The following is a 110,597-nucleotide window of genomic DNA, read 5'->3' as shown; positions in this document are numbered from 1 at the left end:
GCAAGCTTAGTTGAAACAGGTCCATTGGTCCTTGGAAAGATGGTAATAATGTGTATAGTAAATGGAGAACAATCTAGGACTCAAGTGAGCTAAATACCCGAGATAAGCCAATATTCACCTGCATACATGAAAATAATACAATTTAAAAAAAAACCTTTGATATCCCCTTCAGTAGCCAATCTTCATTCAAATGTGAAAACAGAGAAACATATATCTGATATAAAGATAAAGTATTTACCAGCTATTCTTCATCTACATGTACATGTAAAAACTGTTAAAAAGTTAATATACGAGTTTAAGCAGTACAGTGGTCATATCAATTATTTTTCTTGGCCGTTGAATTTGACGAAGAGACACAATTCTAAAGGGTATAGCACCAACCGCCCTCTGCCATTTGGTAATATGAAGCTTGTAGGTTGGAAATTCCAAACATTAGATTACATTGCATCAGACGGACCATAGACAATCAAACAGGGTTATTACTATAGGACACCAATACTACAGGCAAACGGACAGGAATAGTACCATCTTCCTTGGAAGTAGGTATGAAGAGTTAAGTATTTTTCTGGTCTTCGGACTATGCACTTCCTCTCTTTTGCGACTGGTAGAAAATGCGTGATGATAAAATTTTCATTTATTTCATTGGTTGAAATGCTGTTCAACGCAAGGGTGATCTAATTTTCACACGACTTTACGAACAAGACAGAGTTACGATAAATGAAACTGACACTTAAATATTTCAAATCAACTATTAAAAAAAGTTTTCTACATTTCATAGTTAAAAGAAATGTTCTTTTTATTTTGCAAGCAAACTTTAAATATTTGTGTTTCATTCATTGTTTCCTTTGTTTTGCACTGTCTTTAATATGGTAGGGCTAATGTCTATAAAACACTGTAGCAGAAAAACAAAGCCAAGAGCTACTATTACTACTACTACTACCACTACTAATACATCCCGATACGTGTATGTCAGTTTACTGTCTAAGGTTGTTCCTAACGACGGCAAAGCTTTTTGAAAAAAGTTATACTTGTTACTATAGGACACTAAGACTTGAGACATACGGACGGGACACCAGCATTTTGATGCGGAACCTAATTTTGTTCAGTTCAATATGAATTTGAAAGATAGATTTTGTAGTCAAACTATCAGAAAGCTTCAAACTGGATAATAATATTAATCCTTCCCCTGTGCGTTACACATGCACGTTTCCTATATAATATATTTTACACGCGTCTGATATATCAGTTCCCATTCATATTTGTTAATGTGCTAGCATTGGTCTAAACTTCTTGTAATTAATAACCTCTGTAATTTCCAATCATCCCTCTATCTATATTTAATGTTTATTTACCATTATATTTATTATAACAATTATTTTCATTTTTAATGAACACCTAAAACTGAGGAAGGCAATGAAATGTCCCTTGTTCAGATTTCACGAGTTATTGTTCTTTGGAAGTTCTTTGGTCGGTTTCTCTGTGATTTAGTGGAAAAGAGAAACCAAGAGATTCGAGATACACAAAAGTTGTAGAAAACGAATAAACACAGTTGAACACTTCATATATATACAATTCTTAATACTTTGTCAGAAAAAAAGAGGTCCATGGGTCTTGACAGTAACCTGAGTGTTGTGAGTTTCTCAAGCTATATCCACTTTAGCCTCATCTGAAACTGCAACTATAGACTCTAGACTCCTGAACCCTGAGGACATGAATCTTAAAAGGGTTACCTGCTTATTACAATCATGCCAAAATTCTGCCCGCTGAATATCCATGAGTAAATGAAAAATATTTTCAAGTGCGTAATCTATTTTCAATTAAATGACCAACTATGCCCTGCCCTGGAGAGTAAACCATGTCCTCGGGGCTATAATTTCTTTAATTTTGCTAGAATGGTAAGTGTTTATTATAATCATGGAAATAGTTTGCTTGTTAGGTGTCCATGAGTAAAGAAGAAGATTTTCAAAAAGATAAATTTCAATGAATGACTTAACTTCACCCTGGGGCTATAACAATATACACATGAATTTCACAATGTTAGTAATTGGTAATGTGCTTACTTGTGCGAACAATTTGCCTGCTTGATTTCCATGCCTAAATGAGAAAAAATTCAAAGGTGTACTGTATTTCCAATGTTTGACCAAATGAGCCCTGTCCTGGAGTCTGAAACATGTGCTCAGAGCACAAGCGCTTGTTTCTGCAATAAATTTTGAACCCATAGTATGATAATAGGACAAGGTATCTAACTCCGAATGACATGGAGTACCCTCCTCCCCAGAATCACAGTCGTACACGCTTTCAAAGAAAACGCACTGGCACACTATTTTTAACCATTCTCTTTGAATTCTTCGATAATAGCTGCAGAACTGTAGATCTGATTGAGAAAATTCGAACAGATAAACCAGAGAACTACAGATCCAAGCATTGTAAAAACCTTCGATTTACGGCGCCGCTTTTTGTCATTCGCCTCGGGTATTATTTCTTGTATTTTATAGGTTTAATTAACCATATCTTTTACTCCTATTTCTGATACTTTGCTTACCTTGAGTTTCAACGGTTTCAAACAGCCCTGTATGGTCTTGGAGTATCAGTTTAAAAAAATACATTCCGACGTCCATGTTGGTGTCATGCTAAAATTATCTTATTTCCTTTTTGTATGCATATTGTCTTCTTTATAGACAATATACATGACATTTGAAACAAATTTTTTTTTTAATTTGCATTTTCTCGGCAAGTGTATGTTCTATGAAAGACTTTTTTCGCACGACCCCCGGCCAACATTACGTCGAAATGCGATTTTTTTAAAACTAACATTCCAAAACCATAAAGGGCTGTTTGGAACTGTTGAAAAGGTAAATATAGTATTAAGAATAGGAGTAAAATATATGGTTAATTAAAGGATACCGTTCTTTAAGTGAGGGAACGCATAAAATACAAGAAATAACACCCGAGGCGAGCGACAAAAAAGAGTCGCTGTAAATCGAAGGTTTTTACAATGCTCTGATTTGTAGCTCTTTGGTTTATCTGTCCGAATTTTCTCAACCAGAGAGCTAGAGTTTTGCAGCTACTACGATAATTGATCTACACAACTATATATGGCATGTTTGTCTTTATTTTCTTCTATCTCCATAAAAAGCTTCAAAACTCTGCTCGCGGACAGGGTCTTCATTCTGATCCAATGGGCCATGATTTACATAATTTTGGTAAAGGGGCTCCTATCCTTGCATTCAGTTTATCTTCAAGATATGCATGAGCAGAGAGGATTTCTTTTTTTAGATTAGGAGTAGAGGAAAAGAGGAATTTTGAAAATTTTGCTATTTTTATCCTTTTTACCCCAGCCATCTCACCTGCTTCATATCAAATTTGAAGATAATTGGATAAGTAGTTCTCAAGAGGAAGAAATATTCAATTGTTAAAGGACTAACGAATGACTATTAAAAATGAGTAATTTCTCTCTGGTCAATGTATAATGACATTATGCATTGCGTCATTATTCTTTTTTTAAATGATTTTTTTTTTTCGAAAATGGCAAATATCTCAATATTGTATTTTTAATGTTACAAATAGAAAATCATTTTCGATCAAAAAACTAAAGTATACTTTGATCAAACTGTTTTAACATATCAGAATTTTGTATGGGTTATAAATGGATGAAGTTTCTTCTTGAATTACTGATCAATTTTTTTTTTTTTCAAATTGAACCTAACGAACAGATGGTTAATTGGTCAACAGATTATGGCCATTTTATGCAAAAAGTGAATCGTGTTCTTTCTATATTTTAAAGTTTTCCATTCGTCCTAATCAAAAATCGATATACATTTATGTACATATACTAGATCTCATCTAATTGTGAACTATCTTTATAGAATTTGAACTGAAAGTGTTTGTAGTATCGTTTTGAAAAGAAAATTCTATGTAACAACTGCGGCAACACCGTTTGTCGAATTCCAAATCAGAAACAGTTGTATATCTTTGTGAAGTGTGTTTGTGATCCAAATTTTATAGAAATCTAACGAGAATACCAACATGTTTGGAAGTTGGGACATCTCTCCGATGCAAAAGCTCCTCTGGATACCGATAAGTATAAATCGCGATGATTCGATCCTGCTTAACTTTATAGTTTTGGGAACATGGAGTATATTGCACAACTTTTGACATATTTATGACAGTTTCGGAACTTAAAAAAAATCATTTCCTGTTTTACATTTTGTATGTCAAGCTATACGATCCATCTTGCAAGCACTTGTTTGGTAGATGTTTGTAAGAACAGTTTAAAGCTAGTGAGAAGTGTTTGTGAAACACTTATGCCTCCGTGCTCATGGCGCGAGCTAAAGTTTCTCAAATGCAAATCAAACTTCAAGGTCGAGATAAAAATTTTGGTACCCAAAGAAATGTCTTGTCACAAGGAATATACCTATGAAATATGAGAGCCCTAGCTCCAACCATTCAAAAGTTATGGCTAAGGTTAAAGTTTTTCAAAAGTAGGTCTAACTCCAAAGTCGAATAAAAGGTCAAAACTGTTCGTACCCAAGGGAAGGTATTGTCACTTACTGTTCAAAACTTTTGACAAAGTTTAAAGTTTTCAAAAGTAGGTTAATCTCCAAGGCCAAGGTCAAAGGGGCAAAATAATGGCACCAAAGGGAAAGTCTTGTCAGAAGGAACCTGTGAAATATGATAGCCCTAGTCCTAGCTGTTCCAAAGTCATGGCCAAGGTTAAAAATTTCAAAAGTGAGTCAAATTCAAAGGTCAAGGTCAAAGGGTCAAATTGTTGGCACCCAAGAGAAGGTCTTGTCAAAAGGAATACACATGTGAAGTTGAAATCGTTCAAAAGTTATGGTCAAGGTTAAAGTTTGGTAAAAAGTGGACCAACACTACGGTAAAAGTCAAGAGGTCAGATAGAAAGGACTTGTCACGAAGAATATACATGTGAAGTATGAAAACCTAAACCATAGCTCCAACCAATCAAAAGTTAAGGACAAGGTTAAAATTTTTTCGGATAAACAGACAGACAGAACAAAAACTATATGTGCCTGAATCTTCAATTACAGGGGCATAAAAATTTGATACATTTTTATTAAATGAACAACTTAGAATCACATGGAACTTAAATATGAGTCTAAGAAGTGGTTGTTGCAATCACTATTGAAATGATTAGCGGGTATTTCAATAGTGGTTGAGAATGCATTTCTTAGCACCACATCGCAACCACTTCATAATAGAAAATATGCACAACCGCTGTTCCACGAATCGACATTGCTTTTCAGCAATTTCCCCCTGCTTTATGGCTAAGGTTAAAGTATTAAAATACAGGTAGCCGCATGCTACATTGAAAAGTCTTAGGATATGTAAATCGAAACTCATCGAAAACCAGAGGTTAAGAACGACTTGCTAAAAGTAAGTAACTGGATTTGTTTGTTGTAATACATGTAATATGAACAAGAGGCCCATGGGCCACATCGCTCACCTGAGTAACTTTGGCCATGCTGTTCTTTATCAGATTTCCCCCCTTTTAATATACCTATTGTGGCTCCGCCCTACCCCCAGGGGTCATGATTTGAACAATTTAGAATCTACACTACTTCAGGATGCTTCCAAATATGTCTCAGCTTTATTGGTCCAGTGGTTCTTGAAAAGAAGAATTTTAAAGATTTTTCTTATATATTTCAATGTAAAACTTGGATTCCCTATTGTGGCCCGCCCTACCCCCGGGGGTCAAGATTTGAACAATTTAGAATCTACACTACCCCAGGATGCTTCCATATAAGTTTCAGCTTTTCTGGCCCAGTGGTTCTTGAGAAGAAGATTTTTAAAGATTTTTTTTATGTATTTCAATGTAAAACTTAGATTCCCTATTATGGCCCCGCCCTACCCCCGGGGGTCATGATTTAAACAATTTAGAATCTACACTACCCCAGGATGCTTCAATATAAGTATCAGCTTTTCTGGCCCGGTGGTTCTTGAGAAGAAGATTTTTAAAGATTTTTCCTATATATTTCAATGTAAAACTTGGATTCCCTATTGTGGCCCGCCCTACCCCCGGGGGTCAAGATTTGAACAATTTAGAATCTACACTACCCCAGGATGCTTTCATATAAGTTTCAGTATTTCTGGCCCAGTGGTTCTTGAGAAGAAGATTTTTAAAGATTTTTTTTATGTATTTCAATGTAAAACTTGGATTCCCTATTGTGGCCCCACCCTACCCCCGGGGGTCATGATTTAAACAATTTAGATTCTACACTACCCCAGGATGCTTCAATATAAGTTTCAGCTTTTCTGGCCCAGTGGTTCTTGAGAAGAAGATTTTTAAAGATTTTTCTTATGTATTTCAATGTAAAACTTGGATTCCCTATTGTGGCCCCGCCCTACCCCCGGGGGTCATGATTTTAACAATTTAGAATCTACACTATCCCAGGATGCTTCCACATAAGTTTCAGCTTTTCTGGCCCAGTGGTTCTTGAGAAGAAGATTTTTTAATGACCCCACCCTATTTTTGTCTTTTCTTGATTATCTCCCCTTGTAAGGGGACTTGGCCCTTTATTTTAACAATTTACACTCCTCTTTACCCAAGGATACTTTGTACTAAGTTTGGTTAAAATTGGCCCAGTGGTTCTTGAGAAGAAGTTGAATATGTGAAAAGTTTACAGACGGACGGACAGACGGACGGACAGACGGACGGACGACGGACAACGGGTGATCAGAAAAGCTCACTTGAGCTTTCAGCTCAGGTGAGCTAAAAAGGATATGTCAGACTCCTACATGTAGGTGTCTTTTAGATCGATTAGATCTGTGGAAAAATCGGAAAAATCAATAGCAAATACTAGCAGAAAAGCATATTAAAGATTTTGAAAAATATACATAAATATGAAAGTCCATTCTCCATCATTAATTTTATGGACAAATACCATGCTTTGGATACTGCATTTCTTTTTTTCGAAGGAAGGGGATTCCTATTGGAAATTATTATTGAAAATCCCAAATTGTCGAAACTGACAAACTCAGAGACGTTATACCCGAGAATGCTAAACTTAATAGAGCTTTAAATGCTGCATATAACTTACAGAAAAATTTGCAAGTTTAAGGTAGTCCGATCCACAGGTTCTGAAAATCAGGCATTGAATAATTGAAAATGCTCACAAAAATGTCTGAATTCTCAAAGCAATGTGAATTTACCCACGGGTAATTGTTCAAACTTCATCATTTAAGTTAATCATTTTATATAGGAAAAATTAGTAAATCTCAAATAAATTTTCAGGAAATGCGAATAAAGTCACCAACTATGCATTTTCTAATTGGAAATTGATCAACAAAAACATTTTAGGATAAAATACTATACATATCCAGGCATTTGAAGAAAATTGCATGCTTTTTATACTTATACAGTACTTTAGTTTCTTCTGTGTACTTTAATTATTTTATAATGCATAGTTTATAAAGTGTTTCCTATCATTGCAAAACACCATAAAGCATTTCTTATTTCACATTATGCTAATTAGCATTGGTATCTAAGGCTAAATTAAAGTCAATTTCGTTAAATCTGTATGTTTAACATACCTTTACAGGGTAAAAATATCAACGTTTTGAAAAATGTTTTTAAAACTCCTAAGAACCTTCATTCACATTGAGATGTAAAAAATGAAAATTGTTGCATATTGTTGCAAGATTTCATATTTAAGCTTCATTTTGAGACTTTTTAAATCAAATAATAAATTAAAGAGTTATCCTTCCTGGCTGAGGATCGGATATCCTTAAACAATTTAATCATTTTCATTCTTCAGTAATTAGAAGTCTAACACTGATCAATTTATATATGATGTATCAAATGGACTGTGGGAAAGACTTCAGAGACAAATTGTCATTTTTGAGAGTGACTTTTGGTTCTGCATTGTGAATAATAAAGGGAATGGTAAAAAATGATTATATCATTTATTCACTGAAAGTGGTGACCTTAATAGATAAATGACGCAGTTCAGTTTGATATAAAGTTTTAACTTTGTGGCTCCAATTTATATATAATTAAGATATGAACGGGAAATAATATTTAAATCAAATTGTTGATCCTTCCAGTTGAGAGGGAAGTATACACGTACTAAACAGATATATAAGAATTTAAACATCCCATCTCCTTTATTATCGATCATATTGACCATGCAGTACTAAAACCATACAGTCATCTGATCAAAATTATCTGGAATGTACGTGCAAATCAACAATTGGTACATGTATGCACTATCAAAGGCCAATTTTACCGTTAAATTACATTTACTGCTTTTAAAGACAAGACCATCCGGCCAATGATTTACCATGTTAGAAGAACTTTTTACCAAAGGAAAATCCGATTTATCAAGGGAGAGAAGAAATCTTTGACCTCTTTCTCTGAGTTGTAGAACATCGTTTATCTTTATACAATACTGCAATGTAATTTCAAAAACATTTCAAGGTCGCTAAGAAACAAACGTAAAAACACTTATGTTTAAGATTTGTTTTGGAGCATATTTCTAATGGTATTCGTCACTTTATTTTTAGATTTAGTAAAAGTGATCAAATAAACTACAGGTAATACAAACAAAAGGTTTCCTCCTTTGAATTTTTTTGAGCTCGTCTAAGTTTTATGGCCCGGGAGCCTGGTCTCAAGACCATAATCTGAGAACAGACTTAAGTCAAAATTTCAAGTTTGAATATCATGAGTTTCACTTTTAACACATGTGCTAAAAATGAAGTTTTGAACAATATCAAAATTCAAACATATGACAAAAATTTTGTTATATGATCAAAATTATTTCAAAGGTTATATTAGTTTGAAATTACGTTTGTTTATCGTCGTGGGGCCTGGAATCTTAAGAAATGCTGATGCTTAATGCCATGGACAACAACATTTAAAAATTTTATATTCCAGAGAATAAAATATGGAGATAACGAACAGTAATCAAGCTCAACAGTTCATTGAAACAATGCAAATCGGGAGCAGAGGAAACACGGACCTCTAAAACATCAGAGGTGGGATCAGGTGCCATGGAGGAGTGAGCATCCCCTGCCCACCGGTCACACCCGCCGTGTGCTCATCGTCATGATCGGGCAAACGCAAAAACCCATTGACAATTCAGTGTTAAAATAATGGCCTAACTATTAGTATGAAAAACTTTAGTCAGCATTCGACTTAATGAGTATTTGCTGACAAGGTCATTGTATCAGAGTTTTACAGTCTAGGTACAACTTTCAACCAGCAGTATACTAAAATTCGACTTCATTGCAATCGATGATTTGATATTATAATATCAATTCATAATCTCATTTTTAGGTGACCTTGACCTTTGAGGCATTACCATAAGTCAAGACCTTTGTACGGATTATGGAAAAAGCACACTAAAATTTGAATTTATCGCAATGAATGGTTCGAGAGTTACGTCTCGGAAATCACCTTCTCATTAGCAAGTGACCTTGACCATTGTGTTGTGACCTTGATATATCTTTTAGGTCATGAGCAACATCATAGTTCAGATTTTTATTATAATTATTAGATCTAGGGATATGACCCGGCCTCAAGACAATAAACTGAGAACAGACTTCAGTCAAATTTCGATTCTGAATATCTTGAGTTTCATTTTATGCATGTGCTAAAAAATTTGCAGATTTTAATGATTTTAAATTTCAAAGATATAACAAAAATTTTGTTTTATTATCAGAATTATTTCAAAAGATATATTGAATTGAAATTTTAACTAAGTCTGTTCTCAGTTTATCGTCTTAGGGCCTGGACAAGATTTTGTGACAAATAGGCAGACAACCATACCAATACCAAATGAATATGTCCCCTACCTTGGGGGCATAATTACGTTTGGTAATGGACATGGTGAATTTAGGTCTTCAAGGTTTATAATGCTAAATGTGAACATTTGCTCATGGATCACTTCTTAAGGCTAGTACACATGGTACGGCGTGCCTTGTAAGTCTCAAAACTTGCGTTTTTGCGAGCCGTACGGCTCTCATGTTCACATGAAGCTTATAATATTATTAACAATATTACCATAAATCCCACATGTTTTAAGTCCAAAATCTCAACATAGTTTAACAGAGTTAAAAGTGGCTATGCGTTGTATATAGTGAGGCCACGCTCCTATTAGGACTAGCTAGTGGGTTAACCCTTTAGCTCAGTCGGTAGAGCGTTAGATTTTTTAAATCTGAGGGTTGTAGGTTCGAGCCACAGTATCGACACCCCTAGCTAATCGGTCATAATAGAAATGATGTTACTATGGTGCTGGCAGTAATGACCACCGCATTCTCTCTTTCAAAAATGAAAGTAAAGGTAGAACACGTTGCAAATACGACCATTATCTCATTTGAAAATAACTTATAAACCCATGTACAGTTTAATAAAAGTTGATTGACACTTGGGTGAATTGTTTTAATTGGCTAAGAGGATAAGATCAGCTAGGTCTTGTATTAAGAAATAGAGCAGTGAGTGCTCGAACTGTAAGGCTTGAACAAATATATATATTAAGGGTGTACACAGGGTAAGGCTAGGAGTAAAGTTTAAGGATTTATAAGGTTAGCTTTACCATGTGTACCGGTCTTTACGTTTTGTTGATTTTAATCAACTGCATACTGGACATAATAAGGCGTGTCTTAGTTTTTCTACAGTTTAAGGAAAACCATTTACAAGATTTTGTGATCCGCCTACAAGTACTTTGTAACCGAGCGCTCTGTCCGCTCCCAGTAGCCTGCGGTCACGTTAGAGCAGGTCAATCGTACGTTCGATTTATAGCTATGTTCTGTCGTAACAAGTGATCTCCAGGACAAGTATGCATTCACAAAATCATGTAAATGTTAACATTGTTGGTATGGAGTATGCACACATGAATAAATTTTGAGCTATATACCATTACATATATGCAAGTATACCATACATTTAGTGTATATTAAAGATTCCTTCCTCGCTTCAAATGTCCTGTGTAACAATCAGTAATCTTTACTTCTAACAAAATTAAAAAATAAAAACCGAATGGTATTCAAGTAGGTGAAATAATATTAAAAAAATTACCTCATGGTGAAATTGCTTCCTTCATCAATGTGGGTATGGAGATTAGCTCCTACCTGCTTTGCTAATAAACTACCTCTATCTTTGCTCCAAAATGATTCGCCGGAAATACTTTCCACTGACTGTTTACAGCACGCTATACCTGTACACTTACAGGTAATTTTATGTAAGCAAAAACAAACCGGAAGATTTATCTCGCACATGATCACAGCATTAGGATGAAAATGTTTCCCGAATATTTTAAATGAAAGATTGAGGGCGGTTTCTTTTATGACCTTTGCTGTTCTAAGATCTATTTACGTTTTTTTACGGAATTTATTTGCTTCAAAGTAAAAATAGAGATACAAAGGAGTAATTGTTTTGTACTCAATCAAAAAATGAAGGCTAGCTCATTAAAGAAAAAGAAAAACCAGAGTTACTGTATACAGTGAACTCACAAAATGATATCCCCGCTCCCATATGAGTATAATAACAAAGACCATTTGTTGCTATGGGAAAGCTCAAATATCTGTCTGATCTAAATGTAAAGCAGGAGGTGCACAGTGGCACAATGTACATGTAATAAGGAGGCTGTGAAAGTATCATCAAATTTCATTCAGTGGAGAAGTTGCGGATAAAAAATGGGTACGTGTACCCCCGATAACATAGAAAGAATGGCCGTGTCCATGTTTTGCTTTGACAACCCCGTAATATGTGTCCGATCAAATGTGAACAAGTGATCAAAAAGTAAATCAGGAGGTACACAATGATACAATGTGATAAAGATTCTGTGAAAGTCTCATTATACTTTATTCAGTTCCAAAGGAGGAGTTCCGGATAAGAGATTTGTACCCTGATATCATAAAAAGAATGGCATGTCCATGTTTTCCCATAGGAAACCTGAAATTTGTGTCCGATCAAAAAGTAAAATAGGAGGTGCACAATGGCACTATGTTATAATTATTATGTGAAAGTCTCATTAAATTTTATTCAGTTGTATATAGGAGAAGTTGAGGTGGTTACTCCAAGGCGTAACGGAAGGACGGTCTTTCAGACGGACACTCCAATCACTATATACATGTACCCAACAGCAAGCAAATCTGACTTGAGCACAGTAAATGCTGATGATATAATTCTGCATTTTCAAAAGCAAAGTAGCTCAGATAAGATTGATGAAGATTTCACTGAAAAGGTAAGTAAATAAGTAAAATCTAAAAGCAATCCGAAAGAAAATGAACAATAAGATAAACCTTTTAAAAAATCGTCTTCGAAATCTAAAAATAGGAAAAAAGTGCAGGACCAGATAGATTAACAATATAGTAGAATAATTACATGTAAAGAAATAATAAAACTACTCAATCTGATATTGCTATCAGGCAAGTGCCCATCTGCCTGGAAAAATTCATTCACAATTATAATTCATAAATCAGGAAGTCACACGGATCTTAATAATTATAGAGGAATATCTCTTCAAAACAGTACTGCTAAGCTATACATGTATAGCTCTGTAATAAATGACAGGCTGCACTGCATTGTAAAAAAAAATGCTAATGAATAATTCGGTTTTAGAATACAGAAAAAAACAGATAGTATATCTATTCTAAAATCATTAATAATTTATCGAAACGAAAGGGAAAAAAACCGCTTGTTTTGGTAGATTTACGCAAAACGTTTGATTCTTTGTGGCACAATGGCTAGATGTAATACATGGGCTTATTCCCCGAACGGAATGGATTTATCTGATTTATCAAATATATTGCTAATCCAGGTAAACACAGATAAGTCTGTACCTGTACCCCTTAGAGGGCCCCTTAATTGAGTATGATAATTACTTGTTGTTTTTGGCGAGTAGCCGTTCGGGGAACACACCAATACATGTACTTTCTATTTCCACCATGGCAGAGTTATAGTTCTTTGTGCGCTTATTTGTGAAAAAGTCGGAAAATGTACAAATGTTAGGAACAATCGTAACAGCATGTAAACAATATGTTGAATGTCGATAAAAACACCCATAAACCTGAAGCAAAGTCGGCGATCCCTTTGCTTTAGGTCTATGAAACACCTAACAAATATGCATATGAGACACTGTATTGTTTTTGGACTCTACATGTATCAGAAGTAGAAACGACAACGATATCAATTTATATCTATTGCAGGAAGTTGTTGACAAGAATTGATAGTCTATCCCAAAATACAATGTATGTACATGCCTCGGAAAAGTCTTTATTTTTATCGATGGATGATAAGTTTAAAGCTTTCGCTCTGTCATACGTCTATTAGTTCTTATCATACATTGAAGTGACGTCATATTTGGCATCATCAAAAGGAGTAACCGAGCCAGAATTTTATGATTTTGCAAATTTTTAGTGTTCTTTCCTTCGTAAGACACCAAGAGAACGAGTCCGTTATGTGTGATGTAATGATTGATAATTTTATAGGAAAATTCAAAAAATTAATTTCGAAGTGTGTATTAATTTTCTTAGAATTGTTTTTACTAGTACATGTATGTTCATTTCACCATGCATCGGACACAAATTAGCCATGTGCAGCATCGGATATTGTCCGATGCATGGAAAATTACTTTCTTTTTTGTATAGAAAAACATGTTTAATAACCAACTGACAGCTGTTTTTGCAGAAACAAAAAAAAAAAAATAATAATAAAATCAACATATTCAGTGAAGATACAAGTTACCGATATATGACTGTAGCGGAGTAGCAATTAAGGAAGCTCTAAACACTGCACACTAAAGAGTTCTATTTGTAGGGTATTTTTATTGAGTTAGAATGATCTGCCCTTAGAAGAAAAAAAGAATAAATGGGAATCTACAGTTAATGACACAATTTCTTATGAATTAAAGTATTCTTAATGTTATGTTAGACCAAGATTAAGTAATTGAATACATTATTTCCATTAATTTTCCTGAAGCAAGTAAACAACAGTAATTTCTGTTCACAGATAGTTCATTGTCTTTGAACATTTTTTTCTGCAGAAATAAGACAGGCACCCTATGTTGAAAATGAACTAGATACACTGAATATGTGCACCTCTATATGATATATTTTTCTCAAAGTCCAAAAAGCATTTTTCATTAGTGTTTAGAGCTTCCTTAATAAAAGATGGTTTTAGGTTATAATGTTGTATATTACGATGAAAGATTCTGCAAAACGATGTAAAATATATTAAATAAATTGAATATCACATATAACGGCAAAATTTATTAATGTCATAAAATCATATTACTATATATATATATATATTATAAAATGATATATAATGACAGAGGTCAAAGAGTTATTTCTCTTGACTTTAAATATATACAAAATAATAGTATTTCCCCTTGTGTATTCACTCCTTACAGTGAATAATACTTACAATTGTATACATGTTCATAAAGCTACAAAGCAAACTATGGGTATGAATCCATCTCTAAAGCTACAAAGCTACCTACCAAACTATGGGTATGAATCCCATCTCTAATCTATTTATATGCAGCAGTAGACTACTAGTGTATGTTGATCGTTATTGATTATCTACAATTCATAAATAATATTTATATATACACTGTGTCATAAAATACATTAGTATAATACAAAGTTTTAAATTAACTAGTTCATCATGTTTGACAAAGTTTAATATAAATAATAAAATAAATTCTCTCATATGCCTCTTATCATTCAAACAATTATTAATATGAAATTAAAAAAGTATTAACATGAAATAAGAATGTCAAAAAATAAACTTTCTGTCAGTGGTCAAATATAATTCTCCTAAATTAAAAAAAACACAGCTTTTCACACTGACTGCTCCTGGGCTACTAATTAATTAACTGAACACTCAGGACAGAGGGGATTAAAGGTTTTGGCTGGAAAATACTAACCAATGGCTTTTTTTACTTACTCATTTATTCAAGGGTTTAGTTAAGTTGTAATTTTAGAACTCTAGGAATTTCTCCACTTTAATAATAGGAAGTTGTTTATATATTTATTTACCTGTTTAATATCTAAATAAAACATATTTATTTTAAATCAAGTTAATTAAGCATCTGAAAGAAAGATATTGTTAATTAAAAACAATATAAAATCATGACTATCACACACTTCCCCTCCTTTGAAATGACGTTCCGTCATCTTGTCTCTAAAGAAGTGTGGACAAATATTTTGAAAATTAAAACTAAATTGATAAAATATTAATCAAAGTGAATAATCAGTCATAAAAATCACTTCTGCAATAAGATATCAAGGAAACTCGAGGATACTTTCTACACCGGAGAGTTGGTAATCTGAAATTGAAGATTTTAAAAAATTACATTTTAATATCCAATCTGGATCTTAGCTGGTTATGGACATGGAGTTTTCTCCTGTCTTCATCCAAGCAGGTTTGGTCTTTGCTCTTACAGGTCTTGTTGATGTTACAGGTTCTTTAGTTATATCTGCTGTTTGAATAGCTTAAGCTTGATTTTCAATTCCCTCCTCGGTGACACCTGCCTCTAAATCTTCATCATTATCCTGTTGTTCTGCAACAACTTAAACTTCATCTTCAACATGTGAATCTTCTTGCAGAGAATAACTTTTAGTCTCTGGCTCACAGTTCTTGGAAGCATCAGATGTGTTGCTCTTATCTTCAAGAGTAAGAGCGTCCTCTCCAGTATCATTATCTTTTTCTGTTCAGTCCAGCCAACTGGGATCTGATCGTCGTCAGCCTGATCTGTACCAACATCCGAAGGAGTACCGTTTCCTTCGAAACGGTTTGGTGGACCGATCCATGTAACTTCTTCGTCGCTGTTGTCACTTTTGCTTTCACCTTTGGTGACCGGTGTGATTCTCTTTCTTGGTAATCTCTTTCTGGGTCTAGGAGTGGGTCTTATCACTCTGGGTTTGGTGGTTGAAAATCCAAATATCCAATAGGTAAGAGGAGGTTGATGTGTAGTATTCTCTGTCTGTTAGTTCCTTCTTCTTTTGCTATGTACACTGGAATTGTGGAATTTGGTTGATCTGCTATAATATATGGTGTTGATTCCCACTTGTCAGCTAGTTTATGCTTTCTATTAAAATTTGTAACCTTTACCAAAACTCTGTCTCCTTCATCTAAAATAGCAGATCTCTCTTTTAAATCGTAGTAATGTTACGCTTCTGTCTTTTCAGAACTTTTTGGTTTGTTGCTGTGGCTAATTGCTAAGCTTCCTTTAATTCAAACTTTAATGATCTACATATTTTGGAATGGGAATTTATGAGGATATTAGAATGTTGAAAGCAATATCTATTGGTAATCTTGGTTGGCTGCCGAACATTAAGAAATTTTAAAATGGTGAATATTGAGTTGAATCTTCATAAATAGAGAATATTCAATGTTTTGTATTTGGATGTGGAATTTATTTGATCGCTGCCATTTTGTCTATTCCAGAGATTGTACATACTGACGTCAGTAACATATACGAGCTCAAAGCCTAACGATACTAGTATTAAAAAAATACGGCGAATCTGCTATTATTCACTATAACAGACGCTTTAATAATAACGGAATTTCACAGAAACATATTTCTTAAAGATTCAAGTAAATGTTGGGTTAATATTTTTATCTTAATTAATTCCTTAAATTATTACTGTTTTGATGTTGTTGATAATAATGTACAGAGTTGTAATTTGGTAAGTTCTATGGTCGATACAATGAAGTTGTCAGCACATACAACTAGGGATGTCAACGAATATTCGAACATTCGAATATTCATTCGATGAGTTGATATTCGAATATAAATTTAAGATTCGAATATTCGGTGTTTTACAGATTTCATAAAAAGAAGTACTGTGATTAATAAATTTTGATTAAATGAAAACCTTCTTGGAATGTCTAAAAGACGTTAAGAGTATACTTATCAAAATATATTCAATTGATCATTGAATGAGTGTCTGATAGAATTCGTCAGTAATTACATGTAATATCGTAAAGGGCTTAATTTCAGAATAAATGTGTAAATTACTTGATTGTCTCGGATTGTACATAATTCTGAATTTTATATTCATTATCGGTAAATTAATTGCCTAGGAAAATTGTCCATGGAAGTATTTTTGTTTATATTTTAAAAATATTCTTTCAAAGATTATAATCACATCTCTTATTAGGCTGATAATTGTAATTAATTACACGTATTGAAATCGAAACAGTATATATACGACTATCCTGCCTTTGGTAAGAAGACTAGTTCCTCAGTTGGAGCTACTATAAATTTATTAAATTATTAAATTTGTTAAAATCATATTTTTCTACATTTAAATCAATTATTTATTTCAAACATTGACAAATATCAAATGGAATTCCTTATTGTACACCTACACACAATTTTTCTTCCAGTATAAAAATACATACGCTAAACCTTTCATGAACGTAGGACGATGCATATTTAAAATACACCAGATTCATTTATTTTATCGAATATTCGAATATATTCGAATACTTTCATCGAATATTCGAATATGAATTATTGACAAAATTGACATCCTTACATACAACCTATCATTGAGTCTAATGCTGACTGGTGTTTTTCATACTAATTGTCAGGCCATTATTTATACACTGAACCGTCTCCGGATTTTCCGGGTTTTTTTGCCTATTATGACAAGGAACACATGCGGGTGGATGCTCACTCCTCCATGGCACCCGATCCCACCTCTGATGTTTTTAGAGGTCCATGTTTGCTCTGCTACCGATTTGTGTTGTTTTAATGGACTTTGAGCTTGAATACTGTTCGTTTTCTTCATAATTATTCCATTCTCTACATTTCTGTAAAATTAATACCGGCCTTTGAAGGTTACCACATTTTTTTCTGGACTTTTGTCACAAACTGTTGTGCTTAATTTTGGTATTTGTACACTTAAATCGTCCTTTTTTCGAAGAAAATTCCTTGGTTACAACAAATAGAAGACAATCGTTGCCATAAATATTAAAAATAAAATATTAAAAAGTCGTTAAAATGCCTTTCCTTGCACAAGTTTTATTTTATTTTAAACCTGCTAACTAATATCAGTACACATCAGTAAATGTAAAACTGAAAAAGATTATTAAGAATCACGTTTAAGGCCGAGTGCCATCCAACAGAGCTACTGTTTTACCAGAGACTTCTAATAAATAATGTATTAAATTAGAATGTCTTCACCGTATTAAAATTTGAAAAGGATGATTTAACGATGTAGCTAATTCTGAGCATATAAAGTACTCATAAAAATACCTCAGTATTTATAATAAAAGTTATCTTTCCTTGCCTTTGAGCCTTCCTTTTTAATGCTAAACTATTGGCAAGAAACCCACTGGTAATAGTTGGTATAATGCGTACAACATACACTGTAGACTGCCGAAGACATATAGTAAAACCTTCCCCCATAGTGCCATGTCCCCCCAGAATGTGTACTTTATAGTTAACCTTCCCGATGGGAGAAGATTTACTGTATAGTATTCTTCCTGTACAGTATTTCTTCATTCTTAATTATAAGAAGGTTCAGTCTTGTACTTCACCATATTTCAAGTTGAAATCTACACCCTGCATTTCCTACAAATATTCCTAAACTGTTGCTTCCAAACTTTTCAATTATAAACAAACCAACATCTAAAACAAAATCCTCTCAAGTGTTCTTGCTCTTCTTCTTTCAACTACAGTCCACTGGGCACGTCATTACTGGTGATGTCAAGATAGTTGAAAACGAAGACCTTAAAGCGATCATATTAAAAACTTCTAAACACGAAGAGCCCTGATCTTTCAATTGGCGACAGAACATCACGACAGAACAATTCTATTACGAATTCTGTCGAAGATTATGCCAGACAATGGGCTAAATATGAAAACGAAGATCTGAACACTTTGTCATGGATCAAATGTTTTAGAAATATATTGAAGAATCGTATGAGAAATTTAAAAGGTAATGTGCGAACCATCTATCCTTCCGTTTTCACTAAATCAGAGGTGATCCAAGAATTAGAAAAACTACATAAACAATATGTTATGGTTCCAGCCGACAAAGCTTTAATGATGTCGTCTTTGTTTGTAAGGGTAATTATTATATCTGTATTTTAGAAGTTCACTTTCTAAAGATAACATTTTTCAAAATCACATATCAGTATTTAAAACTTTTGACATTCCAGTCAACTAAGATGAGTTCAATCTACCCTTCCTTTAATGGATCCTAAACTTCATAAAAATCATTACAAACAGAGATACATTGCAGGGTCAAGCAAATGCTATACTACGCCCCTATCCTTACTCCTTACTAAAATATTAACTGCTATTAAAGAGAGCTTCAGACGTACTAAAATATTAATTGCTATTAAGGAGAACTTAAGACGTACTCCCGGTCCTACGGATGAGACAGTATAAACCGAGGTCCCGTGTCGCAGTAGATGCTGGCACGAAAGAGATCCCTCACTGCTCAATGGCCCTGAGTGCCGAGTATAGGTCAAAATTTGCAGCTCTTCACTGGCAAGTGGTGGCGTCTCCATAGGAGTGAAAAATTCTTGAGAGGGACGTTAAACAACAAACAAACAGACGTACTGTGCTACAGCATATTCTAGAAGTGGAATAAACTAAATGTGTATTCTCAAAAACTCCCAAGAACTTTTAGAAAATTTAAAGGCAGAAATTTTAAGCACCGCCTTCAAAAATACCTGGTCTGCGTACCCCTAATCAATCAAGTGCATTACGGTATATCATTGGGTGCTAGAACTTGATTGACATTTCAAATTAACTTTTGATCCTTTGATATTTACCACACAAAGTATAAACAATAGAGAAAGAGTATTACTATGAATTTTTAGCTTGATAATATATATATATATATATATATATATATATATATATATATATATATATATATATATATATATATATATATATATATATAATAATAATAATAATAATAATAATAATAATAATAATATATATATATATATATATATATATATATATATATATATATATATATATATATATATATATATATATATATATATATATATATATATACACCTTTAGTATTTGAAATAATTATGGTATTCTTTATGATAATATATATGATCAAAATTTGGTATATTTCTTTGTCAAATCTCAACAAATACTTTGAATAATAATTTTTTTTAATGGGTGGGGATGCTTTGACACAAATTCAATTACAAATTAATAAAAAAAAATTATTGAGATTTAACTTTATTTACAACTTTTTATTTCTAATTAAAAATCATTTCAAAATCCCAACAGAGGTAAAGTTTGACTTCTTGGGTACTCTACTGTGTAACAAATCACTTCCTGTGTATAGGGACTAGGAGTCAAACGACCAAAGGTAGACTGCTAGTCTAAAGGCATTCACACCTGTACAAAATAAGCCCCTCCCTCACCTGGAATTTACCACCCGGTAAAAAATCTCTGCCTTTAAAGTCGCCAAATTGTTCAAAAGTCATTAACATCAAATGTGCGATTTTTCTACACTTTATATTTACATTCCTCACGATTAATTAAAAACTAGACTTTTTGATATCATAGATAAATGCTTTTTTTAAAGAAATGGAACTCGGAAATTTGCTTATCTTGTGATTGGTCATCAACAAAATTACTTTGATAAAATCCCTCTGATTCTACACACAACTACTCTGGAGTTGATATTAAAAGGATGCTGGAGTTCCTCATTGACAACATTTATGTAGTCTTCGGAGACCAGGTTTTCCAACAAACTGTTGGAATTCCTATGGGCACTAACTGTGCTTCTTTATTAGCCGACCTATTTTTATATTCCTATGAAGCAGAATTTATCAAAAAAAACATGAGAAGAAGAAAACACTTGATGTGACCTTCAACTCGACTTTTAGGTATATCGACGACGTTTTATCAATTAACAATAGTTACTGTCATTCATATGTCGATTCGATATATCCCAGTGAACCTGAAATAAAAGCCACAGAGTCTGACACATCCATTTCATATTTGGATATTTTACTGACTATAGACAATAAGGGCCAACTAACAACTAAATTGTATGACAAACGAGATGACTTTTCCATCGTCAACTTTCCTTATTATGTAGTAACATCCCGCTATCACTCGCATATGGTGTTTACATCTCCCAACTTATTCGATACTCAAGAACATGCTCCGGGTACGATCAATTTTAAAACCGGGGCAGGCTACTGACAGATAAGTTGATGAGACAGGGATTTCAACTACCTCGTTTAAAGTCAGCATTTCTTAAAATTAAGGTCGTTATAATGACCTTGTTAGCAAATATTACCTATCATTAGGTCGCTTTGGCTGACTTGTTTCATACCGATTGTTAGGCCTTTGTATACTGAATTTGACTAAATGCAGAAATGTTCCGCATATCTGATCAATACAAAGGGCTCACGGCAGGTGTTACCAGCCAGCAGGGGATGCTTTCTTTTCCTAGGCACCTGATCCAACCTGGAATCCGTGTTTTATGCCCTCTTCACAGAATTATATTTTTTCTATAGATTTTTTTGAAATCGATCACTGTTCGTTATCTTCGCCTTTTCATTCCTCATAGCAAACCTGCCCTGCTAACCGTAAACGGATCAGATTTTATATTGTATGGGGAATATCATTATTTTATGCCCGTTCCTAACTTATCTGAAATACAATGCTTGGACTCACTTCTTCCTATTATAACAATAATAAACGCATCTCTCTCAGAATATGCAGTTCCTTCTAGTTCCAGGGAGGCAGTCATTACGCCCCTGCTCAAGAAACCAGGATTAGATAAGGAAATCCTTTCAAACTACAGACATGTCAGCAATCTGTCTTTCATCTCTAAAATACTTGAAAAGGTAGTTGGTAAGAGACTAGACAACCATCTAAACTTAAATTGCCTTAGTGACACAATGCAGTCAGCGTACAGAAAGCATCGATCTACAGAAACTGCTTTGCTCAAAGTGCATCATGACATTAGCAGGCATTATATAATGGGTCATCTGTTTTCCTTGTGCTCCTCGACCTGTCAGCTGCATTTGATGTCATTGACCATCGTATCTTATTGGATAGGCTCAATGCACCTTATGGAATAACATGTGGAGCCTTACAGTGGATTCAGTCTTAGAAAATCGACGTCAATCTGTATCAATTAACTCTCTCAAATCTACCGAGCGAGTTCTTCCATTTGGTGTCCCTCAATGGTCTTGGACGTAAACTCTACTGTTCGTTTTCCAAACCTATTGGGGCCATCTGTCGACAACATGGAATGTACTACCACTGTTATGCAAATTTACCTCGTTATAAGACCAAACGGAAGGGTGGAATAACTATTTTTCAAGATTAGAAGCGTGTATAGCAGATATTAGTTCATGGATGGCTACGAACCTGTTGAAACTTAACCAGGACAAAACGGAGCTAATTATCTTCTCTTCCAAACACAACGCAGCTAACATTCCACTACACCATCGTAAAGCTGGAGAAAACGACATATCTGTTACATTGCTCGTCAAGAACCTTGGTGTTTATTTCGATTCCCATCTGACATTTGAGAGTCATGTGTCATCTACTGTGATGACATGTTACTTTCATATCAGTAATATTGGACGAATTCGCCATCTCATAACGGATGCATGTAAGACTCTTGTCAATGCACTAGTTACATCAAGGCTCGATTATGCCAACTCTCTTCTGTTTGGAATCAACAGGACCACCTTGGACCGTTTACAGTCGTTACAGAAGGTGCAGAATACTGCGGCAAGACTTGTCTCGAGGACATCAAAACGGAATCATATTTCTCCCGTCCTTGCGGAGCTGCACTGGCTTCCGGTCCAGTATCGACCACACTTTAAGATGCTGATGCTTACCTGCAATGTACTGCATCCTGTTTTGGGTGTGCTCCTTCCTATCAACAAGAACATATTGAAGTTTATAAGCCAGCTCGATCACTAAGATCGGAAACATCAATAAGATTTGCAGTTCCAAAAGTTCGAACTAAGTCTTTTGGAGAATGGACTTTTGGTTGGGCTGCCGCCAGCTTATGGAATGAACTTCCAACACGCATAAAATTGGCACAAAGTGTGGATGTTTTTAAAAAATTGCTAAAAACACACTTTTTAAGACTGCTTTTCCCGAGTTTTAAACCCCTATAATTTTTTTTTTTTTTTAAATGTCTCAAATACAAATATCTGATTTTCCTATTTTTATTAACTCTCCTTTTTCTTATATGTTTCTCCATTTTTATGCATCTTTCATTTTCTTATTCTTTTTAAAGATTTAATTACTATCTTGTACATCTATTTTACTTTAATCGTATTGTTAAGCGCCTTAGAGTAATTTTTATTAAATAGGGCGCTCTACAAATGTTTATTTATTATTAATATTTTACTTTTAAAAAAACAGTACAAGTTCACCTTTGTGTTAAATAAGTTCATTTCTATGCAATTATGTATTATCAGAAGATGGGTTCAAGTCCTATAAAATAAGATTAATCATTTTTTGTGAACATACATTTTTAAACAAATATCAGTACCCCATTTATTCTTTTCAAGAAGTGGATAAATTAATTACCATTTCCAGGACACCTCTTCATCAGCATGTGATTCAAGAATTGTGCTTGGTATTTTTGATCTGGCCTTGACTCGCATGCACGATCAGCTCCATTGGTTGAGCACATAGTGAATGGACCAACCGTGTCTTCTTACCAAAGTAATTTATTTTATCTGATCGACGACAGTGAGAGCATTTTCTTTAAATCCATTTAAATTTCACTTTTAATAATTGTGTATATAAATTACCACTAGTAATTGCTGGCTATCAAAGGACGGAATACTTCAAAACATCTTATATGAAAAAGAACTTTAATTCTTTCAGCTCAGAAAAATTTAATTTGCTGTCAACTGTATATTTTATATTCAGAATGACATGGAAAGCTATTGTCTTCTGTTTTACATGCATATTGAAAAACTGGGCTATAGCAGCAAACGTCACAGATATTGAAAACTTATATACCGATTTGATTTTATACGCGCCAAACCAAGAGCTGTTAAAAAATGTTCGTCCATCTGAGAAAACAATAGTGACAGGCTCCTTGCACTTGCTGTCGATCAGTGGCTTAGACGAAATTTCAGGGACATTTTCGGTCATCGTTACCTTAACCTTAACATGGCGAGACAAACGGCTGAGATGGGTTCCTTCTGCGTACGGCAATCTAAAGTCTATTGAACTTCCTCAGGACAAAGTCTGGATACCTTCGATTATGATGAGGTACCCTGTTAAAAAGGTGAAGAAGTTAGGCATGGAGGACAATTTAGTCACTTTATCCAGGAATGGGACAGTCGCTCTAACTATTGGGGACTTCCTAGAAACAGCCTGTAGTTTTGACGTGACACATTTTCCATTTGATCATCAGAGTTGTGATATTACACTACTACCATGGATTTACTCAAAAGATGCTGTTGACTTTCGACAAAAACGAGATGATGTTGATCTTGGTGTATTCTCCAAAAGTGGAATGTGGGAAATCTCGAGTACAAAAGCATCAGTTGAATACATTCTAACTTCGGATAATATCGAGTGTGCGATGTTAAAATATACGATCTACTTGGAAAGAAGATCATCGTATTTCGTTCTCACCATATTTGTACCTGTCATCATGCTTCTATTGTTGAATTCCGCTGTGTTTCTTCTTCCATCAGAAAGTGGAGAACGTGTGGGTTACGCTATAACGTGTTTGCTAGCATTGGCCGTCTTTCTGACGCTAACGGATGACGTGTTACCAAGAACTTCCAAACCATTGTCAGTGCTGTCCTGTTTCCTGATGCTTCTTGTGTTAACATCTGCTGTTATTTGTCTGACAACAATAATAAGCGTCTGGTTGCATCACAAGGACGAGAAATCACACATGTCATTGTATCTTAAGAAGTTTACACACTTCATGCTCTGCAGGAATCATAAAACTAACATAGCTGAATTTGAAATTGTTGATATTTTGACAGAACCACCGAAAAAACAAAAAAGTAACTCTCAATCTGAAACCGTGACAAATCCCAAAAATCAGAAACACGAGTTTGAAGGTGAAAATACTAAGAAGGTAACCAAAAAAAGTACACGCAGCTCAAACAGAGAGATTAAAACAACCTCTTCTAACGGTACGGTGCATGTGACGCTGAAAAGTACGAAGAAGCACAGTTCTGACGAGAAGCACTCAATGAAACCTGAAGATTTGAAAGAGCTCTACAATGATATCACGTGGAAAACTTTCTCAGAACTGTTCAATTTTTTATGTCTTGTTGGAACACTTGCATTTACTGCCTTGTTTGGATCAATCTATGTGCTGATTGCAGGTGGCAATCTTTGAGACAGAAATGTAACAATCTTCATTTACTGCCTTGTTTGGGTTAATTTATTTGTTGATTGAGTAAGAAAATCTTTGAGACATAAATGCAATAATCTTTAATATACTATCATCTAAAAAAATATGTTAAAATTCTTATGTTCAAAAATGCGTCTTAGACAACTGGAAATGAAATGGGACATATAAGTCATGTACATTTAAAATGATCAAATTTACATATATTGGTATAATCATTATGCAATAAAAGTTAACGTTACTCTTTGACTTCCAAGTTACAGTATTAAGTTCTATTACATGATGTTGTGGAGACCACTAATATTACTATCATGTTGCATTAAAAGTGTCCCTGCACGTTTAAACACGAGGCTTTTCCAAAAATCTAGTACACGTGTATCATTTCCATCATATAATCATCTTCACCCACCTATGACAAGAATACCTATGTTATATGAATTTATCTTTCGTATAGGTCAGAGAATATTTTTAAGAATAATGTATTTTTAATAAATTATCAAATTAACCTTGTCCTGGCCTTTTTCAAGAAAGACAGGAATTTCACATTTTCCCCTTTTGTAATAATCTGGAACCTTGTATCGAGTTGCCTTAAACATTGCATACTCCCATTCTAGGGAGCACTTCTTGAATAAACATTTTGTAAAATCGTATACATATGTGTAAATATATTGGGTTAAAAATGGCCAAAATTATTAAATGAATATTACTACGAATTATTAATACATAATATACATAATATAAAACAATATTAAAAAACAGTACAGATTGTTGGACTGCTGGTCAATCTTTTTTGAGTAATTTTTCATTCAAATATGCTTTTGACAAACTCACTATTTTGGGCCAAGTTAGTCAATTGTTTTTTAAATACATAACGCATTTAAAACTTTTTTCTACTTCACTTCCTCCTCAACATCTAGCAGGTAAACTAATTTCTTAATTATAATGAACAATTTTTCCCTTTCTCAATTGCAATATGACACCCATACCTCCACAATTCATGCTACAGGGATCGACTAAATTGGCGATGTATTGCTAATTCAACTAATCTTTAAAATTTTCTTGCACTTGAATATCTAACAATGCCTCCATAATAAGCAAATTAGCCATGTGTCCAATTTAAACATAGACCTGAAGCAAAGGGTTTGCTGCAGATCTGGTTTAAATTAAAGAAATACAGCAAAATCATTGAAAACCAAACAACGTTTATAATTCGTTTTCTAACAATCATGGAAGTAGATTATATTCGACACTATGGGCTGTTCATGATTGACCGGAGAGTTCCAAATGACGGTATTCACATTAGTGGACCGGAGAGTTGAAAAAATATTTCACTTGGTGAGACAAGTACCAAATTTGGAATGAATTCGAAGGCTCCTTGTCTAGTTCCTAAATAGGAAATATCGTTGGCCATTCTTGTTTGAGCCAATTTCAAAACTATCGACATGATTTTCAAATTGGCGTTATTTTTTATTTTTTAATATTTATGAAGATTTGGTCATGACTCTCATTAACTTTATTTTCGTGGTATAGATCTTTAGCCTCGTTTTCCCCCTGTTGCATCTGTTTTACCTTGTCTCACACCGTCTCACTGTCTGTTAGAGTGTGAGATAAAAGTAGAAGGTCTAGAAATTCTAGGTCGTATGTTCTCTAACGAAAGGGACTGAATTTCTCTTGCACTTTTTGTAAAGGGCTATCTTGATATCTAGCCAACAACTACTAATATCAGGAATAGTGTTGGCAAAGTTCATGTCGTATATTCTTTAACCGAAGAGGGACTGAATACCTTTTGCCTTTCGTGAAGGGTTGTTTTGTTACCTACTTTCAGGAATAGTGTTGGTGATAAGGGAAAACCTTGTTTAACTCAAGATTTTTTTTTACAATAAAATGCTATCAGTCAGAGTTCTCATAAAGGATGACTGCATTTAACGCCGGTTTTTGGGTCTTTTTCGGTTGCTTCTGTTGCTTTTATATATAAACCTTATTTCCTTTTTGTATATTTATGAAAGAATCCTGTCAATTTGGAACCAAATTTAAATCTTAAAATGGTTTTAGACTGTGTTACAATAAAATGATTCGATGTTTTTTGTCCTTACTGCTTTCCAAATATAGAGAATTTACTCTTATATGCCCTTGATTGAACATTAGATATGCCTGAGAGGTGGAGCTAACATCGTAAGAATGTGTATAAAATTAGACTAGATAAATAACAATGACATGTTTAAAATAAGGAACGTGATCACTCTTTCCCATATCCCTCTCCATTCTATATGGCACAAATACACTACTGACAGAGGTTTCAAAACGAAATTAACAATATGAGTACATGTACGTCCATGTAATTAAAGCAGATTTTATATCAATGCCAGATGACTTAACGTGTTCGAACACAATGTCCTAGTTAACACAAAACATGCTACCTTACAAGTCACGTGACGGAATTTAGTATTCACAAAGTTACCTGAGGTAAGAAATCACGTGGTGAATTATAATATTCAACATGTCTCAACCCTTGGTTACAACACAGAGATTGTCTTAAATTCTTCTTAATTTTTTTTTCTATTCTAATATTTATGAAGCATTACAAGAAACTTCAAGTCAAAAGAAGAAAAATGTAGCGATAATAGTCCGAATTTCCTTTAGCCTTCATTTACATTATGAAGAAATACTTAATAGGGTTGATCCTTTCTTCAAGAAAATTGTTGAGACGATTTTTTAATGTATTAAGTAATTCCAGTTTGTTAGTTTTAGCTATTCCATCCCTAACAGCATCACATTCAATGAAATTGAATACATAACATGTGTAGGAAATGAATACTCAATATATTTAGACATTATAATACCCATTTATTACTATTAGCATGTGTGGAATGTGTCCTAATTTATGACCTTGAACTTTATTGAAGAGTTATCTCCCTCTGTTTTTTAGTAATATAAATCAATTTAAAAAAAAAACATATCTGGCAAAAAAAAGTTTTCAATTCTATTTCTAATGTTTTAATGCATCTTTCCACCACAGTATTTATTGATATTCTTATTATTTGAATTTTTATTTTTAAAAAATCACTTGTTTCCATAGACTTCAATGCAATCTTTGTTAATTAATTACTGCTTAATTAATTAAATTTTTGAAAATTTCTCTTGGTACATGTATATCCTTTTTTTCTGAAAAATGGTTTAAATTAATATCAGAATATTATATACGTGTTGGATATTTAAGGATGGAGAAATTGGGCCTATTAGGGATGGAAAACCTTAAAAACAAACATTGCAAACAGAAGTCTTAAATGTCGACAAAAATGAAAAAGAAAAAGAAAAAAAAAAGAAAAACAAAGTAAATTTGGATATACAGATAGAGTTCAATCACTGTGACAATTTTCCCTCTTTAAGTTATGAAATGAAGCTGTATAGAGTGTCGCAGACACAGAAAAGAAATACATATACAATTATTGACATGTATGTTTAAAATATTTAAAATGCGTTTAAATTTCCTTTCATTTACATAGGTTTACACCTGTACAGTGCATTGTGATAGAAATTTAATTTAACAATCAGTGTTTTCCTGGGTAATGTATTATTTTCACAGCTTTGTTGAGTCTCACAAGAATTTCATCCTTTGAACAAAAACATCAGAAGATCAGCGATAGGGTTTTAATAAGATTTCAGATATTCCTGTATGGTTCCTTATCAAGTTCAAAATTTAACAGCGAGGCCATCATATTGTAAGTGTAGGGCGCTCAAAGGTCATGAATTTCAATGAAAAGTTTTTATTTGAAAGATAATCTCTGAATTTTCCAATTTAAAATCGCAAACATTCATTGTTGAGTTGTATTTGTATTTCTTAATTACAGGTATTTTGTATCTCTATTAAAACTTGAGGCAACTGACCAAAAAAGGGGGATAAACTGGAAATGTGTGGAGTTTCGAAAAAGAAATATGCTTATGGATAACTGCGTTGTTTGAAAAACTCCTCAACCTTATAGAACCAAAACAGTTCAAATAATTATCAACAAATATTTGAATTTATTTATTTTTACCAGCATATATATATTGTTAAATCATAATAATTTTGTAGTAATTCAAAAACATTTCCAATATGCCTCAGAATTTTTTTTATTTGTTCACAACATAAAGACGAGTCTTGAGCTTGAATTGTTTACGTGTACATATTTCTAAGAAGGTCATTCAGATGTTTGAACATGCAAAAATCTTATATAGAAGACAGATTTATTTTGTACATAACTGTTACTTAACAGTTACCCTTCCACCTTTATCGGTCGTGTGTTGAAATTACAGTTGTACCTGATATTTACAAACCGATGTTTATCCCATGCGGATTGATCTTTATCTGGTAAAGATCAAATTCAATTTTATGAAATGTATTGAAACTGGTTTATTTAAATTCCTTTGTGCGAAATACTGTCAGCTTAATTGTCTATTTTTAAATGGATCCCTATAATCTAGATATTTGATCTCTAGTGTACATGTAATGATACTTTTTTTGGGATCTGCTTAAGGACTTTATTTATTTTTTCGCTTTCATACAAGAAGAAGGGACCATGATTTTGATAGTTTTTGTGTTATCTCTGATTTTCTTACATGTTGGAGAGGCTGCTAACAGAACTGACATTGAGAATCTGTACACCAAACTCTTACTGGGCGTATCAAACACCCAGCTTCTGTCAGACATCCGCCCAGCTCTTTACACGGAAGTGACGGGTTCATTAAGCCTTTTGTCTATCAGTGGTTTAGATGAGGTCTCAGGAACGTTTTCTACTATGGTCAATTTAGCTCTTATTTGGAACGACGAACGACTCTTATGGAGTCCAGCAGATTACAACAATCTAGCAAACATCGTGGTACCTCAAACCTTAGTGTGGACGCCTTCAATGATAATGAGAAATTCTGCAAATAAAGTGAAAAGGCTAGGATTAGAAGATAATGTAGTTACAATATCCAGTGACGGCACCGTAACTCTGAATATTGGTGACTATCTGGAGACGGTCTGCAGTTTTGACGTAACACATTTCCCATTTGATCATCAAAAGTGTGAAATTTTGTTCATCCCGTGGATTTACAACAATGACTCGGTTGGACTTAAACAAAGGAGGAGTGATGTTGATTTGAATTTATATTCCTCCAATGGCATGTGGAATATCGGTAGTACCACAGCGACTGTGAACTACATTGTCACGCCAAGTACAGGTAACATCTACGCTGAACTGAAATATACGATTAACCTCGAACGTAGATCGTCGTATTTTGTTCTCAGTATATTCATCCCTGTCATTATGCTTCTCCTTCTAAACTCCGTCGTCTTCATCCTGCCAACAGACAGCGGAGAACGTGTCGGATACTCAGTTACGTGCTTACTGGCGTTGGCCGTGTTTTTGACTCTGACTGCAGACGTTTTACCAAAGACTTCTGACCCATTATCCATTTTGTCCTGTTTCATGATGCTCCTGGTATTGACGTCTGCTGTTATTTGTCTAACCACAATAATAAGCGTATGGCTGCACCACAAACCCGAAAACTCCCCGATGCCTATTTATCTGAAAAAGTTTACTTTCCTTATGCTCTGTAAAGGCCGTAAAATTCAAAACACAAATGATACATCTGATAGATCTATTGTGTCTGTCGAAACGCCGAAATTAAAAACAAGCGAGTTTAAAGGAGTTGTTCGCCATGCAGTTGTCATGAAGAAAACACAGGCGAAAGAAACAAATAAGGCCCCTCTGAAACCGATTAAAGAGAAGGAGGATGATAAACGACCCCTAGAGAATGAAAAGGAGGAGGACCCGTATACGGAAATGACGTGGAAAAAGTTTTCAGAATTGTTCAATTTTCTCTGTTTTGTTGTTACACTTTCTTTTACGGGAATTTTAGGCTTTATTTATGTGCTAATCGCCAGAGGAAATCTTTAAAAGAAACTGTGACGAATTTGCCCATTTTTGGAGAAAACGTGTTATTTTAAAGCAGGAATTCCAGTGTGGATCAACTCAAACAGTGACGTCACAAAAATGATAGTGATTGGTGATTTAGTCAACGTATTTCTGTTTCAAAATATAACATTTATAGGTTTTGGAGTTAATTTGGTTATTGCTACAAATATGTATGTGCCTTCGGAATGTATTTAAATACAACACAATATATAATAAACTAGAAATAAAGTAAATACGAGTAATATGAAGAAATATCCCATAGTAAATTATCATGAAAACATTGATTCACATTTAAATGTAAGACGCAAATAAAAATGATAAGAAAAAGCTATACTAGAAATTATTAAATGATGTCTTTCACGCCAATATACTGCATGCGAAATACCCCTTATCAAAAAATAAATGAAAACAGCGCTCCTGTTTACGCATTTTCGTTAAGGAGAAAATTGGATTGCTCAATATTTTTTTTTATATCGATCTCTCAGATTGATATGAAAGATAAGGAGTACGATTCACCAGCATTTGAGTCTAAAGATGTAGAAAGATTTAGTGATTTAAATATACATGAAAATGAGATTATCAATATTATCTCTATCCTCCCCCTAAATAAAGCTGTGGTCCTGGTTGTATTAATATAATGTTAAAATCTTGTAAAGAATCAATAGCGAAGCCACGTTATTTGTTATTTAATAAATCTCTTAGACTCAATGTTGGCCATGGAAACTAGCACAAGTTCTTCCTTTATTTAAAAAGTATTACCTCTTTTGAAACTAGTATTAGTACCATCATTATTATCTTTATAATCATCATAATTTTATTAATTGAAATTCCTTAGCTATAAATAAACACGGCTTTTTTTCTATGTACATGTATGTTATACAAATCTTTGTAAATGTTGTATGGCTATTCAAATTTTATTTATGGTGGGAGGATTACGTAAGTTTTTTGGAACTTGTGTCGAATCCCTTTGACATATTGTCAGTAAATAAATATGTTCAAAACGTACTAGTAATTCTGTAAATGTTTGCAATTAATATTTTTGAAAATACGGACAATATTTCATTCATTTAATGCAAGCATAACTTATTATAATCATGACTATATTATTGCTTTAAATGTACATTCCACCAATGGCCCTGGGTTAATTGGTGAATAAACTCATAATATTATACATAAGAGCGTTTTTTTTCAAGTCGTCATGCAAATATTACCCCATTCTCAAGTTTATCTGTAGATACATACAAGTAGAGCTTTTTCAAAAAGCTCACCATCTTTAGCCACAAGCTTAAACAGTAAACTGACCTACCACTATCAGGCCGTATAATTCTTGAAAATTTCTTGGCTTTGTATTTCTTCATTAGTTTTTTTTCTGACATAAGCCCTACCAAGTGAAAAGTTAACAGAAGCTCGGTTGTCTCCCTAAACTTCGACTCTGCTGCAGAGATCATTCGGCAAAGCTCGATATGTAAATGAGGTCAGTACGAATCGGCTTAGGTGCCGCTATTAGAAAGAAGTGCAAAACACGGGAAAAGAATACATACAGGCTGTAATGCTTGCATGCAATAAAGATCAATTCTGTTAACAATGAAAATAAAGTAATTTGGTAATTATTGTAAAAAAAAAAAAATAAAATAGCGTGTTATTACCGTCTTCCTTGGAAGACGGTATAGAGAGTTCGGACTATGCACTCCCTCTCTTTTGTGATTGGTAGAAATTGCATGATGTAAAAATTTTCAATTATTTCATTGGTTGAAATACTGTTCAAGGCAAGGGAGATAATTTTCTGATGATCTAATTTTCGTACGACTTAACAATTTTTCAAGATTTTCAATCGTAAAAAGATATGGCGTTGCATTTCCGACAATTTTTTTTCTTCTCCGACATTTTTTATTTCATTTCCGACATTTTTTTTACATATCCGGAGTTTTTAGAGGTACTCTCACGCCAATTTTAATGTTAACCAAGTAGGTGGAAATGAAATTTTAACAAGATATAAATATTACACTTATTTCAAACATTTTTCAAATAAAAAATATAAAAATACACTGTTTATACATGCAGCACTAAGTCTGATTTTGAAAAGTTTTGTATGAGTTTAAATGAGCATACAATTTTTGTTCCCTAAATTCAATTATGTCCACTGAAGTATATGTCAGTGACTGTGTAGGATTTATGTTGGATATCAATGATTTATTCTTGATTTATTATTTAAGATAAAGTTTTCAATTCTGTGTTCATTGCGGGAAAGTACTTTATGATTAATGTCGGAGATGAAAACTGTAAAATGTAAGAAATGAAAAGCTGAATATTTTTTAAAAAAAATTCCGGAAATGAAATGCTGCCGTAACAACATGACATCTCGTGTGACCTTAGAACTATTTCTTCGCGTCGTCATGATCGTCATTACGTCGATGTGTTCCCGTTTTGCACACATTAATTGCAATGTAGGTATAGAACAATAGGTGTGAAATGCGTTTTTGATAGCAATTATATTTGTTTACTGTCTGGGATTTACCTGGATCTACCTATCTTATCAGCATATTGGGAAAAAATAGAAGTAGAATTTATTAAGTTATTAATGTCTCAACAACCAAGTTTTTTTTTAATTATGTTAAATTTATATTAAATATTAAATTTTATTAAAGACCTAAAAAATTATGCTATTTAGATTTAGGCCTAATAAATGTGAAAATTGTTCGCTCATTCCAAGTAGATTTTTGTCAGTAAGCATACAAGTTCTATACATATTTTGTTATCACATTTTACCCATATGTAGGACTAAGTAATTCTTAGAGTGTTTTTCGTGTGTTTGAGATGAAACAAGAAACTTAATTTGCAAAAGCTGCTAAAACACACTGACTTTCTCCTTAAAATAAAGATTTAGTGTGGTACAGCTGTATAGAAAGTATTAAAACCAAAAAAAGTATTATATGAAAGATTATGTTAATGCCAAAACTTCATTTATATAGAAAAGCGGAATCTTGGACTTCGAGATTTTCATTCTTTGGCATACATAATACATATATTGCATTATGTTGACAATAAAGCACACAGAATATACTTATTGTGTAGACGAATATGGCATAACTAATTAATTAGTATGTACTGTATAAATTAAGTAATCGAAAAATTATACGAGTTTTTCTGTCATTGTAATAAAACGGACATGCATCTGCATTTCTAACAGAAGTACATATATAAGTGCAAATACATGTAAATGACTACCAGTATTAAATACAGATAACAATAGAGAACTTTCCAGGCTTGTAAAACTTTTGATTTAATTCTTCTATAGATGTTAATGTTGATATGTGCACGTGTACCATTTATACATATTTCCCATATTCAATAAAGTTCAGAAACTAAGTTGACCTTTTTTAAGTCGTTATACAAGGCATTATGATATGAATGTGGTGTTTGTCTGGAACTTACCTAACACGCTGTCACGATTATTCAATAGCCACTGATTTTGTTTTGTTTATTGTTTACATTTTCCAGCCAATGGTATACGAGAATGCTAATTGTAAATTTGCTACTTATATTTTGATGAACTTTAAACTTTTTTCCCGTTAAATGGGCTGCTTAGAATGATTTACTGAAAGTAAAAAATACGATGTTATTTTTTCGTTTATTTATCGGTTTTCTTTGTATATCGTTGGGGAACTCTGTAACAAGAATGGACCTTGAGAATTTGCAGTCAGCAATATTCAATTCCAGCACTTCACAATATCTAACAGAAGTAAGACCTGAAGCCCACACAGTGATACGGGGGACACTGCATCTACTGTCTATAGCTGGACTTGATGAAATAACTGGGACTTTCTCCACCATCATCAGCCTCTCTTTGACATGGAATGACGAACGGCTATCCTGGAATCCCGCGTCACATGCTCTTATCAAAAACATAACAGTTAAACACAACAAAATCTGGACACCTTCAATCATTGCTAGAAATCCTGTCAAAAAAATCACAAAACTAGGCTTGCAAGAGAGCAGTGTTGTTTTATATAACGAAGGAACCGTTCTGTTAACAATTGATGACTATTTGGAAACCGTGTGCAGTTTTGATGTTACTCATTTTCCATTCGATGTGCAAACTTGTAGCATTATTTTTATGCCATGGATTTACAGAAGCCACGAAGTTGATTTTCAACAAACACAAGATGATGTTGAATTGTCATTTTACTCCGAAAACGGTATGTGGGAGATCCTTGGATCAGAGACAACGGTGGAGTATTTCACGAAACATTCCAACAAGTATGCTTCTTTAAAATATTCCTTCAAAGTGAAACGACATCCCGGATATTTCATATTGGGTATTTATGTGCCTGTTCTTATGTTGATGTTATTGAATTCAGCTGTTTTTATTTTGCCGACAGAAAGCGGTGAGCGTGTTGGTTACGCCATTACGTGTTTACTGTCTCTAGCTGTCTTTCTGACATTAACCTCAGATGTGTTACCCAAAACATCGAAACCCCTCTCTATTTTGTCGTGCTTTCTTATGCTCTTGGTGCTCACCTCAGCTCTTATCTGTCTCATGACAATAGTAAGTCTATGGCTCTGTCACAAAGACGAAAATTCACCCATGCCTTTATGTCTTAAAAGAATCACCCATTTTCTGTTGTGTCGGGGCCAGAAAACTAAGAATGTTGATATGCAAGTAAATGAAAAGGATTCCATGACAGAGTCGGTGAGGAATTCCGAGGAAATGAGAAATATGGTAAACAAGACTCAACAGAATGGGAAGAATGCATCACTGAAGTTAACAAGTACCCGGATAATAAGAGTTAAGAGTCTCGAGAAGGGGCTAATAGAAAATAAAAGTGAGAAAAACATATACAGCAATATTGGCTGGAAACAGTTTTCAGAAGTATTTAACTTGATTTGCTTTATCTTGACAATCTCAATTACGGGTACCCTGGGGTTTCTTTACGTTACCGTGGCTGGAGCAAATCTTTAGGATTAAGATTATCTCACCCAATTGCGTAAGTAATTATAACCTTTGACAATGTAATTACATTCTATTGTTATGGTCACGGTGAGCTTTAAACATTGACACTTTCAAGCCCAGGCTGGACACGGTTTTAGGGATTAACAGATTTTATGCGGTGTAGATGTATTATCGTATAAATACACAGAACAATGGATCAATGAGTTATGAACATGTTGTAATATAATCGAGAAAACAAGAAATGTTTGAAATGTGATACTTGGGGTAGAGAAACTTAAAAGTTAACTGACATGTAAGATACAATTATTTGCCATAGTACCATGAATATTGTACAGTTTTAGGACCCTACAGAAAGGAACCTTTGAACAGAATGCTTTAAAAAAAACCTTTGTATACATGTACGTATGCATGTATATGTGGGTTTTTGTTTTGATTAATTAAAGATTATCGTTGATACTACTTAATATATACTTTAGTTTTTAGCAGCGGGCGAGTGGTTTTTATTCTAATACATAAGAATTTGATAATATTTACTCTAAAATTACTATGTATGCTATCATAATTACTAAGTTTTAATCCGCCAAAAATTTTTAGACTTTGAATCACTGTCAGGATCAACAAGCCGGATTGTCATGTGTTTTGTAAAAACCGATTTTAAAATACTTGTTAATGCCTCTTTCTATTTCATGTACCAAACATGTAGTTCTAGGGAATAAACAAGTGTAAAATGAACGAACCTGTCGCTGTGTGTTGATTTTATAAATTTTAATATGCAGTGATCTACTATAATCATTGATTTGAAAATTTTATTTTAATGTAAGATACATGTCATGTGTATATAATGGATTAGGTAGCAGAAATATATATATGTAAGCTTTCTCCTGTATATTATGTTACATTATTTTACAGTTGTAAAACTTCGATGAGAGAGAGAGAGAGAGAGAGAGAGAGAGAGAGACGTGGGATTCCAGCAAACTTATATAAGTAAAATGCGTTTTTAATTTTTGTTGCTTTTATTGGATATCACCTGTCGCGATATATGCTAGATGTACATTGTAGTTATAATACACCCAAAAGTAACTTTTTATTGAATAAAACATCACGTCCAGTTTCTCGTTGTTGTGAAGGTCTCGAAGAAAAAACAATAATTAAAAACTCAGCTGTAGCTTAACATTAACAGAATTGTTACAGGGTTCCAGGTGCTAAAGTATTAGTGTATAAAACAAGCTAATAATAAATAGCGGATAAAAGTTAATAATGAACGTTTTATTTTCGATTGAAAATCAAACAATTTGAAATTTTGACAATTTTAAGCATTAAAAATTTTTTTTGTTTCTGAGATTTTTTTCCGACGGCTGTTTTAAAAGTTAACGAACTAATTCTTTTGTGGGTGCGCTATTCACATGAATTCAATAAAACTCTGCAGGGAACAGATATAAGTCATGTATGTCATTAATATTAAGTTGAAATATGCCTCACGGAGCAAATCACATTTTTGCATTTTTTATTATATGGACAATGTTGTGAAGTTAAAAATTTCACTGTTCTCTTGCGCATAAAGATTTATTATATTCAATTTGTCGGTCGCTACAATATTTATCAAACGTCATTTTAGGAAAGGGGGAGTTTCGATAAGGCCGTTTTTCAAATTTTATGAAATTTTGATATTTTGTAGAAAAACTTCTAAACTTCCTAAAAATATGAAAATAATTTATGTTACGTATTTTCCGGTCACGTGATAATTGAAAATTTAAGTATACCCCCATTTCGTATATTTTGGGAGTAGACATTTTCATAGGGGGAAAGTGGATTTTTTAACCGTCAAAATCGTAAATGAAATAGGATAAATATGAATAAAGACATAAATTAACCAATCTCAACAATTTTTTACGGAAAATGGTGTTTATCTTATGCGAATGTTTTTTTAAGATGCGATATTTTTCTGGTCTGTCAAATGTTACTTTTCTTTAAAAGAGGATGGATTTAACTTATGAAACGTAAACATATATAGAAAGATTTAACATCATAATTAATCGACAATTTATACATAAACTTTATAATCAATATTTAACATTTTCCCATATGAAAAATGCAAATGAAAAGATATGAAGACATGAGATAGGTGAATGTAAAAACGTCATATACAGGTATATGCACTACATTTTTATCAATAAGGTTACACAACTACATGTTTTATAAAAATATACCTTAATATCATAAAACTGAAATTAAATAACATGTTTTGAAATAAAAAGATTAAAAAATAAATGCAATTTTATATACATACATGAATAAAAAGTTTACTTAAAAGCATCATATTGCTAGGTATGCCAGTACATTGTAGGTGCAAGGTAAGAAAAATATTTTATCTGACGGCCGCCACATAACTATCCGGCGGTCGCTAGAAAAATATATTTGGCGGCGGCCAAATAGTTTTCCTGCGGCCACCACATAAATGACTGGCGGCGACCAGAAACTTATCTGTTGGCCGCAACATAAATAACTAGAATCCGACAAATAAGTTCCTTACGGTGTAGACATGTAATCTAATAAAACATAAATCTAAAGTTATGAGGTGAAGACCTTATGAAGTGAATTTTTGTATGAAGTGTAGATTTTATCTTTGCTAATAAGGCATGAAACTCCAAGATTTGACTTCAAAGAGAAGTTGTAGATGTCGTTAAGATGGCTGGGGGGTTGTGGCCATTTTCAGACTATATTGACCTCCTTCAGAAGAAGAGCTCCATATAAAGATATACAAAAATGATCAAATTTTAAAACAAAAATTTATGAAATTTTTCTTTGCCAAATAATAGTTGACAGCTTAAGATATCATATCTAAAAAATTAAGTTATATCTGATGGTTAATTTCTTGACCCCCCAGCCTCCTTAAAGGCAGAGATTTTAAGCACCGCCTTCAAAAATACCTGGTCTGTGTACCTCTGTCAATCAAGTGCATTGAGGTATATCATTGGGTGCTACAACTTGATTGGCAAAAACACTACAATTTTATCTGGCGGCCGCCAGATTTTTCAATGGCAGAAACTTATCTGGCGGCCGACAGATAACATATTTTTTTACCTTGCACCTACTGGCTTCTGTATATTGCAATGTATTTGATAATATGAATGATATTGATTACAGTCAAAAATATTTTATCATGATACGTAATATGATGGAAAAATCTATAATGCATTAAATTTTCCTTCTCATTATGAAACTTATAAGTATTTGCCCACATAGATCTGCATTATGTTTTCAGCATAACTGAGAGAATCCCAGCCAGGACTTATTTCCTCTCGCTTCTCAAATCTCCATAGATACTTAAGTTTCTACACCATTTCTAGTCACTTCTCATTTAGAGAGTTCTAGAATTCATTATATATGATTTGCTAGAACAGAGCGCAGTTCGAAATACATGTGAAAACGCCAAAGATACGTGTTTAATCCGTAATCAAGCAGACATATGCCCCTAGACATCCAGACTTAAAACAAGCCACGTTTCCTATATCAACCACACATAAATATATGGGCGCCTCTCTAGCATGTCGGAGCGTGGATTTCTATTTACAAGAAAGTCAAAAATATAACTATGCATGATAAATAACGTTAAGGAATGGACTTGCTCTAAAACTTATTTTTTGTTCAGTCAGTCGAAAAATGTAAGAAAGATGCAGCATCTGAACTATGTCTGGTAATGTGCAATCCTAGATGCATCATCAATGCAAGTTTGGTCACGATGGGGCTTATAGTTATATAAGAATGAGACCCGCTTCAAAATCTTTAACCTGCTCACTTATTAATGAAATGTAGGTCATATCCAGCGTCTGAAGCAATATAGTAGTGTGCATCATAAAGCAAGTCTGGTCAACAAGTGCTTTCAGCTGCTCTGCTCCAAAAACTTAAACCTGCTTTTAAAACATTTACTTGGACATTCTTTGGCTAAAAATCCAGCATCTGAAATCTGACTGGTGACAAGGAAACACGCTGGATCGGGTGACTCTGAATAATATAGGGCATAGATATACTTGAAAAAAAAAATCTGCTTCAAAAACTTTTACCTGGAACACCGATACCGACGGTATTACGAAAGCTCCCCCAACTTCAAGGAGGTGAGCTAAAAATGTGACGTTAACGTTATACGTTGGTGACAAAAAAACTGTCGAAATGAAGATAGGATACGATAATGTTTTCTACTGTTAATATAATCGAGAATCTTCTTTGATTAAAAAAAAAAATGCTACTTTTGGCCGAGTATTTTAACACAGAGTCAGATCAAGAAACCAGGAGCTTCTAATTTTAGATATGCAAATTTTATGCAATTTTCATTTTTTTTGGATATGAAGTGCACACGCGACACTCATCATATTTCAAGAAATTAGTGTGCAGAGTATATCTAATTACTGAAAAAAATTAGGTGAGTGTCCCTCATGCACTTCATATTCTAAACATCGATTTTTAAATGCCACCCTCTTATATTTTCCCATAAGCCTAATGTTAACGGATCTGAGGGTACATCTAAGTATGTATCAGCTACGGTGTGAATTCATCTCATATTAACCTTTGAAATGTAAATAACAAAAGTTAATATATTTTTCTTGAATTTTAAACTAGTTTTGAAAAAATAAATTGAAATTTATTTTTATGAAAAAAAGTGGGTCGCTGAGCGACCTTATCGAAACTCCCCCTTTTGAATTAAAATTCGAGAAGTAATGGCTGCTAAAGCACTATGTGCAATGCATAAGAACAGTCAAGAATGGCGACGTCATTGAACGTCTTGGAACACCGAGCTGTTAAAAAGTCATAAAATAAAATGCCCAGATGAGACTAAAATGGTTTTAGATATCGCTGTTGATCACCTACACGTATCGGAGACCATAGTGTTCAAATGGTAGCAGCTGTTTGAGGATGGAAGGATTGCTATTTTTGATGGTCAACTCCTGCGATACCTCATTTTTAAAAGAAAAAAAACAAGAAAAATCTATAAAACTGGAAGATATTTAAAATTATTAAAAAGAATACAGGTTTCGAATCGTCACCTAACGTCAAAAAATTTCCAGAAGTTATTCCGTAAATCAATTAAAGATAACAATTTAATAAAAAATGTGTCATTCTTCAAAGTAGACAATGTAAATCACCTTGTCCGTGAACTTTTCGTATGTATGAAAGCTTGTTATCACTCAAATGTCGACGGAACATATACTGATGGAATAACTAACAAATTGATATTCCCCTTAAAGGAAATGACCGGGAAGTGCAATCTTGTAATGGCACAAAATGTACAGAACAGTTACCTAATAATCGAATAAACTAATGTACAAGTTAGATTTACTCGAAACACAAATGAACGAATTTCCGTTTCGGAAGTTAAAGAAATTCTTGCCAATATAATAAGAAAACTCAAGTCTTGTCCAATGAACCATTGCACAATGAACCGCGATAGGGGTCATGTAACGCAAAAGAAGAAAAACGTCTGATTTTCTAATTGACATATGTAAAAGGGTTCGTTGAATAAAAACGAAGTTGATCCTTGCTTCATTGTTGTATTTTATTAAATAATAGTAACCATGATAACAGTAGAGTAGAGTAGTATAATACAGTAGACCCTGTAATAACAATAACAATTATTAGACAAGCTAAAAATACACATTTAACTCTATTATAGTATATCATCATTATAATAAATCTCATACTTTATAATTCATATTCTCTTTAAATTAAATTGATATAAAAATAATTACCACTTCTTTATCACAGATCAATTTATCATAAAAAATAATTCCTTTATTAATTTAGTCATTTAAAATAAAAAAAAATCATGATAATTATCAAAATCATTATCTGATATTAAATAATTCTAAATCAAATAATCTTATATGATTTCATATTGAACATTAACACAAATACAATTTCATGCATTGAACATAACACACATGAAATTTAATTCAACATAAAATATAGACATGCATGACAAATACTCAAAAATAAGTTCTGTCAACACATACATATAATGGAATAACACATAAACATAAAACACATAAATTACCTTTAATATGGTCAAAAGGTTTGGATGTACATATGGAAAGTTATACTATCATGTAGCTGTGACAGTCCTATAAGGAATGCATAACAATGAGTAATCTCCCTTTGCTGCTATAAAAATCTTTAATAATAATAACTGCTTTATTTAATGAAAAGTACCTAGGCTTTTAAATTGAAAGAATTATTTAAACTATATATGAAACAGAAGATAAAATTCCTAATTTTACTATTAATCACATTACAGTTATACAAGTTATTGATAAAAATAGTTTTACAACTTTAGACTTATTTATTCATTTCATTCAGTCCTACATATATATATAATTTAATTCTTGAATTAGAGTGAAATGTCTGATAAAATATTTATACTGCTCATTTACACAATCTCTCAAACTTGCATTCACCATTCAAACACCTTTTTCACTCACTTTCACGTAAACATACAAAATCACAATCATACATGAAAATAATATTAAGAACAGACCTGAAATTCTGGAATTGAACAATCAAAGAAAATAAACTGCTACACCCCAAATCGTATGAAATCAGGAACATCAAGACATCCTGTCAGTTTGAACACAATGACTGGTATGACCAGTTCTAACCAAAAATAAACTGCCCACAAAGAGATTTTCCTCTAAAAACCTCGACCAATGAAATCTCACTGATGGGTTATTTCATAGGTCACTGACCTCTCAAAGTTTATTACAATAAGGGAAACTTATATTTATTTATACTAAAGTAATTCCTAAATAATTGTATCTTCTAAAGTATGATATACCTTAAATAAATAATAATTTGCTGAAATACAAATATTAAGTTAAATTAAATAAATTTTCTGTAAATAATAATATCAAAATTATTTTGTAGATAATATTACTAAACATATCAAATAAACACAAAATCCTAAAATACTAAAACTATATACACTTTTCAAATATTTACACTTTACCACACATATTTCCGCCATATTGAATTTCCCCAAGGAATTTTTAGAAGGAATAGATAAAGATATCGTTAAATCTGCACCAAGTCAGAGTTGCCATGGTCGGATTTTCTCCAACCCATTGTTACAAAAAATAAAATATATAAATACTCAATATCGACGCAAAATTCGGCCTGCCATTTTTAATTATAAATTTGAAGCGTATAGAGTTTGTTTTCTGTATTAAAATGGCTACAGAGGTTAGAAATTCATACTTTGGACTTACAAATTGACTAATTTTCAATGATGAAATATGGAGATAACGAACAGTACTCAAGCTCAAAGTCCATTAAAACAATACAAATCAGGAGCAGAGCAAACATGGACCTCAAAAACATCAGAGGTGGGATCAGGTGCCATGGAGTAGTGAGCATCCCCTGCTGACCGGTCACACCCACCGTATGCTCCTTGTCATGATCGGGAAATAACGGAAAAATCCGTCGACAATTCAGTGTGTAAATAATAATGGCCTAACAATTAGTATGAAAAACGTCAGTCAGCATATGACTTAATGATAGATTGTATTTGCTGACAAGGTCATTGTATCGACCATAGAACTTACGAAATGATTACTTTAAGGATATCCGATCCACAGCCAGGAAGTATAACTCTCAACTTTATTATTTTATTTAAAAAGTTTCAAAATGAAGCTTCAAATTGAGATTTTTTTGGTGCAACAATTTTCATTTTATGCATCTCAAGATGATTCAAGGTTCTTTGAAGTCTTAGAAACGGTCTTGTGAAAAGTTGACATTTGAACCACTTAAACATTAAAAGAAAAAATAAATTTGTTTTTTTTTATTTCCTGTAATCTTGCATTAGATACATGTACCAATGCTTATTAGCATGAAATGAAAGTAGAGATGATCTGTGATGTCTAGCAATGATAGCACAAGCTTTTTACACTATGTATTATATATCAATTGAAGTAAATAGAAGAACTAAAATACCGCATAAGCATAAAAAAAATGCAATTTTTTCCCCCAAATCCGTGGTTACCTATATTTTTTCTATCCTAAAATATATTAATTGATCAATTTTCAATATGAAAATGCGTAGTTGGTGTTTTTTCGCATTTCCTGAAAATATGTTTGAGATTTGATAATTTTCCCTACATAATATGATTAGCTATAATGATGAACTTTGAAGAAATACCATGGGTAAATTCACGTTACTTTGTGAAATCAGAGACATTTTTGTTAGCATTTTCAATTACTTAAAAGCTGATTTTCATAACCTAAGGATCGGACTACCTTAAACGAGACTGTTGATATTCTTGTTTTATCACCTTGTTTGTCAATAACTTACCTCGTTTTAGAAATTGTTCATACGTAGAGCATGCTCTTGTGTGTCGAATCAACTGAGATGTACACCCCATATGAAGGTGAAAAGGGTATATTGCTGCATTGACGTAAGGCATGTTGCCATGATCCGATTTAACATTTCGAGATGTAAAGATCACAGGAAACAAACAAAAGATTTTACTGAGTATCTGACATTTATCACAGAGATGTGATCGTTTTCAAATGCATTACAAAGACCGAAATTCTGTAGTGATACTGGTCTATATGTAAAAGGATTAATTTCCTCAATGGTTTAAGCAGACATAAAAACGTAATAAATATAGCAACAATGGGGTACCGAACGGGGCTATCATATTTTAAAAATGACATGGCGTCCTACTACTTAATGGTGTGACGTCACTTACTTCATGAATAATAATGAGAAAAGACGGACTCATTTCTCCAAGGGCTGTATCCATGTTTAATGGCGGCACCCACGACGCATCGAAACGTGTGAAATTCATAGTCTGTGAAAAAAAATTGGTATGCCATCGAATTAACAATTTTTCACATAAATTGCGTGCACGTGTTGATCTTCCCGGTCTCTGACTGCTTTTTAGCTAACCTGAGCCGAAGGCTCAATTAAGCTTTTCTGATCAAAGAGTGTCCGGCGTCCGTCTGTCGTCTGTAAATTTATCACATTATTGACTTCTTCTCAAGAACCACTGGCCCAAACAAATATTTCAACCAAATTTGCCACAAAGCATCCTTGGGTGAAGGGGATTTAAGTTTATTCACTGGAAGTGCCATGCCCTCTTTCAAGGGGAGATAATTAAGAATTCGTGAAAATTTGCTCAAATCATGATCCCCGGGGGAAGGGTGGGGCCAAATGGACGATCAAAGTTTTACATAGGAAAATAGAGGAAAAATCTATTTAATATCTTCTTCTGAAGAACAGCAATGCCATAATTGGTCATATTTATATGGATGCATTCACTGGTAGTGTAGATTCAAGTTTGTTCAAATCATGACACCCGGGGTAGGGTGGGGCTACAATGGATGATCAAATTTTTTCAAAGAGTATATAGGAAAAATCTTTTAAAATATTCTTCTCAAGAACAGCAAAGCCATGATTGGTCATATATGAAAGCATCCTCAGGTAGTGTAGTTTCAAGTTTGTTCAAATCATGACCCCCGGAGATAGGGTGGGGCCACAATAGATGAGTTTTACTTAAGGAATGTTTTCAGGTTTTGTGTGAGTTATTGGTGTGTAAATCACATAGACTTGTCACGTAGGCATATTTCATGAAGCGAGCTAGCGCTTCATGAATAATATGCCTACGTGCAAGTCTGTGTGATTTACATGTACACACCAATAACTCACACAGAACTGAAAAACATTCCTTACATTTACATTTGTTCAAAAGCACCAAAAATATACTCGATGTTTGAATTATTCGCTGCCCTATATCGTTTCATTTTAATTAACATCTCTGTAGCTTATTGTGACGTCACTTTAGCGCGAATTTCTCCGAGCATATTTCTACGCGTGAGTATACACGAAAATGGCATTTAAATCAATTTCACAGTTGGCTTAGTAGAAAAACACAGCAAATGTAAATATATAGGAGTATATAGGAAAAATCTTCTTTAGAACTGCAAAGCCATGATTGGTCCTCAGATAACATAGATTCAAGTTTGTTTAAATCATGACCCCGGGGGAACACAATGAAAGTTCAAACATATAGGGAGAAAAGCCATAGTTCATCAAAGAAATATGCAAGCATCTTTAGTTTTTGTTCAAATCATACCCCCTTTTAGGTGTAGGTCAGGATCACTTATGCATTTTAAACTTTTCAATACTGAATTGATTTTTACTAGTGAACAGTGAGCGATGTTGCCCATGGGCCTCTTGTTTTCTGTGGGTATTGGGACGTGACAAGTTTTAGTTACTTTTAGAAATAAAAATGTATAGTTTTGCTCTGCACTTCGTGACAGCTCAAACATGTTTAGAGGCGTGTCTTAGTTTTCCTTTTACCATGCAGAGTTGTACTTTTGGATGCTATAAGACTGTTACATGTAAACCCATGAGGACGAATACGGAGGGATAGCAGTATCTTTTAATTTTCCCCATGGCCAAGCATTTCTGGAATAGATTTGAATACATTACATGACTTTAATGTTAAACCAACTGAAAATAAAGAAATTGAATTTATTCCTGGTCCTCTTTTTTTCACCGGTGTTTTGGTGTTTGCTGTGTTCGGGGAATAAGCTGATAGGAGAAAATACTGTATTTTCATTCTTTAGATTACAGGGTTTTTTTTTTTTTTGTTTTGTAATCTTTATCCCGCAGGGTGGACTTAATTACCACAGTATACCCGTCGGCGACCTTGTATCTATCATTTCAACATTCCTGATCGATCTCTATTTAGAAAGAAAACTAATGTATTTCTCAGTCTGGCTCCTTATGACTTTTAGACCAAAAGAAGAAAGAATATAATGGAGAGAGATAAAGAGTTATGTTTAAACAAATTTTGATTTGTCTTGTTACTGATTATCATATAAAACTTGACTCTCATACATTCCTCTTATTTGAACCTGAGATTTATGATCCAATTGATTTTTTTTTATTAGCGATTCAGTACAGTTTCAGACTCTTCTAAAATTGTTTTCATTGTGAAATTAAGTTAATTTTCTTTGCTTTAATTATACATGTACATAGTGGTACTGAGAAATAAAATATTTAGACATATCCCAAATAGCTTTCAAGCTTTAAACACTGGTGAGGGAACTAGCTGTGTTTAAATCAAGCACCCACTTTGAAATAAGTAGGATCTAGAAAATTAAATAGTAGGACAGCGTGTAAAGTCTCAATGACCCACTGTTCTAAATTTCACCCCCCCCCCCCAAAAAAAAAATCATCAACAACAAAAGCGTTAGATTAAAATTTAAAGCATGGAGCGAGGCTTAATTGCTCAGAAATTAATTTTATGTCTAAAAATGATATGAAGAGAATGTAATTTATTATCAAAACATAAAATTAAAAATATGAGAGATATATAAAAAATTAAAAATATTGTTTAGTGTCATACTCAATAAATTTAAATTGGAAAATATATAACGAAGCGATCCTTTTTATCGGCCACAGGAGCGGCTGATCTATTTGTGGTTGTATTAGAAAGTGGCACGTGGGGAAATGAGGCGTTATTATTTTTTTATTATAAGTTCTGAAAATAATTCGATAACATGCATAAACATTATGAGTAAAATATTTAAAAAAAAAAAAAAAAAAAAAAAAAAAAAAAAAAAAAAAAAAACACTTGCTTTAAACAAAGTCTTAATTGCCGTTACATTTGTCAATTTTATTTTCATTTTCTCATCAGATAGTTATTAACTTATGATTTATAAAAAAAAAAAAAAAAAGAGTTTTAAGTAGACATTCCCCAACATGGGAGTGTGTAAAATATGAACGGAAATCATTAGATTTCCCGGATACTAATATTACAGTGGCAAAATTTAAAAGATGGTAGAACTAAAATAATTTGTTTTGAGTATACTACAGCTGCGAATGAAACAACGATATTTTTTCTTCACTTTGTATTTATTCATTATTGTGTTGTCCGTCACCTCTGCAGTATCCATGGTATTAACACGTGGAAAGTACATGTATAATACTCTTTTTGTCATCAAAAGTTATTAATATATTAACATACAGTCTTATCATTTATCAGTGATTTTTATATCGATGAATCAATTTGATTGACAAATACACTGAAAGTTCTTGCCATTTCTATTTATCTTGCAATTTGTGCATTTTTTCTCGGGGATGGGGGTGGGGGTGAAGACAGTCTGAATTATCTTGCGCTTTTCTTGGAAGTTTACTGTGAAATTATTAAAAAGTTTAATTTATTGCGCCCGATTTGATGCGTTGCGTCAATTTTACTTAAGTATTGTAAGAATATCACATTGTGTTCTACGACAAGTCCATCAGTAAGAGTTACCTTTCTTAATTTTTTCTTAATGTAATCAAAATATCAAAATATATAATAATACTAATTATGGTATATACTAAATTATTTAGGTTTTTACGTTTTATATAAAAATATCATGAATATTGGCAAAGGAAGATACAAGTAAATCCTTGAGCCTATGAATCTGGGGTGAAATATTAGTAATTAAATGTTCGTGAATAAATATTTGAGTACAAAAAGTAACACCGGAAGAGGAGAATTTTAGGATAATATTCTTGGGAGTTATCTCTCATATCAGAGGGTCGTTAGACCTTAAGGAGTTTGACTGTCTCGTGGAAGAAATTCTATAGCTAGGATCCACTACACAATAATGTGAAAAAATAACATACATATACATGTGTATTTTAAAAACCAGTTAACTCTGAAGATGTGATAACTTCTGACTCCATAATCTACTCTACAATGCAGTTCCCATGAATTGTCCATTTTTGTTGTAGCGATTTTAATTAACTGTCTGTTTTAGTTCTATACAATTAATTCTCGTGCTCTTGACACTTCCAATAATGTTAAGGGGTGTCCTCTCGCTATCATAGCGTCTGCTTATTTCAGATTTAGTGCATAATCCCATCAAATGCCTTCTGAATTTCCTTCCCGAAGCACAATACAAAAAGAAGTTAATTGCATGATTTGTGTACATCAGTAACTCTGTAATAGTTTTAATTAACGTGAAAATGACCATTTTTTCAACACTTTCTCCGTAATCGTTCCAGAGAGCGGTCACTATAAGAGCTATGTTATTTGGAAGTGTGGTCACCAAAAAAGTCATAGACACCATCAGCAGCATAATCGTAAATTTTCTACTACCAACAGAATCCCTGTTTCTTCTTTGTAGGTCGCCATTTTTCAAATATTCATGCGTTCTCAAGAACTTCCTTTTCCTCTGCGCTTTTAAAAATTTCATAACTATCTTTGTGTTCAGAACTGCGATAATTAGGGTTGGAATGAACGAGTAAAGAGCAGCATCTACCCATGGCCATGTTTTGTTAACCAAAATGTCAAACTGATCTACACTGTAACATAAACTTACGTTCTGGACACTCCGTATCTCCACCGTAAAGAAAAAATGCGAGTTGATGAAGGAAAACACAACAATTGGGGCGAATACCCAAATTTTGGTTAATCGTGTACACCTGAAAGCTGATTTCATATGTAGTGGTCTGCAAACAGCAAAGAAACGTTCAATGGTGACTGTAACTATTGTCCAGACTGAAGCATCACTGCACACGTAACCGATAAACACAACAAGCTTACACATCAATGGAGACCCATTACGTGGATCCACGTCCCAGATCTGCCCCACCCACAACCTTAGTAGACCCACGTATAGAATTAACAAATCCAGGATTGATAAAACACACAGGTAAAGGTACAATGGGATTTGAACAGTGTGCTTCTTTAGAACAAGAAACGATAATAAATTCCCTGTGGTACCAATTACAATCAAAATTGGAGGAACTATTTGAAGAAGTTTTTTATGAATATAGTACGGATAGTAGGTAATCAATTCTCTTTCGTAATGATGAAGTATCATTTTGAATTTATATTGCAAAATGACACACAAAGTTAGCAACCACTTCTTGATAGAGGAAAAGCATCGCATCACGTGACAGCTTGACGTCATTGACGAAAATTCATTGTAAGAGTCCATTGATCGTAAGCATTGTAAGAACTTTCTGTTACTTTAGTAAGGCTTTGTATAAATTGGATATTGTATGGTGTCGCAAGGTACATTGTTCTTTGCTGTAAGATATTCAATATAAATGTACAACTTTATAACATGTCGGTGCAAATTTGATACGTTGAATATATAGCCTAGGAATCGTTGTCATGATTTCAAATTAATTGTACAGTCATATCTTTACCTCGATCTCATCCATCCAAGTTATTTTACAGTCTCTCTCTTTTTTTTTAAATTAAATAGTTCAATATCACTTCTTTTCATTTAACTATATTATAAAGTTGATGAGCAATCGCATGTCCAGTTGAGACTTGAATGCCCAACCATCCACGTCTTTTTGTGACAATTTATGTCGGTTTTTTTGTAGAAGCAAACAAAAAATATATTACAAATCAATTTTTATTAAGATATCACTGATTCTTTATTCTTAATATGATTTTTTTATCAAGTAAAATTAATTTCATTTGAATTATCTAATCAAGTACTGAGAAAAATTTACGTCATACTAAAGTCTGAATCATACTTTAATAACATGCACAATGTATCTTCTTAAAGTGGTTATGTATTAATTTTTTTTTTCACAATTTCTATTTTGAAAGAACTGATTTATTTGGAAAGACAAGGTATTGATTTATACAGCCGTTTGAGAGTTAATACTCGTATTTTTATCCGTTGATTATTGTTGCTTTACATTAACGTATTTAAGTCTCGGCTCACAAGAAAGAGACAACCCGACTGAACATTATTACAAGGGGAAACCAATGGTGTAATTATCAAACTGTGGTAACGTCCATATCAGTGACGGCAGATTGCAAGGTATATAATAAACTCATGCTGTTAAAGTCGATTTAAATACTACTTTGGACGGGAGAAGGAACACAAAAGACACATACTTTTTCCGTTCTAATAAAACTTCCAGGAAACCCAGTGAAACGTAAGTCCCAAACATTAACCGATTCATTTTCCACAAAATTGTTGAGTGATTTTTTTTACTCTTTTATTCAGTACAAAGGGTAGCATTGCAGACACAGCTCGCTTTTTTAAAAAAAAAAAGATTAAACTTAACTGTATATGTGCATAAGACAAAGTAGTACATTGTATATTACTTTATTATTCACTTCACTTGACCTTGTTATCATTGTTATTATTCACTTCACATGACCTTGTCAGCAAGTACAATCTATCATAAAGTCAAATGCTGACTGACGTTTTTCATACTAGCTGTTAGACCATTATTTACACACTGAATTGTCGACGGATTTTCCGTTATTTCCCGATTATGACAATGAGCACACGTTAGGTGTGACCGGTCGGCAGGAGATGCTCACTCCTCCATGGCACCTGATCCCACCTCTGATGGTTTAGAGGCCCGTGTTTGCTCTGCTCCTGATTTGTATTGTTTTAATGGACTTTTGAGACTTAGCTGATTTGAGTGGAACAGGCAAAAACGTTTAATAAAATCATTTTTAAAAAAAGACAATTGCCGCCTTCTTCCAGCTGGTCATCCAGCAGCAAAATTTTTTTTTTAATTTTGAATATTTTAATCGCAAAAAATTTGATTTTTTAACAATTGGTTGGTACAAAGTTGGATACAACGAGTAATTTATTAAGCCTATACAAGATTTCAAATAGCCGATTGAGTCTTGGCCTTCTTTTCCCTAGCATTAGGACACACACGCATCAGAAGAAGAAAAAATCACATACATAGTTGTATTTCCTTTATTCAGACTTATTGAATTGCCACAAAACTAATTAAGACAGGGACTTTATCTAAAATCAATAAATCAAAGATTTAATAAATGAATAAAAAAATCAGCAAATAATTAAAGAAAGGATACTGATTGGAAATGACTTTAATATTACAAGGCAGATAAATATTCGGCATTAATGGTCACGTTTCTGTCGAATGATGCAAATACATATCACTTTTTCGAATTGAGCAACTTCGACCAGCTGGTAAATGTTGTATTTAAAAATCAGTATGCTATAATGCTTTTCTATAAATGCTTCTCTAGAGGTTCATATATGCACCCTTGGATGAAATGTGTAATATTTTGAACTCTATGGTTTGTCAAGTGTAGATGAATCAGTCATTCTAGTATTACATGGGACCATTTTTTTTTTTAAATGTTTGTTTGTCCTCTCCCGACCGAATGGCTAAAAATGACCCGATTAAAAACTATTTTTAACCTCTACAAGAAACAATTTTTAAAAACTTTTCCCCTGAAGTTTCTTATCCTGTCAGCAAGCATGTTGAAATTTTTTGAAAAAAAATTTGCCACCTACCTACCGACTCATTTTTTTTTAACCTGAGTCGGGAGAGGACAAACAAACATTATTTTAAAGACGGCCTGGTTTTAATCTATTGTTAAAGATACATATGCATGGTTTAATCGATTTTCATAAGACTGGTTTATCACCGTGAAAAACTCCTCTTAATGCTTGATATATCATTGTATTATAATGTTCCATTATGATTATCATACCATTCTGATAATTATCATACTAGTAGACATGCAGCTAACAAACAGGAATCATTTAAGTATTATTGTACTATATAGTCAGTATCTTTGAACTTTTATTAATTACCAGAATCGATTCGTCTGACATTCTCTGCATCCTCACGGTTGTCTATATACTTAACAGTTAACATATGACAAACGAACGAGGCATGTCGATTTAAAATATACGAATTGTTTTTAATAAAGCATGCATGTATTTTCAATAAACCATACAATCCATGGCGTGTTTTATATATAAATTTATATGTTATTTATACAGATTTTCAAGACGTACATTTATTGAAACTTCCTTGCGTTATCAAATGAATGTTAATGAGCAAAAAACAAAAAACAAAAAACAAAAAAAAAAAAAAAAAAAACAAAAAAAACAAAAACAAAAAAACAAAAAAAAACAAAAAAAAAAGAAAAGAAAAAAAAAGGAAGAAGACCCCCCCCCCTTTCGTTTTAATAAGAAACGTTAGGACTACCAATTAAGTTGGTGGTGCAATATTCCTTTGACCATGCAGGAAAGTCTACGAAGCCAATTTCAACAATGCTTTCTTGCGTTTTACTATATACAACCATATATATATATATATATATATATATATATATATATATATATATATATATATATATATATATAAGAAAACTTACTAAGGATTGACTGAAACTGTCGCCTTACACAGAAAGATTTCAGAGTAGAATTCATGATCGTTCCTCGTTCTTTACAACCTCTAGTCAAAAGATCTCCAACAGGTTGTCGTAGGCCCTATATGTTTTAAAAGATGCAACATAAAACACTCTTTTTCCAGGATTTCATATTGTGTACATACTGAGTATTTTGTACATGATCAAAAATAGCGTTCTTCCGACATGTTAACTCCAAAAGTGCGACGTCAACATGTACGCATCATCAAATTGGGTTGAAATCAAATTAGCATACTTGATTCTGACCATCCGGCGCGCCCGGGTAAACCGGCGATGACCGGCGACACACTTGATTCTGAGCCGGGGTTGCGCACGCATCGATTGAGCCGGAAAAATTTGATAGGCTCGCGCGGTTTCAACATGGCGTCCTTGGGGATAGTAGTGTTGAAAGTTGTTTGTTTTATGACGTGCAGCTTTTGATCGAAGTACGCTTGTGAAATGGACATATTTGCAAAAAGTGTAGTTCTTTTGAATGCTAGATAATGTTTTACGATAGAAATACAATATTCCTATTACTTTACATGAGCCTGTTCGCTTGATTCTAAGAGCGTACCGGGGTTTACCCGGCTTGGTTCGACCGAATTCTATCACAATCAAGTATGCTAATTAATAGTTTCACAGGGGTTATCTCAAAGTTCTGTTAAAAACGAAAAGATGAAACGATGAGATGAATATCTAACAACTATAATTATTATTTGATTTCTGCTTTATCCAACTCATTGAAAAAGTGTATCGGCAAGCCTCGCCAATATACACCATTAATTAGAACTCGTTTGGAAAAAGCAAAAATCAAATCACACAAGATATCCTCTCTCTCTCTCTCTTTATATATATATATATATACATATATATATATATATATATATATATATATATATATATATATATATATATATATATATATATATATATATATATATATAGTAACAAAAAAGTCATTCAAATATGCTTCAATGTGTGCAAATCAAACTGTATTTACAGCGTGGTGTGAAGAAAATGTAAAAAGTGTGAACAAGTTCATATTTTGTGCTAAAATATCTCTGTATTATTCATCAATAGCGATGAAGTGTATTGTTCATTTATATTATAAAAAGTTATTAATTTAACTGATTAATTGTAAATTTTAAAATTGTTTCTAGTATCTTGAGTCTCTTCTTGTATAGTCGCCACTATGTGTACTATCGACGTCGTCTTGAGGATCATACTCTGGCATTGGATATGAAGGACCTTCAATAGATTCAGGCCGGAAGTCGCTACCTCGCCTGTCTATACTACTACGTCTGCTCATGTACGATGGAGGCGGCAGAATCGGATCCGAATCAGGAAAGAATGCCATGGATGCTCTAGGACTTGTTGATAAACTGTCTCCCCATCTTGGGCTCATAACTGACGGAGCTATCATTGTGTCCCTGCGAGACAAAGGGCTAGGAGTAAATCCTCTCATTTCTGTGTCACTTCCTAATCGAGATCTTGAAGGACTTCGTGTTCTGTCATCCCATCGCCCTGGACTTCCAGAGTGGTCTTCCTCGTCATCATAACGTGAAGGACTCCTTCGCCTGAACTGGTCAAACCGAACTGGACTTCCACTTCGGCTTGTTATGGACGTTCGCCTGTCTTGGCGTGAATAGAAACCGGTTGTGGATGGCTGAAGAAGATCTGATCTAAAATAACAATACAATTTGAAAAAGAAGCATTTTAGCTTTACCGTTGATAAAGAAAGCAAACAATGAAACCGTGGGGAGCTATTGAAACATACTACCCTACCTTCCAAGCATGCTAGTTGCCAACCCAACATCGCTTAGCCTTCGACCTGGAGTTGCTCTACCACTAAGTTGACTTGTTGTTGGATATACAGGACGAAGATACTGTCCAGGTTGGTTGGTGGGGGGCTGTGCTGGGGTGGCTGCAGGGCCAAGCCCGGCTTGTGTTGACTGTTCGTCTGCCTGAGAGGGAGGAACGGAAGGTGTTGCGTCTTCGTCAGACGGCACAGGAAGTTTTGCGCGGCGTCGGAAAGAACCAAGACGGTGTCTCTGCTCCCAAGCTTTTTGTCGAAGTCTTTCTTCGTTCCTCTTCTTTTCCAATTCCTAAAAGTAATTCCACCTTAAGTTGAAGTTTTAATTTTAAGTTTAACTGTGACTTAGAACTTATAATTACAGCATTATTTCTGAAGTCACATGTATGCCATTTTTTTTTAGCCAAGGAGTAACATAAATTAAGAGTTTGCATATACATGTACCTCTTTCCGTTGCTTATCGACAATCGATGTCACATGATACAGAAGGTCATCAATTTTGGTCTCCGTCGAATCTTTGCCCATTCCAGCAAGTGATAGAGCGCGATCAAGAGGGAAGAAATCATAATTCTCCTTTAAAAGCTACAAAAGGGCATTCAAGTTTACAAAATAATTAAATATTTAAATTACTGATTTCTTTACTCATCATGTTTATATTGTTAATTTTTTGGATTTTTCTACCGAACTAAACTTTTAAGTGAGCAGATTAGAATTATTCATCATGGTGTCCTCTTTGAGTACTTACCAGTTTATGGACATACATTTCTAATGCGGTGTAATCGTTAACTTTAGTTCCGTGAAGATGGATAAAAAAGAATATATAAGACCACATGTTGTGCTCGAACCTAACATGATGGTCAAATCCCTGTAAGCAATGAAGGCAAATAAGTTAATAAAAAAGCCGTTAGTGTTAATGCTATTGAAATTAAGTTTCTAATGAGAGAAATTGGCCAATACTAAAGTTATCCATAGTAATTACCTTGCCGTGGTGTTCAAAGTCGTAACTGTTTCTGCTGCAGATAAAACAAGTGTCCCGCATATCAGCCTCTGCCGTCCACTGTTAGGAAAAACAAGCATCTTGTCATTCCATTATCATTTCTTACTGAAAGCAAGTTTTTTTCAAATTTTTACAGAGAGTTGACATTAACGGAACATAGAAAACTAAAATAGCATGACATAAATTTCTGTTGCAATATCTAGCGTACACACTGTATACCAGTCTGATTATTTTTACGTTTCAGTTACCTTGAGGTCCCTAAGTTCTGAGAAGGTGTCCACAATAATACCGAAGATGATGTTCAGACCAATGGTGGAGACAAAGATGAAGAAGGAGATATGGTAGACGACAACCAGCCCAAACTTATAAAACGACGCTTCCGACTTGTGAGCATTTACATTCTATAAAGGTAAGTGAAAATGTATTTAATAGCAGACAGTTAGGGTTATAAAGAAACTAATCACAAAATGGAACTCTTAATTTGAGATACATGTAAAGATGCAACAACTTCAATTCGTAATCAAGAAAAATTAAACGATTAAGAATTGTAAAGAAGCTAAGTAAATAGAAATTGAAAGAGTGGATTCTTTATAGAATTGTTCGAGATATACAAAGATAAAACCTGGATAGCACATTCATTTTATACATGAGAATTAAGAACCAGTTACATGTACTGGGATTTATAAGACTGTACGACTATAAGGAATCCACAGAAGTACATTCACCAGTGGAAATCACCACCGACAAACATTGTTGCTGTCCCCACACTTAGTTTTGAAACGAAATGAAAATTGAACGAACGTATTATTGATGTTAAGAATTGTAATATTTAAGAGAATACTGATATTTAGTAGCCCACCTCAAACATGTCCCCGATCAATCCGTATCTGATGACTGAAACTGTACACTCCCATAACGAGGCACAGTAGAGGTAATCGTCAGGGTCAAACATGCTCCTCATCAGCGCAAAGCTGATAATGCCATAGAGGTAAAACACCACAAGACCCAGAATCGCTACCCAGATCAACGACCGACCTAAGTACAAACGGAAAAAATATACATGTACTAATAAATATACATTCTGATTATTCCAGTTATTGTTTTAAACTTTGACACGTCGCAGTGGTGGATCCTGAAATAGAGAGGGAGGGGATGACAATACATGTAGCAAATACTCCGAATATCTTAAAAAGAGGGCTATTTTTCTCACATAGTCGTTGGTAAGTAAAGGGACGGGGATTCCTGTCCCAATCCATCTATCCGCCACTATTTTCAAGAGTTGTTTCAAATGGCGAGTAAATGGGACTCACCGTTTTGTGTTACAGCTTTTATGACTCCCGACAGAAGCTGGTTATTGTTGACAATGTTTAGAAGATGGAATGCAAAGAAATATCCGTGGTACATTGTTCCCGCGATGGACAAAGCAAGAAAACCCTTGAAAAAGATATATTTAGGAAATTTAGCCAAATCATTTCAAAATAACACGATTCTGATTAAACAGGTTGAACTGGAAATAATTCTATACCAAATAATAGAATGTTGTAAAACTGAAGAACTTTGCATCCAAGTTGGACTGATGTTTGTTCTTCTTGTCATCCTCATCTTCATCTTTTTTATCCCGAGAACAAGATTTTCTGTAGGTAAGAAATGATCACCCAAGTGTATTCTGTCAATTGTTTACTGGTGTAATTAATGTTTTTTAACATTGAATATCATTAACGTCGATTAATTAGTCCACTCTTTTTTATTGTTACTCACTTTATGGACTTAAAGATACTTCTGAAATGCGGGAGACGTGGATGATTCCCAAGAAAGTAACTGATGACTACCAAGGTGGTAAAGAAATTATGCATGCCACCGAGTGTGTACAGAGCCAATCGGTACTCCTCGTCAGTCAACGTAGATATGATGGGAATAGGACTGTTAAGTACGAAAATTGCGGAGTGTAATACTGTTTAACAACTAAATATTACTTTTTAAAACCTGTTTCCATTATAAACGTCTAATAATCACTCCAGGCCTAAATGGCCTCACTTAAATTAAAATAATAAGACTTTATGACAATAGCCTCTTTTTCCGATACTGTGAAACTGGAAAGGTTTTAGTAACGTAGTGGATTAATGTTTAAGTGGAATTCCTTACTCTCTGACTACCTCCGGTACCTCCGTGGTATTTTGCATGATTTCTTTCACTTCCGGACTTGCTAACGACGCCTTTGCCTGCCACGTGACCAACATCAAAATGTTGATCGTAAAACTTAGAATGGTTACAATATGGTTCCAGACAAGCCTTCAAAAAAAGCAATAATTGCTGTAGGAGATTGTCAAGTGACTTTTTACAAAAGGAAAGGTACAGATACATTCAGTAAAGAAAGAAAATGCGTACCACCCCTTTGTGAGACAGATAGCTATCGGGTTACTTAGAATGTGTCTCTGGTATGCAATGTCTTTCATAATGTCTTTCGTCCATTCCATTAGTTCTCTTATCTTGTTGCTAGGAGACGATCTGTCCACGGTCCATTTTAACATTTCTTTTACTTCTTCCCGTAAGACTCGCTATGAAATGTGAACAGCGGCATATTTAAGATATAATATACATTAGGTATTAAGGTTAGCATTTACTTATTGTAGTTTTTTGTTGAATAAAAATAGCGATCTTTAGGGGATTATTGCATCCACTTAAAATATTTAAATATACAGAATTTACTTTCAGGAATAATTACTGAAAGACATTTCATGTATCACACTTTTTTTTTTGAAAATAAAAGCCAACTTAAACATACATTGGGCTTCACTAAATATTTTATCGTAAAACTTAATTTATGACAGGATATAAATCCTTTATCATAGTGGAATATTTATTACCTTATTCTTAACTCTAAAGTTCACTTTTTGCAGCTCATCGTCTTTCACAATTTCAATGCTCTGACAATTTTTCCGGTAAAAATTTATTGCTTTCTGCTGAAGTAAATCCAGCTTTACTATAAATAAAACAAACCAATCTGTAAGTGCTGGATTTCTCTTTCTCTCCCTCACATATATATATATATATATATATATATATATATATATATATATATATATATATATATATATATATATATATATATATATATATATGATACCTTAGGATGTATCAAGCAGCTTATTTTTCTATGCATAATTTTTTTAAAAAAAATATGTCTGACAGTACATATGATACCTTAAGATGTATCAGGCAGCATATTTTTCTATGCATATTTTTTTTTTTAAAATCTGTCCGCCGGTATACAAAGTTTACATACTATATCCCGCAAGCTTTGGGTCTACATCAAACATGCGAGCAAGGATGAGATAAAATCGGAATCCCACGTCCATATACTCGTCCGCAAACTCTTCTTTTTGTTTTCTCTTAATGAAAATATTTGATTAATTAATAGTGAGTTAAATAATCATGTAAAATCTACTTTAATATAAAAATAAAATGAGAGCAATAAATACGTATATAATTTCTTAAATCTTAATTAATGAATTCTGTTACGGAAATAAAACATTCACGGAAGTAAAAGGAAAAAAAATCCCTCTATTTTTGTGAATAAAAGAGCCATACAATCTACTACTTCGCTCTCAAAATTATTGATAAAAAGCAGTACGTCGTGTTTCCGTTAATTAAACCTAACCATTCCTTTGAAGAAGGATTGGGCTTGAGAGAAAGATTTCATTGCCGACTGAGAAGGAACAGCCTCCATTCCTAGGGAGATGTTTTTCAATTCTTCAATCTTCTTTTTATCGGTTTGATGCATCTCATAGCATTCGGTCATAAGTCCAATGATCGCCTTTTTATCCAAGGTGTCTTTAACTTCCTACAGATAAACAATTTAGTCTTTAATTACCGCCCTATGTTTTTTCTGATGGCTTCCTGCAAGATATTTAACCATTCTTTGATTTTTGTTTAGGTAATGTTGGAAGCCTTTTCTATTACCTTTATCTTTCATATGCCTCTAAGAGACCAATTTACTGGATGTAAGCAGTCCATCTGTGGTATATGTATATGAACTATTAATGCTCATCAGTGAAATCATTCATAAGAAAGGCTCTGAAGTATTGATGAAACTAAGAATATGCTATTGATTTTAGAATGACAATGCTCATCCTGTTCTTTTAAAGTAGAAACTTTTAAGTTTAAAGTTGAAACTATATGTATTATGAACCAATGCAATACAAAATTTTGACATAATTGCAATGGTCACCACACTTATATATCTAATAAAATGTAGAATGTTATGCTGGTTTTAGTACTTGATACTTTGATATTTCTATGGCCTACAGTTCCAAATAAGGTAAATTAAGATAAAAATAGAAAATCCTTTTGGTTAGTTTCCATATGAAATATGTATTTGCTTACTATTGAAATGTCTGTTTTCCCAGGGCCATTTTCTTCAATCAAGGACAAAATAAGATTGGCTATGCTTTCACGGAGCCCAAGCACCTGGAATAAAATATTGTTTATTGATTATTGATATGCAGTATTCAATTAAAGATAAGTCTGTTTAAACAGCAGAATTTGACCAGTGATAAAATCTTTCTTGAATTCATTTTTTGTGATATATTCATTCGTAAAACTTATCCATTTGTAAAAGATCAGGGGGAAATGTGAAAATCGTCAAACAATACAACAACAAAGTGAAGTATTGTACATTGTCATTGGGTCGTAAACTTAAAATTTGGTAAAATTACTAGTATGACAAATTCTCAATGGGATTACAAGTGAAAAGGAGATACAAAAACGCCATGATTAATGAAATCCACTTCAGAATTGCATGCACATTTGTTAATATTTTAGAAATATCTGAATTCTCGAGTGAAACGCTTTTGTCATTCATCTTACTTTTTCTGTCGGACAAGATTGAAACTCAGCAGCACGGAGGATGAAGTTGATATAATCAATGATTTTATTGTCAAATATAACCACTCGATTGTCTTGGTTGCCCTGAAAAGAGAAATACGTTGTAACATGATAATGATCTGAATACTTAAAACAAAATTCAGCATGGTAATCATTAAATTTTCATTTAAATTTTTCAAAAATTAAATTTTTGAATGTATGTCTGAAAAGATTTTGTTTAACTGCTTCACAAAAATATATTGAGAAAAAGAATTAATCATGACTTACGAAAATAAAAGGGCAACAATGTCAATGACAATCAAAATCGATACACTAATTAGAAAACCTGAGGCCCCCTATGTTCCACCCAGAATTAAAAGAAACCATGATGATAAGAACACTCTATTCCGCTCTACTAGTATATCTTCCTTGTTTATGCCTTTCATTTCATTCTTTAGCAAACCAGTTGAAAATACTACAGTTACTATATACATGACCTTTCGACCTTTAACTTTGACCTTGTGCTTTGAACTTTTTGATTTTTAAGCGTTTTGTCTATATATTCTCGAGTAATAAATCGGGATTTATTATTCGTTAGGTAAAATAACTACTATGATAATTACAGTTTGCTGATCACTCTGTGACCAGGTCCTTGATTGTTTTAAGGGGTCTAGTTTTAAACAGGGATATAATTTATAATATTTTAATATTTGCTGGAGGAATACAAAAACAAACCGCTGTAAATTCATTCATTGTTTCAAACAGCTGAATGACCAGATCAATATTCTTTCCATTGATGTTGGAGTACACCACATTTAGAAATCGCGTCACTTCCCCTATGATGTTGAACGATTTGACGTTGTCGGGTTGTTCTCTCAAGTAGTCCTGCAAAAAGATTTATGAGGTTTTAGATAAAAGTCTGCTAACTATGTCAAAAAGAGTGTCAGCAAAGGATTGTTATAGAATTTTTTATCCATACTTTACCTGTAACTGGTGGTTCTGACCATCACACATCCTTGCCATCACCTTGAGCACCAGTTCTATGTAGCCATCGTTTCTGTACTCCAAGGATTCCTCCTCCTCTTCTTTTACCTCGGGTTCGGGAATCATTGTTTCGGGTTCCGGTTCCTATACAGAGTGAGGGATGAATTATTTTCACACATGATAAGATATATCTTTAGGGACGATACAAGACACCAAATAATGATATATAGATTTGCAAAAGACTAACGTAGGTTTGATAAGTCCATGTAATCATAATTAAATGCAGCACATACAAATTTTATAGAAACAAAATCTACTAATGTCGCTATATGTGTACAAGAACATAAACAAAAAAAAAACGCTACAGAGTCGCATGCTTGATACCTCAACTTTGATAGCAACCATTTCTGTTTCAAACTCTTGAGCCAACATTAGTGCTTGGTCTTCTTTCGTCATTGGTGGTGCAAACGATACCTCTTTTTTCAAACCATTTGAGGCGGAGTCTTTCACTTTCACCTGTTTCTTTGGGACCATGCGATCTTTTGGTGCCTTTGGTTTTTTCTTAGATTTTGAATGTGAGCTATGCTTCTTTCGCGACTTCGAATAAGAAAGAAAAAAGATTATTTTTGAATTTCCTATTACCAAGAGTAACAATAGCTATTTCTTTGTTTTTAGTTACTTCCCAATTCAAAATTAATTCGAAAAACTGTTCAACACTAGATTTTGTTTTGACATACCCATCCAGCTAATCTCTGCTGTCGTAACGCATCTTCATATGCCTGTATTTGCTATGTAAAATGAGAAAAACTCCCCATCATTCTATGAAGTAAAAGTAAAATTTGATTCATCAAGTATTGAAACAAACGTCATAGTTTTGCGACAACGATTCTTCTCAATTGTAACCTCTATTGTAGTCACAATCTTAGCCGTTTTTCGCTTTCATTACTAAGCTCATAAAAATCATTGTAAATACAATTAGCCTTATTATTTGATTCGCCCTTATCTATGATTACACTAGAGGAAAATATTTTTTGGACATTGAGAAAATTATAGTGTGTAAAGGTGTAAGCATTGAGCTTATGTATCTCATTTTCAGCATAGGGTGCCTTGCATTTACACCCAGGAAAAATGTTCAAAGACAATGAAGTACTGATGAGCATAAATCACTGTTGTTTACTTAAGTGGGCAAAATACCTGCACATGCAGTGTTCTATCTATTCATCTTGGCCTATTAAAGTGTTATGAATGCTTGATTTGATCGCAAATTAAGTAATAAACTGTACATTTCAATTTATTTTATTCTTGATCAAAGGGCAGATCACTCTATCTGCATAAAAATACCACAAAATCAGAATTCTCTAGTGTGCAGTGTATAGAGGGTTCTTAATTGATCAAATGGTTCCAGCCTACATAAGAAAGGTAAAGATAACGAACAGTGATCGATCTCATATATCCTGTAAACAATACAAATCACGAACAAAGAAAAGCACAGATCCCTGGAAACATCAGAGATGACCGCAGTTGCCTAAGAGAAGTAAGCATTCCCTGTCGACCGGTCAAATTCACCGTGAGCTTCTGTTCTGATCAGGTAAATTGAGTAATTCACATTCAAAATTAGTGTAAAGAAATAGTCAAAAAAACGACCCAAAGGAAGGTTTTATTTGCAAAATGATGACTTTACACGAAATTGCTTTAAGCCCTGTATCATCAAGTTCTTTGTCAGTAGCCTGTACTTTTAAAAGAACATGTTCTTGCTCATTGACTCAGTTAGGAGACATAAACACCATATACAGATGATATTTGGAATATCAATGCATAATTAGGTGTAGTTGATGATGGAAATGGTGAAGTCTTCTTGTTTGTCATACAGTTATTAGTTGGCCACTAACGTCTATATTCTATATACATCCAAATCTGAAACGAACGTGGCAAACTGTGGTGTTTTTTTAAATTATAGTTCACTAAGATATATCCAGTCGACATATTCGTGAAAATAACTAATGGTCGCCTAACAATGTGGCATAATTAGTGCCTGTCGGAATTCCAACAGATTACTGGAAGACATTGTCTCTAAGATCTACATAGATACTGTTAATGAGAAACTCTATTTGTGAGTCGAATTTATTTCTAATAATAGTAATACATGTAACTTGACCAATCAAAAGATGTGAACATATCCGAGTTCCATTTGTTGTTGAAGAAGTTGTCTATGATGTCAAAAAGTATGGTCTATAGTTTATGAGGAATGGTTCTGTTACAGCCATGCTCGAACCTTGCTAAACTTGTCTCAAAAGAGCATTTTTAAAACTTACATATGCGAAAATCTTACAGATTCTTTCAAGTTTTCTATCTATTTGGTGCTCTGCTATCAAGTTTCTTCCAATATCCTGTTGCATCGTTAGCCACAGATCATACATTCATAATATAAGGTTAGGTTGCTTATTCAACCAAAATTTGAAACAAAATTGACCTTGCTTAAAAAAATTTTTTTTTTATTGTTTTATGAACTACTAGTATTACATCAAAAATCGCGACTCATTTCGTTTGCAGTCTCTTGTCACATTGAATACAAATAGACCTGTGTATCATTTTTGCATGATTAATAAAAATACACAACTTCTGATACAAATACGCTTAAAAGTTGCTCACTGAATATTAACTCCTAGACCCTTGTGAATGTACTATTAAAAACAAACTATATTACCTTTATGGTTCTGAAAAGCTATACTTTTTGAAATAAGCGCATAAAATCACCGAATACCAATTCACAAGTAGAGTAAGATGACTGAAAAGCCCTCATCAGCCTCAATTCACTTAACTCTTTGGTAATGAGGTGTTTAGGCAATGTGATCCTGTAAAACAGGGTTAATGACAACACAAATTTCTAACACTTCATTGCAAAACCATAACTAAGCGTCTACTTAAGAAATTTGTCAATTTAACAATATTCCTGTCGATATTTCAATACCAGGATGATATTTCGTGACATAACCACAGAAATGTCATATTTACAGAATCCTTGTTTAAATAAACTAATACAGATCTTGTACAATTTAGCTTCCACAGCTTAATATTCATTTGACATGTATTGTTATTCATAATCCTTCTACAATGAGCTTTTATACTAGAAATTCAGACTTCATGCACATGCATCAATGACTGAGAATGGCTGGAGATGAGAGTCTTCCATTGAGCTACCACCGTAGCTAGTTAGGTGCTTTTATCACAGCTAAAGGGCGTTTACAAATGACTATCTGAATATATGCTTAAGCTCGCCCACATATAACTGAAGTTCCTTTGATTGTTTTATAAGGAAATAAACATCAAGTTGGGGCACACTCCAAAAGCTAGCCAGTGAGAGACACTGATGGAGAACCCTCGTTACTGCCCTATACGCCAAAGGCGTCACGGACAGTAAGTAAGAACACTTCAAGCAGACATTTTTACCACGAAAATGAACAAATGAAGAGAATTGTGACATTAAACCCAGGCCCCGGGATCATGAGGCTTAAGTCAAAATCTTTATAGTGTACTGAAATGTTGTAGAAGACAAAAAGACCAAAACAAAAATATAATTTTAACACTGCGTCACCAGAGTGCTGTTATCTGTGAATTAACAGATGAAGTTGAATATAAATATTTTACAGGTGATTGAAAATTTGACTTAAGTTTAAGTCAGTTTATGATTCTTGGGTCTGATGCCCTATCCCGTTTATCGACACTAGTATCTCCTAAGCTAATTATAAGCAAATGTTATGGCATTTTCAAAGAAATCTTTACATGGAATCATGTATTATTGGACTCGATATATCCAAATAAAGTCCAAATGAAAGACACTACAGAATCTACTACATCTGTTTCATTTTTGGATATTTTACGTTTTACTGACAATATACGTTAATGACAACCTATCAAACTAAATTACATGACAACGAGTTGACTTTAACTTTTCCAACGTCAACCTCTCCTTTTTATGTTGTGAGATTCCACTCGCACCTGTCTGGTATTTATGTCTCAAAATTGATGCAAGAGCATGTTCCATGGATGATCAGTTTCTAAACTGAGGAACACTACTGACAAAACAGTTTTTTACAATCTTGTTGAAAGTAAGCATTTTGCAAATTTTATGACCATTATAATGGCCTTGTGTGCAATGAAATGTGAAGATAACGATCAGTTATCATGTTCCAAAAATCCGATAAAACAAAACAAATTGAACAAACACTGATCTTTTAAAACATCAGAGTTCTGATCCCTTATCCACCTGTGAGTCTTTTGCCGTGAACAGGTAAACGGAGAAATCCGATAAAACAAAACAAATTGTACAAACACTGATCTTTTAAACATCAGAGTTCTGATCCCTTATCCACCTGTGAGTCTTTTGCCGTGAACAGGTAAACGGAGAAATCCGATAAAACAAAACAAATTGTACAAACACTGATCTTTTAAACATGAGAGTTCTGATCCCTTATCCACCTGTGAGTCTTTTGCCGTGAACAGGTAAACGGAGAAATCCGATAAAACAAAACAAATTGTACAAACACTGATCTTTTAAAACATCAGAGTTCTGATCCCTTATCCACCTGTGAGTCTTTTGCCGTGAACAGGTAAACGGAGAAATCCGATAAAACAAAACAAATTGAACAAAACTGATCTTTTAAAACATCAAAGTTCTGATCCATTATCCACCTGTAAGTCTTTTGCCGTGAACAGGTAAACGGAGAAATCCGATAAAACAAAACAAATTGTACAAACACTGATCTTTTAAAACATCAGAGTTCTGATCCCTTATCCACCTGTGAGTCTTTAGCCGTGAACAGGTAAACAGAGAAATCCAATAAAGCAAAACAAATTGTACAAGCACTGATCTTTTAAAACATCAGAGTCCCGATCCCTTATCCACCCGTAAGTCTTTTGCCGTGAACAGGTAAACGGAGAAATCCGATAAAACAAAACAAATTGTACAAACACTGATCTTTTAAAACATCAGAATTCCGATCCCTTATCCACCTGTAAGTCTTTTGCCGTGAACAGGTAAACGGAGAAATCCGATAAAACAAAACAAATTGTACAAACACGGATCTTTTAAAACATCAGAATTCTGATCCCTTATCCACCTGTGAGTCTTTTGCCGTGAATAGGTAAACGGAGAAATCCGATAAAACAAAACAAATTGTACAAACACTGATCTTTTAAAACATCAGAGTTCTGATCCCTTATCCACCTGTAAGTCTTTTGCCGTGAACAGGTAAACGGAGAAATCCGATAAAACAAAACAAATTGTACAAACACGGATCTTTTAAAACATCAGAATTCTGATCCCTTATCCACCTGTGAGTCTTTTGCCGTGAATAGGTAAACGGAGAAATCCGATAAAACAAAACAAATTGTACAAACACTGATCTTTTAAAACATCAGAGTTCTGATCCCTTATCCACCTGTAAGTCTTTTGCCGTGAACAGGTAAACGGAGAAATCCGATAAAACAAAACAAATTGTACAAACACGGATCTTTTAAAACATCAGAGTTCTGATCCCTTATCCACCTGTGAGTCTTTTGCCGTGAACAGGTAAACGGAGAAATCCGATAAAACAAAACAAATTGTACAAGCACTGATCTTTTAAAACATCAGAGTTCTGATCCCTTATCCACCTGTAAGTCTTTTGCCGTGAACAGGTAAACGGAGAAATCCGATAAAACAAAACAAATTGTACAAACACGGATCTTTTAAAACATCAGAATTCTGATCCCTTATGCACCTGTAAGTCTTTTGCCGTGAACAGGTAAACGGAGAAATCCGATAAAACAAAACAAATTGAACAAAACTGATCTTTTAAAACATCAAAGTTCTGATCCATTATCCACCTGTAAGTCTTTTGCCGTGAACAGGTAAACGGAGAAATCCGATAAAACAAAACAAATTGTACAAACACTGATCTTTTAAAACATCAGAGTTCTGATCCCTTATCCACCTGTGAGTCTTTAGCCGTGAACAGGTAAACAGAGAAATCCAATAAAGCAAAACAAATTGTACAAGCACTGATCTTTTAAAACATCAGAGTCCCGATCCCTTATCCACCTGTAAGTCTTTTGCCGTGAACAGGTAAACGGAGAAATCCGATAAAACAAAACAAATTGTACAAACACTGATCTTTTAAAACATCAGAATTCCGATCCCTTATCCACCTGTAAGTCTTTTGCCGTGAACAGGTAAACGGAGAAATCCGATAAAACAAAACAAATTGTACAAACACGGATCTTTTAAAACATCAGAATTCCGATCCCTTATCCACCTGTGAGTCTTTTGCCGTGAATAGGTAAACGGAGAAATCCGATAAAACAAAACAAATTGTACAAACACTGATCTTTTAAAACATCAGAGTTCTGATCCCTTATCCACCTGTAAGTCTTTTGCCGTGAACAGGTAAACGGAGAAATCCGATAAAACAAAACAAATTGTACAAACACTGATCTTTTAAAACATCAGAATTCCGATCCCTTATCCACCTGTAAGTCTTTTGCCGTGAACAGGTAAACGGAGAAATCCGATAAAACAAAACAAATTGTACAAACACGGATCTTTTAAAACATCAGAATTCTGATCCCTTATCCACCTGTGAGTCTTTTGCCGTGAATAGGTAAACGGAGAAATCCGATAAAACAAAACAAATTGTACAAACACTGATCTTTTAAAACATCAGAATTCTGATCCCTTATCCACCTGTGAGTCTTTTGCCGTGAATAGGTAAACGGAGAAATCCGATAAAACAAAACAAATTGTACAAACACTGATCTTTTAAAACATCAGAGTTCTGATCCCTTATCCACCTGTAAGTCTTTTGCCGTGAACAGGTAAACGGAGAAATCCGATAAAACAAAACAAATTGTACAAACACGGATCTTTTAAAACATCAGAATTCTGATCCCTTATCCACCTGTGAGTCTTTTGCCGTGAATAGGTAAACGGAGAAATCCGATAAAACAAAACAAATTGTACAAACACTGATCTTTTAAAACATCAGAGTTCTGATCCCTTATCCACCTGTAAGTCTTTTGCCGTGAACAGGTAAACGGAGAAATCCGATAAAACAAAACAAATTGTACAAACACGGATCTTTTAAAACATCAGAGTTCTGATCCCTTATCCACCTGTGAGTCTTTTGCCGTGAACAGGTAAACGGAGAAATCCGATAAAACAAAACAAATTGTACAAGCACTGATCTTTTAAAACATCAGAGTTCTGATCCCTTATCCACCTGTAAGTCTTTTGCCGTGAACAGGTAAACGGAGAAATCCGATAAAACAAAACAAATTGTACAAACACGGATCTTTTAAAACATCAGAATTCTGATCCCTTATCCACCTGTAAGTCTTTTGCCGTGAACAGGTAAACGGAGAAATCCGATAAAACAAAACAAATTGTACAAACACGGATCTTTTAAAACATCAGAGTTCTGATCCCTTATCCACCTGTGAGTCTTTTGCCGTGAACAGGTAAACGGAGAAATCCGATAAAACAAAACAAATTGTACAAACACTGATCTTTTAAAACATCAGAGTTCTGATCCCTTATCCACCTGTGAGTCCTTTGCCGTGAACAGGTAAACGGAGAAATCCGATAAAAAAAAACAAATTGTACAAACACTGATCTTTTAAAACATCAGAGTTCTGATCCCTTATCCACCTGTGAGTCCTTTGCCGTGAACAGGTAAACGGAGAAATCCAATAAAACAAAACAAATTGTACAAACACTGATCTTTTAAAACATCAGAGTTCTGATCCCTTATCCACCTGTGAGTCCTTTGCCGTGAACAGGTAAACGGAGAAATCCGATAAAACAAAACGAATTGTACAAACACTGATCTTTTAAAACATCAGAGTTCTGATCCCTTATCCACCTGTGAGTCTTTTGCCGTGAACAGGTAAACGGAGAAATCCTTAGTCAATACAGTATACAATTAAACGCTTGACAATTTGTATGAAATATGTCAGTCAGCAATTAAACGCTTGACAATTTGTATGAAATATGTCAGTCAGCATTCGACCTATCGACAGATTCATTATATTTGTAAAGAAGGGCATTGTAGCGACCATAGAATTTGTGAAATGTTGACTTTAAGCGAGATTGTAGATACCCTTGTATCTCTAATTTATATGTCAGTAGACTGCTTTGTCTTAGAAATTATTCGTAAGAAAAAATGTTCTTGCGTATCAAATCAACTGAGAGACAGAAACCCCATATGCAGATGATAATGGTATATTCTTAAACAAATAAGGGAAGTTGACGCTAGAAAATTTATATGGTTAAGCTTTTATTTTGCCATATATGGATATCCAGATATGAAGCGGAAGTGTCGGACTCCTTGATGTCTTTTATTTCGTGTTGAGTGGGATATATTGAATCATAAAGAAAATAAAAAATGTGAATTTATAAAATGTAATATATGTATCTAAATATCGAATTGAAGGCCAAAAGACTTTTTAACATAGTGTTTCTGAAAAGCATTGACAAGCAACTTCCAAACACATCCTACCTGGGCCGTTCTTTGAATAACATGTCATACCATTTGTTCGGCCGTTGTTTTCATACAAATTTCAACAACGGATCGCTCCGTTTACTTGATCAATACAGGGGGCTTACGGCGGAAGTGAACGATTGACAGGGGATGCTTACTCCTCCTAGGCATTTAATTCTATCCCTGATGTTTTCAGGGGTCCGTTTTCCCTGTTTAGGTTTCTTATTGTTTTCAGGTTTTATGAGATTGAGCACAATCCGTTAATTATCTTCACCTTTTTTCATATATGTAAAAAAAAAATAGATGTGTTTGCTTATTAAATAGCAACATATAATATTTGACCGAATAAATGTTCCTGCAACAAGATTATGATTAAAACCTTTAATCATCAAGCTTCTCGATTGAAAAATATACCAGTACTTGTGATATTTTATATAAAAGCCAAGAAAAAATGTCTCGTTTTAATGAAAACCAAAGCAACAAAAATATTGTCGCAAATTTAACAATACACTGTACTAACGTTTCCGTCGAATGGCTCTTAAAAGCTGAATAGACATCTTAAATTCGCAGCTGAGCAAATGTGATACCTTGAGAGCTAACATTGACACCGGAAATTCCTTCCTTGTTCTATGACTAAATGCTTCAGAAGAATTCTTTTTCTTAGCATCCATCTGGGCTTGAAGGGAGCGTCTGGAATCAAAGTTTTCAAAAAATTCATTGATAATTTGTTTTAAATATAATTTTTAAAAATCATTTCATAAAGGTGATGGGATATATAAATGCCGTTTTATTTCACTAAGAAACTCAAGAAGTTCTCTTATTTCATACTAGACACCAACCAAAAAGGCAAACACAAACAACGTGATGTGAACAACATGTGATAAAGACCATCAATGTCTACTAATGATTAGAATCTTATCTCATTCTGTCCTACAAGAAGGATACATTTAAAGTCAGTTTTATCCTAGGATATGCAATAATGGTGAGTGTAGTTAAAATTAATTTCAATCACGCACAGTCATCTTCATTTTTAGCTAAAAAAGCAGACCAAATATATCATAAACAAATCAATAATGGGGTGTCTGCATACTTTTCTTTGATTGAATTAGTCGAGAGGGCCATTCTGTCTCTCACAGCCATGAAGAAAACTTCTTCCCGCGTCGACAGAAAGTAATCCAACATAGCTTGCTGAAAAAATGCAGGAAATTTTTACGTTCAATACGAAAGCATAATACACTGTGTAAACATATTTAATCATTCATTTGATATCTATACGAAATATATACAGTTTGTAAACATATTTAATCATTCGTTTGATATTTATACGAAATATATACAGTCTGTAAACATATTTAATCATTCATTTGATATTTATACGAAACATATACAGTCTGTAAACATATTTAATTTTTCATTTGATATTTATACGAAATATATACAGTCTGTAAACATATTTAATCATTCATTTGATATTTATACGAAATATATACAGTCTGTAAACATATTTAATTTTTCATTTGATATTTATACGAAATATATACAGTCTGCAAACATATTTAATCATTCATTTGATATTTATACGAAATATTTTTTCTCTTTTGGCAAGGCTCTTACCTGTACTGAAGTATTTGCATTGAAGAGCATGATGCAAAGAAAACCCAGAACTTCCTTAGCGAGGTCCTCGCACCTGGTAGCTAAGTGTGGCAGACTCTTCTTCATGGCCCCCTTCCTGTCATATAGGTTCTGTACCCCAGCAATATGTTTCAATATCCTAGTGCAAAACATTTAAACACTCTAGTTTAAAATAAAAGATATAAACATGTGGATTTTGACATTTGATATCATTTCATTTGATATGAACAATACCTTACACGTTGTGAATTGAGATGATTCTGGAGTAATTTTAATGTAAATTAAAACTTAAAACGTAGCTTCTTAAATGAGATACCAAGAAACTGTTTCAGATGTAATCTTTCCGACATACTGTGTATTAAACTGTGGTCGGAGGGAAATGAGTAGTTAAAAAAAAACGTTTTATGGTAAATATTCGAGTAGTGAATTTTCATCAGAACTTTAATTTCTCCTTGTAAATATCGGATTCGTAAATGAAATATATGGAGATAACGAACAGTATTCAAGCTCAAAAGTCCATTAAACATTACAAAATAGAAGCAGAGCAAACACGGACCTCCAAAACATCAGAGGTGGGATCAGGTGCCATGGAGGAGTGAGTATCCCCTGCCGATCGGTCACACCCGCTGTGTGCTCCTTGTCATGATTGGGAAGTAACGGAAAAATCCGTCGACAACTCGGTGTGTAAATAATGGCCTAACAATTAGTATGAAAAACGTCAGTCAGCATTTGATGATAAATTTTATTTGCTGACAAGGACATTGTATCGACCATAGAACTTATGAAATTATGAATTTAAAAGAGACTGCTGTTTTTCTTGTTTCATCAACTTGTTTGTCAATAATTTACCTCCCTTTAGAAATTGTACATACGTAGAGCATGCTCTGGCGTATCGAATCAACTGAGAGATATAAACCCCGTATGCAGGTGATGAAGATATGTTGCTGCATAAGTAAAGGAAGTTGACAATTGAAAAATTAAAGTCATCACGTTTATCATAAAGTTTGGTTGTTAGATTACCATTAACGTCTTTTTCAAGTAAAATATCCAAATATGAAACAGGTGTGTCAGACTCTATGGTATCTTTTATTTCAAGCTCACCGGGATATATCGTATCGGCATAAGAATGGAAATAACCATTGTTAATTGACAATATGTCGTCGATATATCTAAATGTCGAGTTGAAGGCCACAGCAAGTGTTTTCTTCTTTTCATATATAAGATTTTGATTTTCAAAGTTGTAATTTGATAATAATATCAACTTATACCAAATTTTATAAACTTTTCGGGTGAGCAAATTTTAGTGCAGAATTAATGTTTTATATAATTAGATACAAGCAGTATACTTTTTGACGGCCGGTTCCGTTGTCCGTGTAGCCCAGTCCTCGGGCATTCTCCGTTCTTCGTTGTGGATTATCGTTCTTAGAACCTGTAAACACTTGATGTTTAACTCGTCCATTTCCTGCATAGCCTTTTCTGTCATCCTTTTCTGGACGCTTGATATGCTTTCAAAGTCATCAAAAGTACAAATAAATACTGTTTACAGAGAAGAGCTCTATGATTCTTTTCTAAGAAAGTTTAATAATGAATAATAGATAACGTTATTCAGAAAAACTTGAAGCATAGTTGAATTTTGACATTTTGAAGCAGTATGGTATATACAGTTTTCAATGCGGCAAGTAATAATGGAAATTCTACCAAGAATATGACCTCTGAACCTGATATATATAGAGGACTCACTTTAATTGTTCAATTAATACACATGCTCCTTCGTATCGTTTCTCCGGTTTCTTCTCATTGGTGTTTATAAAACGTTTGACCAGACTCTGAAACTCCTCACCAAGTGGAATTTCTTCATTTCCACCGAGGTCAGTATATTCTAGGCATAAGATAAAACGCTTAAATATATATATTATTCTAGGAATATAAAGAAAAGTGTTAATCATTAATGTTTCTGGCAATGTTGACTAATTATAATTTTGGATATCCTTTAAATAAAAAAGTGATACATTTTATGATGATTGTATTCATCGAGGTGAGGAAAAGAAGACATGTATCATTGTAAATCACTATCAGAACAATACCTCTTGTACTTTTTATCTTCAGCTGCGCTGAAACAGTATTGTGACCAGCAAAGACAATGGCGGCGCTTTTAGCAAAAGTTCTAAATTTCCCATTTATTTCAATTTCGTCAGCATAATACTCAATATTTCCCTTAAATAAAAAATCTATATTAGCACACACAGATTCTTTTATGTGGTGATGATGGCACTTTGCAATATCTCATATGGAAGAAATTCTGCAGAATTGTGATAAGCATTGGATGCTTCTTACCCGTCGTACTGCACAAGAAGTGTCTTCCACTGTAACTCCAGAGGAAAAACGATCCAAGACGTGGTCCACGTTCTATGATCACATAAATATTAAATCTTTTACATTGAAAACATGTCATAATAATCATCAAGTTTGAATGTCTTTAAATTCATTACGCATATGTACTTTAGCACACAAAGAAAGATCACTCTCAGCAAAACATGATACTCACCGAGTTTGGCATGTTTGACATCGGGACAATAACAGTCACAACATTTACGATGTTTTTCATATGAGATGGTTTGTATAGAAGAGGGCCCACCGTCTCAGCAAACATCTGTTAATATTTGTACATGAAGACCATGAAATCACTTTCTATTCGCGAGGAATGTATTTCCGAATAATTACGCAACACTGCCAGCTCGATAGATTTCATTATTGCGTGTATTTTTATCATTATAGCGAGCGCAGCGAGCGGCGCGAAGCGAGCTCAATAGACTAACGTGTAAGAACAGAGAAAATTCGGAATGAAATCTGTACATTTCTGGTGAAACATTCCCAGAATTCCTTCGCTACCAGGGTTCCATGCGAAATTCTTACAAAACATTCAAAAGACCAAGGATAATTATTCATTACCGAGAGATACGTTTACTTTTCTTTCTTTGCAGAGGGCTTAAAAGAAATAAAATATAATTACATCCACTCTACAACGTATTTCATTTATTATTGCACAAGATCTCGTTCAAGTCTTGTTCAACCAGACGTTCGGCTGTATCCGTAAATTCCGACGTCATGTGACGTCACAGTCTTGACTGTGTCTCGTGAGGTTTGACGTTTGAAGAGGCGGATCCATCAACGTTAGAAGTGTAAGCTGTGTATAGGTTTTTGATGGTACAACTGCGCTCGCCCCTACGGTCACACCGTAAAACATATTAGCGAGCGGCGCGAACCGAGCTCAATAGACTAACGTGTAAGAACAGAGAAAATTCGGAATGAAATCTGTACATACATCAGGCAAATTTTCTGGTGCAACATTCCCAGAATTCATTCGCTACCAGGGTTCCATGCGAAATTCTTACAAAACATAAAAAAGACCAAGGATAAGCATTCATTACCTAGAGATACGTTTACTTTTCTTTCTTTGCAGAGAGCTTAAAAGAAACAAAAAATAATTACATCTACTCTACAACGTATTTCATTTATTATTGCACAAGATCTTTAGTCTCGTTCAACCAGACGCTCGCCTGTCTCCGTAAATTCCGACGTCATTCGACGTCACAGTCTAGACTGTGTCTCGTGCGGTTTGACGTTTGAAGAGGCGGATCAACAAGTGTAAGTTGCTAAAGCTTTTTGATGGTACAACTGCGCTCGCCCCAGCGGTCACACCGTAAAACATATTAGATTATATACAATAACCAGATTTCGGGATTTTTTCCCTCGCTTATAAATATCAAATATGCTTCTCGCGAAAATAAAGTGTCACTAAAATTTGATGATCTACTGTACCAAAAATCACCGCTTGTTTCTTTTTTTCAATTTGAAATTGTTACGTACAACGACAGCTTTTGCAATGTGGTCAGTTTCATCGATTTCATTTCCATGTGCGGCTTGGTCTGGAAAATAAAAATCTCTATAGAAGGCTTCAAGGAACGGGAGTACTGCCTCCAGGAAGTAAAGGACGGATCCATATGCACCGGACTCAAAATCAGGGGCACTTGCAGCTCCACTATGATGAAAACATATTGATTTATACCAAAGATTTCCTGATCACTGGCATTTGAGACTGCTTTAATTTTCTGACTATTCAAGATGAGAAAGGAATACCTTTTCTCTGGTGCTGTTTTGAGAGTTATCGCGATTTTGTCTGGATCTTCTTTAATACTGTCTGTAAGTCTATTCATCTCTATTGACAAATTCGACAAATAGTCCCACAAATCCCTAGGATCAGAAAACAATATCATCACATGAGACTAAATCAGTCTATGTTTCTGAAGCTGATAAGGTGTAGTACAAGATATTTGAATATGTATACAATATCTTTTTCTTGATTTTATTTTACAATTATCCCAATCACTTTTGTTCAAACACATGCTTGTGAAAAACCACACTTTAATCTTACATTTATTCTGTGAATGCACATCATAAACATGTAAATATTTAAACACGGACATTTTTTTAATACAAGGTTTTATTTATCTACTTTGTTGTTAATAAATGTACTCAACAATAATAATAAACCCTTATATCTACTGAAAAACAAAGACAAAAGTCAGTTCCAGAAACAAAACACGTTAGTCAACTTAGATATCTTCAAATAAAATAAAAAAGAAATAGAGACATCATGCCATATGCAAAACATGTCAGTATTACTTCAACAACTACTATAATTGATAGAAAACATAATAAAATTTTAAAAATCCTAATTTTCTTATTTTGTCAATTTTGAGATTAAAATCGACTTTATTGGTTTAAAGATTGATTGGTTGATTTTGAATATGATATTGTATTTCAATGGTTACTATAGTTGTTTTACATGCTATACTCTCAGCATAACCAATGTGAATGTATAAATTATTAGACTTGCTAACCTATACTATTTAGCAAAAACACCGACAACCAGGCCAGCATACCACACGATAATTCTTTAATCACAACAAACTAGCATACTCCAAAACCACGGGAAAAATCATGAAAGAAAAAAATCATTCAATGAAGTACTTTTTTTCCCTATTTCTTCTTTCGCTTAAAATTTATAGAGAGAAGAATTGCATGCAAAATTACTGTCAATGTTATGTAGTCGGAAAATAGCTGTAGCCGGAAAACTCCTTTTAAAAGTTAATAATTGTTTACAAAAGCCGACTTTAAATAAAGAGTATCTAATAACGCTTGATATTTCTCTGAATAAGGTCAGCATTCCATTATAATTTCGACGAGAAATTAGATTCTGCAGTTTACTTCAATTCTTGATCATTTTCATAATGCGTTATTCAGTAGAGGAAAAGGGATATCTGCTTTAAGAGCAATATTTCTTAAAAGAAAGTGTAAAATTTCATATAAATTACTGAGGACCAAAATACATTTTATATCAAAATACATTCACAAAACGTTAAAGATATCACTTCCACAATAAGATTAGGAGCAAAATTAGGTACGTGCATTACCAACTCAGTGAGTATGTAAATCCACGAGGCAGCGACTGTCTACCAATAAATGTAATCAATCCTTAATCAATATCACAAACTTTATATTTGTTGAGAACAAGGAAACAAACAGGAAGTTGTTAGTAATTGCAGAAATACAGAGTATTAGTGAACAGTATTAGATGTACGTGTCATCAAAAGCTTTTGAAAAAGTGTTGGTATAGTTCTTGGGTAAAGCATTACGGACAGAAAGAGAGAAAACAACATGAACATTACATACTGTATATTTAAAACAAACACCATCATTGCTGAATTAAGTTTTGGTTCATATAATTTAGAATCTGAGATTAAATTGTTTCATGTTCTTCTTTCTGGTGCAGAACTACATACATATAGACTCCTACATAAAGGTTATGTAGTGTAAACCAATTTTGGACCTACTCTTGATGTGGCATTTCTCCGGCGCTGGTCTCCACCCCACTAGATCCGTTCTTCAGGTACACGTGGTGTAAGCAGGTCAGGAAAGGTTTCTTGTATACGTTATCTACATTTGGGTTGTTCAACACCCACAGTAAATCGTCCATCGGCAAAATAGTTTGGCAGAGGGACTCAATGAACATATTTTCACCCTTTACAAGAAAATGAATGGTGTTAAAATTTTATTTCTGTTTATCTGAAGTTTTTATTGATTAATATGTTCTTTTAAATAAAGCTTATTTTCCTTGACATGGACAATAATCTAATGAGAAGGGATTTTACAGACCTCTGCACAAAGGGAGAGTAACTCCAGTAAGCTCAGGTAATACCGGAGGCTGGAGAGACGGCGGGCGTTCGTCAAAATGGATTCTCTTCAAAAATATAATAACATACGAAAAATGACTGTATGAAGGTTGCTTCATTGATCGCTCGAAATGGTAGACAAACCCAAAGAAAAGGAAATGAAACTTTATTTTCAAAAACAATTATCAACACATATATTATCAACACATAGATTACTAGAAATTTCATACATGTAAGCATTCCTTTTGAAGAAAGGTCGGGGGTTTTTTGTATTATTTTTTTTTTTTAAAAAGATTGGTTTTTCTTTAAGTTGTATTTGATTTCTACAATTCAAATTAATGATCCAATTTGTAAAACTCTTGATAACCAATCAGTCGCTGTGGCTTAATTTTCCTTAGAACTTGTAAAAATATTAAGTGTAATACTAGTAAATTACTCGCTGTGGCTTACTTTTCCTTAGAATTTAAATAAATATTAATTATAATGCTAGTAATTTTCTCGCTGTGGCTTACTTTTCCATAGAACTTATAAAAAATATTAATTGTAATACTAGTAAACTATTCGCTGTGGCTTACTTTTCTTCCAGAGAAAGGTCTAGAACATAGGCCACTTTCTTGTAATTCTGCATGATGTACTTCATCACATAAGCTTGGTTCCTTTTCAGTGTCAGATCAGTCCCAGTGACCTTGACAATCATGCCAAGAAGGTCAAGAAACTCTGGAGCACGGTCCTGCATCTCAGCTGCTCTAAATACTATCTTCTGAATCTGACGCGGGCTGACTTTTAAGCATGTGTTTGGATTCCCCATAAACACCTGCAAAAAGATTCAACACCGTCTTTCTATGGGACTTTTATGCTATTCCAACTTCATATATTTTAATTGTTCAACATGATTTTTTTAGTGTGATACATGTTATTCAAATAAAATTCCACCTCACCTCCTTTAAAGCAATAGCTAAATCTGATTCAACAATGCGAACATCCAGAAGGACGTCAATTCTGTCAAACAGATGAAGCTGAACTCTTTCGTTTTCACGCGCAAGGAGCTTCAGTAAATGCAATGTTTTCTTGAAGATATCTTGCATTCCACCATACTGGGGCTAAAATAACAGAAAAGCTTCACTAAAAAGGGAATTTTTGACTTATAAAGATTATTGGTTCAACCGACTCTCTGCTAAGTGATACTTACCAATAGTTTTGAGTCAATGTCTTGTGTCAGAATATCAAACAGAATATTAAGTAACCCTAAAATAGAAAATGTAGTTTTGTAAATAAGAAAGATAAATTTATTTTAATAAATGCTTTTAAAATGATTTAGAAAATATAAGGGCCCTAAAATCTTGAGAAATGTAATGAAATAATATAATATTTTTTGTTGTATTTTACCGTTACTGATCAGAATGTTTTGATTCATCGGATGAGGTTCATCTGGAGTCATTGGTAAATGACAGAATCTGAAAAGAAATACCGCGTTAAAATGTAGTCAGAATTGACACAATACTTCCCGATATCCAGGATAGATCGAAGGATTTTCAGATTTCATAAAACATAATTACAATTCCAAAAGTACACAGTAAAATGTTGGATATTACAGAAAACCAGTAACCTACTCTGCCAAATCATCCAGAATATCGCCCATGAGTTTAACCTGTTGCTCGTCTAATTTGGCACGAGCCAGACGACGTAGGATTGGCATACTCTTCAGAACCTCTCGGTGAACTCGTGCCGAGTCTTGAGTCAGCAAAATCTTAATAATAAATGTTACGGGTTACAATGTATTTATAATATGCAATATTTAAATTATAATAAGCACTGTATCCTCTGGTAGCTAGATTTCTTTTCAGGTTTCCCATAGTTACATTCCTCACTGTTCCTGATCTCATGATAAGCTTTAATATACCTTAGTTAGAAGTTAAATTTTGAATGTTTGAAACATGTAAAGGTTTACCTGTGCCTTGCTTGATAATTTGAACATGTTGGTTTTTGATGAATACAGTTTGTTGAGTATGTTCAAAGATTTAGTAATCATTTTGTTATATTTGTAACTTGACAGATCCTGCAAAAGTAAATTTGACATTTAAATCTATATTTTGTATACACATGGTTGTGAAAAATATACCAAGATACTGAAAAGTATAGTTTAATATTACAAGTAATTTAAATCTTATGCCAATTAAAAAAAGAATATATATATGAAAGTAAATAAAATAGCAAATTTCGTACAAACAGAAAGTCATATAAATGATAAATTATCTTACTAAAAGAATTTTGGTCAGTAAATCCATGTCAAATATGGCAGACTCATTGAACATGTTTCGAAGTTCTTTGTTGATTTTTCTCTGAGTTTTCAGGGCACGTCTAAAGATCATATTATATTCACAATTATTACAAATACAGCAAGTAGAAAAAATGATCGGTTCAAATATTATTTTAGATTTGTATTTAAGTACACCATACATACTTAGACTGACTATGGGGATCAAAGTCATCAAATAGCATTGGTAATAGTACATCTGTCCTGTGTTCCTCGCAGCAGGTTTCTGATATTTTGAACTTGTTAACAAAGCTCTGAAATTTCCAAAGTCTATATTTTAAAATGTGCTCTGCAATGAATGTATAAAATTATATTACTTATAGCAATGAATCAAGTCACTAAATCTAGTAGGATTTACATTGATGTATACCTGTAAACGTGAATTCCTCTGATAAGTCAACAATAGATCCAACACCTCCAGAACTCTGTCATAGTAAAATAATGTGTATAACAGTAGTGCAATAATAAACCCATATTATAAAGGGTTTTATTGTAGTGAGATATTGTATTGTAATAAGATACTGCATGCCTTAACAAAAATTTACTATAGTTAACTATAGTTTTCTATAGTTAACTATAGTAAATACTTTGATACTTTGATTTACTATGAAACTTTACTCTAGATTTTTTTTGAAGATTTAGAGCCTAAATATTTCTTAAATTACATGCCAAAGATGTAATTGTTTGAAAAAAAAATATGTAAATATACAAGAAAAAGTTCTTTTTAAAATCAGAAACTTACTTGTAGGAATTTAAAAAAAATAAAAAATATCTATCTGAAATTCATATATAGTAAACTATAGTTAACTATAGTAGTTTTTTGTTAGGGCACGCACTTACTGAAACTTGGCATTAACAATGGCTTCTGTCTCGGGATTCTGGTTGTATCGCTCCTGACTCTGATATTTGTTGACTTCTTTAACTGCTTCCTTTGAATATCCTGGAGAACGACACAATAAGCCAAAATATAACCAGTAGTCCTTATCTGAGATACGAACACCAAGTTTCATATTAAGTCAGAACAAAAAATTTACGTTCATTATTTTACCTTTGTCCTTGTCTTTAGGAAAAGGGTAGTCTTTGCGTCCGTCGAGGAGTTGGAGCAGCGGTGGTAGAAGGTTCTGAACGTCTTCGCTGTCTAGGTAGTATCCAAACTTGACAAGATGGTAAAGCAGTCTGACTACCTACAACATGGTATTAAAGAAGGGCTTAAAATCAATCTTATAAACAACGAAAGCAAGAAGGACCCATCCATACAGTGGATAAATCATCATTGATTAGGCAGAAAACATTGTATGAAGATGGGGTTTCAAATGCGTCCAACGAATAATGTAAAACGTAAAGCTTTAATTACTGGAAAGCATAAATTTGTTTGTTAAATATACACAGAATTTGTAATCAAGATCGATATTTAGTTGTCAAAAAAGGAATCAAATCAACAACCTTTTTTTATGCAGAGTGCCTGAGTACGGATATATTAAAACCAACACTTCAAATTCAGTTTTATTACTCATTATGATGAGTTGTTATAATTATATAACTATATATAATTACCTAGTTATCAGTTTTTACAGGATTTTTCAAAATTAAATGTACCTGTTCTATTAACATATTATGGCCAATCTCGCTTGCAATCATGAATTTATTATCCAAGAGAAACTCGGCAATCCAGTCACGAAGCACAGGAAAGATTGCAACCAACTCTTTTACAACCTTAAAAGGATAATTTTTAAAATAAGTTTAATAATCCACTAAAACAGAACCTTCATGACCACAAGGAAATAGTAATGAATACTTACAAAGTCTCCCTGGCTTTTTTCCTCGTCTTTTGAGCCAACATATTCGTACACAAAGCAGATGTTAGGATGATCTAACACCGAGTAGTTGTTCCCAACGTCAACAAACAAGCCTTTAAAACGGAAAAGGAATGAAGCATTAAAACTGATATGAAGGTAAGTAATAAATTATGTGATTACAATTTAATTTCAAACGTACTTGTGGTAAGGTCACAATATTTAGCCCGAATTGCTTCTGGTAAAATGTCTGACCGCAGAGACAAGAAGGCTTCCTCCCATGTAAGGTACCGCAACTCTTTGGTAATCATGTTGATTGAGTAGTCGTTTCTTCCCTTAAGAATATGAAAGCTCATTGAAAAAAATTTGCAGCTTGGAAATTTGAAAACATATTTCGTACATACGATATTTAATAGCAATTCAACTTTATTATTTCAAGAAGCAATGGGAAGCAATGGAATACACACATAACAAAGTGCCTTGTAGAGGTTCAGTTGGTGGATCAGGAAATCATGCTTGTCCTTGTCATAACATTCACAATCCGACTTAAAAGATAAATATATATAGTGTATAATATTCAATGCATTTTTCTTGTATGATTACACACATAACACCAAAGGTAGTCTAGCTTACGTACGTTTACAAACTCGTGTAGTGCCGTCCAAGATCTGCCGTGATCGGTTGTGATGTACAAAATATTTGGTTGCCTGTTGATATCCTGTCCACGAGCCGTGAGAAAGATTCCTTTGCCCTTCAAGATGCCAAGATTTTTTTAGATTCATATCAAATTGCATTTCATCTCTTTTGTGCATTAAACACAGGCTAAAACTTTGAAATGTGGCAACATTGTACATATGTATATCATTATTTTTTCAGGAAAAACGGTTTATAAACTTGGAAACACTGAACACACCTGTAAAATAAGATGAATATTTTCCTTAGAAACAGAATTTCAAAATACCCAGAAGTTGTCGTAAGCAATGGCTGACACAGTTATTAATGAAATGCATCAATTCATTTCAAAACATAGAAATACCTGTTCAACTTGCATCCATCTTTTGACAATGTATGACTGGTTGTTTGGGATCGCGATATCATCGCAAACACACAACACGTGGAGTAAGTCCAAAAACCTATAGTTCTGTAATGACAGGAGGATAATGACCACATCAGTAACACGTAAATATGCTCGTATTCTAACATTCTGTATGAAGACAAAATTTTAGAACCTGTGTTTTTTGTAGGAGGCCTATGAACTCATCTATTTGCTCGTGAGTAATTCTGTCCACGATTTTTCGTTTGTCGCGGATCAGCTCGACTATCATCTGGGCAACATTCAATCCTATCCCACCCTACAGGCAAAAATCAAATAAAATCAGGTATTTGTTTGATGTTGAAAACTTGTTTAAATTCAGAATGCAAATTTTTAATGTGTACCTTTTGTGTAAACTGAGTTTGAAAGAACTCGATGTACTTCGCAAAGTAAAGCGCATTCTTTCTGCTTTTTCCAATCATGTAGGTATAAAGAATTTCGTATGCCTCTTTAAATACTTGAATGAGGTTCATTTCATCGACAGCACCATCTAGCGGACATTGTAGGATTTTCACAAGCAAATCAATCACCTATAAATAAACTTCTTACAAAAACAATGTCAACCTTTATCAATATGTAGGATCATGCAAGCAAAAAGTAAAAAAAAACAATTCTTTTCAAAACTCAACTGAGCGAATTTGCCCTACATGTACAAAATTTCCATATTAAACCTTACTATTGCAAAAAAAATAACAACCATTGTGCAACTTGATCGAAAAGACTGTAATCTGAACAAGTAAAATGATCTCTGAAGTGTTAACATTTTATGACCAATCAGTTCCGACAAAATTGCAAATAAGTCAAAGAAATGGAAGAGTAAACAACGCAGAAAAAGTTGACATTTTTTATTTTGGTAATTAAGTATATATATTTATTAATAGTTTAATCTATCTCACCCTCAAGTTTCTCATCAACTTTTGTCTGTTCTTGCTGGGAACATCTTTTATCATCATAAACTTTCTGAGATCTGTCATTGCCTGCAATGTATAAGGTATACTCTCCATCTCTATTCAAATTTAAAGTATTAATACAATATTAATACAATAAATCAATTAAGAGTTTAGGATATACTGAACAAGTGGACAATTTGCTGCTTACCGTTAGGACGATATGTGTTTTCTTCGCATTTAGAACAATATTCGCCTCTCTCTATGCAAGCATATTATACAAATTAATGAGGAAGTAGAAAATATCTGTAAGACAATAAGAACTTAATATTCTTTTAGACAAAAAACCAATCTTTCATCAAAGAGAACTTACGTCTTTGGTTAGATTGAGTAGAAAAGGTACCATTCCTGCCACGTAATTGAATTCATCCACCTGGCACTTCTCCACCCTTTGTATAGTAAAGGCGTCATCATATTGACTCTCTCCACTTGCTGCCACCTAAAATAACCAAGCTGTCATTGTAGAAGACAGATAGGATTGACACAGATTATTTTCCAATTAATGTTTGAGTTTCGTTGTTGTACCTTTCTAACTTGTGCCGAGTCCCACATCAGGCCACGAAGAGTTTGGTCGTTACCTGCTTCCATCTCTCTGAATTTTCTTCTTATATAATCTTCGTCTATTTAAAAAGTACTCTTTCTATAATCTCTTTATTTTTCAAATGTTTTCAATTCAAAATCAGTGTAAATTTATTTTGTTAAGCCATGAAGACAAGAAATGGTACCTTTCAGTGCATGAAGCCAAAATCCAGAAAGCACATGTTCAATTCTGCAATAGCTTTCAAAATGAATTTCGTCTCTCTCCTAAAAATTATTCACAATATTTTTATAAAGATTCAATAGAATAGACTACTTCAACTAAATTTGTTTTTAATTTGTATATTTTTTATGCTCGTACAATCAGACCGGAGAATGGATACTGTAAGCTGTGTATTTTTTATGCTCGTACAATAAGACCTGAGTAGGGATACTGTGATTTATTAACATTGATGATGTATTTGTTTTATGATCTTACACTAAGAACAGAGTAGAGACGGAACACGGTTCGTGGGTCTTCGTTGTCGTCCGTGAGTGATATCTCTGTGGTTCCATCAATACAGAGATACTTTCTAGTGGTCATGTGTCTCAAACGAACCTGCTGCTCCCATCGGAGTACATCACCTAAATCACCACTATCAATTTGTATTTTACATCAAACATATTATGACAAGAAACAAAAAAATATATAAAAACACTTATTTACTGTTAAACTTTCCAGGGGTTGAGGGAAAAGTACTGCTTCGTGGGGATTTCATTTTGAGGTTGAAAAAATTCAATTATAATGATGCTGTAATTTGAAATTTTAACATTTCACGGAAAACATAAATTTCTACCATCATAAAATTAATTTACTGGAAATCTGGTTTATACTTCATTAAATATATTAAAAGGGAATTCAGTAAAAAAAAAAAGGAATTTAAAGAATCTCTAAAATTATCTTGGATAAACACTCTTATACTTAATCATAACATTTATGTTAAAAGAGAGGAACTCTAATCTTGTACCATTTAAGATACCACTTTCTGCTTCAATTTGCCAAAATGTGTTCCCAGAAGTGGGAGGTGACAGTGTCCTAGGCTTGTGTTGATCCATGACACGAATCCTAAAATGCACTGTGAAATAAAAGGTTTCATCAAATGTTTTTTTTTTTTTTTTTTAAAAAAAGGGTAAAGGTGGTCAATTTAACAATCGATGCCTTTAATCAATACATTGTGTCTTTTTTCTCCATTACACAGGTCTGTTTTACACATCCATTAGTAATTAATTAGTACCATCCTCGGTGACTTCATCATCAAACAGTCCCTCCGCGACCATATATGCTTCCAGTTCTTTGTGAAACAGCCGAACTACGCTTCCGCCCTTCAATATAGGCCATATCAATCCATTAGCATTTATCATGAACAAGATTGCAGAGGAAAGTGAACAATTGGCTATATCAATATTTTAACCAGCGTTCTAAATTCTCTCTAAACATAAATGATTAGTTTATTGTGCTTGATACTAGTATTTAGGATGTAAAGAATATTATAATTGAGTTAAATGATAAACATTATAAAGTAATTTTGTAATGGACATTCCTTTTATTGGAAATCCATACCCGGACGTATTGATCGTGTTCAGAAATTCCTTTGTGGTATCGAACAAGTGAGAATCCTGATCTTTCTACTCCCAGGTTCACTTCCGATCTGTACAAAAAACAAAGTCATTCTGAAATCCCATATTGGCCAAGTACTAAAAAGGAAATGCTTTATTTCAAAGTCAAAATATGCCTCAACTTTATACAATGAATATTCCATTATTGGAAAGTCTTTTTCCTATTTTTAACGATGCTTTGTTTTGCTTTATCTTATTCACGAAAACTAAGTAGAAAGATTAATTCGGTATAACCCTTACCCATACGTGGAATGGTAGATACATGTAGATTAATACGGTATAATTGCCCGCGTGGCGCAGTGGTTAGAGCTTCTGCTCTAGAGACGCGGAGTAAGGAGTTGATTCTTACGGGTTCGAATCTCACTGTGGGAGTGGAGACAGGTCATTCGGATGAGACCGTATAAATCGAGGTCCCGTGTCGCAGTAGATGTTGGCACGAAAAAGATCCCTCACTGCTCAATGTCAATGGCCCTCAGTGCCGAGTATAGGTCAAAATTTGCAGCTCTCCACTGGCAAGTGGTGGCGTCTCCAGACGAGTGAAAAATTCTCGAGAAGGACGTTAAACAACACACAAACAAACAAATAACTCTTACCCATATGTGGAATGGTCTATTTGATAAGGAGAACTGGCGTGAAAGAAATGTCCTGGAGATTTGATGCTCTCGAAGACAATTTGATCATAGATCTGAACCTGATAAAGGATGAAGACAAAATGTTTCCAACTGTAATCTCGGAGAGAATGAAAGATACTCATTTGGAGGAATGTTTAAAGGTAAGGTTAAATTTGTTTGACATACCACTTCACCTTCCGATTTGACTTTGTATTGAGGCAAGATTCGGAATTGTGCATTCTTTGCATTGAATTCATTTAACATCACCTTGAAATAAATGAATATAGTTTAAGTAAACACGTCTTTGATAGCACATTTCATATTCTTTAAGTGGCACTTTTGCTAAACCTCATATTAAGAAAATGTTCTCAAGTTGACCTTGCCAATTCTGCTAACAAAGCTAATAATTTACCTTTGAGGTCAAAAGTCAAGATAAAGTAATAAAGACAAATCACCTTTCACGATATATTTATTGCCAAATATCAAATTCATTAGAAAAATTACGAAAATGTGTTTTCCTTGTTTTTATGGCTTCTGTTCTTAATTAAACACATATTATACCACAGTTGTTCATTATTTGAGTTAACATGGCCATTTCAGGTTTGTTACATGATTAAATGGAACCACCAAGGACCAAAAAGGTCTTAAGGCTATGCTGAAAGATAAACAATCTGATCCGCACATGCTTTCTTTTCAAGAAGTCAAATATGTGGAGTGCAAGAAGAAATTGGTATAAAATGAAACATCACTATTAGTCTAGAGAGGAGAGTAATAAAATATCTCAGAACCCAATGAATTTTTATACTGTTATTTTAAAATTCGCAGAATTTTCATCATAATTATGTTTCAATGAATGGGATTACTATTTTTGGAAACACGGTAGTTATTTGATATTTTATGGGTTTTAAAAACAAATAAAAAAAATATCAATTAAATGAAACTTAATACGATTATTCACAAAGACGTATGACAATATCATTGTCCAAAAAACTGGGCAGTATGGTTAATTCATAAGTGTATCATTATAACACTATACCCATGTGTTAATTTTTAAAAAGAGATACTACAATTAGGAAATTAAATATTGATTGTTTGGCTTTGATACAGAATTTTTATACATTTATACAAAAACGACAGCACATTCATCATAACCCCGATTTCTATTTAACATCCAAGTTATGATCAATGCTGTCGATATTTATTCGGAGTAGCTCATTGTTAGAGATCCTGTTTTAGAATCTCTTGTGTCTCTATATTAATACATCGCTAACAAGGGAAACAGAATATGTAGAGTGAAAAAAAAAAACATGTCAGTAATTACACAGGGAGATTCCTCGTGGGACCTAATCATAAGTCATCGAAACAACCCGGATACCGTGTTCAAAGAGCATGGTGTTCTAGTTGCTTTTTTGAAAACGTTTCCATATATTTTCATTAAAGGAGATCATATTTATTTCTACATTCTCCACCTCTGTTTATTTGTAAATGTAGAATTGAGTTTTTTTTTCCACTGGACTAATTGTCTGTGTTCAACTTATTCTATTATTCATTGAATCTCTCCTTCAAACAACATTGACAACTGTGTCCTTTGAGAATCTAACTCACAATTAAAAAAAAAAGTTAAATTTTAACACAGTTCGTTTTGTAATTGATATTGTTAAACCTACCATCATGTTGTTTTTGTCCTGTTGACTCGTCTGGGAGGTACACATATGTACATACTTATTGGTAAAAACATGCTTCAACTAAAATATTTAAAAATCATTTCAAAATAGTAAGAAATGAATATTACAAGTAATATACATTCATATCTTGAAAAGTTTAAGTCTTTACATTCATATACCTTTCTATTTCTTATTTTATCTATTCATTCATATTTTGAAATATCATTCCTGAAATGATGTGTTTCTTTTAATAAAGATATCATTATGTTCTTCATTTTCTTATTTTTATTTTTAATACCTGCACTATTTCGCCATAGCGGACTCTTTTGTTCATCTGACGCTTTTGTTCAGCTGCGTTATCGGCATTTTCTGCTTCTGCTGCATGCTAAAAGAAATGTATAAAAACACCCCAAAAAGTCAAAAATAGATATCAAAATGATAAAGGAAAGAGGATTTTTAATGCAGTTTTACAGTTGTTTAATCTGTAATGAATTCGACCAGGTGGTAAAGTTAAATCAATTTTTATTCTGTTTTGCAAGTCGATAAAAAGAAATGCAAAGTACCTTTGCTTGAGCTAAAAGAACCTTGTCTTGCTCTTTGACGCACGTTGTCAAATCTGTTGTTGATGACGTCATTTCGGCACTTTGGTTGGCCAACAACTTCCGAAGTTTTTTGCTTAGCTTGTACCGGTTTTGAATGCATATTTCAAATACCACAGCTGTGTAAAAGGAAACACTTCTGGTCAGTGCCAAATAGCATTAAAACAACAGAGTTTGCTTTTCTGTACGTATTTGTTTTAAGTTGCTTTTACCTTGTGTGTTTGGAATCTTGGAGGGCTTCTCTCGGTCTTGGTTTATGTAAATATGTAGACCATTGTGCACAGAACTGTAAAATATCTTGATGTATTATTTACCATACTAGTATTTTATCATTAATCAATTTTTTTTTCAAATTAAGACTTAATGTCCCTTTTACATTACATTATTCGAAAATTACATAATAAAGATATATCTTCATTTTAAAAAATCTCACTTTGATTTCGTACATTATTAGCTATAAAATAAATAGAAGCTGTCCAAAACGATCTCCAGCGGTATTTAGATCAAGGACAATCAAAAGAACCCTATCGCAGATAATCACTTAATATCTTAATATGAGTGGAGACCAATCAAATATTTGAGAAGCGTAGGCTGATATTTTAGATGACTGGCAAGCCCAAGACAATTGTTTCGACAGTGATAAATAAAATCACAACTATACGTTCCTCATTGTGAATTTGCTGAGTGCTGCTTTGCATTAAATTGTGTCCCAACATTTATGTCTCTGATCTCATAGTTTAGAATTCGAAAAGATATGCACAAGTTTATCTTTAGTATTTACATCCAACAAACCCAATTTACCTTCTGGGTCGTCTGGGCCTGATCACATCTCTTTCCATCAGAGGAATTCGAGCGCGTGCGACGCGACACACTATTTTTTTTTTATTACACAGGTTTCTGTAATTTTTCATATTTTACGTTTTAATGTAGTAAAGAAATTTCTTATACATTTACTACATGATGTATAAGTAAAATATTGCAGTAAATACACATGAAGCTTTTCATTGAGACAAAAAGTTTCATCTATGATAAAATATTTCGGGGAAAATTAATTCGTACCTGATAGCAAAGGAGGTAAGTATTTGTCCGTGAGGTATACTTTTATGTACATTTCATTGCTACTATTTTTTTAAAGGTGTGAAAGAAATCAAGTCTAATGTAAAAGGTGAAGATAACGAACAGTGAACAAAACGAAAATGAACAGGGCATAAAAGACGGACCTCTGGTAATTCCAGAGCCTAGGGGGAGCAAACATCCTTTGTCGATCGGTCACACCCGCCGCAAACCCTATTTATTGATCAGGTCAATGAAGTAAACTGTGGTCACAATAATCAGGTGCCGAGGAGGAGTAAACATCCCTTGCGACTCGTCACACCCGCCGTAAGCTCTATGTATTGATCAGGTAGACGTAGTAATCCGTAGTCGAATTTAGTACAAAACAATGGCCGCCTAATAATTGGTTTGACATACGTCAGTCAAAATACTACCCAATGATAGTTGTATTTGCTAATAAGGTCATTATAACACCATAGAATTTACGAAATGCTGACTTTAAACGAAGTTGTTGTTGAAATCCCTATAACATCAACTTAATCAAAAAATCAAAACGTGATTAAAGAAAAATATTATTTAAATTCAGTATTTTGTTTTTAAAGTTATTTTAGCCTAATTAATTTTGCTTTCTGCAAGTCGTGGTGTTCTATACCGCCTTGTAATTTTTGAGACATATTAATAATTCTGGTATTAATAAGTGCAATAAAATACCGTACAAAGAATTTTATGTTAAAATTTTGATATATTTTTTTTCTGTTCAAGAGTGATACATACAAAATTTTAAGACTGTATTTTCTAAACAGAAATGAACTAAGTTGCCCTTTTCGGGCGGCCGGTTGACGATAAAAACTGCATTCTATGTACTGAAAATTATCTACATAAAACTGATTTAAAACAAATGAAGAGAAAGCAAAATATTGATAAAGCCATAAAAGATAGCCTTGTCTAGATAAAAACAATAATCTAATAAACGCAACCGTGAGGATAAGCCAGTACTTTGGGAATCATTCAGTAAAAGGGCTTGAATAAATGATGGTCTTATGCAATATAATGACCACATCTAAGTGCATGTTTCTTAAAGTACTACAATAATGTTTACTGCAAGACCAGTTTATCATTCCGGTACATATTATATCAGTGAAGAACCTAATAACTTATCTAAATTTATATTTTTTTTCTCTTGTTTTAAGTAAAGAGAATAATGTACGAATCAATCAAATCGCTATATTTTTTTCTAAAAAAAAAAATTCCAAAATCATTAAAGAAACATCAACATGAAAAGTACATGCATTTGAGGGTTGTCAAAAAATTCCGTAGAGAGAGCTCATGAATATCTTTTACAGAAATTTACGAATCTTTATATAATTTTTCTTCGCTTATAAAGTATATTGTTGATTGATAAATTACGATGATCACTTGAAAACAATACAAGTAATAAAAACAACATTATATTATGAATTTTTATTACTGAGTAGTAAATACTTTTTTTAAAAACCCTTCACTCTTGTATAACGGCGGCATTTGCTTGTAACTTTGAATAAGATCGTCATTCTTACTTGTTTAATACACTGCAAATGATCATTTCTTTAATGACTAAACAAATCAGATAGAATCACTTGTTAATGTTTGAAATCTCATTACAATCGCTTTAGTACTTATAGAAAGTCTTTGGGATAAAACAGATAAAAAAGTTTGAGATAAAAAATGACATACAAAAAAAAACACAAAATTTTAATTTTAAGTGTCCAAAGTATCAAAGTATGCGAGTATTTCTAACTTGTTTAGCTCGATCAGTTTTCAAGTCGGGGCAGGCTACGGACAAAATGATTGATATTACAGGGCTTTCTCGTTTTAAGCCGACACATAACAAATTTTACGTTCGTTGTAGGCTTTTTGATATCATTGAATGCTGCTTTTTCAATAAAAATGGAACTCGTTAATTTATTTACCTTGTCACTGGTCATTTGCAAAATTATTTTGTTAAACAAGATGTGTTTGTGAAACACTGATGCCTCCGTATGGCAGCTTATGGCGAAGGTTAAACTTTCTTCAAATGCAACTCAAAATCCAGGCCAAAAGATAAAAAATGTTGATACCCAAAGAAAGGTCTGGTCTCAAGGAATACACCTATGAAATTTGAAAGACCTAGATACAACTGTTCAAAAGTTATGGCGAAGGTTAAAGTTTTTTAAATAAAAGTCAAAAGTCAAGGTCAAGGTCAAAGTGGTTGGTATCGAAAGGAAGATCTTGTCACAAGGATTACATATGTGAAGTATGAAAGCCCTAGCTCCAACCATTCAAAAGTTATGGCCAAGGTTAAAGTTTTTCAAAAGTAGGTCAAACTCCTAGGTCAAGGTCAAAGGGTCAAAGTGGTTGGTATCCAGAGGAAGGTCTTGTCACAAGGATTACATATGTGAATTATGAAAGCCCTAGCATCAACCATTCAAAAGTTATGGCCAATGTTAAAGTTTTTCAAACGTAGGTCAAACTCCTAGGTCAAGGTCAAAAGGTCAAAGTGGTGGTTGGTATCCAAAGGAAGGTCTTGTCGCAAGGATTACATATGTGAAGTATGAAAGCCCTAGCTCCAACCATTCAAAAGTTATGGCCAAGGATAAAGTTTTTCAAAAGTAGGTCAAACTCCTAGGTCAAGGTCAAAGGGTCAAAGTGGTTGGTATCCAGAGGAAGGTCTTGTCACAAGGATTACATATGTGAAGCATAAAAGCCCTAGCTCCAACCATTCAAAAGTTATGGCCAAGGTTAAGTTTTTCAAAAGTAGGTCAAACTCCTAGGTCAAGATCAAAGGGTCAAAGTGGTTGGTATCCAAAGAAAGGTCTTGTCACAAGGATTACATATGTGAATTATGAAAGCCCTAGCATCAACCATTCAAAAGTTATGGCCAAGGTTAAAGTTTTTCAAAAGTAGGTCAAACTTTTAGGTCAAGGTCAAAAGGTCAAAGTGGTGGTTTGTATCCAAAGGAAGGTCTTGTCGTAAGGATTACATATGTGAAGTATGAAAGCCCTAGCTCCAACCATTCAAAAGTTATGACCATGGTTAAAGTTTTTCAAAAGTAGGTCAAACTCCTAGGTCAAGGTCAAAGGGTCAAAGTGGTTGATATCCAAAGGAAAGTCTTATCACGAGAAATATACATGTGAAGTTTGAAACCCTAAGCACCAACTGTTCAAAAGTTATGGCCAAGGTTAAAGTTTTTCAAAAGTAGGTTAGACTCCAAGGTCAAGGTCAAAAGGTCAAAGTTGTTGGTATGTAAAGGAAGGCCTTGTCACAAAATATACACATGTGAAGTTTGAAACCCCAAGCAACAACTGTTCAGAAGTTATGGCCAAGGTTAAAGTCTCATAAAATTTTGCAAAAGTGGGTCAAACTCCAAGGTCAAGGTCATAAGGTCAAATATGGTGGTACCCAAAAGAAAGGTCTTGTCACAAGGAATACACATGTGAAATATGAAAGTCATAGCTCCAACCAATCAAAAGTTATGGGCAAGGTTAAAGTTGACAACAGACAAACAGACAAACGGACAAACAGACAAACAGATAAACAGACAAACAGACAAACAGACAGACAGGACAAAAACAATATACCCCCGGGATCTTTCGATCCGGGGGCACAAAAACATTCTGATTGTATACACAAGTACTCTGAAGTTGATATTAAAAGATGCTTGAGTTTCCATTCTTATGTCGATACGATATATCCCGGTGAGTTTGAAATAAGAGTCTGACACATCTGTTTCATATTTGGATATTTTACTAGAAAAAGACGTTAATGATAATCTAACAACCAAGCATTATGATAAACGTGACGACTTCAACTTTTCAATCGTCAACTTCCCATACTTATGCAGCAATGTGCTTTCATCACCTGCATACGGGATTTATATATCTCAGTTGATTTGATACACAAGAGCATGCTCTACGTATGAACAATTTCTAAAACGAGGTAAGTTATTGACAAACAAGTTGATGAAACACGAAAATTATCAGTCTCTTTTAAAATCGTCATTTCGTAAGTTCTATGGTCGATACAATGACCTTGTCAACTAATACAATTTATCATTAAGTCAAATTCTGACTGACGTTTTTCATACTTATTGTTAGGCCATTATTTTACACACTGAATTGTCGACGGATTTTTCCGTTACTTCCCGATCATGATAAGGAGCACACGGCGGGTGTGACCGATCGGCGGGGGATACTCACTCCTCCATGGCACCTGATCCCACCTCTGATGTTTTAGAGGTCCGTGTTTGCTCTGCTCTCGATTTATATTGTTTAATGCACTTTTGAGCTTGAATACTATTCGTTATCACCATATATTTCATCCTTGTGTCGTATTTTTACTGATAAGTTTCGTATTGTAAGGCAGTTTTTTTTTAATACTAATTTTACTATGGATTATTTCGTTTACTTGATCAATAAATAGGGCTTTACATTGGTGTGACAATCCTCAAGGTATGTTTACTCCCCCGAGGCACCTGATACCACAACCTGTGTTTCAAGAGTTCCATGCTTTTTGCCCTGTTCACGTTTCGTATTGACATAGGATTTATAAAATTGAATTTTTTATAGCAAAGCTTGAGCATAGAGCTGCCAGATAAAGGGGGGGGGGTGTGAAAATTACCCAAATTCTAGACCCATGGCATTACTTTTTTTCTATACTTATTAGCTTTCAATGTTTGAACCAAGGCGATATCTCAGTCAATTGGCAAGCCGATCCTACTCGGAATCATTTTGCTTTCATTTTTTGTGCGTCTTCTCACATTTTTAGGAAACATTTTATTATCAAGATCAGCATATGACTTAATTCATTTGCAATATTTACCTGAACTGGCATAAACTGTATCTATAACTTAAAAAGTCCTATACTGTTATATCACTTATTTTCAAGGTGTCAAATCTCGTGGTTTGAGGATAAAATATAAATTAGAGGCGCTCTTATTTCATTGTTTTTAATCAGACATATAATGATTGTACTTTAAAATTTTAACACTTCATGAAGGACATGAATTCATGAATGTCTTTCTACCGTGAAAACAACGTAAATTAAACCCAACGAAAATAAGCGAGTTCACACTTATGAGATATTTAACAGGAAAGAAAGAGAAACACTCAACAGAAACATTAAAGCATGCTTTTGCTTAAGGACAATGACCTATAAAATATCCCATTCTAAAACTGTTCACTATATAAATTAAATTAGAATATGACAATAAGGTGAAAAAAAATGAAAAAAAAAGTTTCTTTAGATTGAATTGTGTGATGTACCAAATAAATGCAAACATTAATATATATTTCTAAAAAGTAAATCTTCAATTTTAGATAGATCAACATGCAATATATAAAGACGATCATATTTTCGACAAAACTTTTTACAACAAGCCAAAATTAGATTTCATTCAGAAACATTTTGGATAATCACTCTATACAAACTTCCTAAAGAAGGACATTAGAACACTTCTTAAACTATCCATGCCACGCCTTACCAACAACGTTCAGTACTAATTCTGTATATAACAAAGATTTATATACAATCAACGGCGCCGCTAAAGGACCAAACAAAATAAATATATACATTATACTTATTCGTTCGGACAAAATAGGTACTCTTTCGGACGAATTAAATATTTTTTTTCAGAAAATTATTTATTCTTTCGGACGAATAAGATATTTGTTCGGACAAACTACTTCTTCGTTCAGACAAATTAGATATTAGTTGGACAAATTTCATCAACCCTTCAGCGTCGCCGTAACATTCAAGTGAAATGCCAAAATGCAAAATATATTTAAAATTATGAATGTACATGTAGTACATGTATGAACAATTAATAAACTTTTAATTAAATTTGCTCTTAATGATGTTCAAAATAAATTTCTGGCTCCATGAGCATCAACTGAGAACAGACTTAATTCAAGGTACAGACTTTCAATATTTTGAGTTTCAATTTAACAAACATTCTTTAAAATGTACAATTTTGTATAATATTAAATTATGCATGATAAGTTGTGTTATTTTCAATTTATTTTGCAAGTTATATAAATTCGAAATTTTGACTCAGGCCTGTTCTCAGTAATAGTTTTGGGAACTAGTTTTTACTTTGACATAAAATATGTGTGTTAAAATGTTTCTGAAGTTACATATCTGCCTTGGTAATTTATAATCACAAGAGTATATTTTAATATACTTTGTTGATTTTAAAAATCATATCTACATGTTTTAGATCTTGGTATATGTATACTTTTCAATAGAGACAATGGCAATAGAGACGGCACACACCCACAAACACACACACATACACATTCTGATATCTATATAATTTTTTTGGAGAAGAAATAGCTCACCTGGACTGTAAGCTGTAGACATATCCCTCTGTTTCCACAGAATAAAGCGCTATAGAGTCTCCAATACATAGATAGTCCCCGGCGGTAGTATTGCTAAGTAGAGCCATAGCAACAGGAAATCTACTGTGTTCTGTTTGATCAAAAACAAATCATACCATCAGAATATTAATAAACAGTTTGGTACGAAATTATAACACCCCACCCCAACCCCGAAAAAAAAACATACGAGACTAAACAAATTTTTTAAAATTGAAGAAAAAAAATACAAAACCCTAAAGTTTCTGTCTGGTAAGGTCAATTAAAAATTGTGAAATTTTCTTATATATTGATATATAAGAAATGTATATAAAATGTTCATGTCTTATTCCTGGCGGACCTATTCAAAGCGTGGCACATTCAGTGGTCTCTTCAGGACAGATGATACAAACAAAAAAAGATGCCTGGATTGTTATATATTTTTGGATCTAATTTGGTTGTAAATGATGAAAATAACAAATTTCTAAAATATTAAGAAATTGTAAACTTTCTCTCATGTTCAAAATTCTACTGTTCAGCAATCACCCTTATAAATTTATACAGTTTTTTTATTTCTTTATTAGACCTTATTGTGAAATTTTGATTGAAAAGTGAAAATGTATGCGGTTAAACTTATTCATTTTACTTATATAATCATGACTAAAGTTGTCATTTTCATGGTTTTTGAAAAAAAAAATTTTGTTTCATCTGTCCTTAAAATAATTTCTGAATCGGGAATATTCAAAAATATAAATAATTCGTAGTTTTTTTTTTCTCTTTTTGTTTTGTTGTGTTTTGTTTTGGTTTTGTCTGTTTGTTTAAATTTATTTGTTTTTGTTTTGCTATTTAGTATCCCATTTTCTGCATTAATGATTCCTGTTGAAGTTGTTAAATAATAGTAATGGGTGTTTGAATGAATTAATAAAATATATATGCATGATTTTAAAAAGAGAACTTAACATAAACATGTCATGTCAGTATCCCTAAATGACGTTTAAGAACTGGGTTACAGTGCCAAGATATCGACCATCTGAAACAAAATCCTGTTACGTGGTCTTTTTTTCTCCCTAGAACTATAGTTCTGCTGGGCACGTTGTTATTGGTGATGCGAATATAATAAACGGTGATAACCTTAAAGCACTCGTTTTAAAAAAGCCAAAATAAAGAAAACCCCGATCTTTCATCAGAAGACAAAATTTGAATTCTGTCCAGATTTTTCCAGACAATGTGTCAAACTTTAACTTTGACAGAATGGATAAAGAGTATAACGTGGATGTTAAAATCTCTGGTTAAACGATTGAGGAGCAATATGAGAACCATCTACCCTTATATCTTCACTTATTCACAAGTAACTTAAGAATTAGATAGATTACATGACCAATATGCACTAGTCCCACCGAAAGAAGGTAGCAAAAAAGTCTTTGTAAGGCCCAAAATTACACTTGTATTTTAGAGGAATTTAATTCTACCTATGGTAATCCAATTTATAGTTTTAGTTCACCTCTAAGGAAGAAATTCTTCAAAATATATGTCAATTTTAAACATTTTCAATATTCACAACAACCAAACTGAATTACCATACCTATGCTGGATACCAAAACTTCACAAAAATCCTTACAAAGATACATTGCAGGATATAGTAAAAATTTCTACTAAGCTTCTTTCTTTACTCCTCTCGAAAATATTAACAGCAGTGAAATAGAAACATTCTCAGTACTGTAAAACAACATGTTCGAGGAGTTGTGGTAATCAAATTGGACACTAAAAATGCAAAGAACTTGTTGTTGATTCGATATGATTCGATATGCAAGAGTATATTCTATCTACAAACAATTTCTAAAACTTGACAGACAACTGATAAATAAGCTGATGATACAAGGGTATCAACAGTCTCGCTAGTCAACGTTCCACAAATTCTATGGTCAATTCAATGATCTTGTTGGCAAATAAAGTCTGTCATTAGGTCGAATGTTAACTTTCATACAAATTGTTAGGTCATTATATTCTTAATGAATTGTTTACGGATTTCTTCGTTTCCCGAACATGATATGGGTCATGCGGCTGATGTGACCAGTCGACAGAGGATGCTTACTCCCGTATGATAACTCATCCATAATCTAATGTTTTCAAAAGTGCTTTGCTCACAGTTTGTATTGTTAAATTTGACTTTTGAGCATGACTGCTGTACGCTACGAAGAACTGCGAACGATAGTATTGTCCTCCCGCCTACCTTCAAGTCAATTTTCAAAAGTTAGTATATTTGAATGATTTTTCTTATTTTTATAGATATTTATATAAATTTTCATTAAACATGACTTATTTGGGAAAACGAAGAGAGATAACTCTATAATTTTGGTAAAACTTGTGTTTTTCACGATAGAAATCAATGGAAAAAGGAAAATATTTTTAAAACATCTTTCCCCCGCGTGAAACAAAAATTCCTTTTTACAGGTAATATGGATTGTTATTTCACAAATTCATACCAAAGCTTTTTGTGTTTCACGGGGGGGAACATATGTTTACAGACAAAAAACGACAAAAATGCTCATTTTTTTCACCAATTTCGAAGGCGTTTACAACTTAAACGTTGTATTTTATCAATTACATATGTTTAATTTTATATGCGTAAATCATAAGGAAAGATTTAAAGAACATTTATCCATATCCAAGAATATTTTAAAACATGCTGATGCTTTCAAGCCTGATTTCAATGGAAAACAACGTCTACCCCCCTTATAAAAAGAGCTGGGATTAAGAGTAATTTACTATTTAACACTGGTATTAAAATTATTAATCAATTACCATTGAACTCTTCTTTGCATTCAACAAAGATTTTTTTGACAAATTACCATTAGTATTGAATTAAATGGGTGTAAAATGTAGGCGGGAATCGGGAGTTAGCGTGCGTAGTTCTTTGTATCATTTCATTGGACTTTCGAGATTGGGTGCTGTTTGTTGTCTTCATATTTCCTTCACATTTCATAATTATATTTCCAATAGATTATATTTCTAATAGAACCATATATCCTTTAAACATCAGATCCTACATTTTTACTTCATGTGTTAAAGAAATGTCTTGATTGTTTCGTTTGTGTTACAATAATTTCCGACTGAGCTTTCCACTGCCTTACAATGTCTGCTTTTACACAATGAATTGCTGTCTATTCATGCCATAACAAGTTCCATGTCCCTTTCATTCGAAATATCACCTTTCACTACGTGTCAGAAAGTCTTAGAAAATTAGAAAAAGCTCACTCACACAATATCCTGGACTTAAGTTAAAAATACCGATTTTAAAAGAATTTTCATGAAATTAAAAATTCACGAAATATAAAACTACATCGAGATTCATTTTCAAGATTAGTTTCTGTGTTGAAAATTGATGATTAAATTTAGAAATTAATATATTATTATTCAATACATTATTTGTTCATTGAGATGTCCCCCAGAATCCCAATTTGACGTTCCTTTCCCAAAGAACAGTATTATATTTAAACAAACCTAAGTCCATGGTAGCTTAGTCCCACCCTTTCTAAATATAGCTAGACAGGGGGATATAAAATGTGTTTCCTGTACGTAAACAAAAAAGAAAATTAAATCAATTACACCTTTCTATATTTTTTTATGAGAAGTTTTGTAAATAATACACAATCCTTTCTCCAAATATCTGTTGCATCTCTTGCGTAAAGAAAATTTCATTATGGTCAATTCTGGAAAAAAGAGGAAGAAAAAAATAAAGATAAACATATATCTTCCCTTTCGGGCTGTGTAGATCATTTCACGTCAGATTTATCGCGCAAATGAAACGGCGGAGTGTACAAAACTCGAGACTGAAATAATGTAATTGCAATGTAAAAGTAAACAGTTAAAGTCTGTTAAAGGTTTTTGCGCTGTTTTTAAAACCGTGAAAGTACATAGCTCAAAACATGCCGATGTTCTTGGTAAAAAAAAATACATTTCTTCAAATTTATTTTCAACTTCGATTTTAAAGCGTGTTGATTAAAGAAACCATTTTAATTACTTCATTAAATTCAAATTTCCATGTCATCATAATGCCGATTTTAATACTCAAGATACAGTGTATCACTGATCCTCACAAAAGTTTTTCTTTTTAACATAAGAGGGTATAGGAGTCGTTCTGACGCTTGCTTAGAAAACAAATGATATGAAAATTTCCGCATTTATCAAAGTACACTAATACATATAGAAACGATTATTTCTCTGAAATTCAATTCGCTTAAATTTCAATAAAATTCACTAAAATTATGAGATACAATTAAGTTTATTATTTCAGTATGTTTCAAATTGAACTTCTTGTAACTTCTTTACGTGGACTTGATTGGGTATAAAATGACAGACACAAAATTGAAGTCTTAAAACAAGAAGTCATTCTCCGTAAACTACATGTGTACAATCTTGTAAAAAAAAAACTCCAGAAATTATAGAGATGAGAAACATTTGTAATCTGATCCCTATTGACATAGGGCAACATGGAAAAGAAGTTAACAATGACCTGAAAGAAAACAACCTGTTTGCCCACAAAAAGTGGGTTTTCTTTGAATTACACAGATCAAATCCAATAGCATGTTTGACCCATCCACTCGGGCTGAATTTGTTTTTAAAAAACAAACTTTTTGTTGAAAAAGCATGTAGTGTTTTCTCAGGTAATTTTTAATTTATTTTTTTTTTTCATATTTTATGTTGCGTTATTGGGGTCAATTGGTGAATACTTAACCAGGGTACTCTATGTTTTGCCAAGTTTCTTGTCCCATTGTTAATTACTATGACAGATGGAAGACCTGCACAATTTTGTTCAGCGGAAATTTTCCGTTTAAAACAGGGATTGCTACTTGCATGTGGTCAGAGAATTTCGCACCAAGTTGCAGCAAATTTGCAAGACGCATACTTAACAAGGTGCTTTGTAAAACATTTTTATTTAAGTAACACATTTAAATTGTTCATAAAAATGAAATTCAAAGATCTTGTAATAAATAGTAAATTTCTAACACAGCGAAGATGTCAAAAAAGGAGAGTTCAAGTATTACAAATGTTTTATGTAATTCACAATATTGTCCTTTCATAAAAACTATTTAATCCGATTCAGTAATTCATACATCCGAGGCTTACCTTAGTACTGCATTAGTAAGATTCCTGTATCCATTGCATTGTTTCTTCAAATATTCCGCAGTCGCCTCTATTAGGTTTTCACAATTCTCTATATACAGTTAACACTACATATACCGATAAATTAACTATCGCAATGTCGATACGGAAAATAAATGGATGTCAAAAACAACCCAGAAAAAGATATCAAACGATCAGATTGAGGGAAAAAGTCACTGGAGGATCGTCCGACAATGACCGAGGAGGCCCGGGGTGAACAATTCATCATCTATTACGTTATTAGCTGTGATGCACTATATGACGGCACACACTGCTCTGTGAACATAGGGACAGTATTTCAGCAGTCACTATTGAAATAGGAGATCGACACGTAATCCTGCTGAACCTCACTGGGGAGTAAGACTCTACTATAGTTGCAGTATACACGAAATATATCAATACTCCTGGCGTTTGTGCCAAATGCGGTGGCTAATTTTATAATTAAATTACAGAGCTCTCTAATAACATATTCACTACTGCTTGAGAAATCTTTCATGACAATACTGTCGAACCTAACTTGATATCAAGCAAATGAAAGACAAGTGTAGCTTCCGTCGAAATTGTAGGGTTTTATTGATAAATTGGACAAGCTTTAATCGAAAGAAATAGATGACATTCAAAATAAATTACGTAATACAATTCAACTGAGACAAGTTCGCAGCTACAGCATCTGTTGTATTTTTCCTGTCTCAAATGTTATCCTTTTCCTTCTGAAAGTTGTATCCCTTTCTGAGATGTTTAGATCTGCACCTGCGTAAGAGATTATATAACGTCTGAGTTATTTACTTCCTATATATTTATCCCAGAATTGTTTGTTTGTTTGTTTGTTTGTTTGTTTGTATGTTGTTTAACGTCCCTCTCGAGACTTTTTCACTCATATGGAGACGCCACCACTTGCCGGTGGAGAGCTGCAAATTTTTGTCCTATACTCGGCACTTACGGCCATTAAGCAGTTAGGGATCTTTTTCATGCCAGCACCTACTGCGACACGGCACCTCGGTTTATACGGTCTCATCCGAAGGACCGGTCTCCACGTCCCACAGTGGGATTCGAACCCGTGACGTAAGGATCAACTCCTTACTTCGCGACTCTAGAGCAGACGCTCTAACCACTGCGCCACGCGGGCGACTATCCCAGAATTGAATAGCTTGGAAAATCTTATTTTTTCTAAAATAATTTTGATAATCTTGACAAATCGAGGATTAAAAACGTTTTAAAATGTGAGTGTACTTAAAAATACTTTTTTTTTTTCCTTTTATCAATGTTCTGGAAAATACAAAGTTTGTAAAACAATTTTGAATACAAAAGTTTGGTACTCTTGAGGAGGGATTCTTGCCAGTTGTCTGATTTAGATATTCAAGAGAGATAATAGTTATTTAAATTATTATTATTTTTTTCTTTCCTAGTTACAATTGTTCAATTTGACCTAGAAAATGTGAACTGCATTGAAAATAAAGCAAGGACTATTTTTGCCGGAAAAGTAGCGTAGGAAAGTAAGGTAAAGTTGAATTTAAAATATTGAATTTAGATCACATTTTTAAGCAATCAGTCTTAAAGGACTTTCTGAACTGAATGAAATTTAAGTTTTTTAAAGGATCAATTGATTATGATTCTGAATACTTATTATAATCTTTTACAATGTTTTTCAATATTCTCAGCAATCAAACTGATCTTGAATTACCTATATTGGATTCCAAAACTTCATTAAATTCCTTCCAAATAAAGATACATAAAGGGTTCTATAAACGTTTTACTAACCCTACTTCTATACTCCTCACGAAAATTTCAACAAGCAGTACTGTGGAACAACATATTCGAGAGTCGCCCGCGTGGCGCAGTGGTTAGAGCGTCTGCTCTAGAGTCGCGAAGTAAGGAGTAGATCCTTACGTCGCGGGTTCGAATCCCACTGTGGAACGTGGAGACCGGTCCTTCGGATGAGACCGTATAAACCGAGGTCCCGTGTCGCAGTAGGTGCTGGCACGAAAAAGATTCCTCACTGCTCAATGGCCGTAAGTGCCGAGTATAGGACAAAATTTGCAGCTCTCCACCGGCAAGTGATGGCCTCTCCGTATGAGTGAAAAATTCTCGAGAGGGACGTTAAACAACATACAAACAAACAAACATATTCGAGAAGGGGTTTTAACAAAATATGGATACTTAAAACTCCAAAGAATCTTTAAAAATTAAAATTATAAATCTATTGCCTCAGCACATACGACTTTTTCAACACTTTTGACAATGAAATATATGGAGATAACGAACAGTATTCAAGCTCAAAAGTCCATTATACAATACAAAATAGGAGCAGAGCAAACACGGACCTCCAAACATCAGAGGTGGGATCAGGTGCTATGGAGGAGTGAGCATCCCCTGCCGACCGGTCACACCCGCCGTGTGCTCCTTGTCATGATCGGGAAATAACGGAAAAATCCGTCTACAATTCAGTGTGTAAATAATGGCCTAACAATTAGTATGAAAAACGGCAGTCAGCATTTGACTCAATGATAAATTGTATTTGCTGACAAGGTCATTGTATCGACCATAGAACTTACGAAATGATGACTTTAAACGAGACAGCTGATATTCTTGTTTCATCAACTTATTTGTCAATAATTTACCTCGTTTTAGAAATTGTACATACGTAGAGCATGCTCTTGCGTATCGAATCAACTGAGAGATATATACCCCGTATGCAGGTGATGAAGGTATATTGCTGCATAAGTAAGGGAAGTTGACGGTTGAAAAGTTAAAGTCATCACGTTTATCATAAAGCTTGGTTGTTAGATTACCATTAACGTCTTTTTCAAGAAAAATATCCAAATATGAAACAGATGTGTCAGACTCTGTGGTATCTTTTATCTCAGTTCACCAAGATATATCGTATCGACATAAGAATGAAAATAGCCATTGTTAATTGACAATACGTCGTCGATATATCTAAATGTCGAGTTGAACGCCACAGCAAGTGTTTTCTTCTTTTCACGTACAAGATTTTGGACAAATTCTGCTTCATACGAATACAAAAAAGGTCTGTTAATAACGGGGCGCAATTGGTACCCATAGAAATTCCAATAGATTGTCGGAAGACCTGGTCTCCAAAAACCACATAGATATTGTCAATCAGAAACTCAAGCATCTTTTTAATGTCAACTTCAGAGTACTTGTGTGTACAATCAGAATGTTTTTTAAACAAAATAATTTTGCAAATGACCAATGACAAGGTAAGTATATTTACGAGTTCCATTTTTATTGAAAAAGCAGCTGTCAATGATATCAAAAAGCCTGGACTTTAATTTATCGTGGGGAATGGTTGTGTATAAAGTTGAAAAGTCGTAAGTTTTAAAGCTGTTGATTTTGGTAAAATCTTCTGATTTCAAATTTTCCAAAAGTTCCTTGGAATTTTTAAGTATCCACATCTGATTTACACCACTTCTCGAATATATTGTTGCACAGTACTCTTGAAGTTTCTCCTTCACCACTGTTAATACCTTAGTGAGGAGTAAAGATAGAGGCTTGGTTGAACATTTACTGGAACCCGCTATGTATCTTTGTTTGTAAGGATTTTTATGAAGTTTCGGAATCCAATATAAATATGGTAATTCGAATTCATTTTGGTTGTTTGGAATAATAAAAATATTCAAAACTGACATATGATTTTGAAGAATTTCTTCCTTAGAAAGGGAACTATGAGTATAAGTTGGATTACCACTTGTAGAATTAAATCCAAGTTCCTCTAAAATACATTTAATATAATGAGCCTTACAAACAAAGACAATGTTGTTACCTGCTTTGTCAGCAGGGACCAGTACGTACTGATCATGTAATCTATCTAATTCTTTTTTCACTTCTGGATTATTGAATACAGAAGGATAGATGGTTTTCATATTACCTCTCAATCTTTTAATGCGCGATTTTAACATACATCTGATACATTTAATCCATTCTGACAAAGTGTCAAGGTCTTCTTTTTCATGTCTGGCCCATCGCCTGGCGTAGTCCTCTACAGAATCCATAATATTTATGAAATTCTTACGCCAGTTGAAGGATCTGGGTTCCCTAAATTTTAGGACCTTTTAAAATTAGTGATCAAAGATCCTCATTATTAACTATATTTACGTCACCAGTAATAACGTGTCCAGCAGGACTATAGTTATAGGGCGAAGAAGAACATGAACACGATGGAGGATTATGTTTCAGATATTCGATATCCAGGCCCTGTAAAGTTTTCTTGTAATTAAAAAGTTTGGAAGCAATATTCGATGTATATTTGTAGGAAATACAAGGTGTTGTCTTTAACTTGAAATATGGTGGAATCAAGACTGGACCCTTTTGTGATTAAGGATATTACTTATATTAACAGCGTCAATTCCTTTGTTGGCATATTGAAGTTTAAGGAAAAAACGGATTGTTTTAGCTGCATTTTCTTCAGTAAAACGCAGGGGTTTAAAAAGCCTATGATTGGCAATATCCATAACTACAGATCCGAGCCTATATTCTGGTGTCGAGGAATCAAAAAATGGACTTTCCTTGACCTTTTCAAGAAGACTATTTAAAAGTTTCAAAGGGACAGAGTAAAGTTTGGTGCGAATATGATGTAACCCTAACTGTTGATTTACGTAAGGTAGTAATGAATCAAAAGAGACATCGTGTATTAAAGGTTTATTGTAAGACCGATGCCCATGACTACGCTTACGTCTCTGTGTATGGTTAAAAAGTCCCATCACATTTACATTGTTACACTGTGGACTGGAAAGATTTCCAACACTATCGACATTGTCATTACATCCATAGGGAAAGGCTGTCCCTAGGTTTCTTAGCCAAAATTCTTCTCGTTGTCTACGGAAAGGCGTACTCAGTGATGGACTGTTTGTGTGGTGGTAAATCTTTTCCAGAATTCTAACTTTCATTGACAAAATTGAATGATCAGGTAAATTAAAATGTTTGTATAAAAGTTGCTGACCCCCATTATTTATCTGAAATCTATGACCTGATGTTCTTTTATTGAGTGATCCCTTGGTTTCACCAACATAAACAAGTCCACAAAGATTACATTCTATTCCGTAGACAACATTAGAAGATTTGCAGTTCAGATTTTCCCAAGTTTTGGTACAGAAGCTCTGTCCAGTAAGATTACTGGTGAAAGAAGTGTTAGTTATCAAAATGTCACAGGTTTAACATTTTTTTGCAGAACATTCTGAAATAGAAGACATGGGATCGGAAAAGGAGTCTTCGAATATATCTCTAATAGAAACTTTACATTCTTTCAATTGTTTGTATGAACCATTTCCCACGATCAATTAATGACCATGCTTTTTGACATCATAGATAACTGGTTTTTAATAAGAATGGAACTCGCAAATTTTCCTATCTTGTCACTGGTCATCTACAAACTCACTTTGTTAAGAAAACATTCCAATTCTACACACAAGTTCTCTGAAGTTGATATTAAAAAGATGCCGGAGTTCCTCATTGACAATATCTATGTAGTCTTTGGAGACCAGACTTTCCAACAATCTGTTACAATCCCGTAGGTACTAATTGTGTCCCATAAATAGCAGGCATATTTTTGTATTCTTATGAAGCAGAATTTATTCAATACCTTTTACATGAAAATGTATCCGAATGTGGATGATATTTAACCCCGTGACCTTCACTTTCAAGTATGACCTAATTTTCAAACATTTTATCAGTGTTGCTAACTTTTGAAGGAGCGAAGATAGGGCATGCATCTTTGACACGTGCATTACCTGTGACAAGTAGTTCCAAATGTACTATGTTTTTAACCAATAACCTTGACCTTGAAATTTGAGATAATTTTCAAAAAAATTAATATTGCTGATAACTTTTGATTGAGAGAAGATATGGCATGTACATTTGACATGTGCATTACCTGTTTCAAGATCTTTCCGATTGTATACTCTGTTTTTTATATCATTTTACACATGTGCATTACTTGTGTCGTATGAAAAACGTCATTCAGCATTCGGCTTAATGATAGATTGTATTTGCTGACAAGGTCATTGTATCGACGATAAATAATGGGCTAACAATTAGTGGCCTCAGGTGCCATTGAGGAGTACGCATCCCCTGTTGACCTGTCTCACCGTCGTGTGTTCCTCGTCATGATCGGAAAAAGGGAAAACCCGTAGACAATTCAATGTAAAAATAATTGCCTAACAATTGGTATGAAAAACGACTTAATGATAGATTGTATTTGCTGACAAAATCATTTTATCGACCATAGGACTTGCAAAATGATGACTTTAAATGAGACTGTTGATATTCTTGTTTCATCAACTTGTTTGTCAATAGCTTTCCTCGTTTTAGAAATTGTTCGTACGTATAGCATGCGCTTGCGTATCGAATCATAAATTTTATAGTCGTTACAATGACACTGTTTGCAATAAAATCTGTCTAGAGGTTGAATGTTGACTGACAAACTGTTAGGCCTTTTTTTTAAATATTGAATTGTCTACGGATTTCTCTGTTAACCTGATCATGGCAAAGAAATGGTCGACGAGGGAGGGTGCTTACTCCTCCAAAGCACCTGATCCTCTCTGATATTTTCATGATCTGCGAACGTTCTGCTTTCAATTTATATTGTTCTAGTGGTTCTTTTTAGCATGATTGCTGGGTTTTTTTTTTCTTCACATTTTAGCGGGGAGCTAGAACTGGAATTATTCATACCTAGACGAGATATTAGTTTGAAGATCTCTTATGCAACATAGTTCCTGTTTCTATTTTATTTAGTATTGAATTTTAAAAAATACAACGGATATAACTTTGAAATAGTTTGTATATAGAACTGAAATCTATGCACTTGGTATTTCAAGCTTGCATTTCTGAGGGTTATTGCTTTCCTAGATGTGTGTTGTATTGATCATAGATTGCAGAATTTTACTGTTATCATTCTCCTTTATGGTCATTGACCAGTTTTGATAATTATTCTTTTAAAAATTGTCAAGGGGAGCATCCCTCAAACAAAAATAAAATCCTATATACCATTCATTTTAACTTGACGAGATATTTGTAAAAGTCTTAGGAGAACGTTCAGGAGAACAAACCGGGAGACACTGAACTTTACGTTTTCCCTGGTGTTGGGTTTTTACCGATTGCTAATTCATAGCATCCTGTCAGCCCATTCATTCTCTTAATTTCTGATCTTTGACATTTCCATTTCATTCAAACTTGCTTTTCCTAGTGTGGGATCTGTTCAATATGATTAGTGATTTTAATTATGATACTTGTTAGTGCAATTTCAATATAGTTTTAGATTTATTTTAAAAAACTATCTTTCACAGGAGACACTCGAGATTCAGCGCTTACTCAAGTCTCTTGTCTTCTTACTGACTACATTTGAGCTCATATATACATATATCTCTTATTTTCGACTAAATTCAGCATAAATCATGATTGAAACGAGGTTTTTATACCTCTCTTTTTCTCAATAAATAAATAGATTTAAAAAGGAAAAATACTGTATTAAAAGTTTACTTATAACAGAGAAAAACAGAGTTGGTCCGAAAAACTTACTTAAAAATCTGTAATAGAATAGCTAATAAAATACAGGAAAAAACAAATAGAATTCGGGGCTTTATTATCTTGCGAAGTCGTTAAATATTATAGAAAAGATATACATACCACAGAGTCTGTCATATCTGTTTCATATTTGAACATTTTACTAGAAAAAAAGTCGTTAATAGTAACCTAACATTAAGCTTTATGATAAACGTGATGACTCAAAAGTCAACTTCCCTTACATATGTAGCAATATACTCTTATCACCTGCATATGGTGTTTATGTCTCCCAGTTGATTCGAAAAGCAAGAGTATGCTCTAAGTACAAACAATTTCTAAAACGAGACAAGCTATTGACAAACAAGTTAATGAAACAAGAATATCAACAGTCTCGTTTAAAGTCATCATTTCGCAATTTCTATGGTCAATACAATGACCATGTCAGCAAATACAGTCTATCATTAAGTCCAATGCTGACTCACATATTTCATACTTATTGTTAGGCCATTATTTACACACTGAATTGTCTATGGATTTTTCCGTTTCTCCCGATCATGACAAGAAGAACATGGCGGTGTGACCGGTCGGCAGGGGATGCCCACTCCTCCATGGCACCTGATCCCACCTCTGATGTTATAGAGCTCCGTTCTTGCTCTGCTCATCATTTTTATTTCTGAGCTTGAATACTGTTCGTAATCTCCATGTTTTATTTTAGAAAAAACAAGGCCCATGATGGGCCATTTAAGTACGCATTAATCACAATTGATAAAAGTTATGATACCTAATAAATTACATTGATTATATA

At 33.5% G+C, this 110,597-nt stretch overlaps 4 protein-coding genes across 4 annotated transcripts; 3 read left to right on the top strand and 1 right to left on the bottom strand.

Annotated features, from left to right (window-relative positions):
* Nucleotides 1-23,886: 23,886 nt before the first annotated feature.
* On the top strand, nucleotides 23,887-25,326 carry LOC133205089 (acetylcholine receptor subunit alpha-like). Its single transcript, XM_061340829.1, has one exon. It carries the CDS (start codon nucleotides 23,887-23,889, stop codon nucleotides 25,324-25,326), a length of 1,440 nt encoding a protein of 479 aa, XP_061196813.1.
* Nucleotides 25,327-29,887: 4,561 nt separating this feature from the next.
* On the top strand, nucleotides 29,888-31,659 carry LOC133171577 (neuronal acetylcholine receptor subunit alpha-7-like). Its single transcript, XM_061306345.1, has one exon. The coding sequence runs from the start codon at nucleotides 29,895-29,897 to the stop codon at nucleotides 31,257-31,259; it is 1,365 nt and encodes a 454-aa protein (XP_061162329.1). The 5' UTR covers nucleotides 29,888-29,894; the 3' UTR covers nucleotides 31,260-31,659.
* Nucleotides 31,660-34,890: 3,231 nt separating this feature from the next.
* LOC133171534 (neuronal acetylcholine receptor subunit alpha-5-like) lies at nucleotides 34,891-36,720 on the top strand. The gene has a single exon (XM_061306299.1). It carries the CDS (start codon nucleotides 34,891-34,893, stop codon nucleotides 36,235-36,237), a length of 1,347 nt encoding a protein of 448 aa, XP_061162283.1. The 3' UTR covers nucleotides 36,238-36,720.
* A 17,688-nt stretch (nucleotides 36,721-54,408) lies between these two features.
* Nucleotides 54,409-97,203, bottom strand: LOC133205191 (inositol 1,4,5-trisphosphate receptor type 2-like). Its single transcript, XM_061340951.1, has 68 exons — nucleotides 97,097-97,203; nucleotides 89,903-89,976; nucleotides 89,655-89,809; nucleotides 89,390-89,476; nucleotides 89,095-89,172; nucleotides 87,614-87,694; nucleotides 87,410-87,507; nucleotides 86,761-86,848; nucleotides 86,435-86,522; nucleotides 86,168-86,275; nucleotides 85,639-85,784; nucleotides 85,349-85,427; nucleotides 85,149-85,243; nucleotides 84,937-85,062; nucleotides 84,775-84,825; nucleotides 84,573-84,653; nucleotides 84,021-84,206; nucleotides 83,813-83,935; nucleotides 83,620-83,724; nucleotides 83,221-83,334; nucleotides 83,051-83,128; nucleotides 82,786-82,918; nucleotides 82,590-82,699; nucleotides 82,387-82,503; nucleotides 81,839-81,974; nucleotides 81,631-81,730; nucleotides 81,161-81,215; nucleotides 80,938-81,044; nucleotides 80,735-80,834; nucleotides 80,425-80,532; nucleotides 80,087-80,223; nucleotides 79,863-79,930; nucleotides 79,666-79,721; nucleotides 79,415-79,576; nucleotides 79,052-79,290; nucleotides 78,460-78,544; nucleotides 78,138-78,325; nucleotides 76,381-76,494; nucleotides 76,111-76,282; nucleotides 74,789-74,893; nucleotides 74,578-74,649; nucleotides 74,328-74,457; nucleotides 73,984-74,122; nucleotides 73,590-73,748; nucleotides 72,226-72,382; nucleotides 71,702-71,799; nucleotides 71,199-71,301; nucleotides 62,833-62,883; nucleotides 62,480-62,692; nucleotides 62,096-62,239; nucleotides 61,847-61,996; nucleotides 61,115-61,216; nucleotides 60,632-60,715; nucleotides 59,907-60,089; nucleotides 59,532-59,637; nucleotides 59,113-59,228; nucleotides 58,634-58,803; nucleotides 58,391-58,537; nucleotides 58,007-58,168; nucleotides 57,774-57,882; nucleotides 57,559-57,682; nucleotides 57,108-57,283; nucleotides 56,497-56,649; nucleotides 56,231-56,308; nucleotides 55,997-56,116; nucleotides 55,696-55,833; nucleotides 55,224-55,543; nucleotides 54,409-55,120 (listed from the first exon to the last, which is right to left on the bottom strand). The coding sequence occupies exons 1-68, from the start codon at nucleotides 97,201-97,203 to the stop codon at nucleotides 54,595-54,597; spliced, it is 8,670 nt and encodes a 2,889-aa protein (XP_061196935.1). The 3' UTR covers nucleotides 54,409-54,594.
* Between the last annotated feature and the right edge of the window lie 13,394 nt (nucleotides 97,204-110,597).

This window comes from Saccostrea echinata, unplaced genomic scaffold (genome assembly GCF_033153115.1).
Source record: "Saccostrea echinata isolate AGI-Se365-2 ecotype Australia unplaced genomic scaffold, CSIRO_AGI_Sech_v1 ptg000054l, whole genome shotgun sequence".
Taxonomy (NCBI): domain Eukaryota; kingdom Metazoa; phylum Mollusca; class Bivalvia; order Ostreida; family Ostreidae; genus Saccostrea; species Saccostrea echinata.
The sequence above is the reverse complement of the archived record's forward strand: the minus strand, read 5'-3'. Positions and strand labels throughout refer to the sequence as shown.

What these genes read in the sequence shown, in the direction of transcription:
- LOC133171577 (XM_061306345.1), top strand. Translation starts at nt 29,895, where the DNA reads ATGATTTTGATAGTTTTTGTGTTATCTCTGATTTTCTTACATGTTGGA.
- LOC133171534 (XM_061306299.1), top strand. Translation starts at nt 34,891, where the DNA reads ATGTTATTTTTTCGTTTATTTATCGGTTTTCTTTGTATATCGTTGGGG.
- LOC133205089 (XM_061340829.1), top strand. Translation starts at nt 23,887, where the DNA reads ATGACATGGAAAGCTATTGTCTTCTGTTTTACATGCATATTGAAAAAC.
- LOC133205191 (XM_061340951.1), bottom strand. Translation starts at nt 97,203, where the DNA reads ATGGCTCTACTTAGCAATACTACCGCCGGGGACTATCTATGTATTGGA. An exon ending in GCCTCCTACAAAAAACACAG is followed by an intron (nt 83,725 to 83,812) that starts GTTCTAAAATTT and finishes CTGTCATTACAG; the next exon opens with AACTATAGGTTTTTGGACTT. An exon ending in CAATGAATGAATTTACAGCG is followed by an intron (nt 61,217 to 61,846) that starts GTTTGTTTTTGT and finishes TTCTCTTTTCAG; the next exon opens with GGCAACCAAGACAATCGAGT.